A 111,463-nucleotide genomic window follows, 5' to 3' on the forward strand; every position below is an offset into this window, starting at 1 on the left:
GTGGCAATGTGGAATTTTAAACCAAGGCAACAGGCAATCAACCATTAGACAGGTCCCAACTCTTAAATCTTTTTAACAAAGAATTCCATGTATGGTGACGTACGCCACTGTATTGAAAAAGAGACAAAAATACTTTCTGCACCTCATATTAAGTGGTGTGTGATGTAGTAGCACTAACAATCTGCGGAAATCTTGACAAAACTTTAGCAACAAGACACCAACAACTCACGTGGTTCAAGCACACATTTCATTTGTGTTAAGAAAAAGAAACCATTTGTTTACTTCTCAGCACCGAATAAGAATACTGAAATGGATTTTGCTTTGCAGAGCAGAATGTGATTACACTTTGTTTACCAGCTGCTAATGGAAGAGGACTGAAAGACTGTAATGACTGTGTCACAACATAAACACAGTGGCACGTTGATGGCACTGCCTTATTACAGACTACATTCATAAACAATGAAAAACACAAACAATCGGCAGCACTTGTCGCTGCCATCGCTCCGCTTACCAGGGAGCGCGCGTGATTCAACATCTTGGGGTAAAACCATGGTTGATACATACGTCAAATAGAGATCTCATTCCTGTGTGACAGCACACTCATAAAGCCATGAGAAACATTAGGATGCACCACAGTGTGTTGTGCTGGCAGCCCCACTGACCCTAATTTATAATGACTCCATTGTCTTGGGGAACACAGACGTATATCAGCCGTAAATGAAGTAGGACAGGCACTTTAGCTGGGGAGATGAGGTGATTATAGCTCATGGATTAGTCTGCCTGGGTGAGGTGGATGATCGCCCTGACGTGCACACATGCACAGAAGAGCTGCAGAGTCCTGTGTCTCCACGTTACAGGCGTGCAAGCACACACACACACACACACACACACAGTGACCTCACCACGACACCCAAACAAACTCCGAGGTGGATTTACTGTAAACAGAGCCCACAGGAACATGGCCGCGATGTGTGGGTTCGGCCCGCTCACCAGTAATCGGAGGATTGGCGGTGTTCAGCAGGCACATGTCACTGTGATTCACTCTACTCCTTTTTTAGGTGGTATCATCATCAGGTGACTCTGGGCCTGATAAGGTTACAGGTGGGTGTTTCATGTAGCTACACTCGTGAAACCTGACTTATTTAAGTCGAGCTTATGTTCAGGAACCTGTGTTTCATAGAGAAAGTCTAAATAAGCTTAGCCTGGTTCTTATCGGATTTGTTTTCAGCATCATCTGAGTACTAACCAGTGTTAGAAACTGGGTGTTAGTCAATCACCTGTGAGTTATGTTTTCCCCAATATTACAATTATGATTAAAAACACATGTTCTTTTATCCTTATACACATTTATCAATATATGTGTTTCATACCAATTATGAATATCAGACCTTTGATGCAATCTTCTGTTTATATACAAGAAGACTTTTTAACCTTCATAGAAATAGTTTCAAACCATGTTGTGCTGACAAATATACTGATATAATGTACTTGCTTGTAGTTTACAGCAATACATTTATACAAATGTTTCTATGCCAAGCATGCTGAAGCACCAACATAAAAAAAAAAGGCTAAGACCAGAGAATTAAATAACGTTGCGAGGGTGCAAGGGGCACCTTTGATTATTCTGGGAAAAGGGAAGGAGCTTGAACCCCTTGAGCCCCCCTCTTTGCATGTGCCTAGTTAGTCGTGAATTCTGTGTTCATTATCTGACAGTGGGCCTGTTTCAAATGTCAGAGCTGTTTAATGACAATGCATCTGTATGACTGTACTAGCACTACAGTTGTTATGCAAACAGAGCTCACATTACTCAAGCAGGACTCAAAACCGCACTATTATTACGAGCAACAACAGACTGAGCTGACAGAGGAGCTCGCTGGAATAAACGAACCTCTACTGTGCAGCATGCACTGAAAGTTCCCTTTCTTTGAGCTGAAGTCAGCCTTTCCAGCATCATGAAGGAGCTTGCTCACTTAACTGGGGTCTATCACCGTGGTAACCTCTGCAGCCTGGCCAGCCTGCTTCAGTGCAGGTTAAATTCACAGGATCAGATCAAAACCTGTCAGCTGCCTGAGCGGTGAGCACATACAGGCTATACGGTATAAGCCTAGAGGGGAAAACCTGATTCAGTCTCCACCTGTGCTGCTTCAAGCTGAACTTTGTCACGCAATACTCGAGTGAGTTTAACACTATTTAATGCTCGTACTGGTACCACTGCCTTTCAGTTTGATAAGCAGGTAGATGAGAGAAAGTAATGAGATAAGTAATAAATAGCTGTTCTGGTCTTCTTTAGTTATAAAACAGAGCTTCCAACAAAGCTGGAATATCTATCACGCTCGACGTATAATGATGATTGAAGGAGAAAGCTGACCATTTTGCATATTTTTGTTATTGTTAAAAAAACCCACAAAGAGGCTGAAGCCAACAATGACTGGCGCTCTACTACTCACTGTAGTGTCCTTGCTTATTCCTTTACTTGGACAAGCTGCGATGTAGCCGTGAGAAGTTTCTTTCACTCCCTAAGGATTTTTGTGTCGTTACTTTTCCATTGTTCCGTCGCTGCAGCTCAGAATAACACGGGACGACTTTGAGATAATAAAACTAAAGTCTCTGCTGTTTTTTTTACGAGAAATAAAAAAATAAAAAGATCTGCACACTGTTAATTAGCTCCCATGAATATAGATGAAACATTGGAGTCAGATAGACCTCATCAGGCTTCTCTTCTCTGTTCCTCTGTCTGTGTTGGCAGCAGACATTACTTTAAACTTATTGATGTGCATTAGATATTCCTAATAGTCTGTTCATCAGACCAGAAACTAAACAACTACTCCATACACATATACTGTATAACAACACACAGCCTTCAGTCAGAGTGAACTGATAAATAGCTTTGCTTTTATTGAAAACCAAACATGATTTGTTTCGTAGTAGCCTCTGTGACCTTTTATTTCCATACCAAACATGCAACAGGAGCTTTTGAGAGAACATGAAGATACAGATTGAACTAGATAGGTGGCTGGATACAGACCCGCTGCAGTTACCTTTCGGTGAGGCGGCATTGTGAACCACTGTGCTGCCTGGCACATGCAATAAAACCTCTGATATGATATATATAAAGCATTTGATGTGATTTCTTCCCGGTGCCCTTTCTATTTCACTTCATTTTGCGCGTGGTGGCCCCAGAGCTCGCATCCTGGTAAAGTAAAAAAAACAAAAAACAAAAAGAAACCCATCATGAGAAAAAGGATTTCTACACATCCATTTAACTGTTGCTTCTATAAAACCCTCTTTCATTCTGCACTCAGAGAAACTCAATAGTTTTAAAGTAAGTGGGTTATCAGGGGTCAAACAGATGGAGAGGAACTCTGAACCACGCGAGATGGAGGTCATCAGGCTCGTTCAGCAGCAATAAATCTGGCTGTTGGTGAATGGAAGCCACCGTCTGCGGACTGTTCAGTGTCTCGGTAAAGTTTACAGCCTCCCTCTGAGCGCCGAGGAGCTTCCTCAGTGGTACTGTTGTTATGAGGAGGATTAGTCCAACAACCAGACTGAGCTCTGTCTGTCTCTGCGCTGACTCACTAATGGACAATCTCCACCTGGTCATGTTTATACAGTCTGGATGATTTAGATTTCTCCATTCCCACAATAGAATTTCATCCAGTTAAATCTGTCTCTTTATTGATCAGGATATAGGATTTACACAAAAGACACCACAAAGCCTCAGTTAATTCGATGACTTTCTTATTGCCACCACTACGTGGCGCATTGAGTCCTGATGAACACGGCTCACTGTGGCCCCACAGTCCTGAAACCTGCGGGAGACCAAGTTTTATTGTGAATGTGTGTTACATTAATGCACTGCCTGTAAAATCGCTGAGCATATGAAATCCGATTGCTTTTGTAGTTACAAATAATAAATCTGGGGCTATTCTTGGATGCTGGTTGAGTGTGGAATGGAAATGCAGTTTCTCCTAAAACAAATGGAAAGTCTGGTCGCACAGATACTTATCGGCTTTTATTGGTTTCAGAGTTACAGAACCGTCCTGAAACTGGTTTCTGCCTGTTGTTGGACAGAACAATGCTGCTATTACTGACGACATAATCCAAGCTGAACGCTGGCTGTGGCGCAGTTGAACCAAATCAACTTTTTGCTGCAGGACAAAAGTGAGAAACTCAAAATATGGTTCAGCCAGTGAATGGGGGTCTTGTTGAGCAACGTGTTCATGAAACTATCTGGGACCTGAGTGCCGGCTGGGAAGCACAGATACCCCCCAAGGAGGAGGGATGTTGTTTTTGTAAGCGAAACGCCCGTCATTCAAAATCCAAGCCAATGAGACCGTGCGCAACTGTGAAAACTCTACACTGTAAGAAGTATCTGCACTGACGCGCTGTGCAAAAACAACCCTGCTTGCAAGTGACGGCGTGGACGCGCATGTGAACAAATGCGTGGTTTTTCTAGAGGATTGTAATGGCACTGGGTCGTGCGTTCAGATTGGATCGATCTGCATTGAAACTGATGAATGCATTCAGCACTTTTCTTCGGTTCCTTGGAGAAAACGAGCTCTAGTCAGATTCAACAGTCAGAATAAAACGCTTCAACTGTCAAGAAGAACATTTTTTGCAGTGTTCCCGGCTGGCACAGTAGGAGGGAGGAATAGAGAGAGAGAGAGAGAGAGAGAGAGAGAGGGGTGGAGGAGTCGGAGGAGGGGGGGCAGGTCCTGGAGAGCATGGCCGCAGGAGCCACATCGCTGCTGACTTGGTTTGGCTCCTCCAGATTGATACCATCGCTTCTCGTGCGCTCTCGGTTATGTGGCAGAGCCGCTCGTCAGGGGACATTTAACCCGGAGACTGTGCGTGCGCGACCAGCGGAGAGGTCTGATTTACTGCGCGCGTCCTCCTCCTCCTCCTCCTTGTTGTTGTTGTCGTACGGCGGGGCAGGAGCGCTCGGGCAGCTGCGGGTTGAGCCGGAGCTGGAGCTGGAGCTGCCGGTTTGAGGCTTCTTCTTGGTTTCTTGCTGATTCACACAGAAGCAGGAGGACAGATCCCGAGCTGGAGATCAGCCGCGACGGGAGGACTGTGACTGTGCTGTGTGTGTATCTGCACTGTGGATCATTTATTGACTGATTTGCAGAGTTTCCCTCTGCGCACGCAGCGCTGCCTCCTTACTGGGAATTTTAACGCGAGTTGGAGAAAGTGTTGGCTGAGCTGCTCGGAGTTGAGCCGGAGACTGTTCGTGGCTGAAATCAAAATATTGAGGATTTCCACTGGCTGATTCCTACTTTAAGTAGAACTGGTGTTGACTTAAAGCGAGTGAACATTGAGCCTGTTGCAAAGCAAACGATCCGACTGTTAAAAAACATCGGACTGAACCAGAGATCGCTGTTTTCAAAGAAGTGCATTTAAGCTTTAATTGTGCAACAAACTCAGAGACATTTGCCACATCAGTGCGGGAATAGGTGAACTCTCATCCCTGACCGTTGCTCCATTTTCCCCGCCGCGTCCATCAGAACCTTTGAACCCACCCCGGCAGGGAGCAGGGATCAGCTTGGCTTCGTCGGAGTTCCAGAGCAAATATGCCGCAGGTGGAAGTGCTGCTCATCTTCCTCGTCCTCATCATTGGGATGTGTGTGTACGGCCAGGACCCGGCTTCTAAGGTTGTGTCCGACAGATACGCCGTCTACTGGAATCGCACCAACCCCAAGTAAGTCACACACCCGCCCGCTCAGCCGTTTCTTCCCGCGGGGATGCTCCGGCTACGCAGGGGGGCTCCCTGCGCTCGCAGGGGGCGGCGGGCATCACCCTTGACGTTGCCCGGCTGAAGGTGCACTCTAACCGGTCTGCAGCAGTACATCATGATTTTTAACACTTCACATGACGGTCAAAGTAATCAACTTAAAGAAGCAAACAAAACCTCAGTTTCTACATTTTAACAAATTAAATAACGGTGTAAAACTGCACTGAATTACAACCGTCGGAAAACACAGGGTTGACAAATTGACTGTCAGTCATTTACAACCCTTGTATTTGTCCTTACTGATGGATTGTTACCACGATTACAGTTCTGATTCTTTTTCCACAGTCTGTGCGCTTTTACGCACATTTACGCACTACCACGCTTAAATACTCGGTGTTTTCTGCACATTAAGCTCGAGAATTAAATGCACTAGGAGTGTTACAAGCGCTGGGAGAGCTATGAGCCTGCTGGGTTAGAATATAAGATGATATGAGGTGATGCTGCCGTAGATTGGGACTGACATGTTTTTTTTAAATGCTAAATGGAGATTAATCCAGGGGGAGTTTGGAGATATTTTTAAAGTTATGTCAAGTTTATGCTTTCTGTTTAATTGCTGATAAACATAATTTGTTGCGTTTGTTGACTGAAGACAGTTCAAACTTAAAGCTGCTCCCTGGTTCTAATTATCACAAGTTCTCTCCAAAAACTTTTGAACCGGAGCCCAGATTCTTCTAGTTTGGATACTAAAGTGACATTTCTCCTCCTGTGTGTGTGTCAGGGCACCTCCCTTGGTGACTCAGTGCCTCACTCTTGGCACTTGGGCACATTGTGATATAATGAGTGTATGTGTCACTTTGTTTCAGTTGGACCGCTTTCACTCGCTGGTTTTAGCCAGCAACAGCTTTACATGAGTCAAAACAAAATATTTTATATTAATATTTGCTGAGGGACAAGAAACTGGTTTGTTGGGCTTCAGAGTCCAAACACACAACACTGCTGCTGCAAGTTTTCGTAATGGTGACCCTGAGGCAAAGTGTGTGCACACACAGTTTCATGGAGAGTAGTTGAACTGACAAGATGTTAATGATATAAATGCAAATTCTGTGGTAGCGGCATCAAAGGCTGTTCCTGCTCCGTAACAAACAGATATTTGAGTCTGATAACAGCTTTCTATCCAGCTCACAGGCTGCAGGTTGTTTTCTCTCTCTTGGCCTTTAAACAGTTCCCAGTTCCCAAGTCTGGTTTCCTAGTTGCCATGCTCCCCCGTCCAAGTGTCCCCTCCACCTTCTCTGCCCTCCTCCTCCTGGCCCATGCTGGGGCAGACAATAATGGGGTACACAGGGGTACTTTGGTAGTGGCCAAGACACAGCATGGTGCTCAGTCTTATGAGAGATCCACACATGCTGAGGTCACACACTCAGTAGTAACCAGGCGATTTGCGGGTTAAGCAGCACAGAGGGGACCGTTGTCAGGGTCAAAACCAGGGCAGGACCATCGGCAATGGGGCCCGGTTACGGCTCTGGCATGGCACCCTGCCTGGGCTTTGTCGCTGCAGAATGGGGGCTAAATAAATGAGTAATTCTAAATGACTGTCTCCTTTTCTCATTCATGACTTTAATCAAAACCTGACCCAGTCAATATAATGTAAGAGAGGGTCATGCTTAAAGCTTTGGGGCCCCCTGACCCGCAGAAAAACTTAACAGGATTCCATACAAGCTCACGGGCCCTGGATCCCTGCTGTGTAATGTAACTATACTCGGTATAGGAGCCTTGGGAACCTGCTGTGGTACAGTTCCAACTTCCAGATGAGCTTTGGTACCCCCCTATTCTGCCTTCTCTGCTGCATATTTGACCAAAGTGGGGAAAAATGGCATCCGGAGCAGCAGTCCACACTCAGCCATTCATGAAATCCCCTACAGGAGCTCTGGGATTGAAATGGGAAGTGAGTCGTGAAAAATGGAAATGCAATGACATCTTCATGTGTTGCTGTTGTTTTAAAGTGGCCAAAAGGAGCTTTATCAGTAATTTAGATAAACATGAGTTTATGTTGCTATGCTTTCATCTCAGGGAAACATCTCCTTTCGTTGATGCTTGTTGCTGATTAGGCGAGTGGGACTGAAAGCGTCGGAGGAGGGTTCAGCCTTGCCTGGAGTTTGTAAAGCTTCCACGGTGACAGCAAGTAGCTGCGCTTGTATGAGCTACTCAATGAAATTAAAGGAATCTCAAGTATTAGAGAACCTTGTTAGAAAGACACTCCGGAGATCTGATGTAATAACTTCTGGTTGTTTTTTTTAATGCCAAAAACCCCAAAACTGAACCATATTAGCTTCAGATAACTGGGATATTTTTGTATTTATCAGTCAAGTGTAATTATCCTGTTGCACAGGCTGCAGGAAAATATTTTCCATTGTTCAGTCTACTGAAAGTCACTCCATTAGTCTTGGCGTGTTATGTGCATAGACTGTGCACACAGTTGCTGTGCATGTCTGAAAAGTCTGGGAACAGTCCTTATTTGGATATTTAAAAAAATAAATTAAATTTCACAACAATCTGTTAAGAGTATGTTGCAAAACCCTGGTGATGCCGTCAGTTTCTGTCGGACTTGTTTGAGCTGCAGACTCAAAGTGGTTTCATACATTGTCTTGGAATTAGAGTGAATGAATGAATGTTTATTACCATAAAACTGTTCTCTTGTCATATTGCCAAGGCATTAGCAGTAGGATTTAACACGTATAGTATATAACTTGTTTTTATTTTTTTGTTTCACTTTTCAATGGGCTTTATTAATAACAATTAAGTATTACTTCGTGTTAATAGTAATAAACAGTTGTCAGAATAAGCTTTAGGGTCCTGGCTGCAAAAAGAGAGACGGCATTGTTCAACCTCCTATCCTCACATCTAGCAAATTCCAACCATAATCAATAACAAATTTATATTTATAGCTGCATACGTGATTCATTATTGTAACAGAAGAAACTTTTATTAATGCCTTACTCGAAGAAGCATGTCAAAAATGAAAAACATCTGCAGCAAAATATAAACTTGTATGGTTTGATTTCATTACTTTATTATGATAAAATAATGTAGGATAATGTGTAACTGCTGTTATTTTGACAAGATACTATTAGCAGGATGCATAAGTGACACGCTGTTGCAAGTGATAAATGAACAATTCATTAATACTTTATGAATCTATGTATATGCTAATGCTAAATGCTAATATGTGATCTATGATGTATTAGTAACTGATTTATTAGTATTATTAAAAATGAGCTAAAATTTATAAGCCATTACAAATATATATTTTAAGAAAGTTAATGAATGTACAGACTTACACAATTCTTGCTAACAGCTTATGATCAAGTATTAGCTCTAACAAATACGATTCTAATTCCAAACAATACACATCAATAAAGCCATTAAGTAGAACTTCTTATTATTTCTTATTAGGACTGTCCTTCCTGTGTGGTCTATGAAACATTATTAACTGATTTATATATCATTAACACGTGTGTTAAGTAGACGTAAGAAAGTCATCAGGACAAAAAACGTCCCAGTGAAGGCAAGGAATCGAGGGCTGGAACAGAAACTGTAGTGTTTCATGGTGGAAAAGCTCATGTAAGAAAAATGAGCCACAGATGTTCCTTGTCAGCTTCGCCGTCTGTGTTGGTAACCAAATGATGGAATAAAATGTATGAGTGGGGTATTTACCGCTGCTCTGACAAGGAGCTATTAGTGAATTCCCTGCTCACCAGCTATTTAGCTGCTTCATTAAAACCTACTCGGGTCCATATGGTCCGCACGCAGGCGTTGCCGTGGCCCAAGGTGTTTATTTGTTGCTGATAGGTGGGATCAACGGAGAATCAGGGCCGAGTTCCGTCCCTAATCTCCCAAGCTGTTTGTGTCCCCGATGCCATAGAAACTGATACCCCTCGTCATCAAAGAACCTCATTGGGTGGGACTAACGACCTGACAGCTGGGGAGAGAGGGATTCCAGCATTCAGGGAGAGCACCGTCACCCCAGGGGTTTCCTTTAATCCCTGATAATGCCCATCCAAAGCTTTCTGCAGCAGATGCAACATACTTCATAAGACAATCAAAGAATCTTTGCAGTGGCCTGTTTTCCTGTTGGGTATAAGTATGGTTATTGACTTTATCTCTGATGATGGTAGTTGCTTTGCTTCCTGGACAAACTGCGCTGTTTTTAGTTGAGCTAATACCCTTGCAGATATTTCTTCTTAAAGCAGAGTGACCTCCGCTGTTTGCTTTTCTTACACTGCTCTCTTTTTAATCTCCACTTAATGAAACAATATACCATTTTTCACTTGGTGGTGAGCCGATGTTGTGATAGTTTCCCAGTGGTATTGTGAGCTGCCCCATTTGCATTGTTTCCAGTGTTTACCCTTGCTTTCCACTCTCAGCCTCTTCCCAGCTCCCTGCTGCTTGGGTTCCGCTTGGATTAAAAACGGACACAAAAAGGCAACCACGTCCAAATATTGACTGGGTCTCAGGACCGCAGCCCTCTCCCAGCGCCCGGCGCAGTCTGCCTGAAAGGCCGCTATTGTTCCGCTCATTCTCAGCGACCCATAGCTGGCTTTAAGCTATGCAGATAGACAGACTGCGAGAAGGAGGCGATGGGAGAGGGAGATGTGGTTGCGGAGAGTGTGCATATGTTATCCGAGGTGGGCAGGGGGGATTAGAACAGGAGGGACAACACAGTGGAGAAACTTCCCAATAAGAGGCCCGGGGCTATGACAGGGAAGAGTGTTGAGGCTGTGGAGTCCCAGGGTGGGGTCAGAACCAGTGTTTCCACCCTGAGGAAGTGTCAATCTCAAATAGCCATGAAAGAGAGCTGCCTGATTGTCATTTCCTGTGCCGAAGGGAGGAGGTTCAGAAACTGTCAATAAACCAAGGATGAGAGGCTTCTTATCTGAGGTTTACCTTCCGTTTTATTACAAAGTGCAGGAGCATTAAGCCTCCTCGCAGAACCTCAGTCTCCCAGCTCATGAAATGAAAGAGCGTCACATCTCAGATAGGAGATCTCTCATATTCAGGGTCTCATATCCTGTCAGTTTCCTACCACTCTGTGTACTTTAATCAGTTCTACCTTACAGAATGTACTTAAAGAGACTGAACCTTCAGGTCAAGAAGCCGCGAGCTTCATATACACAGCTTTCTACAGAGGGGGGAGAGGCCGGCAGTTCCTCATGCTCAGTACGACCCTGCCTGTAGAGAGGAGCTGTCCCAGCCCTCTCTTTATGTTCTGACTAATAGGATGAGGCCATCATTCTGCTGGGCGTGATTGACAGGAACTAGTGACGAGAGGTTAAGCGGGGCAGTTTTATTGGCTTATAGCAATAATTATCTCAACTCAGGCACAGCAAACGCACTGTGGTTATAATACTTCTTGAAAATTGGTGGTGTTTCCTTCTCTTCCTTAAAAGTTCTTTTACTGCTAATGTCTGGGGCCTAAAAATGGGATTTTCTTGAATCAAGAGCAAAACAGTGACCAGTGCAGCCTGATAATGTAGTGTCAGTCAGGAAATCACTGGTTTAAAACGGACCCAGTGTTGAGTCGATATACTGTAGCACTGACACAGTAAAAGGGTTGTTTTGACCCAGATGAAAAAAATATAAAGAACAGCACTACTGGGTCAAAACCAAAATCACATTGCTGTTGGCTAAAGTAACCCAGTGTTGGATTAATGCTACACTCTAAACGTCCCTGGGTTAAAATTGATTCAGTGTTGGGTCAATATTGAGCCTACTCAATACTGAGTTAAATTTACCCACGTTCAGTGAGTTGTAGTGGCCCACTGTTGTTAGTTATAAGTACATATATCACTGGGTCCTTGTTGTGAAAGGACCTGTTGTCCTGGGTATTTTCTCCCTGTGGTATCGGGTATATTGTGCCCACACCGGATAAATGTTTTTTAGAGCACAAAAACCTATTTGTGATGTGAAAATACATTGTCTTGATCTAGACAATCTTTGCTTAGAATAACTTTAAAACAATAACCAATGCAGCCTGATTATTACATCCAGATTCCTGTAGATGTCAAGTTTTATGAAATTTCTAGATCTGAATTGGGACTTTTGAACACATGGAAACAGAAAACCCTTCATGGAGCACTTATTTTTATTTTTGCAAGATTAATCCACTTGTTTAAAATTGAGTGTCAGTATCTTGAAAGAAACAATAATAAGACAGATTATCTTCAAAAACAACTCTTCTATCTAATCTATCTAAGTGATACATGTAAAACTGCCAGTGAGGTGTAAATGTTTCACATCAGTCAACATTTTCTAATACAAATTGGCTTGTTTCAGGAATGTTTTAGGGCCAAATGGCGGCACTTCTATCTAGAAAGCATAACTTAGCTGAGGGAATCAAATCTGTTAGCAGTGCAACTATTCAATCTGTTTTAAAGCGGTCTCTTTTAAAGGGGATCCAGTGCATTAAGGGAAATTGACCTTTGATTGTACAACATTTTCTAAAGTATTGACTGGCAATGGAAAGAGTTTGAAATAATGTTTCCGCACGAGCATGTTTGCCATTATTTTAAGACTGTAAACCTTAACATGATTCAGCAGTAGCCACAGCTGCCTTGATAAGATGCAGTGTGTCGAGATCAGTAACTGTGTGAGTTTGGCTTTTTCTGTTTGATATGCGCGACAGTCAATGGATTAGCAGGGGGACTCTTCAGGCCTAATCTCACAGTCTCACTCCACTGCACAGAGGTTCACTTTTCTGCCATTTTAATCTTAGTGGGACTTTGTGTGTGTGTGTGTGTGCGCTGTTTAAATGTGAGTGGTGAAATGGCATCCCCTGTGTCTTTGTAGGCACCGGTGAGGGTATTAGCAAAGAGGCTCTAAGGGGCTTAAGAGGTCAGCAATCCCTTTGTGTGGAGACACAAAACACTTCCTGTGGGACCCTTCACCCCTCTCTGTTCTTCCCTCAGAAAGCCAGGTCCTGCCTGACCATTCACATTAATCAGCCTTAGCTCCTAATGACTGCAGTAAAGCTTCGAAAAAGTGCTTCCAAAACGGTCCTAAAGAGTCACTAAGCTGCTAACAGACAGGGCACGGCTGCTGCTGTTTGCACGGCATCACACGGCATCAAAGATAGCGGTGCAGGGTGGGTGCTCAGCACATCCTTGCTGCATTTTAAATTTTCTTCAGTGCCATAAAATAGTGAAACATGAATTCAGATTGTTTGTCCAGACCTGCTGTGTAAACTGGTGTCCAAGAAAAACAATGACAGTTTGTCAGAGAAAGCTGCAGCTGCAGGGTTGTGCGCATACAAAGGTTTTGTGCAAGACTTCACTGTAAAAATCAAAATTTTAGGGGGAAACTTAAAGAAGTGTTTTAATTTTGTCTTTTGCAATAATTTTATGTCGACCTGCTTCCAATATAAATGAACCCACTTTACCTAGAAAGCTTTTGACATTTTACTTGGTTCTGGTTCAATATCAGGCCATACCTTGTGTTCATTCTCACTAGAACATGTTTGAAACCAGATGATTTGTGTTGGAAGCAGGTTGAGACACAGGACAACCTGATATCATGGATATCATGTTTTTACAATGTACAAGTTAAAAGTGCATTTATTCTTTATGTGGAGTCAATGTAAAGGATGATGAATAACTCACACTTTGGGTGATTTGTAAGCTTAATTCTGGACTGAAAACTGTTGGGTTAACATCTGCAGCTTTTACTTGTTGGTTGCGACACTGGTAGTTTTATTACCTGGCGTGGATATCCTGACACGGCTTGGCTGTCTCTTCTGGTTTAAGATAAATGGAGGTAATGAGAAAATTGGCACATCAGTAGATTCAAATCATATATGATTACAGTTGAAATGCAAATTGGCTTGAAATACAGGCTTGATAAAAAGCAAATGTGATCATTTTGACAGTGGGGGCCAAACCTCCAAGTTAATGTTTCTGGAATTATATTTGGGTCACTGTGGCTTTGGAGGGAGGCCTGAAACATAAAGTATGTGTACCTCCTCATCAGGGCAGTATTTCCTGATTTTAAATGGCTGCTGACTTTTAGCTTTATGTTTATCTTGGAAGAAATTAGACAAAATCTGATGTGTGAGCGTATTACTTTTCCAGTTTTGTGAATCATGTGTGATTCACAGAGTGATGAAGCTCTCGGAGCTGCACGTATGATTTAGCCAGTTTGACTCTTAGTCAAAAAAGACAAAGCAAAACATCTCTGATGGAGGAAAAAAGGCTTTTGTTGGGAGACGCTGCTGCTGTCTAATTACTTTTGTTTCACGGGTTCAAATGTCTCATGTAATCATTTAGGAATGAGGGTTTGTCTGATGATGGTCTGGAGCTGTGTTTTTTCAGACCACAACAGAGAAGAAGTCTGAGCCTGTTTGGCCATTTTCAGACTCCCGTGGTGAAAAATATTGAAAGGACAAATGTTATTTATCCCTGTGTGAAGAGCAGTTGCTGTTACATGAACTTGGTGTGACTTTTCGGGACCTTTTGTGCGGCTCTCTGGTCTGTTAGGACTCAGAAGTGTTTCCTCCTGTTGGATTCCAGCACACTTGGTGCTTTGGGACCCATTAAATATTAAAAAAAGCTGTTTGTGATCTCACGATAAGACCTGGACCTTCACACGCAACCAGGAGAAATCCAGGTCAGGAGCACCACGACTTTAATAGAGGGGTCGACATTATGCTGACTTCTCTTTATGTTTTCTTCTTAAATCCTTTCCTGGCCTGTGTTTCTTTGGTGATGAATGACTGCGATTAGATTGTTTTTGGTATTTTATCATCACGCAACTTGAGTTGCAGGGTCATTAATTGAAATCTCAGACTGCCAACATCTGTACACTTTCCATAGACGTGGCTGACTCCTCTTCGCCTCTTCAGTGTGGTGTGTGGCGAGGCGAGGGGGTGGGGTTGGGGGGCACAGGCAGCCATTTTCTTAATTCAACTCCATTTTGTTTGGGGGAATAAAAGTAGGTTACGAATCCTGGGACGTCACTTGAGCATTTTATGGTCTTTCTGATGCAACATTTAAACTACTACCAAAAAAAACCTTATTTTTTAACGCAGACATTTTTATTGGTTGAAGCTAGTTTTTATGCAAACGGGAAAAAATTTGAAAGTAAAGTTAAAACTGTTCAAATCTGGATTTGGAATATGGAAATTATTTGTCTTTTTTTTTATGTGTAGATTTTTGTGTCATGATACAGACATTAAATGTCATCCTTACTGACTTAATTGTATGATGGATATCTTAGTTTGTAGGATATAAGCTCTCGCAGATACCTTGTAGTCACTTTAGAACCAGGCATTCTCGGATAGTTAGATAATACTTTCTTACTTTATAAGAAGATACTTTATAAGATACTTTCTTTGCCAAACAAAGAGCAGCATTTTGATATATGCACAATGTTGCTTGTAAACACAAACCTCTTCAACAGAGGCACTGTTAATGTGATAAGATTTCCTAAAATCACCATAAAAGTCAGGCAAACACCATCCTTTAAAGCTGACGACCTGAGGCTTTAGGATAAGGATTCTTAAATCGACATTGTTTCTTAATTTCCCTCAAGTCAGTCGGGGTTATTGAGATAATTGAGCAGTTTTTGTCTTGTTTTAAATTTGATAGATTCTTGGAATTAGTCAAACCAAATAATCCACTTTTCAGACGTGTCTCTTGTGTTCTCCGTCTGAAAAATAAATAACAAAATCAAGACCAATTGCCCTAAAATATGTGTAGTAATCCAGTGCAGATGTGACAAGCTTATTTATTTATGGAAATAATCATTCTAAAACAAGGTTTTATGACTTTGTTGAATAAGCCTTTCTTCGGGGAGGGCTATCTCCCCCTTTAATGACCTACTAACTGAATGATGTTCATACAAGCTGTCGTGTTGGTTTCTGCACAAACCCGCTGGTGAGTGCCATCGCAGCTACCCTACATGACTCTGTACCTTGGCGCTCGTATCACTGGTCGCAGCAGCAGCACGGTGGGAGCACGCAGGCTGACGCTGCGAGAGCTTGTGCTGATGATCCCCTTTTATGTCTTGGCTCCATCAGGGCCCTGAGTTATTCTAGTGCATAATTGATGGAGGAGTTAGAATAGCAGAAGTAATGCGATGAGAGGGTGCAGCCAAGCGGAGCGAGGGATCGCGTGCGTGGGGCTGCAAACATTGCAGGGGACGAGAGGAGGGCATCTGGCGTAACAGGTCCCATTGCTGAGTCTTCACAGAATATGTCATCGTCTCAGCCAATCACTGCTCACTCTGCGCTCCTTTTCCTGCCAATGAGATGTCTCCACTCGAGCAGAGTACTACGTTTGCATGATTCAAAGAGACTCTTCAGTTATTAGTGCATCTCAGAGCTCTTATAGTCTTTCCCCTTTGTGGTGTTAAAACTTAAAAGTTGAAACACCTGCATTACTGAGGTCATTTATATTTGAGTCGAGACTCCACTGTAAAAGTACTGTAGTAAATATCCTCGGGGTGGTTTTGGCCACAGAAGACTCCCTTTGTCCCCGTGGTGCATTGTTAATGTCACCTTTGTGGTTTTAGCAAAGACAGGGTGGATATCACACCTAGAAGAGCACCTACAAAGACGAACTAATGGCCCAACAAGCCTTCATTGTCTGTTTAACAAAAGAGACAAGGTCACGTATCACAACCTGTCTGGTTCTGCTTCAAAGGACCCGACGAACTCTCCGGGAACAAACAGGAAAAAGAAGAGGAGAGACGGGTTTGAAGATCTGCCTCGCCCAGAGTTTCACTCTGTTTTAATGTAATAAAATTCTTATTTTCGAGAATAAAAGATTCTGATTCTAAATCAAGTATAAAAATAAAACAACTGTACTGAATAATTGTAAAAAATATGCATATACAAATGTGAGTGATTTTGCCTGTCAGTGAGAAGATGAGGGACTAGTAAAAAAATAAAATTAAAGAAATAAAACTAGAACCTAAAAAGACTAAACTTCTCATTAGTTCATTGTTTCACATATTCACATAAAAACTTAAAACATAAAAACTACTTTATGCTCCCGATTAAAATAACTTTTTGAATAAACTTTTTTATAATAATAAATTAAAGCTTGTATTTTAAGATAATGCACTTTGCATTTTTTGCAGTGTAACCAACACACTATAAAACAAAAGTGATGGAAAATTGCTTAAAAAAACTTCACTTTATCTCCTATTACACAGACTGCATGACTCCTTCTCACAGTGTTTGTTGTGTATCAATCAGTTCCATATTCTCTGTCTTAATGTGCAAAATGTGCATTAGACACAGCTAATGGGAATTTATTGTAATTTCACGGGCAGAGAAAGTGTTCTTTTAATTACCCAGCAGCCTGGCGTAATGAAACAGTGAGTTGTGCAGAGTTCTGTGTGTGGCTGTGCAGGCAGTAGCTCGTGTATGAAGTCAGTTCTGAAGCACAGACTTGTCCAGCGGAGCACTTAGAGGCCACTGGACCAAGACTGTGCCTATTAAGATCATAAACCCTGCTCATAAAGATGTTTTATTTGTTTCCTGAGTGTGCTGGCTGCTTAGGTTTCCATCAGAAGTCTTTATGGCTCAGTGCTCATATTTCTGTCTCCACCAAAAGTTCACTAATTATTTTTTCCTGTTTCTTAATGGACTTTTTTTTCCTGAAATGTGATACTTTGGAATAAATGTCTTTCTAAATTATATCTAAATATTTGAATCTGTGATTTTTTTGCGTTTCCATAGAATTTTTATTAATATATAGGCGTCATTTAAACGTCATGTCTTAATAATATATATTAATATATATATATATATATATATATATATATATATATATATATATATATATATATCATATTTTTTTACATATATTGTTTTCTATTCGTAATGGCTTAAATATATTTTCTAAACCACAAGTATTTAAAATATTCTTTAAAGAAAAAATTGTGTGAAACAAATGACAATTTAAGCAAAGAATGTATACACTGTACATTTAAAATATAAAAATAAAAATTATTAGTTTAAAATAAAATAAAATGAAAAATAAAATCATAAATATGGTCATTTACGTTTACATTTACAATTTAAAAATATTGATATATTATTTGTACATGCATTTGTTGGAGATGAAGTATTGCAGCTTTAGCAGTGTTTAATATGATTACATATACATTTTATTTAGTAACATTAAAATTAAATAATCATAAAATTTTAAAATAAAATAGCCAGAATTCATTAATTTAACAAATTTTGTTACATTAAGAAAAATAATTCTAAATTAAAAATTACTGTTGAAAATTTACTGATTTTGAATCTCTCATAATTGTATGTTTTTTTATTTCTATGCATCTTTTGCAATTATTCTTTTCCATAGTTTGGAAAATGTGGCTGATGGCGAGTCTTATGACTGGGGTTTCATGGAAATGACGGGAAATCCGTTTTCAAAGGCGAGCTGGCATCTGCAGGGTTGAACCTGGCTTTGATGCAGCCATGTGTCGTTGGCGCTGGTCTCCACTTCTGTCACTCTGCCTCAGTTTCACCTGTTTAAGCCTGCGTGATTATAGACTGCAATAATGGGGAAGAACTGATTGAATAAGAAGAAAAGAAATAATGGGTCTGATGTGTGGATGTTGAAGTCCTGTGACTGCTCCTGTGGGTCACATGGCCCTTCCACAAGTAGTGCTGAGGAGGTGTAGACACGCGATACACAGGGGGGTTAGAGAAACACGCCAGGCTAAGACGTCACACGCGTTTACCATCCACCAAGCCACTCCTGTATGGAGGCAGGCATGTTCTAAATTTTGCCCAGCAACCCAGCTCTGTAGTGGGAGATGTGGTGGTGTAGCACAGCACCACAGTTTGACGCAGTTCGTTCCTTTTCCAATCAGACATTACATTATTTTTTGGTTATTTCCGTACAGTAAAGAATTAAGACTGTGTGAGTATACATTATAGTTATACTCTATCGCTATAACGATGTTTTTAACAACTTTACGTCTGAAGAGCATCTCTGGAGGCCAAAGCACCCGCTGAGTAGTCTTTTTACATTTGGTGATATCACATCTTTGTCATTTGGAGCCCAAACTGTCCAAAAATTAGGTTACAAATCCTCCACACTACAGTGAAACTGGATAAATATGCAAATTTGATCCAAGCCCCCTCCCAAAAAAGAAGTCTGGGGTGTGTCCTTTCCATAAGACACCAATCAGGATTAACCCATAACTGCGCAACAGCCAATGAGCCGTAGAGCAGCTGTGCGTTCATTGGCCCGCTGAGCACTGATAACCAAAAACTGTGCCAGATACACCAGGGTAGAAATAACCCAGAATTCCTGCAGCCTGAAGGGAGCCAAGCTCTTAATGCAGCATGTTGAATTCACACTGCAGCGCCTGCCTCTTTCTAGGGGATGCAAACTCAAATGCCAACTACTACAGTATCTGAACAAGTCACTATCTGTAAGGTCTCTATGCATTGTGGCAAGGACACTCAATCACACGAACACACTGCACTATCTGCCACAGTGTGAATGTTAGAGATGTTACAAGGTTGCAGGGAGCTGAGGTTTCTTTCTCTCTTTCATGCTTCTTGCTTGCTCCTGAGCTCTTCCAGTGATTCTCATTCCTCTCTCTCTCTCTTCTTTTACAACTTCCCCTTCCTTTTCCTTCTAGGACGTTGAAGTTTTTTTTTCTTCAAACATTTATGGACAATTTATGACATGTTCAGGTAACAGTGGGTAAAATGTTACCCTGATTGAAGGCGAGCAAATCTATAAGCATAATAACAGGCATACAAAACCAAACTGCAAATTTGATGAACACAACAATCTGTATTAGTGATTAGTTTAACCACCATATATATATTTTGCATCCATGTATTGAATTTTCACATGCCCCATGTCTCCTAGATTTGATGCCACATTCCCAAAGTTGTTTTATTTGTGATATTTATAAATCTAGAAATACCGGATTTCTTTTCTTACAATTTGTCCGTCAAATTTACAGTTACAATATAATCTGAAACATGTTCGTTTTCACAGAATTTAAAAAAATTTGGCTTAGTTATTTATTCATAATAATCTCAAATTTTGTTACACTTTCAATTTCCCGACATTTGATGTAGCCGCACCGAAAAAAAAAAAACGATTTACAAATTATAGTTATGAAAAAATATTTAATCCTGTAATCCATAAAACCGTTTTTATGTCACGAGAATGTGTTATTGGTTATAAAATCTTCAACCTTAGTTTTATCACATTAAATGTAGTATATTCAAAAAAAAAAAGAAGAAATTTGAAAAACAAATTGAAATTCGCCATTACAAATATGCAAATCCCTAAAGATTTTAAGAAATACAAGCAAAATGAATCACTTTATATTTTTTTATTTAAAGAAAAATTATTTAACCATTTTTTATGTACAGCATTACAGACATGTTATTATAAGAATTTTTTATTGGTTATACTATATTTTATAAGAATAGTAGAACGGCCTCAAATGCACAAATATGCTGTAGATACAATTCACAATTTTTTTTAAAAAGCCAAAATGTAAAATAATATGCTTTAATGCACCTATGAGCATTTCTTCGAATACAAGCTTTATTACAAACGGTTCTTAGGAAAACTCAGCTCACGTTCTCAGAGGCTGCCTCTCCGTGCACACAGCTCTGCTAACCCTGGTGTCCAGATGTGAGTCACCCAGCTGTTGACTCCCGCTGCACAGCGATCACATATGAGAAGAGCGATTAAGGCAACTCAGACTTCACAGCTTTGTTCTACCAAAAAGATAAAAACCCCCCTCCTGAGAAGTCAGCTGACTCCTCACCTTTCTGCCAGGTTTAACTTGAAGACACCTTGTCCATGCGTGGATGTTGCACACACACATTTGCAGCTACAAATGCTAAGCGTGCTATCGGCCTCTGGACAACATAAATGTCACCTCCTTCAAAAATTTGATCCCTTCTGTCGTGATCCTAAATAGAGAAGAATCATGGATGAATGTTTGTGCTTTGGTGGTAATTTGGCAGCATGTGGACACATTTACCCTTCTGTGGAAAATGAGTCTACAGACTTTGGAGACACACACACACAGGCCTGCACATAGAGCCCAACGCGCACAGATGCAGACTTGTGAGCAAGGTGTCATATGTTTATACTGTAACTCAGCTGTTTGATCGTAATTTGTGATTAATCAGGCGTGAGAGCTTTAGAATGAAATGCAGCTTTTCATGTCAGAGTTACTGCCGTCTAATCCGTCTGGCCTTTCCCAAATGCTTTATAGTTCAGCAGAGCAGATGACACAGAGCAGGGTGGCTGGGTGCTGGTGCTGGTCAGAGAGAGTCTCAGGACTGGAAAGCCGCAGGTTTTAGTCCCAGTTGTGACTTAAGTGCAATAAATCCCTGCTCTACTGAGTCAATGCGTATCTTTGGGGATTTTTTTTTTTTTTTAGCAGCATGCCTCCACTTTCAGATAGCTTTTCATTTCTACACAATATAAAGGAAGAAATGAGTTGAATGTGCAAGTTTGTCCAAAATGACGCCTCAGATGAGATGTTAGAGGACTCAACTGTTTGCTCTTAAAAGCTTGATAGTTCAGTTTTTCTTCACACGTACCTAGGTATTTTAATATTAACCAGGTACAGCACCATGTAGCCAACACACCTACTGTAGCAGTTGTGCCAGTGGAAAATTGAATTGGTTAATTTCAATTTATGTAAAACATGCGGCCAAAGTTTTCACTGAACTGTTGTTCAGTTCACCTTGACCACCTTCAACATTCTTTATGTTAATTCATTTTATAGATTGTTTTGTTTTTGGAACATATGAATGGATTTTAAAACAACAACAACAAATAAATAAAATAAACAGAATATCCTTTAATATACAGTATGTAGGGCATAACACAGTAAACAATCTTTCTTGGAGTAAACCCAGGCTTTGTGTTTACAGTACTGTAAAAGAATAAAATGCATTAAATCCAAACTGCTCTGAAAAAATCAGTTAAACCCTCAAATGACAAGTGCTACTTTCACTATTCTTTGATGTACTGTGAATTATCTCATTTTCTTCCCCACTTTTCAAGATGAGTCAGCTTAGAGCTATTCTCACATTCAGCTCTTCTTGTTTCTTCAGCCATGATATTTCTTTCACACACTTATAAAACACAAAAGTAATTTAATGATGGGTGTATTAGATTGTTAAACTTTTTTAACAACTCCCAAAAGTACCTGAGCCTGTTTTTAGGTTTATTGTCTTAGAGTTACAAAAAAGTAACACACTTGGAAGTGTATAATATTCAGTGAACAGCAGTTTTAATGCAGAATCTGGAGTCAAGTTGTCTTAAGTTCCCTTAAAATTAAGTTTTTGTGACCCTATTTCATTCAGCTCTTCTTCTTTCTTGTAGTTAACTAGTGACTTGAAAGCTCCCCCGCCTGGCTGAGCATCATGTCACAGTTAGGGGACAGATATGTGCTCAGTGTGCCATGTTGTGCAGCTCTATCTTGTGCAACCTTGATTTTGTTTTCCACTATGTTGTTGCTGTAAGCTGTCGGTCTGAGGAAACTATTTCCTGCCATATTCATCACTGCCATTAAAATGCCTTAAAATGCATCAAACTCACCCAGCATGGCATGCCCTGGGCACACTGGTCCCTCCCCATAAATGTTTCTCCTACTGCCCTTTTGTTCCGCTCCAGAATGGAGTTGACGCGTGTGAAACCGAACGTGATACCAGGGGCCCGAGAGTTCATTATTCGCCGCTGTTCTCACGGGGCGAGTGAAAAATCACTCCTTTGTGCCGAGGAAGAAAGAGCCTTCCTCTGACCTCATGGTTGCGCAGTGTAATGTCAAAAGGCCCAGAGGTTTGTGCAGTGTAGCCACTCCCACTCTGTTGTGGACCCACTGTGGAATCCAACCAGGGTCCCTCAACCCGGAGAGAGAAGCTTAGGGAAGAAAACAGCCTCTTGTAAACAAATGTTTGGATCCTACATTGTATACCACACTAATTGGACCTTGGCTGCTCAGAGGATCTTTTTTTTCTCCACATTCTCCATATACTGACCACTTCAGGCCACACTTACTCTCCAATTAGCCTCTTTTAACTGACATGTTAAAGATTTCTCACTGATGCAGCCCCGTCCAGTTTGAGACAGGCCTCAGTTATAGGTCTTTTTTTTTTACATCAGCTCAGTAAGTGACTGTCCTGTGCTGGCCACATCTCTCAGCGAGCTGACCGACATCAAACAACCGACTGCCTTCATCAAAGCAACTGGAGAAAGTCATTTCTTAAGTGCAGATCGTGCACGTTGATGGATCTGAAGAGGTGCTCTCAAAGCTAACAGATGACTGAATAACCCATGCTAATGTGTGTGTGGTGTGTTTTTGTTTGTGAGGATGTGCATGACCAAGTGGGCTTTTGCCATAAATTCACCTCTATATATGAATTATGATAGGATTGTTGTATATTATCATTATAATCCAGATGCCACACATGGCAAAATGTTTAAAAATGACTTTTCTTTTTCTTATTTGCCAAAAACTGGACTTTGTAGTGATCAATAGCAAAAGGAAGGAAACAAGAATCAATTTTGTGAAGAATTAGAATCTCTTTAGTCTTATTCTGGCTTTAAACTGCAAATCTGATTTTAACATTTCAATAACAGACAAAAAAGATGAAGATCATTTGCAGCATTATCAGCAGCTGCATCTTACGGTAGCAGTTCCTCGCTCTCGTATTCACTTTTTAGACTTCCTTTTCTCTCCTTATCTTTTTTTCAGACACTCATTCTTGAAGATTTTAAGTCTTTTTGAGCTCAGTGATTTACCAAAATATCATAATAAGATGGGAATGTTTTTTGCCATGGTTGCAAATGTCTAATGGGTTAGGGTTAGGTTAGGGTTGTCTAATCTTCTCAGTTTTTTCACAATAATGATTCAGATTTCTATAAAAAATCTTGAGGCATATGGGTTCAGTAATACACACCCTCTCTTGACAAATGCACACTCAACTCAGATCACAGGCGGTAATGGAGTTTTCATAATAGATCCTGGTGACTGTGTGATATATGATAGTGTACTTTAATCACTCATAATTATAACACCACTCAACCAAACGGGCGTTCTCATGAGGTTGATTTTGGACGCAGCTGCGATGTTCCATCCAGCTCCTCCGTCTTTCCGTCGTCTCCCACCTCCCCAGATAGCGCTGCCTTGTTAGCCAGGAATGTGGAAATGGCACATTTCTGTTGAAGTGAACCTTCATGGGAAAGTGTTGGTTCCTCTGTGGAGGAAGACCTGTTAATGGATTAAGTGGCTGCAGGGGCCAAGCCTTGATCGTACCCAGGTTTATTCAAGCTACATGAGCCCCCCCTTCCCGTCCCCTCCATCTGCACGCAGGCTAATAGGCATGGCCAGTGCAGCTCAGCTTTAGACCCCGGTCCTCCGCCATGAACTTGGCTTTCCTGCCTCTCTTTGCCCCATTCATTTCAGCAGGCCCTGGCATTCTTGTTGAGCTTTTTAAGTGTGTTCACTTTGGACGGCGATGAAAGGAGTCGGGATAACACGGGACCTTAAATCACTTAATGAGGGGAGACAGGCAACGCTTTTGTCCAGCGTGTTCTGTGGCTGTGTCCAGCCAAAGTCCTTTAACGGGCTCTGACACTTTGCTCTGCTGCAGACCTTGTGTGTGTGTGTGTGTGTGTGTGTGAGCGAGCGAGTACTTGTGTGTGTTGGTGCATTGCCAGCACTCCTTCGGCCAGCCTGGCTTCAGTGTCCACACAATTTTTGTTCTGCATCTCAGCATTTATTTGCATTTCCTCACCAGCTCAGGATGTTTATTTGGTCTCGCCATATATCCTGTGTCTTTGGATGGCGGGAAGCATATTTGTGCATGTGGTGAGGGTTAAGGGGGAGGCAGAAAAGAAGCTGCATGATGTGTTGGGCGGCGGTGACGAGGACAGGGACCCTCCTTTGCGGGTGTTTGGCCTTGGCCTGCAGTTAGCATGTGCTGACTGAGCTGGAGCGTGAACCCAGAGAAGGAAATAAATAAACAAGTGGCAGCAGCAGCAGCAGAGACCATGAAATGTCTTGCACACACTCCTGCAGATCCAATGAACTAAACACACAAGTATTTTAATGATGGGTGTATTAGATTGTTAAACTTTTTTAACAACTCCCAAAAGTACCTGAGCCTGTTTTTAAGGTTTATTGTCTTATAGTTTAAAAAAAGTAACACACCCAAAACTGTATAATATTCAGTGAACAGCAGTTTTAATGCTGGATCCGGGACCAAGTTGTCTTAAATGCCCTTAAAATTAAGCGACCTTATTTGTTTTTATTTAATTATTTTATTTGATTTGAAACAGAGAAAATAAATAAAGCTATGAGGCAGAAATATGTTCCTGATTGCGTCATCTCATTAATCATCAGATTTATCCTGCAACGGCTCTGTGGACGTGATACAATGGTACAACAGCAATAGTTTAAAGGTTTTGGTCACTGGCTCTCATCATCACTTAAGAATATTGGCTTCAACTATTGTTTACAGCTGCATTCACATATTATTCATATATCATGACCATTTAGATGGAAAAGTAGCTTAAATAAGTATTTTTTTTAATGTGCTACATATGTGAACTGCTTGCTAATGGATGCTGTATGAACTTTGAAAGCCATACAGTAGCTCTCGTTTAGTTAGCAGAACAGATGCTATTAAAAGTAACACACACTAGCAGCACAGGACACACATTAAAACAGCTGCCATTGTTTTCTATCTAATTTTTCATTATCGTTATGTGTGCCACTGAGTTTTGACGCACAAAGGATCCATGATACCTTGATACTCCTTCTAACTGCCCAGCTGTACCGCCTGTGGGCTATGTACACCAATGTATTCATCTCAAAGAACTGTGCTGCACTTAAGTGGTGACATTGGATTTTATTTACTTATTTTGGCCACCAGCGTGTTGAAACTGTGGCCTTTTTGCCAAATGGAAAATAGTCTGACTTGTAATTACAAGTAGACTAAATGGCTTTTCTCACTCCACTGCTCCCATTAATAGTCTATGCAGAATGACTTTCTTGATGATACAGTACGGCTATGAGCTTGTCTTTGTTACCTGATTACCTGAGTAACACTTTGAATAAAAAAAGGTATTCCCCATAGCGCTATGTAAATGAATCTACTGTTAAAATCAGCTCAAACTGTGTGAAAAGTTCAGAACTGAGCACCAGTGGTCTGATAATGATCAGAAATTCAAGGGCAGTCAGAGGTCAGGCTTATAGCGGAGGCCTCCGCCCTCACAACACAGGAAATCCCCTTTTCTCCATAACCCCCAAGCTTCCTCTATCCTCACATCAGCCACTGGCCCCCTCTCCCTCCTCGACACCCTCTGCTCTACACTCCTCCAGCCGTGAGATGAGCTGCTGTCTCCTCCACTGCTAGTTAAGTCTACCCACCTCACTCAGTCCATTTTCACTCATGCTCCTGCTCCTTACAGTCTCCCACATTCTTCACCCACACTACTTCCTCCCCCATTTTACTCTGACATTTCTGCCCAAGGTGCGTATTAGTGCTGGGATAGCTGTTTGACTTTGACACTTGTACTACTCTCTCTCTCTCTCAGTCATAGTCTCTCCCTGTCTACCACCATCTCTCTCGTTCACACATGCCGGACACACATTTCACACATGGAACACACACTGACTAGCTGGCAGGCTACTGTTCAGCTACAGGACACCCTTCAGTGTTTCTCCTGTGTCCGAGATGTGTAAATGAGTTTTGGTGAACTTGTCTTTATTAAAACTGGGGCTTTTTGGAGGCCAGTTTGGGCACCCTGGCTGCAAACCTGCCTGGAATGAATCATTAACGTATCAGCTGTAAACAGTTGTTACCGTGGAGCTGCTGTGCATGCCAGTATCTGCACATGTGTGTGTGTGTGTGTGTGCGATTGCGTGTTGATGCTGCTCTCTAAAAAGCCAAGATTTATATGGCATTCTAAGTTTAGCTTCACTGCAGCCACTTCTTGGCTGTTAGGCCACGCTGTTCTTTTAAGCTGGCTCGAGTCTGCTTCCTTTCACAGTTCACCAAAACAAGAAGAATGCCATGAAGTTCCCATGGTAAATCACATTCAAATTTACATTTTAGACCACATCCAAAATCGAACAAATACTATGGGAGAGACCTACTTCTACAGTGCATCAAAAAGCAATACGTTCTGCTCTGGTGTCACTAGAAGTAGCAGTCAGAAGATTAAAAACAGCTACCTAATACAGTTTGGAAGTTTATAAGACTAAGTTAATGTAGGATCAAGTCGAAAGACAACTGTAAATGAAGATAAAAAATTAAAAAAAAGGTAATTCATATATCAAGAATCATGTCATCTAATAATAAACAGTATATGCTACCAGGAATGTGCACTTACACATCAAATTGCAGTGCAGTGCCTTTTGCACATGACACATTCAGCCATTTTGCAGATGATAAACCTGTGTTTCCTGCTATCATGGCACCCTGCTGTGCCACCAGAAATCTACTGGAAACTTTTTTAAACCATTGTTGTCTGACTGGACGTGAACATATGTTTCTAGACTGGTAAAAGTGATGAGCAAATAATTGATAATCTGGAATGATGGCTATTAAACAACAGCTGCCAGTGCTTTGTACCAGTAAGTTGACAAAGGAGATCTTTCCCAGAAAATATGTGACCACGTCCGTGTCTCTCAATACGCTTCACATTACCTAGAAAACATGAGCAGACCGGTTAGTCCTAGTCACTAAGCATAATTTTGTACTTGCACCAAATCAGCATACCAACTCTAAGAATCATACGTTTCAAATAATTTGGTTTCCGAACTGAGAACAAAACAAACAAAAAAAAAAAAAACCTCACTTCAAACAAGGCCAGTAATTACAATCACTTGTGCAGGTGGAGGCATGAAGGATGGTGAGCCCAGTTTCACGAAGCCTGCAGTGCCACTGGCCCTTTCAGGATGTTTATTACACTTAAATGAGAAGTTTATGTGAAACAGAAAGTACATACCGATCAAACCACAGTCCACCCAAGTTGTGGCTCAGGAACAAATCCTGTTTCCAGAGACTCTGCATCCTTGCCAAACAGCACTCATGCCAGTCCTGCCACATCTGTGCCTACTCAGAGTTTTTCTGCTACATTCATCTTCCCCAAAATATGTAGACTCTAGATGTTTTCAATCAAATTCACTAAAACTCAAATAGAATAAGACAGATTTTTCCAATTTATTCAAGATGTCATGTGACTACTGTATAGGAAATATACCCATTGACTTTTCAATGGCTAAGGGTCTAGATGAAATGACTTTTAAAACATAGCATTCATTGTTCATCACTGATATCAGAAAGTGCTGAATAAATATGGATTTACGCTTGTGCGACCTGACTACAAACAGACATAGTTTGTTTTGCAACTGCTTTGCATGGTGTTTGAGTGGGCAGTTCCATAGTCCGTGAGACCATGAGAAACCACCGACATAAAAGGCGTTGTCTGCTCACCAAGGAAATTCTTCTGACACCTAATCACAAAAAGAGGGGAGTGAAAAAAAATCAGCCGGGGCCCAGGGCGATCTCCGCGGGTTATCTTGAGGGAGCGTAACCTTTGTGACATTGATAGGATTGTACACAAAAGAAGGCGGTTTGGTTGTGCGCGCTCCAACACACACAACCTCACCAACTTTCTTTCATTAGCTTTCTTTGGAGTGTTGTCGGGCTCTGGAGCAGCGGAGGTGATGGATGTCAGGTTGCCCTCTTTCGCTGTTTTACTCAACTCGCCTTAATGGACCTTTTAGAGACTGAAGAGAAATGGATGGGAAAGCTAATCCCCCAAAATAAAACCCTGACTCTTTTCTTTTCTGCTCTTTTCTCAGGCTCGCAACTGCACGCCGCCTTATCAACACCCAATATTTTACACACAGTAAAACCTCACATAAAAATCTGTTTCTCTTTACCTCGCGTAGTTGGTCAAAGCCTACGGAGCTGAGAGTGAAGTTGGGCTGGACGGCAACCAGTGAAACCAGTCACTCCTCTTCTCTTACACGTATTTTTCAATGTCTTTCTTTCTCCTCATCTGACAGACTTTTCTCATGTCAGGCCAAACATGTGATTCTCTTTAAGTGCTGCCCCGGAGCAGCTGATAGCCCAGAATGCTTCTCTCCGTGCAGGCAACAGCGGAAACACAAGAAGACACAAGCCTTTAGTTTATTTACTATTTTTGGAGAGTGTCTATTTCTGAGGGAGGTGTAAGTCCACTTTCACGAGGTGTTTAAATCAGCAGGGATAAAGCCCGAGCTTAGGGCTCTCTGATGGTAGAGAGGTTGAAAAAACATTTACTGTGCATTCACCTAGAATCTGGTTGACGACACTTTTCATGATGAAGCTGGGAAGTTGCATTTGAATTCATGATCAGAATAGCAGAAGTAGTTTTTAATCAACATCAACATAAAATGCCAGTTGCAGTCCCTCACTCACATGAATAAGTGATTGAACATGTGATAATCACTTTAATAATCTAATCTTACGTCTGCCACCACTTACATCATGCAGCTCGGTGCGCGGGTACGGCTACGTGTTGGGCGGTCTGACTCTGAAGTGCCGTTTGTTGATAACGTACTGCCGGAGTCGCCACCTGCGGCGGACAACTGAGGCACAATAAAACAGGCCTAATTGGAGTCTACTCGAATGTTTGCACACGCGTGTGTTTATCACAGCAATCAGGTTCAGAGATAAGAGGACAAACAACCAGCAGGAAGTCACTCAACACACGCACACACATAGCCAGAGCCTGACTCAGTGCGAATGAACAATATTGGTTTTGCTCATGTTTTGTTTTCCATGCCCGTTAGTGCATGTGTTTGTGTGTGTACGTACATGTGTTGGATGATTTGTATGAGATTTAGAAGTATATTTGTGCTCTCTTGGTTTTTGTTTTTGTGTTTGTTTGTCAGGTGTGATTCGCACTGATATGTGGTTTTCTGTGAGCAACAGAAAAGACTGACACTTTTAGAATGTTGAAACGGTGTTTCAGCCATTCGTGTGGTGTTACCCCTCAGTGCTGCAGCTGTGTTAAAAGTTTGCTTGCAAAGTATTTCCTTCTACCCATTTCCTTCACCACAAAAGTGGTATAACACTCTCTTGTAATTGTGTTCAGCCCCACAATAGCTGCGATTCACCGTCGCATTCCGACTACAACTCCTAAGGAAAGATGAGAAATTTGATACCACTTCACTGTCTGCGTGGTAAATGTGATTGTACCACCAGCAGCCTTAGCTTAGCACAAAGAGTGGAAATGGGGAAACAGGGAGCCTGGTTTTGCACAAAGGAAACAGACGTCATCTACTTGTACCCCTAGAGCTCACAAATTAAGTACAAGGACAAATTGTTAAAGTAGCACATTTCTTTTCACAGGGTTATGTGTGGGACTATTTGTTGGCCAGGTGCACTGACTTTCTGGAGACTTTGCTGGTTTTCTGGCAATCTAATGACATCTAAACCACAAACATATTGAAATATACAATGTTTTAATTGCAGTTCAACTTTTGGGAGGTGAATTATATAGTTGCACTTGTGTAGTGTCATGAATTACACTGTTTTTTATGTTAGTCATTTAATAGCACATCAGTAGTAAGCCTTGCAAGGATCAGAGCAGCAGTGACAGGAGGAAATGTGGCTGTTTGATGGCAACATAATGTTGGTGTTAAGTCATGTTAAGGGTTTTTGTGGAAAATCAACATCCAGCCATTATTGGTTTCTTTTTTCCTTGTGTCATTTTATTCCTGGATGTCAGCAGAGGTCAGCCGACTTTGACCTTGCGACCCTTCTGTTCTTCAGGAGTCCACAAAAGCTTCAGACGTCGCTCATATGATCACTGCTGACAATACACGCACCCCCAGTCTTTCCAACCCCATCCAACACGTCCAGCCGCCATTGTCTAAATGTCATCCTGCAAACAAATGCCTGTTCATACGGAGCCGGAACGAAACACAGCATCCCCCATTCACACTGTCAAACACCCCAACTAACGCTGACCCCCCTCACAAAACAAAAAAAACCTCTCTGTCTCGTTTCTTTTTTTGCATTATGGAGGGCAGAGAACTTCTCACCCCAGATCAAAGAGGATATCATAGCAAACATGGCACACATCCCAGGCCTGATATCCATCCTGTGAGTGTGTGTGAATGTGTGTGTGTGAATGTGTGCATGCAGGCTATGAAAAAGCCCATTGTGGTCGTGCCAGTATGCCTAATTAGTGTGTACACAACTATGTCAGTTGTCCTGTGATCTCCCCTTGTTTGACTGTTTGTGGGGCTCTATTGTAAGCCAAGTGGGAATGCTGTGAAATCTGTGTGCATGTGTGTGTGTGTGTGTGTGTGCCCTCTATATGAGCGTGTGTCTTATCAGAGACACATATCAGCGTTCCCGTCTGTCTGCTTGCGGTCTCCTCTTCGTCTCACCCGCGAACTCTGCGTCTCAGATGCCTCTTGATTTACGGTGATGGGGCCCCGCGGCTCCAGGATCGGGTGGCGCTGCTGCCCAGTGTGCCATCCGAAGGCCAGAGGAGTCGAGTTCATATCGGTTGTTTACTTTGTGCCCTTTAATAACCAAAGTTATCAACTGGTTTTTATAAGGCCCTTCAGGGGTCAGGTTTCCCAAAAGTACCTGACGCTCTCTCACAGATAACATGAGTATTACCCAAAAGACTATTTAAAATACACTTCTTACTGAATTTACTTGTTTTTCCATTAAGTCGGGCAAAACATAATCTAATTTAGGCCAAGAGTGAGAAGAAAACTGAAGAAAAGTCAGTGTGAAGAAAATACTGAAAAAGTCCTTTTTTTCTTACACAATATTCATTCTCTCATGCATAATTGCCATTAACAATATACTTTATTGATCCCCTTGAGGAAATTGTGGTTGGACAGCTGCCAAACAAGTTTCAGTGTCCTGACACCTCGACAAGTAGCCAGAAGGAATTAGGAATTGAACCACTAATCCTGGGTTTGTAGACGACTGCTCTGCCACCTGAGCTGCTGCCAGTCGGTGATGGTACACAGAAGAGCACTAAACAGCACAGAAAAGGCATTTTACTTTTAGTGAGACCTTTCATTGGTCCCATTGTAAAAAAAAAAAAAAAAGTGGGCCAGTTCAAACTGTTGGAAGATTAACTTTGACTTGATCAAATGTTTCCCCCCCTCAGCCTGTTTACACAGATAAAAGAGCATTGTGAATGGGCTTTGGAGTGGATGAGGGATAAGACTATTGTCTGAATTGAGCTTTTACCGAAATTCAGTTTACCTCGTCTGTGCTTCATTCGCTGAGTTTCCAACCACGGAGACAAACAATCTGACTGAGTGTTCTTGGAATTTCTGCAGTTTACAGTATTTCTTTTTGTAACAAAAGAGTTTGTATCAGCTGCAGACGCTCCAAAATGCAGCAGTGTTGCTTTTCCACGTGGCACCAGGTGCATATGTTTTTATTGTTACTTCTTCCAATTAAAGTGGAGGCTTAGCTGTTCAGAAATCTATGAATATATTACATTTCACAACATCGTCAAATGAGAGGAGTAGTTAAAATTCTTTGAAAAGCATCATTATCTTTACTTTCTGCATTTCTATCAGCGTGCTCCTGCTGTTTTAGTTGATAACTATCTTGGTTTTGAGCAAAAACATTTCATCAGAATAAAGCATGCGTTTCATCTGCTAGAATCTCTTTGAGATGGATTCACCCTGTTGAAGCCTCACACTTCCTTGCTCTCTTTAAAAAAAGGGTACTGGTGTGTGATGGGGTGATGTTGTAGACAAAGCCATAGGAAGATAAGGCAGAGGTGTGTTATCAGTCTTTAATGCTTTGGTATGGCTGTCTGAGTGTGTTTGTGTGTGAGTCCTGCCTTATCAGCACACAGAGATGTAAGGGAGCCCTGACCTTATCACGGTGCCACTGCCTCCTCCTGTATCCCTTCCTCCCCTCCTGCTTCTTGAGGTCGTCAATACAAACATACACGCGCAGCCAAACAAAGCAGATCAGAGGAAATGCTCCAAAACAGTTCAATACATCCATCAGTGACGATCTCTGAGAGGACAGCATCCCTGCCAGCGTGTGCTGATGTGTCTGTGCAGCGGATATTGATAAAATCCTGGATGTCAATACAGTGGAGGAGTGGGATGGTCCCCTTATTGACCTGTGGTTATACCGAGAAGAGAGCTGCAGTAGGTTTGGGACTTGTGGTCCTGTGCAGGTCAGTACTGTACTGTACATGGGAGCGAGGCCGTATCCTATTGGCACTGCATTGCAAAGCTTCCTTTGTAGACCTGTTATACATCCAATTAAATATTTCATCAAATATTTGTTTGGTTTAGTTAAATGGTTACAGGCAATATTTACAATGTGTTGGCCCCGGACTAAGTAAAGGGCCTGTGCGATAAAAACTGAAGTTTGAAGAGGATGTATCTCTATTTATACTGAATACATCGGAGTTAGATTACATACCTCCAGCTCACGTCTTTGGTATGAATCCTCTGTACCATTACTAGAGCCTTTTTGAGGTCTAGTTTCCCAGAGCTGGATGAAAGCTGCCGGAGGACACTTCTCCGAGAGCAGAGGAGAAGGAGAAGGCCTTAATTTATATCCTGTTTTTTGCTGTGTGACTGTGTGGTCACAGCCCTCATCTGTTTCAAAGCACGGAGGGGAAGTCATTCTGCAACCCCTACGCATGTGTGACTTGTTCGCTAACATGGCCATTAGCCACAGTTAATTCGTTTCTCTTATTGCTGAAAGCCCACAGAGAGACACATAAATATCCTGAGTGGGAAACGAAAAGTGAGGACACATGATCACTTCCTGACCATCAGCGGCCCAACTAAGCTCTTTTTGGTCACGACAAAGTCGCCGACATTCCTCATGAGCGCTGACGCTAGTTTGCCACGGAGGGAAAAAAGAGCGTTCCCACACGTCACTTGGTCTTGATCAGCATGAGATTTACAATGACCTGACCTAGGGAAGGCCATCATGGGGTGTCTGGAATGATCCCGGGTTGACTCCTCCAGAGAGCCGCTGCCAGAGGTCAGGGTGAGGGATGCAGATTTATATAGCTGGAACTACATGCTGCACATGCTCGTTCTCCATTTAGCTAATGGGTCTGCTGCCATAATAACTATGCTTTCAGGGAGGAAGAGTTATGGCTTCATTGTCTTCCTGCTGAAGTAGTTTGCATGTTTTCTTCTTGGAAAGCTGGGAGGTTTGCTGCTTTAGTTCAGGAGTGCTGAGATGGCCTGATGGCTTGTGGCTTTAATGTCACATCATGTGGTTTGATTCCTGCAGGAGCCACTGGGTGCACTCATGTTAATGTTCATGTGTCCTTGACCAAAACACTTAAATGTAACGTAATGCTCTGGTTATAATAACAGTTGGTGTGTGTTTTAGAAGAACTGCAAATAACAAACAATGCTCCTTCATTATTATACTTGGGTATATGTGGAAAGCTGAAGGGGTCATAATTTGTGTACTTTTCACCAACCTTGGGTGGTCTATACCTGTTTTAGTCTTGTAATTAAAGTATTAAATTGACATTGCAATTGGCATTTGATGTTTGTGAATGCAGCTTCATGCACCACTGCACATGTGCCTGGACAGGGCTCTCTGCCAGCCGCCGCTCATTTCCTGGTGCGTATGAGTGCCATTCTGTGTGAAGACAAAGCAGCCACGTCTGTTGACGCCAGTGAATTGCCGGCACACTAGCGTCGGCAATTTCACTGCGGTAAACTGTCGCCGGATGCTGCCGGATTTGTCACTGCACAGGACGGTGTTCATGTAAATACCAAGAAATAAACATCAGCAGCATTGGGCCCCAGCGGACCCTCATGTGTACCAGCACATGAAGAGTATTTACAAATGCTTTTTGTAAAGTTTCCTTCTTGAATTCTTAGATGGCTCATCTGCTACTAGATAGAAAAAGCAACACCCTTATTGTCACCTAGAGAAAAAAAAGAGAATAATTTTGATAGCATCTAGCAACTACAGCTCCCATAAGGCTTTCACTTTATACCAGAAGCTCAAGGGCAACACACTGTAACGTCATGTCATCTGACGCCACATATTTATTCTTTGATGACAGTTGTTCTACAAATTTAAATGTTCTTCAGGAGGTTCAGGAGCCTTGAGGTTATGGGTCACATTATCCTTTTTTCTTGATTGTCTGAGCCGAGTGCGCACACAATCCAACAACCAGGTCCACACAGTGAACATCTGTACGACATTCCTCTCCCATTCACAGTGCAGTACAGATCCCAGTGTAAAGGCAGCAGGGCGGTAGCCTCCAGCTAACCTCGAACACTGCGGATTAGCCACGCCACGCTGGCTAACGGCACAATACAAAGTGTTGAGAGGAGCTAACAGGCCATGCACGGCTTGTATGTGGAGCAGGTGTGCCAGACAGACACACACACACACACACACACATTTATCCCACATGTGTACCATCAGATTCATCATGAACTCATCACAAACCCATATAGACAGCACATACAGGCCGAATGGGTGGTTATAGATCGACACGGGCCATGCGCCAGCAAGCAGCACGGCCATTAGAGTGAAAAGGGCGAGCAGAAAAGACAAGGGAGGAAGAAGGAATTAAGAATGGGAGGGAACTCTTAACCTCACGGGGGCCATTTGTCTTTCTAGCTCTGTGTATCACATTAGGAGGAACATAAAACTTTATATTGTCTTAGATGAGATTTTAACTTTGTTTTAGACCAGCTCTTGCGCCAGAATTAATGTTGTGCCCCTGGACAAGCATTGAGCTGGTGCATCACTAAAAATCTCCACCGAGACCGATACTAATTAAATTCTTTCAGGCAGTGTGACATCTCAGGTGCAGACTGCTAAATGCTGCTAAATGCTCAGGAAAGCTGGAGACAATGCCATTTCATCTGTAAGGATAATTGATAATATTGACCCTCAGCTTTCTTGGTACTTCGTTTGGTTTGGTTTATTTGATGAGAATGAGAAGATCATGTGATAAACTAATGCTACAGTGGAGAGTATGCATTGTCTTGTTAGATCTTAAAAACACACTTTCTATAAAACTCTAAAACGTGGGGAAGAGGAATTTGTTAAAAAAACAAACAAAACAACCTTTATATCTCTTAAAGTGAAGAATCACAAAAACATACTGTCTAGCTATCTGTGCTGAATTTCAGGTATCAGCCCCATAATCAGAAAATTTGCAACAATATCCAGGCCCCAGCAACAGATGACAGTGAGAATTTATTGCTTCAATTTAGTTTTTACGTGTGTGTGTTTCTCTTTGTGTGTGCAGTGTTTATTTAGGTAGTAAATCCCCTGCAGGCAGGGCCGAGTCTGGCAATGTGGCTGTGTGTGTCAGGACTTACTCATCGGTGTTTGGGGAAAGGATTATGAGGGATGAGAGACCTACATCCATACAAAACAGGATGAAGAGAAGAACACGAAAGGAGAGAGTCCATTTACTAACAGCAGGCGTGTTCTCCTGTCTTCCTTTGTCTTTTGTTGTTCTGAACTACACTCCTGCACCCAGCGCCTTTTTCCTAAGTACCTCACCGTGCCATGCGTGCATACATTTTTAGCACACACCACTGCCATCCTGGTGCTGGCAGTGCCATGCGCTGCCATATAAGCTATGCAGGACCACACACATCTGCTTCTTGTTAGTCCTCGTCCTCTTTAGTTTCTGGCTTCTGTAAATTATTAGAATTAAGTCCAGATTTTCTCAGCAGCTGCCTCAGTCATGGTTACACCACAGTGGATCAAATGACTGTGTAACGTGGCAGGTGTCACTCATAGTCACGAACCAATAAAGAATTATCACCTCGCTCTGCAGTTTTCAACATCCATGCTGCCTTTCAGCTGATTGTTTTGGTTTTTATAGCCCACACCTTTACTGTTTTGGTTCACTCTCACCCCTTTAGAAGGCTTGTTTTTATTCACAGCACCTGTGCTGTAAAAAAAAAAAAGCTATAAAAACCGACACTATATGCCTACCAGCAAACAGCTGACAAACTAAGTTAGCAACTTATCGGGTACAATTTAGCAGCTTAAGACTCAGATATTTCTCAAGCATGGACATGCCCACGGGTTCCCTAAACGAGTGGGTCAGATCTTCTGTATGAAGTGACTGTTCATGCTCAGTCTAGTTGTAAACATAAACAAACACAACCTAAAAAAACTAAAATCTGTTATTGCAGTTTTAAGGCAATACAAGCATAAATAGTTTAGTAGTAATATATGTTGGCCCAAACACAATACATAGATTTTTGTACCTTAATGATGCACTCCCACCAATTCCTGTTAGTGGCAGACAGATGTATGGACATTGACAACTTGTCAAATAAGTCATGGGAAGTGAAAGGCATGTTTTCTTCTACTTCTTCTTATATGTGTCCCTGGTTTTGTGTTTTTTCGCCATTTTTTTCCTTCCATCACTCTTGTCGCTGGTCCTCTGCAAGCTGTCAGGCCCAAGTCAGGGGAACAGATGACAAACAAATGGGTTTTGTCTGGCATACATGAGGCAGAGAGATACGCTTATCAGTGCTGCAGTGGTGGGCTTTACCCAACACACCTCTGTTTCCCTGAGCCACTGTCCCTCCTACTTTCTGCACCCTCCTGTTCCTCTCTACCTGCCATTTTATCGGAGGCATGTGGGAATGCAGCGGGACCAGGCACAGGAGGATGAAGGAAAGGATAAAGGGTAAAAGATGGAGTTTCTGGGTGCTGACAGGCTTGCTCTCCATGCCGACACTTTTTCCTGAGCCAAGGCGGATTAGAGCCTCAGAGAAGGGCCACAAAGCCCCTCCTCCATGGCTCCCACGCATCATCCCTCACCAGTCCCCCCTCCTTCTCTGCTTTTAACCAGTCACCAATACTTACTCTTACAGTTAGGGTACAGTAGGACTTATCACAGCTGTCACATTAAAAAAAAACCTGCCTTGGCATTCTGGTGATTTTCAGCTGAATAGAAACTGCAGCTGGAACCTTAGCTCAAATAAAAGATGGATCAGCAAGTTTTCTGTCTATTGAGGTGACCAGCAGTGGTCAAAATAAGTTTGACAAAGGAATGAAAAATCAAAGTCAAAGATTTAGTTTTAGTTAGTTTTCCTGTTTACTTTTTGTACATCTTCACCTAAAAATCCCAGAGGCATTAACAAAGGCTTTAGGGCTGACTGAGGAGGAATGGTTGGCATGTGGAAAAAGAGAGAATGCAGAACAAGGCGCTTAATCATTGGCGGGAAAAACATGCTGGACAAAAAAGCGTTCAAGACAGACTTGTGTTAATCCAAAATAAGCATAAATAACTGTAACTCACTTTGTAAGAGTGTGAGCTTTTTCTGAGCTTTAAAACATGGACACTCTGTTGGATCCACTACATCATAGACTGTTTTCAGTCTGTAAATCACTACTGATACCAGACTTGATGTTGTGCTAAATCGCTGGTTACTTCATCACTCCGTTCCTTTCTTTGAAGCATCCGTGGTGTCAGAGCAACCTTTGGACAAACACTGATGCTCTGTGCTGCAGAAATCCACTCGGGGCCATTTAAAAACTCATCGACTGTAATATCATCTTTTTGTGCAGTGTTCACTGTCAACACCCTCCACTTAGCTTGGCCGCAGATGCGCATATCGGCCATGGTTGGCACCAAATCTGTGACATGTCATTTGTGGGCCGGTCCCGCTGACCGCTGGGCCACCCCGATGCTCTCATCCATTTACGGGGAGGCAGTGAGTGCTTCAGTCATGATGAGAGGCCCAGAGGCAGAGCTGGCAGAGCCCAGGAGTGTTTGTGAGAGTAGGTTAGTGAGTGATTGAATGCAGCCCTCTGTGATGTGTGTGTCAGAAGCAGAGAATTGTGTCAAACATTGGGCCATGTGCACGCTCATTCTGCTGAAAGAAGCCTCATTTGCGACTCACAAGCTTCGGTGTCTGTGTGTACGCAAATGTCACTGCATGTGTATGTATCTGTGAACTTCAATGCAGTGTTAATGAGAAGCAGAGCAGCCTGGAGGTGTGTGTGTGTGTGCTCATGTGTGTGTGTGTGTGTGTGTGTGAGAGTATAAGCTCTCATCTCCGGTGTCAGATCATCGCCACAAAGAGAGGAAGCGGAGAGGTGCGTATTTATTCCAAACAGGGGAAATTCCTCTTTATGAAGACAAACACAGGATGAAACGCCGCCAGAAAGAACTTCAGAATTAAAGACCATCTCAAAGGTTCATTAGAAGTTATTAAAAAGTGCGACTTTCTCCGACTTAATCATCTGTCGTGATCTTCTGTCTGGTTCGATATGCGCTACATTCGAGAACAATAAAGGACATACAAACTGTGTGACTAGCAAGCGTTTAATCATTAAAGAATTAATTTATCACCAGGAAACATTAAATAGGCAAGAATTTGTCTTAATGATGCTGCCACAGGGACTTTCTGACAACAGTTTATACTGAGACATGTGGTGAAATATAAACAGGACCTTGCATGTAATATACAAAGACACAGTAAGACATACTGTGCCACTCAAAGTAGACTATACATACACTGGTACATGTAAATATCCAATATTCTCTAACCATGTGGATTTTGTGCTTATACCGGATAGTGTAAGTATTTTAGTTGACAAGAGTTGACAAGTGTGTGCATAAACCACCAAGTCAATTATCTCAGCTCCCTCGTCTGTCATTTTCCTCCTCCTTCACTCCCTCTGTTCTCTTGAGTGAAATGAAGCCAAGTGAGCACAGCTGGTTTGTGACCCCTCGGTGGGGTCTCAGCCTCCTCCTGGAATCCCCCAAACCCTCCTCCGATACGCCTTTATTTCCACCGCTGCTCTGCAGGAGAAGCCTTTCGAGACAGAGAGTGTAGGACCTGCGCGTGAAGGCAGATGTTTGCGTGCAAATGCCAGAATTTTGACTTTGGTTTCTAAGGGAAATATGTCATCTAAACATATAATCAAAATCAAACAGCAAAACTATAACCTAACCTCCCTTTTAGTACAGCATTTTTCAAAAATGATCCGTCATGGAGATAAGCGGAGACAGAGATTTGAGTTTGAGAGGTGACGAATGCTAGAAAGGTCATTTACATTCACTGCATGTGCTGTCTGTCTGAAACCTGCTCCTCATGCTGGTGGGCTGAAAAGAGCAATGTTGTTCCTTCCAATTAAGACCCCCCAACACACATCTCACCACCAGCACGGCTGCCTCTGACCGCTGCGTGTCCATCTGTCTGACTTTGTCTGGCTTTGTCCACCCAGACGCCTCCCTTTGTCTGTCTGGACAGTTATTAAATATATTTTTAGGTAATGTTCTTCAAATCCAAAGGACACCAATTGACACATTTGACCTGTTACAGATACTGTTTACACAGTATATTTTAAATGGGGTATAATTCTTTGTGTAGGGTTTTTTTTATTTTTATTTTGGTTCAGTGTGTAAGATTTAAAGTGATCTATTAGTAGAAATGAACTATATTATCCAAAACTGTGTTTTCATTAGTGTGCAATCACCTGAAAATAAGAAATGTGTTGACTTTAGCTTAGAAGAAAAAGAAGCTTAGGGCAGCTTACAAGTGGAAACAGGCCTCTGTTGCCTAATTTAAAACAGTTATAAACCAGATTTTTATCCTAGTTGTCCCATGTTGAGTTTTCCCCTTCAGACCATGGTGCTGCATGTTTGAAACAAACTCTCGAGTCTTCAGGCCACAGTGGCCACCGGCCTCCATCTGCGCCCCAGAGCCCCGGCTCTTGTCACCTGACACCATCTGCATGCTAACAGGCCTGTGAGAGCCTCTTCAGGCCGGCCGGCACACACTGCGGGGCACTGTGCTGTCCGGTGACAAGTGTGGAGGGACAAGAGCCAGGAGGCACATAGGAATGCAAGGCACTCTCTGCATATGTGTGTGTGTGTGTGTGTGTGTGCGTGTTTCTCCCGTTCCCTGCACAAGTTAAGAATGGAAGAATTGCTCTCACTGGCTCACTGAAGCGGATTCTTGTTGTTTTCTTCGTTTGCCTGCCTCTGGCTAACCTGCGTCACTTTGAGAATCTCAACCAGTCTGCTGAAACAAATCCTTTCACTTCATCTTTATGTCCCACCAGTTGTGCTGTTGCCTGTTCTCCTTTACATGTCTTAATTAATATTTAATTATCACCCTAGTGCATGTCAGAAAGATGCTTCAATTAAAACTGCTGCTTTGGCTAATGAAAAAAAAAGAAAGCCCTCAACTTTCCTGTCTGCGCAAGAAGAGCCCAGTGAAGTGCAGTTGTTGTTAGTCAGTCATGTAAATGTCAAAAGAGAAAATGCAGAACATGTTGACATAAGAAGCGGAGGTTGCTCTGAAGTGATTTCAATGAAGATTTTCATTCTTCATCTATATTAGATAATTTTAAAGTGGATTATTGAGCTTAGAGTATGGGAACGTGTTTCAGCCTGGATTCTGGATATTCTGATCCAACTAACAGTTGTGCATGTATCCAAAGCCTACATGATGATATTTATTCCTAATTATGAATGATATGCCATTGTTGTCCAAAAGCTATTAAAAGCTAATCAGCCACACTTTTGCACCACATCAGCAAATGTGGATTAATTCACTGCTGTAAATAGTCCCCTATAAATTGAGTGCCACAGAGGGAATAGAAGATTAGGTGTCTCCATGGACTGGGATGTTTGCGGATGACATTGTGATATGTAGTGAAAGTAGGAAGCAGGCTGAAATGAGCATGGAGAGATGGAGGCGCGCACTGCAGAGAAGGGGAATGAAATCCAGTAGGAGCGAGATGGTGTATGTGTGTATAAATGAGAGAGAAGGTGATGGGATAGTGCAGCTGCATCAGTGCAGGTGGATCGGTTTAAATACTTAAGGTCAACTGTTCAGAGTAATGTGGCAAAGGAGTGAAGAAGAGAGTACAGGCAGAGTGAAGTGGGAGGAGAAGAGTGTCAACAGATAGAGTGATCTGTAATAGAAGAGCTGGACTGGAGACAGTGGCACTGACAAAACAACAGGAGGTGTGCCTGGAGGCAGCAGCAGAAGAGATCAGCATATCCTAGAGATAAAACACATAATGTACATACACGTTTACTGAATAATACAGAATAAAATAATCCCATATATATGTGTCAGTGTAACAGGGACATTCATTTTAACTGTATAGTTGCCATATTATTCTGCATTTAATGTCCCTTTTCTGATTCATTACTCTTTATCTGGGATCAAACACTTGACGCACACCATGATTTAGATTAGTACCACGCTATTGATTAAACGCGGACACCTGCCAACCAATCAGACAAGTGCTTACTTAGTGAAATTTGCATCTTTATTAGTTATCATTTGAATGGGCTGTCACGCTTCATTAAGAACTTCTTTATTTCCAGGAGTGTAGTGTCTCTGTTTTTGCTGTCAGTCCTGACCCGAGCTTAATCATTCGGGGGATTACGGGGATTTGAGTCTTTACCTGCCGTGTGAAAAGTTGACCTCATCAATCTGTCTGCCTGCGATGACTGCAGCCCCCTATCTCAGCACTGGGCCGTCTCTCGCACTGAATGAATCACACATATATAACCACACGGGCAGGCATGGACACAGTGTTTATCAAAAGTGTTTCCTCTGACCTCATACCGCCTCAGCACACACACACCTACTCAAACACACAGAGTGGTCAGTAGAGCCACCTGTGTGTATAGTGGTTAGGTTGTAACAGTTTGCTTTACCTAACTGGTGATCGCTCAGGCTGTCAGAGCAGCAGAAATGCTTTGTTGAGGTGGATTAGCTGCTTGCAGAGCCAGGGCTCAGGTTACCCTCCGGTTTAGGCTCAGCTAGTGCCTAATGACGGAGGAAAGGTGCACTCTCTGACCTGTAGGTGTTAAACTGAGACCTTTTCTCAACTGTGATCACCTAGCTGCAATCGGACAGGTTGAATGTGCTAAAAGACGCCTTTACCATAACTGGTTTCCCATGTGAAGGCAGCAGGGTTTGTAAATGCTGTGTTGGAATGACTTGCCACAAATGCAAAGTCTGGATCACTGGCATTTCATCAAAAATATGAAGTAGTGCTTGTTCCTCTCGGTCGATTACTCAACAAATTGGCCTTTAGGATCTTCACTTGACATAGAAATCTTTACCCAGTTAGTCCATTTTTATGGTCTTTTGATGGCAAATGAGGATTTACCGGAGACCATAAGTTAACATTTAACAGTTTTATTTTATTTTATGTGTCCTAAAGTTGTCTTTAATGTTGCTGGTAAGGATGATGTATTTTTACATTAATTATAGGAGATGTGTCAAATTGGTTCCAATGTATTGCTCTTGCTAAAGTACAGTGGAGAGTCATAACTCGTGTCTGAACATCTAGAAATGTGAAACGTGTCTTCAGGCAAGCACACAATTCAACAAGCATATCACTGATGTATAAATAAATCTGAATTTAAAGTGATTATTGAATTCTGCAGTTAATTCCCTTTAGAAATCCTTCTGGAAATCAACAACTGCCTACAAACTTAACACAACCTACTATACTCAGACAACCATATAGTAGCTTTGCCTGGGACAAAGAAAGGCTAATTTGACTGGGTTTCCAGTCGTATTTATACAGCACTTGTCATCAGAGTCCATAACAAATAGTGTAAAAATATGGGAAAATAGTAGATGTGATAGATGATAACACTGACAGAGTTCAGGATGTTTAACAGTTACTGTATGAAGCCTCAGTTGATAAATGTTTTTACTGGTGTATTTATTTCTATACTGACTTATGCGGTTCACTTTGATTTTATTTAATTTAACCCAGACAGTATTGTGTAGAATAACATGAAATATGTCCAAATGTTTGTGTCTGTGTGATTATAATGGCCCTGGTTTGGCTGCTGAAAACCCCCCAGTCCATGTAATTGGCTGTTGTTCGGAGGGTAAACACTATCTGAGAAGTGTTGAGCCTGTGAAGTGTTCAATGTGTGCGTTAACATGGCGAGTGCTGAGTGCACTGTGGGTAGTGTGTTTGACAGTGTGTTTGCTGACTGATGCTGGTTCTGAGTGATTTTAAACTTTAGCCCCTTCTAAGCGGTTGTTTCTTTCGGTTGTGAGTTTTGGTTGAGTTTTGAGCAATACTCCTTACTTTTAGTGAATTCTGAAATATTATTTTCACAACACGCCCTATTTCCTTTTCGAAGATGTGCTGTTAAATTAGTTTGCATTTTCACTTTCTCTCTGACAGATCTACAGATGTGCGTTTACTACAATTGGGGACACGGACACGTTCCAGACATGTGTAATGTAATACAAAACATGATGGCACCTCTGGATAGTAGCAAGAGAACAAGAAAAGTGTCAAGGGCTGGTGAAATAAATCTTACATATTACATTTAATGTGTCAAACTGGAGACATATGTTTTGTGTGGAGAGTAGGTCTGATCACTCATGGTGACAAAAATGACGTCAACACTACTGTGACATAATCTGTCTGGCGCTTTGATTAATAACGTGATTCATCCAGGCTAACAGCATCCATTAGCTGACTCTTTTGATGAACACAGTGAAACCAAACCAGCCTGAACAGCCTAATAATAAGTATTTTTGTATTTACATCAATTCGGCATGGCAACTGTGAACTATGACAAGCAGATTGTACTTCATTATTATGTGATTCTAATGAAACTTGATCATCAGTGTTATTGTATTGCTGCCCCTCCCTGCTCAAAGAGTCAGCACTGACTCAGCTTAAAGACAAAGCTCTGCTAATTGGTGTAGAGATTGAACCTGTTTTGATAACTGGATGGTCTCTCCCTCTGCCAACCTTCCTCCTCCTCTAAGTTCAAACACTGAAGGACAGGAAGGATGTACATTAAGGGCCAAAGTACTCAAAGTCGTAAAAAGTAATGACAGTGTCTGCTGATGCTGGTGAGCAGCTACAGCCCAACCGCATGCCTGGAGTCCATTATTTGAAGACACTTTGTGAGTGGTTGTATTTTTTTTTTCCAATGTTCCTAATGGTTATGGATGAAAATGATGGCACACATGATGATGCCGCTCTTTCCACAAGGCGATAATGGCGGTCACATGCCATTTAGGATGGGAGAGGGGGGTTGCTAATAGCAGAGAAAGCGAGGAGAAAGGGGGATGGAGACAGAGGGTTAGGGGTCGTATTAAGACGATTAGGGACGCAGTGTTAAGATGGCCGTCGCAAGCGCGAGTGGAAGATGAGTAAGCAGAGAGATGAAGAAATAAATAGTGCTGAAGTGTAAAATGAGTAGAGTGGAGGGGTTAAGATGGCAGGTCCAGCCCCGGTCTGCTCTTTCTCTCTCCCCAGGGGGTAGATGAGAGATGAGAATGCCTGTCTTTCAGTGCTGGGGAGGATGGTTATCCAACCCACCACCCCAAGACTCCCACTCAATGTGCTTCCTTTTCTGTTTGAACATCTTTCCTTTCTTCACTTTCCACTTTATAATCTTTCATTTTCAATATTCTCCCTTCATTTCATTTCTTTCGTCACCCTCACATCTCCCTTTGTCTTTGAAAGTACTCATGTCCCATCCCAGGAGCCGCTCATTTGATGATTTGCAGGTTTACTACCATCAATGATTTCCACTGGTTTTGCACATTGTATGAACTCTTCAGTTCAGGATAATAGTTAGCACCTGTCATTTGCTAATAGAAAATAAGACACATTTTGTAATTGATCACCCAGTCTTCATTGACATCTACCTAAAAACAGACTAAATGTGTATAATTGCTGCTCCACCTACATTTCAAGTTTTCTTCTGCGATTAGGAGACATTCACGGGTACTGATCGTACCACCAAGGGACAGCAAAGTCTCAGATTTCAATATTAAAGATGTGCATCGATCACTGCGGGTGTGTTTTGGCAGCTACTGCATCACAAATGTAACTGAAGAAGAATATTGGGCTGAATCCAAAGTCAGATTAACAACAGGATGTAAGACAAAGTGTAACACCTACATTTCTTTATCCAAACGTGCTGCAAATTTGGCACATATCTTGCTAAATTGGCTTATTTAAGCTCACGCCACCTTCTCTAAAGTATAGAGACCTGAGCTTACGGCCTAGGTTCAGATATAATATGCGTGGGGCAAATGGAAAAGTAGCACTTGTTCACTCCCTTATCAACACCACTGTGAGTAAAGCCCTTAACCCCAACTGCTCAGAGGCTGCAGGTCAGAGTGTAGCTGCACCGAGAAGCTTCCATGTGTCACAGTGTGAATGTGACCAATGCATTCCTGAAAACAAAGCAGGCCTTGCTGCAAATAAATTGTTCTCTAAATAAATACTGTAGTTTCGAAATATATAAAAAAATAGCCTATTTGAATGACTGAACAATAAAAACACAGAGACATAAAAATACAAAAATATACAATCCACACATGATGCATAAATATAAACTTAACATCAGTATAAACAGTTTAAAGGTGAGTACAATAACGCACTCAGTGTAGCCAGAATCCACACAGGTGAACTCCTTTAATAAAAATAAGAGTGATAGTAAACACACACAATAAAAATACATACAATACAACTTTTGACCTACTAATCCCAGAAGTAACACGTTGCAGCTACGCTTTTCATGATTCTGGCTCAACACATCTCTTTATCTGTGTTTTCGAACTCAACTCATGCATTTCTCACCCTCACTGTTGCAATCGTTTGCTTTTGCCAAATCTTGATTTCTCGTCTTTCTTCTCCTCAAACAAGGCCAGGCGCTAACGTTGTTCGCCAGCGACTGTCAGAGTGTGAGCGTGGAAGTATTGTTGCGTGTTGCTGTCTGGCCCCGACAGACAGCAGGCTGGTATCTCCACTCCAATAACAATTACATCAAGTGGTGTGTTAAATGAGGTGACCCACAGTTCAGCGGCTGGAGCTAATCACCGCAGTCTGCTGCCCAAACACAGCGTTAATGACCGGCAGAGTGGAGGATTCGGTTGCGCTGAAACGCTTAATTTAACCCAGGCACATACTGTACATGTAGAAACGCACATGGTGGCCGACGGTGAATGGAGAGAAAAGAGAGTTTCAGACACTGAGATTGTCAGAAAAATAGATACACATCTGTCTAATGTGTCCTTCCCTTTGGCCAAAAAGCTGACTGCTTGTATTCTCAAAGATGGGAACCAGCCTGCGGTGAGATGATCTATCAACAGCAGCTCTATCTCTCCTTTATGGCCCTCTCCATCATCACGTCGAAGCTGTAAATCTTTCCTCAAACGGACACGCAACTGCTGACATGTGGTTCCTATCTAGCGACTTTACAACTGGCCCATATTCAGCGGAGATGATGGTCACATTGAGGCGAGGAATGCGCTGATAGCCGATCTGGGGTCAGTTGCGAAGTTCAGAGGGCACTGGAATGATTGGAAATGTGTCAGGAGTCGCGAAAACCTATGAAAGGAGGACGCGCACGTGGCGTTTGTTGGACGTGCAGCGGATGTGTGTCTGCTCAAACGTTTGGAAGGCGTGTTTCTGTACGTGAGTGGGCTTGATTCGGTTTAATGGTGATCAGCTGTTGGAGGGCAGCTGGTGATATTTCTTTTGGCCAGTTCATCCCTGTCGGACTGACCTGTTTCGTCCCGGGCCAGATCTCTGCTCCTCTGTTCCGTGGCCTTTTGCTCAGAATAATATGAGCTGTGCCTGCAAATTGCATGTGGGTGGATAGATTTGTGTGTTTTCTCAAAACTATTATTTATCCAGCGTTTTTTTCTCTCCTGGCAACGCCCTGCTTTAGACTCACTCTTCTATACTGAACATACTGCAGGGTTCTTATTTCAGTTCGGGTTCCAAATTAGCAAAATACTGTAATTGATAAACAATAAACACTATATTTTTCCCTTATGCCCAGTGCTATGAAGTCAAAAAGAAGGTTTTGGGCTGTATAACTGCAGAGCATGACGCCTCTGCCTCGGAGACGACCACCTCCTGTAACACAACTGTGGTAAATGCAATGTCATTGGTCTTATAGCCATATCATCACACAGGTTATCTGCAAACTGTAACATTAGTACAAAAATGGTTATAAATACTGTGATGAATGGGTTTAATTGCTATTTCTTACCTTTTTGTTCCTGTTGCTTGTGTGTGTGCATGTGTGTAAGCTTCATGTATTCACATTGCTACAATTTTAAAGCACCGTCGTAGTGGGAAACCATTTCATACGCTTTGAAGTTTGGCCAGTATCCTCCTGACTGCACACCTTGCACAGAGCTGAATATGCCGATAGGGAACATGGCTTCCACAGGCGCTGACACTGGAATGCTTACGGAGGGTGTGAATATGAAATACGGCCTCTTAAGGTGGAGCACGCAAATCGGAGTCTAGGATTTCTAAAGCCGGTGTGTGGGAATCCAAGCCAGGCCTCTCTTAAGTTGGTATGTGCAGATCAGAGATAGTCACCCGTTTGCAAGCTGATGGACGAGACTTTGACAGACATTCTGTGTCAAGGGGAAGAGACTGAGGGGTGTTAGAGGGCCCTGCAGGGGCAGATTGAGTGGGCCAGGTGTTACAGCCTGGCGCTGGCATGCAGGGCACTCGGAGGGCGCTTCTATGTTTAGTCCTTACATGATGTTACATGTGCTGTTTTTTCTGGACCTGCTGTAGGATGTAAAGGGGGCAGAGCTGTGCCTTTTAAGTGGTTTTCCAACTGTGGCCCTTCACAATGGACACTCCAGACTGCTTTTGTTAGGACTTTTTAAGTGCTGCCCTTATGATTTTTCATTGTAGAACATACAAAAATAGATTATTAATGTAATGGAAATACAGTTTTGTTAATTTAATTCTCCCAGTGGTGGAAGAAAACATACATTATAGAAAGAGGCAATGTGTCTTTGATAGGCCTAAGTCATAGTTCCACTAAGTAATTAAAAACTACATGAAACATAATGATAGATAGTATCCAACTCCCCACCCCCGTAAACATTTACAATTAAACAAAGTTCAAGTGTGCAGCCTCTTGTAATGTCTGTGGTCCAGCTCGGTTGCAGCTCTGTGTGTTAAATTACAAGCTAGCCATTGAGATAAGCATTTGTCCGTCTGTCTGGTAAGACGGTGCCTTGATTTAACCAACTTTAAAGTACTCACATTTTCACTTTTCTTTAAATTAAACGGGCTTACACTGTTTTACTGTGTATTTTTTACATGATCAGATCCTTGTATTCTGAATTGCTCTTGACTGTAACAACTTTCCATATCACTTACAATATCACTGAGCAGCCACAACAATGACTTCAGGAGGGCCGCTGCTTTAGCACAGCAGACGTCTAATGTAAGCATTATAAGAGGATGACGGATAAGTAGGCAGGAATAAAGCTAGGTCACCCAGTTTCCTAAAAACTTACTTGCAGGACCACCGTGACATGTGAGTCACAGTCATTTCAGAAAATTATAGAGGTAAACATGACAGAGTGTTTAAAACGCTTCTCTGATATTCCCTTTGCTGGAAACGTAGATAGTGTTTTACTAAATGCTCACTTCTCCACTGATTACATTTACATAGTACGAGTTGCCCACTAATGCCCTCACTGCCTCCATTGATTATACGACCCTCACCTTGCGACCCATTGCGTGGTCGCCACCCGCTGTGCTGCCGTGTCGGAGCGCCTCCCCGCCGCAACTTTCCGAGTTGCACTCCTCAATTGAAAAAGCAAAGCATTTCTCCCGGGGGACACATGTTTGTGTGAAAGTACAACGAGGATTTTACTCCCTCAGTCTCATTTGAAAAGTTGTGCTGAGCAGGGAACTGTTAAAACCGTGGGCCGGTACAACCCGCTGAGACACTGTATGTGAAATCGGGCCAAACAAATAAACTCACACACACACACACACACACACACTTACACACACCCAAACACACATGCACAGACCTCCTAGCTGTTATACAGGACCTGTGGGAGCTTTAAATCAGGGATGTGCTCTTTCCCACTCCTCTCTTTCGTATCCCTTAAATTTTCTCACATCATTTTGGCTTCTTCTTTCACATTTTTCTCTCCAGTCAATCTTTCACTGTGTCACTTCTATTTTTCCTCTCTCTCTCTCTCTTTCTCTCCCTCTCTCTATCTCTCAGTCTTTCCAAACCTTTAATGTAATCCTCTCTCTCTCCTACTCCCCCCCCCCCCTCTCATCTCAGAACCTTGAACACAACAAATTTTCCAAGCCTGAGTTTTTAGCATTTCACCATCTCCCCACAGAACGCCTATTACTCAAGCAAGTCAGCTCCGCTGCACTTTGATGTGTGTGAGACCTCACTGGTGGATAAATGCTGGTGTTGGTGTGTGTGTGTGTGTGTGTGTGTGTTTGGGTGCAGTAGTGGTGGTGGTGTGTGTGTGTGAGAGAGCATTGCAGGCTTGTCATGGGCGGTTGATTGAGTCCAGACATTGCGGGTTCCTCTTTTCACCGCCATAGCCCTCCTCCCCCCCGCCTGCTTCTCGAGGGTTCAGAATGTGTTGGGTCCTAGGCGGGTGGGGCCACTGCTCCCTGGGGTGCAGTAAAGTGATAGGGCAGCTCAGGGGGCTCGAATTGCCCCTGGAGAGAGAGGTCAGAGGTGAGAGTCTCGGCCCTGCCAAGTGAGGATCAGGGCCGTGTTAGTCAAACATGCTTCAGGTGGGGCCGTCCTGCATTTGTGGCTGCTTAGACTAGACCACATCTGGGTTTCTGTGTGTGTGTGTGAGTGTGTGTGTGTGTGTAGGATGTGCATCAGTCCAGCCTGTTTGTCTCAACATATTCCTCTGTGTATTCCTTTTTATGACCAGATTTATTTACATTTAAAAAACTAAATAAACATGTCCTCACACATTTGCACATAAGTATCTATAATGATCATCATATATAAATAAATCCAGGGTATGTGTTTATCCTAGAGTTTGAATTACATTGTAGACATAAGTAGCCTGAAATCAATAAAACATGTTAATAAAAATGTTAAAATATCAACTATAAAAGCCAATAACCCAGAAAACCAAGCAAAGAAAAAAAGTGATAAACTACTGAAACTTGACAGGGTGGTTCCAGATTCCTACTTCTGACTTGATCCAGTCAAATGATTTCTTCTTTCTGTCTTGACACCGCCACGAAGGCGCTTGCGACATAGCAGTTACCGCCAACATGTGCCGCAGGCATGTACATTCATACTTGTACATGCCAGTTGCATGTGTGAGTGGCTCTGCCTGTACAGACATACTGTGTGTGTTCACGCCTGCTTTAGTTCTGTGCTGTATGTGATCCTTCACAGTTAATGACAGTCACTGATCAGAGGCGTGCTAACCAAGACCGCATGGGTCACACATATTGGCATATCTTGCAATACCAGCTACTGTGGGGCGGGGGGGGGGGGGGGGGGGGGGGCACAGATGGGCTTCTGTGCATAGGGACTCCCAGATTGTAGGATCGCCACTGGTTGAGGTCATGAGTGTACATGGTGAAGATGAGTTGCTGGTTGAAGGCAAGGAATAGAATAATAAGGACAAAATCACTGAAGACGTGAGAGCAGCAAAAATGTATTTTCCAAAAATGAGATAGGAGATAGGGATAAATAGAAAAGACAAAATCAAACTGGAAAATAAATGAATCAACCAACAGTTTCACTGACGTAAAGCAGCTGTTTTCCCTTATTTCTGTCATAGCATTTTTCTCTTTTTGTTCCATGCAGTTGACAGTGTCCTCCTACAAACCAAATGGGAAAATGGGAAAGCATCGGCAATATGATGATGCCAGGGACCAATAAAAATTAGTCAAGTGTTAGCTATCCCTTTAATATCTCTGGCTGCAGCGATGTATTGTTTGCAGTGTTGTAAATCAGTGAGGGCGACTTTTTACTGGCAGTATTGCATTTGACATTTATATGATTGTTGAATCAGTATTTTGTTTTGTCTTAGAAGAGGGTGATGAGATACACATTGGACAGGAAGCCAGTTCACATGAAGTTTAGTTAATGAAGCATGAAGCACTTCGTGAAGAGTTGAGTTTTTTTTTTTTTTTTTTTTAAACTTCACCTTCCATCCCTCAGCGGCTCCTGAGATGGACGGGACTGAGGTCAGTTTGTCACCCGGGCTCAGACGCTGACTAAACACTGGCTCTGAGGCTGAATAATTGGGCTGTCACTAACACCTGACCTCAGCGCCAGAGTTTAAGGTGTCAGATCCATATCGGCCCATCGACAGTGAGCGGATCGCCTGGTGGGAGGGATCCTGGGATGCTCAGCCGCTCTCACTTTGTGCTCTGCTCTGTGGTCACATTAACTTAAAATAAAAATACATTTCCTCAGTATAGAGTGTGGTCATAATCATATTCATACGGATACACAGTGAAGCATCCTGTAGTTAGTTCCTCTGTACACTTGCCTAGCAGGTGCTGATAGGACATATTTCAGTGAGGTTGTTTTAACAGAGCCTGCTCTGGGCCTCCTGGAGTCATGCGGCATTCGAGGTGGTCAAGGAGGTGTGTGTGTGTGTGTGCCTGTCTGCATATACACACCGACAGGTATGAGCACTATGTCAAAAGCAGAAAATCTGTGGTCAGGACATTACGTTGTTGTAAACTTGCGTCATGGCAACGCAAATAACCATCTTGGTCACATAGGGGGTTTATGAGTCGGTCTGTCGGCCCCTTGAGGTTTTACACTGACTGAATGATGGAGCCCTGCTGTGTGTGTATGTATATGCGTGTGTGTGTGTGTGTGTGTGTTGACTGCCCCCATGCTGGTGTTGATGCTTTGACCTCCCTGACACCAGAATAGCGTTGTCAGTAATTAACCTGCCTCATTCATGTAAGACAGGCGGAGAATCACTTGTCTCACTCAGTCTGTGAACTGACAGAAACAGTCAACTTAAAGGGTCAGTTCACTTAAATCATGTCACTCGCCGGCCTGATTACCTGCTGTGGTTTTGTGGAAAAATACTCAGCTAGGGGTCAGCTGGTGATATCAGCTTAGTTTGAATTAACGTTAACATGTTTGCATGTTTATGTTAGATAGTGTTGTTTTAAGGTTTTATTCAATGAACAGGATGCTTATGTAAAATTAATCTACTGGCTTTATATGAGCAGAAAGTAAAGTTGCCATTAACAATAATTTATATTGACTTTATTTTGGTTTAAAATTTGTTTAGTTGCATTATGGGAAATGTAGGATAATCAAATGTTGATACCAGTTAGTCCCCCAATATATTTTGCAATGTATTCTGGATCGTCCACAACTTTTCTTTAAGAAATGACTAATATTTTAATTACAAACAATTTCAAGACACTTTCTCAGCCAATAAAAGAACATTTGCAACCCAGTTTACCAACTGAGAAAGTTTTTTTTTTTTTTATGTAAGTAAGTATTATTCAGGGTTTTTTCCACTTCTACTCTGTTTTCCCACAGTGCGTACTGACACATGTGGAACAAAGACAAGTGAAATCAGAATATACATGAAGCTTTACATAAATCACTCTCTGTTTGTGTTTCTTGTTAGCCTGGCACACAGTGTGTCCACAGCTGCACTGTAGGGCGAGTTAGGGATTGGCACCAGCTGGGACCACCAGGATCCATAAGCGGGCCTCGTTTCTCGTTCTTCCTGCTTCTGCTTCCTCTCACTCTCTTCAGCTTTTGTGTTGGTTGTTAACTATCCGAGGTGCCTTCCCACAAGCAGCAATGTGTTTTCAATTTGAGGCCAATTATTCATCTCCCCTGCTTTTGTTCCCAGCAGGAAAAAAACACAGAAACAGCAAACTGTCTGTATTTTACAGGCTCCATTTTTCCCAACTTCTCCGCTGTCAACGCCCAGTCTGACTGAGCCCCCTAGCTACAACATCATGTGTTTAAATACATTCTACATGCGTGTGTGTGTTTGTAAGTGCCCGGACAGATGTGTATATATGTGTATATAATTAGCCAACTAAGTAATAATGGCTTTAACTTCCCTGCAACAAAAAGCTATGAATGATGGGACAGGTGGAGGGAAGCAGATCGAGACCTCCCAACCCCGAGGAAAACAGGATGGACAGACCACATCTGGTGATATCACATCACATGACCAGGTCACTGATTGATTTTTAATGGCCCCATAAAGAGTTCCCCCTAGAGGCTGTAACCAGGAACTGCAGACTGTGATAGCAGTGTTTTAAAAAAAGTCAGTTTGTGCACACATCGGTTTGCAGAGGAGTAAATTGAGGAACTTGATATAGAAACAGCATGAGGTCTGCAGTTTGTGGTTTGTGTGTGTGTGTGTGTGTGTGTGTGTGTGTGTGTGTGTGTGTGTGTGTGTGTGTGACAGGAGCTTCATGTGTTCCTGTGGGCTGAAAGCATCCCTTCTTTTCTCTCTTTGTGGTCTAACCCTGGGAAGCTGCCCCTCATCTGACCCAACTGTGTTCATGAGGGAAACAACAGGAGGGCTTTATCCTCCTCCTTCTTCTTCCTTTCTTCTCCCCTCTTCACTGCATTCTTCTTCTACAATTTGCTTCTCTTCCGCACTTCTATCCTCCCTCGCGCTTCCTCCTTCTTCTTTCCTTCTACCTTCCTCCTTTTTTCTCTCTCTCACTCGCACCTTCTCTCTTCCTCCAGTCACTTTTCGGCGTCTCTCCTCATTTCTTCTCACCTGTCTTCTCCTCTCCCCCCCTTTTTTTCCTATTGTTCTACCTTCTTCTTCCTAACTTTCCTCTCACCACCTCTACTTTTCCACATTTTATTCATGCCAAGAAAACTGAGAAAATGAATAAACGAAGAATTCTGCACTTCTTTACCAAATGTAATTCCTGGCTTTACTGTAATACAGCATATAGATATCATAGTGGGAAATAAAACTGTTTTTGGAGTCAGAATTTCCAACAATTTCCTTCACCACTTTCTTGGAAATAGCTCTGTAATCTGGCACTAAATCCAGTGCAAATACACACACACAGTCTTATTTTAGTTTGTGTTTCGGGAATTGTGTCACGTTTATAAGAATTAGTTTGTTGCCAGAGAAAAATACAATTAAACCACTAATAGAATAAAGAAAAATTTAAACAACTCCAAATAAGAAAAGTCCTCTCCCGTTACCTCACTCCACCTCCTTCCTCCTCGCCCTTCTCTCCTTGCCTCTGGCTCCTCTTTATCACTTTCCATCTGCTGACTCTGAATGCACACAAACCTACCATCCCCACCACCCCTCTGCCTGTTTGGGTCTGCTCTACCTTTATTATGCCAGGCCAAACACACCAGAAGGGGATAAAGAAAGCAAACAAGTGAGGGGGGCAGATTGAAAAGGGGGATTATCCGTAGATGTGTGCTTTGTTAAGAGCTCCAGTTACTGATTCATTGATAAGCCCCTCTAACTGGCCGTGAGTAATTGAGCCAATCAGGGATCATTAATCCCCAAGACAAATAGATTTAGGACTTAGGTGCTTTCATTTTGTTAACGGCTCATTATGACACATTTATAACTGATGTTGAACTGAAACCATGCAGTTTGTTTCAAAGTCTGCCCATTCTTTCTGACTCCTGCTATCAAAACCCAAAACCCTTGATCAGCACTGACCGCCTCCTGCTGCTTAGAACACTGCCGAAAGGAAAACACAACTGCTGAAATCAGCGCCGTGAAGGTTTAATGACTCACTAAATAGCTTTTAACAACAAAACCATTTAGAAAAATCAGATGAATAAATCTTCCTGGTAATGATAATGAAGAAGCCATCATGCAGAAGATTGCAAACGCTCGGTGAGTGAATGAACTCAGTCCAGCCCACGGTAGGCCGGGGTTCTCACAGTTTCAGCATGAAAGTCTCTGGTCAGCTGACTCTAAAGGAGAAACCAGAAGACTGTGAGACTTGAAATATCATCTCTGCGACTAGTCAGGCTCTGTGTTTATGGCTCTGGGTTTTATCAATATTTCATTTCTGCCACTCAAAAACCTCCTTATAGCCTCCATCTGGCAAACATCTGGGACGCGTGTTGGGCACTATCGCTGCTCTCACTGTGCATTTTATCGCTTTTGGTAATAAGCACTTACAATCTGTGTGCAGATTCTTAACTGCATATGTTTGGCCACATTTGCCCATGTTCATCCAAGTCCGGTGATCTGATTATAAAGACAAGAATATACATGCACATTGGAGATTGGGCCTGTCACCAAGACAGGGCAACATTTCTTTATTCTCTGGCTAAAGGACTAAAGTTCTTAAAATTCCTGTGTAATTCTACTTGTTGATTATTTCTCTTGTTGCATGGTTCCCATGTGGTATCTAGATAGCTTAAACCAGCTTAATTCTAGGATTGCTTTGGGGCAGTCATCCAAAAACATTAGGAGTGGCGGTTCCTCCTGGCCACATGTTGAAGTGCCCTTGGACAAGACACTGAAACCTTATATTAGCTCCACCGTCCATGTGCAGCTGTCCAGCACCAATTTCCCTCCTGAGGATCCATAAAGTAGATAAAAATGTAAATTGTTTTCTATTGTTTTCCCTCTTCAATACAAAGGAGGTGGTATTCAAAACCTTCAAATGTAAGAGCAACTGTAGAAAAGGGTGATTGTTTCTGCAAAATTCCCAGAACTCACCGTCAATAACTATAACAACTTTGCTTTGGTGATAAAAAAAAGTAGTTCCAAACAGTAAATCAATCTGCACTTTGCCACTGACTTATTGTTTTGATTTTCATAGAGGAAGTGATGTTTTATTTGTTTCTATCCTGTGTGAAAGTGGAATCCAATCAGAAGTGGTCACTGGAGACTGATTGCAAAAAACGAGTTGACTTCAAGAGTCAACAAGTGTTTTATTTCCATCTCACACACATTGTGAATCTATTTCAACATAAGTATCCAGGTGTAAACAGAGTGTTAGTCGCTTTCACAAATCTTTTCACACTTTTCTCTCACAAAGGCTTTAGTTTGAAACTTTGCTTAATCCCAGTTAATCTCTGCTGCTACTCCTGGGTCAGGTTTGATTGACAGCCAGTGACACTTGTAAGGTTGAAGCTAACATTTAAAGCTAAGAGAAGGCACAAGTGGACAAAGCAGGCTATTCCACAGTGCTTCTGGGAGCCAGTTGACCCCTGGTAGTCATAATAACATCCAGCAGCTCTGAAACTGAGCCCATGCTGTGACTGTGTGGAGCCAAAGCGCTCAGCTGGTGCTGAAGGGGGAAAAAAAAGCCAAGAGAGAAAACAAGGGCTTTGGTTTCTCGTTTGACCAGACTATAATTAGAGAGAGAAAAAGATTAAAATATGGCTGACAATGCCACAAGACCCCCACGCACCCTGTTATCTTGCACACACGCACATCCGCTCATTTGTGGCCCCTGCAAACCCAGTAGGACAGCCGCTAACCCTGCAGCACGTTTACTGTGCAACGACAACCTGATACCCCCAACAGACTGTGGCGAGCATACACCCTCCTTTATTGTCGTGTAACACGTACGCGTCAGGGTGCAACAGCTGCATCTCAGCCCCTCCCCTTCCTGTCTCACCTGGCCTCAGATCAGCTGACTGGTGCAATATCTGATCCATGGCCGTTCTGTAAAACTGCCTCCCCCCCCCCCGATGGCCTTCACTGTGTCAACGAACAGAGGTGGAGTATTGAAGACATCCCCAGTATGTCAGTGATACTGCACCGCGGGCCATTAGCAGCTACAGACCCTCAACCAGCAGGTCATCCCAAGCCTAACCTATCTCTGTTAAAAGCCTCAAGTCAGAAATACAACCTTACACGATGCCTATGGGAATATACGTTTCCAATCACTCTCAGGAATGAATACCTGGCATATCTCCCTGCTGCACTTTCCACCCCTGATTCTTCTGTCCACTCGGTTTACAGTAAACACCAGGCGTAAAATGTTGGGCCTGTTTCAAGGTTAGGCTTGAGAACATGCTTCATTTTCCCAGACTCAGAGATTCCACGAGGGGCTCTTCCATCAAACTGTCACACTGGGCTAATGAAAATCTCATTCTACAGAGGGATCCTCTTAAAGCTGCTAAAGGCACATGCTAACCAGGGGATTAGCCCTGTAACGCTAGGGGACTTTAATTTCAGCACCAGCATAAGTCATCGGCGCTGAGCGCTAACATTGATATATGGCTTAGGACTGACTAGCGTGTGTCGTAGGAGGTTTCTCCTGGGCCGGGTGTGCTGCAGGGGGGTTCGCTGGAGTCTCACAAGAGGCTCAGGATGATTGAGACTGACATGATGAGATCCTGTGAATAGAACCAGAGCAGTCGTAGCCTGTATGGGCCTCTCACAGTCCGGAATTACTTTGCCACAATATGTGGTGACTTTTTCTTCAGCTGCGGCCTTGCTGGGAATACCCGAAGTGCCATCTGTTGTCATTAGGTTTTGGAGTACTTATAACTCGGTGGAGAGCTCATCTTCATAGGAGCATGATGTTGAGAGACTTCCCAAACAAATGAATGGGCGACTTTCTTCTCACTTCAACAGCTGCGACTGATGGACTGAATGTTGAATATGTGCAAACCACCAGTCAAGCTGCAGAGAGCACATGCCTGCTCAGCGTATTTAGAAAGCGTAAAAGATAAGGAAGATCAATGTTGGGAACACACAGTGGTACAGTATGGTGCTGTTGTGGAAATGACTTGACCATGTAAACAGGTAGAACTACTATATCACCTCACCAGAAATAAATTGCTGTTAATTCAAGTGTTAATGCCAAAATCCAGTCATGTACATAATAAAAACATGCTTCAACATGTTTTACCATCCATGTTTTCCTTGCTATTTCTATCCCGTCATAAAAAACAGTCATCAATAGCACTACTGCTGGTCAAAAACCTTGAAGAGCACCTTTAAGTTTCTAAAATAAGGATTTTAGGCTCGACCTCATTGAGATGCAGCACAGACTTGACTTTGAAAATCCAAAACAACTATTTAAAATAAGACACTGACAGATTGTTATACTATAGTTATAGTTACATATGAAAATGTCTCAACCCACACAGATCAAATGCTCTGGATAAAGTAATTTACCTTTTTTTTTCCTTTCATTATCCTCCAGGTTTTACCGGGGTGATTACCACATCGATGTGTGCATCAATGACTACCTTGACGTTTACTGTCCACACTACATTGGTTCCGTGCCAGATGAGCGGGCTGAACGCTATGTCCTCTACATGGTGAACTACGACGGCTACAGCTCCTGCGACCACACTGCCAAGGGGTTCAAACGCTGGGAGTGCAACAGGCCTGTGTCACCAAATGGACCACTCAAGTTCTCCGAGAAGTTCCAGCTCTTTACTCCCTTCTCCTTGGGCTTTGAATTTCGCCCTGGCAGAGAGTATTATTATATCTGTAAGTATGCACTTTCAATCCTCTTTCGTTTACAGTAATGCTTGTACTGTAGGACTAAGTATCAAATCTGTATTATTCTAAGAGAAATGTTTCTATGTAATTATACCATTAAAGTTTTAACCTTCATAGTCCTGGTTCCAATCAAACATTTGTTGTTTGATTTAAGACCTTTATAGTCAGACAGTTTTAAACAACATTAATTATTTAAATGACTAAAGAAAGGTTGTATATATTTTCCAGCAAGAATAATCTAAAACCCCTTTTATCATTGTATTTAAATCTTACACTTACATTTGAAGTGTTCAGGTTTTATTTTTCAAGCCTGTGGAATGAGGGCCAAGCCAAAACACGAGGCAGGGGGAGCAAAACATCTCTCCAGTTGAGGTCTAAAATGTCTATTGTTGCTGACTGTCTGAGCTCAGCTTTCTCTTCCTCGTGAGAAAACAAGCAGCTGGAAAGTCATATTTTCATAAGTGAAGTCGGTGCCCTGCAGGGGCAGACGAGAGGGATTAAATAAGATACAGTAAAGCACCGCACCGTAGTTTTTTTTACGTATTCAGCTGACCTTTGTGATGAGAGAAACTTCTTTGGTATTAACAGGAAACAGTAATAAGGAGTGCAAATGTCAGTGGAAATGGAGCAATAGTTTGGCAGCGCAACAAAGTACAAGATCAAGATGCTAGATCCAGGGAAAATGCTATTTAGTGTTTCTTCATTTCCATGCAGGTGTTAAGTCTCCAGAGGTAGATGAGGTGTGTGTAAAAACTTGTTTTTTGTTGTTTTTGTTCATGGTTTTCATTAGTTTCACCTGCCTAATTGTGAGCCTGCCTGCAATAGATGCACAATCACAATCACAGTCAAGGATTGTTTTTTTTTTATGTATCATTTCTGTCTTTGCTAATCTCTAACAGCGCATCAAGTAAGCATCTGGGATCACAAGATCATCAAGATTGTGCTCATACGAGTTTAACCCAATCTAGATGTGTATTTTTATTGCAGGATTTTGTATTGTGATTTATTACCCTTTGTTAGATGTTTCTGTTGGATCTTTGTGTTTGTTGGCCAGTCTACTTGACTCCGTTGCAAAAAAATGTGGCTGTACTGCTCCGAGAAGTTGTTGGTGGTGTTAAGTTAGCCATGCCAGAGAATTGTTGACGTTGTTGCAACTCCTTGGATGTCGATAAGAAATATCGTGAGTTGACTAAACAAAAGAAGCTGAATTGGGTAATCACCACAGAGTGATGTGAAATTGAGTAAAGATGATGTTCCTGTAGACTGTGACTCTGAGAGAGACGAAGGCAGAGAGACGATCCATATGGCTTCAAGCAGTTTCAGGCCATGTGGATCTCTGGCTGACTCAGATTGTTGACTCATCCATCAGGTCCTTGTTCACCAAAGACACTTTGGGATCAGAGGATCTGAGCACGGGATGAAATAACAAAAGACAAAGACACCTCTGGGAACATACCAAGAGCTTTTAGTCAGAACATTTCACATCATACAGATGTGTGTCCTCATTGTGTAGATTTATGTAGTTGAGCTGCTTCCAAAAGTATTTCTACCACTAAATCTCCCATTCTCAAATTTTCTTTTAATGAGATCCTCACTTTCGTCAACATAGACATGCTAGAATTACCTGGATAACATAAATATACTATGTGATTTATGTTTTCAAATTATTTTTCCCATTTGTGTGTGGTATGAAGAATGGTTCTAAACACTACACACACTACCACATGAGCCTCATTTGCTGTAGCTGTGGAAAAGGAGTTTGTCAGAAGCTGTAATCATTCATGGGCCTTAACTGTTCAAATTTAACAGTTAATAAATTAATCTAAATTAAGTCAGCATGAAAATGAACTTATTTAGAGCAGCATTATTTTATTTTATTTTATTCCTTAGCTACAGTAAATGTAAATGACTACACTATAGTCTCATTAGCTAGTCACTAAGCTTTATTTGCCTACAAACAATAGTTAAGGTTGTGTGACTGAAAAACAACAAAACATTAAAGTACTGAAGTGAAATTGTAAAAAATTAAAGAAAAAGCTGAGATTACAATGTCCCATAGGCTAGGAGCAGAGTTGGTGAATCATTATGATTTACCTCTTTCACATTACGCAGTCATTTACTCTGTTATTAATTAAATCAGCTTTAAGCTGATGAACGTTTTATTAGTTTATCACACAATATGCTGTTTTTCAACCACATACACATATAGTTTCAGTTTACTGTTTTCAGTTAGCGTGCAGACACAGAATTTTAGACTTTAGACTTGGTGTCTGAACGTTTTCCACCACAAATGTTTTCACATGCACATACCTGAACCTTGAACTGAAGAACAAGTTGTATTTTAATACAGCTTTTAAGCCTTTAATTGCTCAAACTGTTTTGGAAAGAAAGCAAGGAAGACATTTTTCCATATCACATATCACAATTCGTTTTTCTTCATTTTAATTTATTATTATTCATTATTGTTTATTGAATGTTTTTTTTTCCACCACTTTTTGAAAATGTCTTTCTAGGGGCCCAGAAGCTCATATAGATGTCAGTAAGAAAATATGTAGGCTACCGCTGACCCACATGAAAAACATATTTTTCCAGATGGATTCCTTTTTTCCCCTGCAGCCACATCCACAAATTGTGGTTGCATTAAACTACTGGATGTTTTATCAGCTGCTGGTATCAGTGTCGGATTGCTCTAACAAAGCCTAACAATAGATGATAGTTAATACCAGTGTTGTACATATAATATGGTTTGGAAGTCTGTTAAGTGTTCATGTAAATGACATATCGGAGGGGGGTTTGTGACTGCTTGTCTCTGTGAAGACAGACACTCCTTTGTCCTCCTTTGTGCTGATCGTCATTTGCCCTAGGCAGGGGGAAGATGGGGTGGGGCCATGTCAAAAAAGATGACACCTGCTAAGGGCCTGTCCGCCTGGCAGACAGACAGACACCCGAAGGCAAGCTGCCCCTGTGTGGGATCAGTGCTGCGGCTGGTCCTAGGAGGTCAAAGGTCACATGGATGACGACGAGGTCTGCACTGCAGGCTTCTCATGGCCTCAGAGGGCGGTATGTTTTTCTAATAGAGCCCCTTTGGAGTGAGGAAAGCCTGATCCTAATCTCAGAGGATAGAAATCCAATTTTCAGAGGAGACAGTTAAGAGTCTGGCTTTCCGTGTGTGAGAGAGACGACTGTCTCCCTGTAAAACCCTCACTCTTCAAACGCCCAGGTCCCGCTCTGTACAGTCAGCACAGATCTACATCGATAATGACACCAATCCCGCCAGCACAGTGCCCCGACAGTTTCCTTTTAGCTTCTCGCAGCTGAAGCAAAGACAAAGAGCTTTGTTCCCTAAGATAAACCGATCATCACAAGCAAAACATCTGATCCGGCAGTCTTTATCAGGATCTGCCTACTACGCCTCACCAAAGCTCAACCCATAGCTCCCCAGCCAGGCCCCTTCAGAGATCCAGTCTTGCCGGTGTCAAACATGCAATTGCCATCATCACAAGACTGAACTTGTAATGTGTGTGCGAGCGTGTGACAGGGAGGTTTAGCATTGTCTCCTCATCATCATAGCGAGGCGGCGGCCAGATGACCTGACTAATGCTGGGGGTCTAAAGTTGCAGGCAGAGCTGGAGTTACAGTCACGGTGAAGCACGGCTTGCGTTGCTCGAGGACAGAAAAACCCAGACTCTGACCTCAGTGGCAGACATGGGAAAAAGACAGAGAGACACTTGGGTAATTGTGTGTGTGCTGGATTCTTTAAAGAGAGGGAAGGAAGGATGTAGGCGAGTGCGAAATGGCAAAACAGAAAAATAAGAATGTTTTGAAGCATAAAGGATCTTCCTCAGGTCTCACAGTGAAGACCTCACATACCCAAACGATGACCACAACATAATCAGAACCAAAGTGTATAACAACACATGCTGGCATCTAGTAAAGAGTACTAAAACAAAAGATTTATCTACTTACGAAATGCACATTAGAACACATACATCTGTCAGTCATTAAAACACATAATTCGTGAAGAGGCTGTGTGATGAGACACGTGGCTGGTTTTTATTTCTCTGGGAAAAAAAAAATACTCCCAAAGCATGCATTTCAATGAGATTTTAAAGTTACAGAATGAAAAACCTGAAACGCCGTAGTCCTCAAGTGCTTATTTCAGGCTGCTAGGAGCAATAGGTGATTTAAAGATGCTGATCAATAATGAGAACACGCTGTTTTTCATTGTGGCTGTTAGCTGTGACTTCAATATGTTGCCGTTTAACATATGTAGAAGAGTTAAACCATGTCTGCTTCAGCAGGGAATTAATTGGCAATGTACTGTGTGGCATATGTACCGTTGCTAAGGTTACTCGCTGTTTAATGTACTGTATCTCACTCAGAGTCAGAGATTTTTTGACTAAAAAAAGTACTGGCAGTAGAAATCAATTCAAAAAATGCTTATAAAAATAGAAATCTGGACAAGTGTTTAAACATATGAGACCTTGCTGGTCCTGTCACTGTAAATTTGACATTTTCAGGTTCTGGACCGTTGCTTAAACCTAATCTCCGTGGACTGTAGGAATGCTTTTTGCTATCCTGACATTTCATAGACAGAAACATTGATCACTGAATCAAAAAATTGTCAAGATACTGGATAGCTGCAGCCATAATGTGCACAATTTCATAAGATAAGTGCAATAAGTGCATAATATATGGCATAATATGTCTTGATATAGCTGTCCCCCAAGACATCTCATGCAAGAGAATACTTTTTATGGGGGTAACAGAAAGCATAAGAGGCATGAAAAGAGAGAAAGAGAGGTTTTGGCCAGTCGAATTCAGAGACAGAACTGAAACTGAGACAGTGAGCTCTCCCGTCTGTTCCAGCCTCCGTCGGGGTGTGAGGTAAGTTACTTGATACCCGCTGACACAGACAGAAGCAGCGTGATTGACACCGTTTCTCTCTCATTTATTTCCTGCCTCTGCTGCTTCACTTCCAATATTCCTCTCATGGTGAAGTTTTAAAGACAATTTTTGCCTCCACTCACAGTCGCGTGGCATCTGATAAACTGCCTTTTGAAACAGGAGCCCAAGTTGTTGGCGACAGTGGAAACACTGACATGGTATACTTTTATCAGCAACTCACCACTGGGCCTGAATCCATCACACGGAAGCGTCTGGGTGAAAGGACAGAGGAGTGTCTGTGGACAAACTATGGACACGTCTGTGCACAGATGCACATAGTTGGGAAACCACAGCCACATATGTGCATGCACACAAACCCGACACGTGGTTATGAATATCCCAATGCACTCAAGGTGGTGTGTGGAGACGTTTGAGACTTGGCAGACTGCAGGAAATGACAGAGGTCAGAGAATTGACGCGAGGAAAAGCCCCGAAAAAGAAAAGAATAGAAAAATCTATTTTGGAGTGAGGATGAGGCCAGACAAAACAGGAAAATATTCTCGCTAAATGTGCACGTCAGCGCTCTATTAGCTCTGATTTGGACTGCAGCACGATTTGAAAACTAATTAGTTTTGTTACATCGGCAAAACAATCACAGCAAACCAAAGGAGAAAAAAAAAAGGTTTTAATCTTCCACAATCGAGAAACAGAGGAAATGAGATTTTGTAGGTGAGCATAACAGCATGCTGCGCACCTGCAGAAATGACTGCCCATGGCCAAATTAGACTTGGAAATACGAGGGTGACATTGAGTTGTTTCACATCATAAAATATGGAGCAGAAAGCCTTTTACATCAGGATGAGTGGGGCGGGGGTTCAGATGGCGAGATGAAGCTCTTCAGACTGTATTTAAAAAGACACAAGTGTGGAAAACCTCTGATGAAGAAACAAATCGACCTTGTCGGATTGTTCGTTTCTGCCGCTGAGCTGATGTTTATGAATGAAGGTAGATTTCAGAGTGTGAAGGGGTCTCGGTGTGAAGCAGTGAAGTGAATGTTGAGTGGCGGCTTTGGCAGGACCAGGACGATGAAACTCATGCCGGAATGAGACCATGTGATATTTCTGCCTTACGTGCAGATCAGACACTTTGGCCAGTTTGTCTTCTTGATATAAGGCTGGAAGATATTTCCTGTATACTACTGGAAATGTGGAGTAAAATGTCTGATTCCAAAGATTCCAAAACTTCTTAATCATGCAGCATCAAGGAAGGTATTTTGAAATAGAAAGTGTAGGCAGCATGTCAAATACTGTTCCTGACTCTGTGATTTCTCCACAGCCTCTCTCACTGACAACAAGGGGAGAAGGAGCTGCCTTCGACTTAAAGTCTTCGTCAGACCTCACAGTGAGTCGCAGATTGTTATGTCTGCTCTGGACAGTTTTTCATTCAGTGGTTTGCCAGCTCGTGATCAGGCTGTGAACCAGTGACGTTTGACTTGTCTAATCTTCATCTCTCTTGTTTTTTCGAAGACAATTGTGTGAAAAACACTGGGACTGTACAGGAAGGGGTCGATTTTGAGGACAACAACCACAACTCTCTAGAACCAAGAGGTTGGTGGAACTATACAGTATGTGTGTGTGTGTGTGTGTGTGTGTGTGTGTGTGTGTGTGTGTGTGTGTGTGTGTGTGTGTGCGTGTGTCTGTATTTTTGCTTATACACCAATGGGGGCATTACCCATACTGCATACTGTAGCTTTATCATCTGTACCATAATGATAATACTTGTCATCCCTTTTTTTTCAGACGGTATCGGCCATGAGTCACCAGAGCCAGCACGGAGAGACGTGAACTCTGCTGGCCGGCACCACACTTCACTGTTCTTGCTCAGCTCTGCTCTCATCCTCCTGGCCGCCATCTTGTCTTTATAGCCCGCAATGTGCGCCCAGTGTGAGGAGTCTCCTAGGAATGGACTGTTCTTATTGGATCACAGGCCGCCCTACCCTGCAACCCCTCCCCTAAGAGAGCACTTTTTAGAAAAAAGAAAAACACTGACAATCTCTCTTAGTGGACAGAGAGATCAAGGGACTTCGACATTGAAGCCGTTGTTGTTGTTTTTTGACTTTGCAAAATGCCAACTAGTGTGACTGACTTGACTGTCATGACTTTCAGCATCAGTGGGTGCTGACGGCCGAGGCAGGCTGGGGTGTGTGAACGCCTCGCTAGCATTCACAGTATGCAGATATTACACATTTACCTGTGTTCAAGACAAGCACACATACATGCTTTTTGACATATATACACATTAAAAACAAACACAATCACTCTTTAGCTTGAATGGCAAAGAAGCACAGCAGGATCTCTCAAAAGTTTACAGACGATTAACTTCTTTTTTTTTTTTGGTCAGAAACATCATATAACCCCCCCACACACCCCCAACCCCCCCAACCCCATCCTACCCCTCCACCCCTGACATGTAACATGATTTAATCTTTCAAAGAAGATCCAGGAGTGGCACATCATATACAGGCCGACAGAAAAGGAAAAACAAGAAGGATGTTGTTGCTAGGACACTGTTGCCAAGGGCAAGTGGGGGTTCAAGATGGGCCTGTAATGACTTAACCTTGCTCTCAGGTTAAAAAGGACGCTTTGTCTCAGACTGTGGAGGACCCTTGTTAAGAAGGAAAAGGAGAAATTGAAAGAAGCACTCGTCTTGTGCTAGTGTTTGGATAGGGGTGATTTAATGTTCGAGTAACATATTTGTTTTTTAATAACTTGTAATTCATGTAATTCAAAATAGCAGCCGACACCGGTGTACAGTAAAATATTTGAACTGAGCGTAGAAGTCGATTTGGTATTTTGCCAGGCAAAATGTATTTTCCTATTTATTGTGAAGTCCTTGTGCTTTTTTCTGTTCCAGTTTAGTCTGTAAGTACAGTAGTAAGGCAATAAAAAAACAAAGTACACTTACCTATTAAGTTAGTTCATATTACACACTGTTCATTTGGTACAATCATACAAGAACACTGAGAACAGTTTATGTGTTGCTTTAGATTGTTTTTTAAGAAAGTCCAGAAAGGAAAAAAAAAGTCTGATGTGCTATCAGGGTGCAGAAATAGTGGAATCTTTGTGTTTGAAATTTGTCTTTAACGATTGTCACAGTTTTACTAATACACTATTGCGTTTGTGAATCACTGTCATAATACAACTATTGTAAATAGAGGCAAATGTCCTACAAATTTCAGGGATGCGTCCATGCCTAACATGAGGTTGTTTTTTTTTAAATCAGGCGATGGGTTTGGATTATTTTTTCTTGAATAATGCAGCACACGTTTTCTATGGCTAAAGATGTTTGAGCGAGACAGTGACAGAGTTACAGAGCAGGTGGTAGTGTGGAGTGTGTAGAGCGCAGTCAGGGGTCATGTGTGATTCGATTGCATTCTTTGATGGCGTGTAAAGTGGCGTCTGCACAGAAAATACACCAGGGGCACCCTCATACCAGTTATTTCTGGAGTCGAAGCTCGACCACCAGTAGAGATGGAATAAACCGAGCGAGGTGTCCTGTTCTCACAGAGGCGAACTGAGACGGGAGAGAGAGGGAGATGGGAAAGAGAAGGAGAGTGAGATGTGAAGCTCTGTAGTGCTCCTGCTGAGATCAATACTCATGTTCTTCTTCTCCTTTTTTTAAAAACAGGAACATGCTGTAAACATATCTTTTCCACTCGTCACTCTCAGCAGCACCGTTACCTTCACATGCACTCACTGCCAAAATAAACTACAGCCCTCCTGAAACAGAAACCCAGCAGCACCAGTTCATTTTCATACAGTGCAAAGGAGTTACGGTCATGTTAGGGTGAAAAACATCAGAGATTGAGAACAAATTCATCCTCATTTTGATATAAAAATGTTAGAACTAAGTGATTTAAGTCATTATTTTAAAAATTACATTTAAATTTACAAGAAAAGGTAATAATAAATAGAGTTTAAAGTTTCAATTACAGTAAGTAGTACAGTAAGTAAATCAGAACAAAATTAAAATAAAATGAAAAATAACAAAGCCACAGTTTTACTCATATGTACTCCCATTTTATGGGAATGAAGTCATAATTTTACAATAACAATGCTAATAGAAAATTCAAATTGCAATTTTAGAAAGAAGAAAGTCAGAATATTGCTGTGTAAACACAATAGCACACAGAAAGTAAAGGGAGTACAAAGTACTATAAAATAAAAAAAATATTTACACGTTTATTCTCATAACAGTGTTTCCTTGAAATCGGATATTTATTTCACTTAACAGAGGCTTTAATACTCTGTCATAGTACAGAGACTGCTTGGTGTCAAGGAGGAGAAGAACTTGTCATGACTTGCTATCTTTAGGTGTCTTCATTATGTCCATAAATTTCAGGCATTTCAGGGACGTTTTGTCGTTTAAAGTGGTCAAGATTGAAAAAGTAGAATCTGACTTTTAATCTCAAATATAGGTTAATTAGGCAAAATACTGATTCCTACAATACTAACAATGTTAACAAGTAGTGTCCTGATAAATGTGCACGCTTTTCAAACTGTACACCACTCGTTTGTTGTTTCACATTTTGCCGTCTTTAGGTCAAAATACTGACAATAATAAACCTCATCATGTCATAATGATGTCATCAGAGTTATTTTTTAGACTTCAGACAAGAAGATATGCTGTCTCACACTCTCTTTCTATAACAAGAGAACAGATGTTTTGGTGGAGTGTTCCTTTAAAAAGTACTTCCTGCCCTCAGTTTACAAAGAAGTCCTTCAAATTGCAGAATTTTGCTGTTATATTTATTTCAATATTGTAGCATTATTACCTCCACCCCACAATACTCTACTACTTTTATTTTGTACATAGAAATAAGTAATTGATTTAAATTACTGAATTTATCAAACTAAATCTCAGATTATTAGAACCTCCCACTTCTTTTCTGTTTCAACGACAAAATAAATATATATCTCAGCATGAAATTTTTAATGTGTCATTGGTCAATTTTCAAAGTGAATAAATTTAAATTTCAAATTTAAAGATGAACATAACCACTACTAAGCATTTCTGCCTGACACCTTTCAGCCTCCGTACGCTTACGAACATTAAAAGTCTACTGAAATCATTGCCTCTAGCTACGCCACAATGACAAAAAGCCTTCAGTTTTGTGGATACTGTGTATCCAGCAATTAGTCTGTTGTAACATACAGTGTTAGGTACTTTCTCTTTTTTCACTCCTCTTCTGAAGGGCAGTTTAACTGACACATTAATGTTCTTAGCAAGACAAAAAAGTCAGTGTTTGATATAAAAATGCTTTCTTTCATTTTATATGTCTTTTATATGAAGTAGAAAAACAAACAGGATCAACACGTCACCCTGTATCTGTAAATGTTTTTGTGTAAACATGGCGCATATCAGACATGCAGTGCGGTCAGGTTACAATCATGAATCAAGAGGCCTGAAGAAAGAACAGATGCATCTCCAAGAGCTGGAAAATCATATTTTTTTCCTTTTCTTTTTTTAAATAAAAAAATCTGATTTTGTTTATTGTATTATTGCATCCAAACTGCCTTCAAAGTCCAGGATGTTCTTTCTTTCTGTGTGTGGTCTCTTCGCTAATCTTCACCTCCAGCTGTTTCCGTGCCAGGCTGCGGCTACCATCGCCATGATGGCGATGCTGCGAGATTCAGGCGATGCAAGGTTTTACTGGTGTAGCAGCTCAGTGTGTTTGTTTGTGGCAGCACAGGAAAGTCTGTTTTCCATGTCAAATTGTGATGGTTAGTGTTTTTATTTTAAATTTTTTTTTTTAACAAACTGAGCTACAAGGCGGGGAAACATGTTCTTCTTCACCATAAAGGATTTCTTCTCACCTTATTTTGGTACCATGTAGCCTGAAGCTAACACCTCTGTGTTGCTGGTTTGCAATGTCTGTTCTGAAACTTCTGTATCTTAAAAAAGAATGTGCACTTTTGTCAGTGCATCTAGGCATTGGGAACATTTTCTTACTTTAGCCACAGCTGTGTTTCTTCCCCTACTAGACATGGATGTGCCACAAAATTGCACATTTCTTTTATCATTGTAGTATTTGTACTTGTGCCTGTATGAACCCCATCCTCTTCTGTACTCATCTAAACTATTCTAATGTCTGTTTCCTGCTCAATCCCTCACTAGACTTTTCTACAAAAAGACAGTTTCTTTGTAAATACACGTGTTGGAGCAGCTCTGACTAACTAAATCAGACAACAACATAAAAAAAAAAAAAAAGATTTAATAAATATTTCTTTGTCGTTGTAATTATCGTGTCTGATTTGTTTTATTAATCAGTATGTAAATGAGTGGCAGTTTGTGAAATGGAAAGAGCATAGAAAAGGCGTGAAGGCTTTGTCAGAGCAGCCCGAGCCCGAGCGAGCGCTGAGTGTTTGTCTTGGTTGTCACTCGATGCATAATCACACAGGCTGAGTCCGGGGGAAAGTGGGTGAACAGCTGTTTCTCTATAATCTGGAGGTAATTCGCAGGCTGAAAAAACAAAAACAGAAACAGCTTCAATTAATCTTGTGGGAATGTGAAGCGCTTCAGGGAGCTCTGCCAAGAAAACTTTGTCTCACACGCTCTTTAGCTCCTCGCCTCACTCTGCCTCTTCTGTTGTCTGCTTCAATTTCTCACTATTTGTCTCGGGCTTCCTCTTCCTTCCTCGGTCTCTCTGGCGATCTTGCCACCTTCCACCTGATGAACCAAAACCAAAAACTGTACGATTTTAGATCATTGTATTTGGACAGTGTTGTCACAAACAGTTGGAAACTTCAACAAAAAAGGACAAGAGCTCACTGTTCACTGGTCAAACGTAGCAGCAGCTGAGGTCTCTGAATCAAAGTGTGCTGCTGGTTGAAATCTTAGATTTCTGCCAAGATGAACTCTGGTGGACGAGATCTTTTGCACAGTAGAGAGATACCTTTCTTAAAGTTGATGTAGTTGCAAAACTCAGAATAAAAACTAAATTTGTAAAACTCTAAGCAGCAGAAGCCTAAACACATTAATTCTTATTCCTTTCAAAAGATCAAGCTTCAAAACATGGATCCGTCATTTCCTATATATGCAGTCTGATACTGTCTTTCATTAGACCCACCTGGATGCTAAATGCTTTTGTCTTTTTAAATAATTGCAAATAAAAGTATAAGTAAAGAATCAAAAGTGAATTTCACAGTCAAGTGAAAACCTGTATAAAAAGCAGTATGAAAAGAAAGAAGGAAGGAAACAAACAAACACGGAATAACTTCCAGTAAAGGGAGTCTGAGCAGTTTATCTGCTCTGCCGTGGACTTTGAATATATATTTTCCTTTGTGAACAGTGAGGGAGAAATACCACTCTTGTCCACAACTACTGGTGATGACAAAGTCCAACGCCACACTCCATGTTTGTCCTGAGGGGGCAGTCTACAGTCCTCTCAGACAGCCCCGGGGGGTCATGTGCTAGCAGAAGCACACACTCCAGTTCATCTTCAGATGGTACAGCAGTGGTTACAGAAAGACTACCACCCTCAGCAGTTAGAGACACTTTCTAAAAGCACTAAGGACTATTTCAGCGTCTATGTGAACCCAAATTGTCCGTCCCTCTAAAGTGTTCTTCAGAAAAGCAACTACCTCGCTGAGCCTGTTGACTCATCTCCACATACTGTAAGCAGAAGGTAATAGATGGATGGATAATTGAGAAATTAAATTTAGCTAGCAGATACTGTTAATTGCAAAATATTAATACTGAACATATGTGCAAATTGATTTCTTTTCCTGTACTCTTTGCAGTTACATCATTATTAAACTTTTAATAATTGCTTCTTTAGGCTTACGCTTTTAGCGTAACAAAATGTTTCCCTAACCTCAACCAAGTACTGCTGTTCAAACACAACACGTCTGTTCATTAAGCCAGCCACAACCTTTGCCAAACTTCAACCAAAGTACTTTTTTTACCTTAACTACACACAGAATCTGTGTCATCTACTTTGTACGTTCTTCATTCCAACTGTTTCTGTTAATAAGGGTTAAAAAAAGTTATGTGTAGAAGGCAACATTAGGTTTTAGGTTTAATATCTGAAGCATAAAATAAAACTAAAACCATCTCTTACGTTTATGTCCAGTAAATTGTTTTGCCAGTTATACTGAATGAAATTCTACATGTGGTCAGAGGATAGTCACACTAGAGTTCACATCCTGAATCCTGCCTGTGGTTTGGTTCAACCAACAAAAGCTGTAGGAAAAAGATCATGGTATCAGTAGAATGTTAAATAAATTTGGATCTGAAGTCACTGCAGACATTTTTGTGTTAAACCAGATTGTGGGCTTCCCCTATCCTAAACCAAGTGGTTCTTGTTTTCCAAGATCAGATATTTCACGGAAACCGAGTCATTTCATTTTACTCATAGATTCAGTATCAGATATTTGCTGCTTGGCAGTTACATGAATCAACAACCCGTTAGTAAACCAGACAGCAGCATGTTTCCCTCAAAAAGTATTTGCTGTTGCAAATTAGTTGTGTATAAACGTCATTTCCAGGACATGGTTGCCTGGAGGTATGGAAAAGGTTTTGAAAAAACATTAAGACCGTCATGAGGAAAGATTATCTATTCATTTGCACATTGAGTTATCGCTTTGTAGATTTTAGAATGACTTGCTGAATGACTGGAATTAAATCCAAATACTAAAGTTAGAAAAACAGTATGTGATATTTTACAGGCTTTTTGTTTCTTTGGTGGTAAGTCAAAACTTTCCTTAAGGGTGTTACTTGTAAAATCCCAGCGACAGGTTGGGATATAATTAGCACGATCAGATGTAGGCCTACAATGCACAGTGGGTGGATTAAATAGTGTGGAGACTACTTAGGTGGTGTAGGAAGGCGTAGGTGTTTGATTTCATGCCAATTAGCAGTTTCCCACAGTACGTTTTAAAAAGCAGCACAAAATGCAGGCTAGGTTTGCTTTAGGGTTGCATGAAATGCAAGTGCTTTAGCTAGAAACAATAAGAAAAAACATAAATAAAGGTAATTGAGTTAGAAGAACTGCTCCTTAGAGTATTTTATCTGATATATATAAAATGAAAATATCACACTAAATTCTTACAATTCCCTCTGACACTGTAAATGTGTTACGCTTCACACATTATATGTCCTGACCTTGTACAGCTGTTACAACAGCCCTTAACTGTTATAATGAATAACAACCCACCTTTACTGACTTGTTTGTACCTAATTCTCCTTCAAAGTAAAAGTCTTATTTTTGCTACTTCCTGTCCATGTTTCATGTTGACAGATGCTGGATTGTGGGAATGTCTCAGACTGGACTTCCCACTGATAACCAGTCTCCTCTTATCTGTGTTTTGGTTCTGTGGAAAATGTGTCAGGCAGTCAGACACTTCCTGTTCCACCTGCTCTACTCCCTGATTTTGTGGCCTCATCTACGGTTAAGTCAGCAGTGATTTCAGTCAAATCTCATGAATGCAGTGTCAGTGTGCATTCATTGTTCTATACGTCACCCTGAAGCATATAATCAGTGTTTAAGATTAAGGGATTCCTCTTATGTTTCAAGAATTTATGCAAGATTATGGAGGATGAATCCAGGAACCTGTTCACAGCAGCAGGATTAGCTGCTGACAGACTCAGCATGTCTACTGTGCTGTTCAACTAAAGTCTGCAAACGCTGCTGATTATCATGATGTTAGTCTTACAACTGATATCTGTCCTGTCCAATACATCAGCTTTCTCTGAATTAAGGAAGACAGCCTTGATTGAAGCATTTTAACAGTTTTTGAAAGGTCTTATTAGCCCGAGACGATGCTTCTATCCCATGAAAACAAAAACAAATATCTAATCCTCTCTAAATGCACCGGATTTGGCAGTATGTGATTTGCTCCGGACTGTGATGTGACATCATGGTAGTGTCGTGCCGCATCGTCTGAGTGTAATCCAGCATTAAACCACCTGAGAGAGCAAGAGTGAGGAGGAAACCAGCATCATTTTCTTTGAAACAGTAAAAGCCTAGAAGCTGTTTTCTGTCAGCCTCTCTGACAGCAGTGCGCCTCACGCAGCAGATGCCTCGGTGGGAGGTGCCAGGCGCGTCACTTTCATTAACTCAGCAGTGAAGAAACCTGCCACCTTGAGGAAATGTCAGCTGCAGGAAGTTGAGTCTGTAGGTTGCTGTTGTTTGGTCTGAGCAAGTAGGAGATTAAGTGTAGACGGGCATAGCAGCTGCAATGGGTGCGCAACATGGCCAAAACTATGTGGACACCGTCTTTGCTGTGCAGAGAGGCAGCTCCATAAAGAAATAGTTTTCTCAGTTTGATGTGAAGAAGCTGGCCTGCACAGAACCTCCACTTCAACCACATCAAAGATCTTCTGGCATGAACTGGAGCAACGCGAGCCAGTCCAACATCAGTGTTGGACACCACTTATGCTGTGCTGGAATGGGAGCGCATCCCTGCAGCCAGGCTCCACAGTCTGTTGGAAAGATTGAAACCAGAGGAGTGGACCAGGAGAAAGGAAAATTCGAAAGAAGGGTTTGATCTAGCTCTCGTATAAATGTAGCACCTTTTTGTCTCAAAGAAATCACCTCTTGAGACTTTGTTGATTTATAAATCACATTTTATTTTCTTCAACGTTCCTGCTTTCTAATTCACAGATGACAAAGACATTTATGTCAATGCTGTCGGGTAATTTTCTTGCTTGCAAGTGAGTCGGGCTAAAAAAGAAAGGAGCAGCACTGTACCGACAGCTCCTAGTGAATTCAACAGAGCAGAGGTCTTCATTGTTTCATACCAGCGGAGCACCCCTAAGCAGAACAGGAAACATGAAGACACAAAAACAGGTGGTTGTGATCCACATGATTGTGAGTGTGTACTAAGACTGGCCCAATCAGAGACGAACTGGTTAACACTATGCGAGTTTCCCATATGGGAGAAAAAGCTGCATTATATAAATACAAAAAGGTGTATTTGCACTACCTTTCTTTTTTTTCTTTTGAGAGGCATGTTTAGGAGGAAAAAGTTCAGACAACAGTTCTCTAGACTATTGTGAGGAGCACAGTTTTTCTCTGTGGGAGGCTGTTACAGCAGCACATTAATGCCAGCGCTCCCTTTTCCAAGAGCTTTTTCAGAGCCTTTTTTTTTTTTCAATAAATGTTTGTGTAATTTTAACTTTTACTGGTTCTAAAAATATTAATAGAAATAAGAAGGAAAATGTGTTTATGGATAACTGTGTACAAACTCTCATGATAAGTTTTACTTTTTTGAAATTCAAACATCTGTGAGTACTTTTTGTAAAACTCCATTTCAAGGGACAAATAAATAAAAATAAAACACTAGGATTAAAGCAAACAAATAAACGAACAAAAAAATAATAAGATGAGCATTATTTCCATTTATTATCTTTAGCTTATGGAGATGAGACACAGTATATCTTCCCAGCATCTGCCTTCACCTGCAGCTCCAGCCTTGCTTTCATTCATAAATCCCTGATGAAATATTGGTTGTTGGTGCTGTTAGTTGGACCAAAGAGGTCAGCTCCTATTTTGCTTTTGATGATTCATATAGTGCATCGTGGAAGTTGTAACAAAGTCAGACAGAGAACCCGCAGCAATTCTTTGGTTTTATGAGTCTGTGTTCACCTGATCTGACACAGTAACCACACCAGAAATATTGCATAGTCTAATCCAGGTGTCAGAGGAGAGGCAGTGGGGAAATAAGGCGGCTGATTGATGTGGATTTTCAGTATGTAGTAAATAAAGAAATCAGAGCTTAGGGGAGAAAATGAGTCATGAAACTGAGCTGAAATGTCAGACTATCCAGCACAGTATACAGACTAGTGTGTTACCACTTAATCATTCATTTTCCTGATTAATTTCCCTTTCGTCTTGGTCTTAAAAGTGTCCCACGAGGCTCACGTTAATTTGATCTCACAGGAAAAGCTCCCCGTAATATCTGCACTATAATTCTCCATTCTTCAAGTCTCTTCAAACTTTTATTCCTGTCCTCTTCAATTTAGCTGAAGGCTTGAGCAGATGGAATTTGTTCGACAAGCGCCGGTAAAGGAGTCGCTTAAGGGGAGCGGGTCTTTGTATCAACAGCCAAACAATCGCAGCACCTCTTCAGGAGCCGTGACCTTCAGCCGCGTGGCGGCGCAGCTGCAAACCCAGTGGACAAACCCATTTCAGAAATCATCATGGAAAATCATGTCGGCCCCATGCGCAGGCAACAGGGGACAGGCTGCATTACTGAACTACCCCGTATTCCTATAATAGAGACCACACAATGGCATGCAGGCCAATTCTCTGCCCCGCTGTTAAAATGAAGCCCTATTCAGTTTTATGTAGGCCATCTGTAAGTCTACTCAAACCTAAAAATAAAGACTGAGTGGAATAGAACATATTCATCGCTCTCTGCTCTCACTGTACAGTACATGGCTCCAAGCTGAATGGGATATCTGAAAGGAGCAAGCTGAGCCAGAGAAAACACAGAACACGGCTCTGTGATTGACTCAAGGCCAGCGAAACAGACTAAATCTATTATTCAGACACGTACAGGACTGTAGGGTAAAGTCCATACCTTCAAAAAAAAATCTATATTGGCAAAATGGACTGTTGTAGTGGAGCAGCGCAATATAGAGCATTGTGATTAATCATTAGTCGAGTCCTCTGTACAACAGAGCCTCAAATAATATTATCCTGTCAGTCATCGAGCTCATTGTTTTATACCATGTTTGAATTTACCTGTTACGCTGCCTGCCCGCCCCCAAAAAAAGTCACCATCTGAATTTCGCTAAGCAAATAAGTAAAAAACGTCCACTGGATAATTACCGCAGTGATTAATATGTTTCAGCTGGCAACACAGAGGGGTCATGTACTCAATGTGTTTCCATCACTGATGACACAGACATATTCCAGGATGACAATGCCAGGATTCAGTGTGACAGACTCCACCAGTAAGGAAATGAAACGTTTCTCTTGTCAAATGTGTTTATTTGAAGTAATGAAATGATCTATAACTTGATGTGTTGAAACTGTGTTTAAGAGGTAGCTCAACCACCGTCAAGGAAAATGACCTGAACTCAGGAGGCTGAGATACTGAAGGAGTTTGTGCTTCTCAGCTAAGTTAGACAAGTTACCAGTTAACAGGACTATTTGAGCAACTTACATGCTACAACTGACGGTGTAGATTCACTGTGTCTGCTGGTGCTATTCCTCTCAGCCAAGCTTTATGTTGAAGCAGGTTACAGCCTCTGTTATTTACTGTATCCATCCAGCTGCTGTGTCGCATGCTGACATTTGTCACCCTTAAACAATGACATAGGTCATCGCACAGCTGGGACTCAAACCATGGTCTCCTGCGTGGAAGGGCAGCGACTGCTACACTACCCAGCCGCTAATCAAGTTGTGTAAGTGAGTAATGCCTGCTTACAGCCTTCAGCAGCGTGTTACAGTAACTGTTATACAACAACAACACGATGCTGAAACACATGGGACCACACGGAGCTGCAGGCTGTGCAGAGGCAGGTGTTGTCCCAGCTTGGGGCCTCGGGAGGCCACCTGGCGCTCAGGCACACACACACACACACACACACACACACACACACACACACGTTTACTGTATGCAGATACACTTTGCAACATTGTCACTGTACGGGATCCCAGGAGCCAGCTCACAGACAGGGCAGCTCTATGACACACATTTAAACATACACACACACATACACGACCTGTCGCCGAGGAGCAGACCTCTGTGCACGTAGAATTAGCACGAGATGGTGAAAAAAATAACTGGAACAGTCAGTAAAGTTTTGGAAATCGAATCTGGAAGCGCTGATTGTGCTGTTTATACAAACAACTTTGACAAATACAGGCAGGTTTGAAGTCACTTCGAGTTTAAAGAAACATGTTCCGAGGAAATAAAAACCAGATGAGGTTTGAAAAAAATCCGTGTTCTGCTCAAGAAAAATGGTTTGTTGTACTGTTAATTTTTGTAATTAGGCGTTGGATTACTGCTTATGGACATCATTTCACATGTCTTTTCTGCTGTGGGAACATGCAAACATTCTCAGGCTCAATCTGTATTTTGGATTTAAGTGTTAGTGTTAACAGGAGCAGGGAAAGTGAGGTTTCCGCCCTTAGATTCTGGCTGGACATTGCAAACTGTTGTAGGCTACATCTTTAAACATTTCTCATGCTGGTTGCTGGGGAAGGGTCTGCAAATGTCAGGAACGTGACACACCCGAAGACCAAGGCAATGAAAAAGTACCGAGATACGTTTAGGATCGAACCATTTCAATGTGGAAGTAATATGACATAGTGTGCACTGGTCTTTAATGTAGTTACTGATAATCTGTGCAGTGTGAGAGCACAAATAAAACATGTAAACGTTCAAATATAAAAGCATTCCAGTTGTCCAAATGAACAGAAAATGAGCTAACGTAGCAGAGGGAACACTGCACAAACTGCTATTAAAACAAGTTCTGATGAGGTACTTTTACCATTATTCCCAATTACCCTGCAACAAGTGTACATTTTCTTCTTTCTAATACGACTACAGAACCACAACTTGGTAAGAAAGTTTCAACAGTGTGTACGGCAATCGTGCATCTGGTTTGTATGAATCGCTGTGTTGATAATTAAGGGCTGACACTCAGAAAGGCGTCTTAATATTTAATGGCTCAGCTATTCTCAGCTGGCCCATCGTACTGCCGCTGCTTTCAAGCTGACAATTACATCTCCGCAACCCCAGCTCCATTTACGACAGTTGTGTTTGTTCTGTCTCTTTTTAAGCCTCATTAGGACTAATGTTTGTTTGGATTTTCACTTCATTTATTTTCCCTATAGTAGAAAGACAAAACACTAAGGGCACTTCAGGATCTTACGAACTCCGCAGGTCATCCTGGGCTGGAGGAAACACTTTAGAAAGTCAACACGAAGGGAGTGGCATTCAGTGAGAAAAGGTTGTGCTCGAGTTTTTCTGGAAGAACACATTTCCTCCCATCATTATACCATGAATCATATTCAAATCTCCTCTTTCAGTGCACCACACAAAAAAAAGAATGGAAAGAACATGATCGTCAATGAAGTGCTGAACATAACCCTGATTTTAAGAGTACATAAACGTATTATTAGGCACATGTGTGAGTTTATGTGAGCTTAAGGTAGTCCTCGAAACCACTAAAAGACTGGCAGGCGTACAGAGCAGGAACCACACAGGTCCTTATAAGCGACCACACCTGTAGGCAAACAGCTTGACAAGTGATCACAGGTGTGTGTTTTTCCTAAAATGACTTCCTTATCAGGTGGAATAATCAGCTTAAACACCATCCATCACCATCAGCATACACTAGTGTAAAGAGTGCACTGTTGACTAGTGAAGCTACAGGAGTGGTACTGCTGGGGGTGGATGGGGTGGCACAGCCCCCTGCATGAATCTGAATGGCCGCCCACTGCTGGAGTCAGAAGGTGCTAATTTATTAATTAAAGGTGTGTTCAGATTTTTCAACACTATGTGACAATTCTGCAGCTGTTATACCTCCTGAATAGAACCAATTGCGTAGTATATACATTTATACAATTATTATTTTTTGTTCTCCTAGTTGTCAAAGTGCAACAGGGCACAACATTTGAAACCCGCTGGGTGCCCTAATTTTGAAGACATAATGTAACTGATATGCAGGTGAAGCGCAGTGTGGGTGTAACCTGTTTCTCTGCAGCTCTGTTATAAAAGATTCAGCCAGAACAGGCTTTACGCCACTCTCGTAAATACTTGTACAACACACATGTGCTCTGGAATCTAGAAGTTCTTCCTGTTTTTTACTTTTTACAGCCGATTTTACTGCTTCTTTTTGCACCTGGATTTTTTTAGTTTTGGACTGATTGCAGGTAGCTTCCGTAACAAACCACCACCAAACTCTACAACATGTTTATAGTGCAACCATAAAAATATCTGTATGAAACATGTATTTATTAATAAAATAAAGGATAATCAGAGACTGGTCTTTGTCTGTCTTGTAAAATGACTTAAAAGGGGAAATTCAGTGATCAAACCCTGATATTGAAGTCCAGTGTGTTTCAATCTTAAGAGGTACGTGCCAGGCCGCCATTAGGGTGCAATTTGAAGAGAGGGGTGCTATTGCCAGAGATGCTTCTGTGAGCTACAGGAGAATAGTGATAACCCTTTATGGGTTTTTAGATCAGAAAGCTAGTCAGTTACTAAGCTTGATTCCTTTGGAGAGGCTGCAATTAGAAAACAGACCTCAGCACAATATGGAAGGGTAAAATATTCTTACATTGTGTCAGGAAAATACAGATCCACTAACCCCCACAGTCAAACAGGGGACCATTAAACTGGAGCTTAGTCTCCCACATTCCTTCCTTTGTGTGCTGCAGTTTGAATTGCCCCGTCCTCCTCCTCCTCCTCCTCCTACTCTGTTTGACATTCCTTCCTTTTATAAGCCTTTTCTTTGATAATTAGCCTAAATGTTTTTATTGCTTGGCTTATTAGCATAGCTTTACAGTGAGGTGACACCATGGTTCGGTTTCCCAACTACAGTACAGCACCACTTAACAGTCCTGGGCTTCAGGAGATTTTACTTGTATGGTGGGTTTTAGATGCCTGGTCATGACGTTTGATGGCCGGATGACTGTGGTCCATTAGTCATCCAGCATCTCTAACAGGCCCCCATCTTATCAACAAATCCTGAACTATGTGGTAACCAGACGTTCTGACCTCTTTAAGGCCACTTCATGGTTTTCATTTGACACATGCTCAGTACTGGCAAAAACATGCATGTATTTAAACTAAGTAGAGACGTTTTAACCATACAGATTACAAAGCACAATGACATTGCTGAAAAAAGAACAGTGTCAAGTTACTTGTCTTGAACATGCAGTCGCTCCGCATAGTTTGGACAGACACAAATATTTAGGCTGCACCTGAAGGTACACTTAGATCCAGCTCAGACCCTCCTAGAGACAGGTTGGCAGCTGACAGAATTTAAATTGTGCACACCCTAGTGGACACACAGGCGCACACATGAAGAACTGGTGTGTGTTTCACTCCGTCCATTGGTTCCTCATGAACATGTAAACAACCCACAAATTATATAATTCTTTTTTTTACTATCAAGAAGAAAATATCAGCCCGAGACTATAGTATTTTTTGCTAAATGTCCCTCAAACAGAAGGAAAGAAAAGCATTTCTGCAGAAGATTAATGCACATTTGGAGTTCTATTGACCATTTTTGGCAGCAGGACAGCGAATGTGGGACTGAGTCAAAATAAGCTACAATTTCTGTTTAAAAAAAAGATTGATGTGTTTTTAACAGTTTTATTGGACAAAAATGGAGCTCTTTTATTTATTCTTTTTATTTCTGAAGCATAAGGTGTGCAAGCACAGGTGGTTTAATGCAGACAGACACATAAAGACAGTGAAACTAACACGGTGACTGTTAATACAGTGATGAAGGGGCAAGGACTGACTACGGCTGACAGTAGAAAAAGCAGCTAGCTGTGACCTCTAACAGCAAATCAGATCAGTGAATGTCTAAATGAATGTCTCTGTTTTCCTTACTAGTCTGCTGTGAGGCGGTTTGAACAAGACGTGTGGATCAGATCAGATGTCTCTTTTTTTTCTCTTTCTCTCTCATATGTTTTGAGCACGGCTGAGATTGTTGTTCATATGCAACTGAAGGAGAAAAATGATTTATATAGTCTCCCTCCCGCCCCACAAATCTCACATTACATCCAGTAAATTGCTCAATAATAAGATAAGCATTTGTCAGTGCCGTTTGAAAAGCAGCAATTTCTTTGGCGATAAAGTGAAATGCAAATGCTTGAATTAAAGTTAGGAGTAAATTTGGCTCAGTCAAAAGTTGAATCAGGAGGAGTGTGGGGCGTACAGATGTTGCTATGCCTTAATTCTCACACTACAGGATTGTACTGGGAGTGTTTATAATCATAGTTTACTCTGAATCATGCTGTTTGAGGACATGGACACGTCTATGTCTCTTATGTCAAATGAAAGAATACTTAAAGTCTCAGCAGTTCACCACAGTGGCAAAATATTCCCATCCGCTTTTTCCATAGCTGCGCTGTCAAATCATGGTCCAATAATCCAAACTCACACAGGAGAGTGAAAGTGAATATTTGTCTTGGCTTCCAATGTGTCAGGGAGAAAATTAGCCATGTGTTAGAATAACAGCGCGTGTCCAAGTTCTGCAGCAACGTAGAGGCCTGCTCCTCTGGAGGAGAGAGCTGAGGTGTGTTTGAAGGGAAGCTGGAAACACACCGGGTGCTGTCACCCCTCTGGCAGTGATGTTATGTGAAGCCAAGGTCATAGGTCAACCACTTTCTCAAACCAATACTTCCCCCTGGTGAACACTCTCCCTGTCCAACTACACCTAGATCTGAGGATGACATTCTCTCATCACTTAGTAGAAGATTTGCACCTCAATGTACAATTGAAGGACTTGATTGAAATATTTTGATGTTTGCAGCACACACACAACTGCTACTTCAATTAAAATACACTAAAGAAGGTCTTACCCTTTACTTTTAAATGTTGACAAATGTTGGCGAGAAAGATTGCAAAGAAACTTAAATTAAAAGAACAGGGCAAATAAGGAAGAAGAAAACGACTAAGAAGGGAAGGAAAAAAGCTAGATAAAAAGGAAAGAAGGAAGCAAAGATGAGAAAGGAAATGAAGGAGGCCAGACCAAAATAAGATATGAAAAAAGGAAAACAGAAAATAGATGGATGATAAGTCTCATAGAAGATAAGAAACAGCTTGGATCTTTTTAGAAAATGTCAAAAGACTTTGATTAATTTTGCTGAAAGGCTGAGATACAGTTCCTATGTGAACAATGTCACATTGAACGGAACAATGTCCAAAAATGGAGAAACAAGTTTTTGTCAACGTACTGAAAGCTTGTCTCCGTCATCTGCATTCATGAAGGATGGAAATAAGGAAAAGAGAAAAATGTGCATAAGTGAGGATCAAAGAAAAAGGAAAGGAACAAAGGAAGTGGGTGACAAATATTGAGGGAACAAGTAGGGAAAGAAGAAAAAAACACAATGGAAAGAAAAAATAAAGGAGACAAGGGAAATAGAGAAAAGATGGAAATAAAAGGAAGAATGTTGGATATGGAAATAAAATGAGAGGGTAGAAAGCAGGAACACAAGTGTGAAGGAAAGCAGTGAGAAAAAAGTGAAAGAGAAGGAGAAACACAAGAAAAGGGAGACAAAGTCAAAACAGGAAGTTCAATGAACATTAAAGAGAGAGCATAAAAGACGACAGGACAGGAGAAAAGAGAAAACCAAAAAATGAGAAGAGAGAGGAGAGGAAATAATGAAAGACAGGAAGGAAACAAGGTAAGAATTAAGGGGGAAGAACAAAAGTAGAGAGCAAAGATCCAGAAAGGATCAAAAGAAGGAGAAAGAAGGAAAACAAACGAGGGATGGAAATGCTTTGAGAACAAAATGCATGTATGTAAGTATTAAAAGCTGCTTTACGAGGTCATAACCTGCAAAATGCATCTCAAGGTGGATGCAGAGATGATCAGCAGCACTGAAAACTTCCCAAAATGTACAGATTGCATGAGGTCCTCCAAAAAATATAGTGTTTCCATCCAAATTTCTAGTTGATGCTGCAGGAATGAAACATTAACGGACCTCCATCATCAGCCCCAAGACTGAACATCTTGTTTCATGTCAGGAAATGATAAATTATCAAAAAGAAAGAAGGAAAATCACGGAGCTGGTTGGATTTCCTCGGCCCAACATGTGCTGCTGAGAACCATCCCACTTATATGTTACTCTGATGCTGCTTGCAGCTGGACCATGGATACGGAGAGGCAGCGGTTCAAGAGCAACACTTGGTAGAAAAACACAACGGCGCTGAAGGTCGCGCTTTAGTAGGAATGAAATAGCGCATTCATCAACCGCTTTCATTTGTCTGTGTTCACATGCACTCGGGAGGGAAGTGAAGAGAATGTGAAGCTGTTGAAAAGCAAAAGCGTTCGGGAAAGGCTTGATTTGTGCTGGACGAGGTGGTGCAGCATCCAGGGAGGGTATTGAAGAGTTCTGCAATAATACCAGCAAAGAGTGGTCTCTGCAGTGGCTCCACTTTTTCAGCAAACTCGGAAGTGAATTGTCTTTTAAATCTGGTCCAGTTTGTGTTCATACTGCTCTATCGCACACGAATCAGGAAGAATCGATGTGACAGGTTTAGAGCATCGACTGGAGTTCACATTTCTGAGTGAGCCCGACCCGAGCCAGAGAGTGTGGTGGCCCTGAATCTGACAGGAACCCAACAAGCTACAACCAAGGGTTTGGTTCCTGGTATCCACCATCTAGACATGATAGTGTGCTATTCTGCATAATCAGGTTGTTACGACCCACGTGGGGAAATCAGCCAGTCTGGGGAGTCGGTCGAGATATATGGTGCTGCAGTGCTTTTATGATTATGTCTGATGAGCTGTCTTGTTCTGTGCACATGAATGTAATTTGTAAGAGGTCCCATTTTGGCCCCTTGTTGTTGAGCTGCTTTACAAGCTTCTTCTCAGACAGATCGTTGATATTTTCAGCGAGGTAAGCAGAACTCCCAGCTAACAGCATTAGAGACTCGGTGCCAGATTTGGTGTCAGTCTCAGGTTGCTTTTATGCCACAGCCACAAAGAGCAGAGGCAACTTGTATGAAAAGCTGGTTTCTCCAGCAGTATCAAAGATGCTGCTGGCTCTTTGTCAAGACTGAGACGTAATGATATGTTAGCTGCTCCGAGTCAGCCCCTGAGAGTTTCCCCTGCCAAATGTCCGGGGCCAGCCGCGGGTCAAGCCTCTCCTTCTGATTTATGTTCTTCTTTATCAGACATAATGAGTGTTCTCACAATTAGCTGGAGACACGCTATCAGAGTCCAGTTCCGTGTCAGCACTGACCCTCGCAGACACAGCTGCTGCTTAACAACGGCCAGAGCGAACCTGAGGTCTCTTTAATGGGCGGAAATCGCAGCTCGGCCCGCTGCAGCCGTGGCTCGTTACCCCGCCTCACGAGAACAGCTCTCACCTCGTCACTGCTGAGCATCGGTTTGGTTTTTATGCCCACATCCTGCTGCGAACTTTGAGGTTTTTTTTGGGTGCCAGTAAATCACCTTTGTTAGTACCTGCTCACTGCATATAGGTGTCAACAATGGTAATTTAAACAAAGTGAGTTGCATATTATAGGTGTCGTGTGTGTATGTAACTGTTAAATAGTAACAGAAGGGGGTGGGGGGGTCATCGCATGTCCTTCATCGATCTTGTTATTTCAATTCAATTGAATGTAGCTACAGTTGATGTCTACAGTTAATAAGAAAAATGTAGAACCAAAAAAAATATTGTCAACTTTACCAAACTGAACATGACGGTCATCCCAGTGCAATATTGAAGTTTTTGTATTTAGGTTCATATTCGGATAAATCTTTAGCTGTTAGGATGTTCAGTGGCTCTCACCAGAATATGCTGGGTGTAGAGAGCCATGCTGTTATAGAGTCTAACCCAGACTGTATTCTTTACACCACATTAGCCTTGTCTGCCACCATTAGGGGGCGCCAAACTGGATCATCCATCATGAGGCTGTCTTATGTGGCAGACTAGGCCTTGATGGAAAACCGTGTCAAATGAAGCATTATCCGTGTGTTTGATTTGTCACACGTTTTTTTTTAGCAGATGCGCGTCCTGACAGAACCATTAGTCCAGACTTGGGAAAGCGACTGGGTCAGTTCACCCCATGTATAATCAGTTGATCAGAACTGATCATTTCCGCTTTTTGTAAATTTTAGCTTCATGAACACATTTAGAGATCACCACCAACTACTATATACACCGTGAAAAGAACACTTGAAGCTCCCCGTGTTTCACTGCTGTCTTGTGAGGTTTAAGTCTTTTTAAACTAGTATATAACTTCTGAAAGTAACATTTCCCTCCTAAGTGAGTATACCATAACCCATGAATCTGATCTTCCTGTACATTTTCTGTTTAGGGATTTCTTCAAAAACAAAGCTGCTCAGACTGTAAATCTCTCCACAGAAAAACAGGAATAAAGAGAACATGTATTTTCTCTCCACTCAATAGAAACAAACACTGATGCCACCTTTTATTTTAATGGCTAATATAAATTAGAAATTGTATATACCTGTTGCAGTAATTCTTGTTCCTTGTGTCTTTGGGAGACAACATTAAAAACCAAACTCAGTAATACTGTAACTCAGCGCAGTAAGAATGTCTTTGTTTCAAACCTGTCAGCAGAGAGAGAGAGAGAGAGAAACATTATGAAATAAAGATCAAAAACTCAATCTAAATACTGGAGCTGTCGAAAAAATAATCATGTGTTTGATTTGGCTGCACAAACAATTTCAATGAATGTCTCCTGCCTAATGGGAAACCTGATGTTGAACGGTACCACCCACTCCTGCGATATGTTGGAAAACTATTTAAAAACCTGTAATGAAGACTTTGCTTTGCTTTTTTAATGCTTTGCAAACATGCCGGTTAATTTGTTCACGGATCTCTTTACAGAGTTACACTTCTTGCCTAACCTTCTTTTGTAAATGTAATAGGAGCTTCTCATACTGTACCACTACGAAGTAACAGATGGTGGAGTATAATTTTAATCACAATAGATGAAATGATGCTGGTTAAACATGTAGATGAGATATTTCATTTAGACCGAATGATAATGAGCTTGTTTAAAAGCCTTCCTTGTGCTCTGCTCTGTTAGCCAGTCATCTATTGTTTCCTCAGATCTAATTAATATATCCATGCCTCAGGCTCCCAGCATGCATCACTGCATGTTGCCCACAGAGCCAGACTTCCTGGCAAACTGGGACAACACAGGGACACACAAATTCACAAATATTCACATTTTATTCACACATTTTTCAAACACATTTATTTTCATTCTCCCCAGAGGATGACCTACATTGTTCCCGTACTGAGTAATGGTTTCCTATTAGATGTCTTCTATGAAAACATACATGTTTTCAGCTGTGCTACCATAATTAAAATATGTAGATTTTCTATTTACAAAGTCAACAATTTCCAGCTACAATAGTCAATTCAGTTTGATGTTATAAAATCAGCAAAGCAAACAAAGTCTATTTCTACTTTAAGTGACCACAAAGCTTTGAATGGTGGTGTATGTTGCTTGGCAGCGATAAATAATGAAACTATTGTGTAAAAGTGGCCTCAGGAGAACTGCATCTTAGATTCTCACACATTCATGTGGAGTACTATTCCACTATGTGGACCCATGTAATGTCCGTTCTGGCTTTCATCTGGGGACTTTGTGTGTCCTCCTGTGACTCACTGCCTCGTCTATCTCAGATTTCCTCCGTTTCCAGGCCCATATTAACCACAGGGCAGAAACTGCTCTTTATGGATCGACCCAAGCTTAACCAGAGCCATCAATTACAGGACAGTCAGACACAGCCAATATTTGGTCATAACTCAGCGAACTGGCCACGCAGGCAGCGAACTCCTCCTGCAGCATTTAGCCAGCTAATAATGATTTAATGAACAGGCTTCAGCAAAGATAAACAGTAACTTCATTCTTGACAGGGGAAGCTACTAATTACATCACAGAGTAGAGGCAGAGAAACAGGCTGTCTCTACATGAGCAAATAACCGGGTACATATGTCTTCCATATGGAGGGCTGAGCCCCCGGGCTGCAGCTCTGCCCCTAGAAACAAGACGACAACGAACCACCAGTACGAGCACTTCCCGGGGAGACGCGTTTGAGCCGACTTTGATCATCATGAGCAGGAAAAGAAGAACGGGGCTGATGATCAACAAACTCATCATAATGAGCTCTGATTTCACTTATGATCATCAAAGGCAGCTCTTCGCAGCACACCCATCGCGCACTTGACAATAAACTGGATGTCGCTGCAAAGAAGCACAGGCAAAAAAAAAAAAACCTGCCAAGTTTCATTATTTGGAGCCACTTCCCCTTTTCTTGTAATGAAGCATTTCAAATTCATAGCAGGGGCAAATGCTCTGGTGTTAAGTGTAGATATTTGGAATAATTTTACCCTTGAAATGTAATGATTATACTTTTGGAATGATGGCTGCATTATACAGCTGACATCTCTGGATAAGTGATCTGTTCCATCTCTCGATGCCCTGGGAGAAATAATTTTAATTTGCACAGATGATGATGATGATGATGGGGGTGATGATGGGGGTGGGGGTGATATAGTTCAGAAAGTGCAGTTTGAATGTTTATCAAACAGCTCATCATTCTGTGCCTCTCTTTCACTTTCTTTGAATCATTGGTTCACAACCTGGGGGTCGGGGCCCTCCAAGGGGTCACAAGTTAACTGAGGGATCATGATGATGATAATGAAGTAAATCAAGTCTAAATGCATTTTCTCCTCTTTTCTCTTTTCTTCTTCTTTTACTTTTGACATTTTTTTTTTCTTGCTGACAGGAACCAGTTGGAACCAGTTCTCTCAATATGTAGCAGCAAACCCAATAAAAGGCTGATGTAGTGCTACAATTATATTAAAAGTAAAACCACCATGTTATTGTGGTTAAATCAATTTAGAGTAGAAGTGAACCACCCACATTTTTTTCGTTGTAGTCATAATGTGAAGCTTCTTATAAAAGTGAACAAATGTTACAGAAAGCCCTGCGTTCATCTAATTACTCTGGTCAGAGATCAGTGGTGCTCAGGCCTGGAGCCCAGGGTGAAAACATGATTCTCAGAGTTGTGGTTTGGACCTCCACGTAGTCATTTTCCCTTCATATTTGCATGTGTTCATATCATTTGACGTGTCTTACATTCATACCTCTTATGCTGACGTATCCTGTGACCAACAAACATATACTGCAGACGGTCTGGGTGCTCATAATTTGTTGGTTTCTATTTTCATTTTTGTTTCCAAGGCTTGTTTCAAATCATTTAAATGTGTTTTTTTTTTATATATATGTTTTTATAAAGTTGTCTACACTGACTAAATTACAAACACAAAAATCGGTGGCGCACAGGCTTCACCCAAAATGCATCAATCTGTCCAAATAGCCCCACAAAGAGCAATTCATTACGTGTGATGTTTGCCTTCAGTGATGTGGCCAGTGTGGTCAACAAATTGACTGATTTTAGTCATAATTACTCGTTTAGACACGAGACATAACACGCTGAGCTTGAGCCCCACTCTCTGCTGCTGCTGCTGTGCCTTTCGCTCACATTCCTGGTTAATCCCGTCATGTTGCAGTGTTTGTCTAACTAACACGATTTAGCCCATGTGCACTGGGCCAGAGCCCTCACTCGGTGCTGCAGGAGCCTGAGTGGCATATTAAGTTTTAAACAGACCAACACATGGAAATAGCCATTTTCCATTTTGTATTTTTTTTAACCGTTGTGCTTCCCTGGAACTCATCCTAGACATTTATGTCTTTCAGCAGGATTACAGTGGACCGAAAACTCTCAGAAACAAGAAACAAGGCTTGCACAGGCAAATCAGGCTTGCTCTATTAGAAAGGTGCAAAGGGTATTTATTACAGCTTTAAGCAGCCAGCAGTGGAAAAAAAAGAAGACACAGGGATGTAGGAGATAACACTTTTTGAAATATTACTCTAAGTGGAATTAATTCCTGGCTGCTAAGCACCTGGACATCCCAGGTGTTACTATGAAAATACCATCTGGCTCATTAATTGGAAGTTATTCCAGACGATTACCGATACCCCGGAGGACCGTCGTCCACTCTGTCTGCACGCATATTGAATTTCATAAATAAGACACGCCTGGCCCCGGGGAGCGGCTCAACCCGGTTTTTATGGGTGAACATTGATTATCAACAGTTCAAGGTAGTTTACGCACACTGAGCAGAATTCACAGGTGGAGGAGAAAATGAAACCTCAGAGTGAAAATATGAAAGAGAACCAAATTGAAGCGTTTGGAGAATCCAGACAGTGTAAAACTATTGTTATAATTAAGTTAACTTCCACAAAGATTTTTCTCCTGCCACTGGAAATTGAGTTTTTTATGCAACATAAAACTAGGAAACTGAAAATGAAGTTATTTTCAGAGGAAGTAGAGGAGATCATTAAACGCAATTGAAAAGTTACCAGTGTTTGAGGGCTTTACACAGCCCACACCTACACTGTGGATTGCCTGGTCAGTCACGGCCTGCTCTTAACTCTGACCTGGCAGCTCCTGACTCATTTTAGACTCGGGACACGGTCTGAGAACATTCACTTTGAAGGGCTTAGTCACCTGATCTAATGTTTCAGTGAACATGGCTGTTTGATAATTGGAGAAATTTCTGGCAAGCAAAGCACGAGCAGTTGCCCAGTCCTGTTTTTTTTTTTTTTTTTACGGTCCTGTTGTTCGAGGAGCTTTTATAAACAGTACGAGACTTGTGTTAACATTACAGGAGCAGTTAGTGAAGCGACAGCGTGTAAAAACATGTGTTAGCTCTTCAAATATGTTTAACTTGCAGAGATTTAAATCTGGCAAGTGAATAATTTAATTAATTTGCAAACACAACAAGTTCAAATCCATGAAATTAACTCCACATGAACTCGTGGGGGAAATGAGCGAGTAAGTAGTGTTACTTCTGTTCTGAGCTCAGTGGATCCAGTGTGTCGGTGGTCTACATACTCATCCTGAGTCTTTGAAAGCTTGTGCCCATTGATTAAAGAGGGCCGCCTTTGGCCTCTGAAAGTCGGGGACGGGGCATCAGTTCTCTGCACCTCTAACCTCACCACTTAACCGTGACCTCTCCAAGACCAAGAAACTGGTTCTCACCATTTTAGCTCCACTCACAAAATAGGTCCAAGTCCTGTTTTTCAATTGTAGACGACTATGCAAACAAATTCAAGTCTTCGTACTAGTCTTTACTCAGGAATGAGCCACCTTGTGTCCCAACTTGAGCTGATGTGGCCCCTCGCTTCCCTCACTTCTTAGATCCACCCAAGGGGGTACGAGAGAGAGAGAGGGAAATCCCAGCGTGAATTAATTTAATTATAATGAAGTCACAGACTGAAAAAGAACACGTGACCCCTGAAGACTGCAGCTCCACTATCAATGCTAGATCTCTAGTGGCGTCCAGGGAGTTATGAAATGTGGCTGATTTATGAATGTAATATTTGTTTGCAAGAACAGAATGCATATGAGGGAGTAATAAAACAACTCTTAAGTGCTCTAAATAAAAAGCAATGCTTTGTTTGTGAAAGACAGCATGTGCATTAAATCTGTCTATTTCAGGCTCTGAGTGATGTGATATAGGACTAATAATAACTGCAGCTCAACATCTTGATATAGAAACATACACACACATTTAATTACTCTCACTGATGCAGATCAACTTTGGTTGTATGGATGTATACATGCACCAGAGGTTTCTCTGACGCTAACGATCCCACCGTGTTTGTTTGTTGGGATATTGGAGGATACGGAAAGTGTCAAAAGCTGCAGATAAAACCTCACATCCCTCTGCAGTTTAAACTTTAAAGTTGAGCTTTTTCTCTAACTCATCTGAGAGTGAGTGATATAATTGGTTGGCTGGAGTGTTTCACTAATCAATATGATTGCCCCGCAAACAGCCAATCAGTTGTCCAGGTCCCCGCATCATCCGGTCCATCCACCACCATGAGTGATGGCGACAACTGTAATTGGATTCGCTCTGTGAAACAACGGAACAGAGGAACGCTCTGGAAAAAATGAGACAATTATACACAACGGTAATGTGCTGCGCTGCGGATTTAGACAAACTCATATTTATTCTGTGCGGCAGAGGCAGAAGGTGCGGTGGGCACTCTTCAAAGGTGTTTTATTGAATTTGTCAGGCTGTTTCCTTCTCCGAGGCCCAATCCTTTCCTCTGTCTGTTCTATCCATCACACACACACACACACACACACACACACACACACACACACACAGATTCTCACAGACACAAACAAACTCAAAATGATGGGTTTCTCACTGCACCCCAAGGCTCGGTCGACCCCTGCACCAGATTAAATCTGACACTCATGACCGATTCTGACAGGGGAGGGGGGGTTGACTGTGGGTGATGAAGGAGAGAGGTGGGAGTCGAAGGTGGAGAAGTTGTGGAGGGTGAATAAGGTGTGTCTGTGTGTGTGTGTGTGTGTGGTAAGTTGGTATGGTAAGTTTGGAGTGACAGACTAATTAGGACTTTCCTGTGTGAAGCTTTATTTTCATATTTACTCTAGAGCATCAGAGTCCAAACAGCACTCTGACCACACCGGTCTAAATTATGTACCACACACACACACACACACACACACACACACACACACACACACACATACACTGACACACACGGTGTGAAAACTTCACCATAGCTGTTCCACAAAACTGACACAATCTGGCGACAAGATTGACACTTTTGTCAAAACCCAGAGAAGAAACACGATTTCATCAAACTGGAAAAGAACGGCGCCCTCTGCTGGGCGAGACAGAACCAGCACAACATCATAGGGTTCATGGTGAAGTGATGAGATCCTGGGTGGAGGAGCAGAAATTCCTTTCAAATAACATTACAGTTTTTAGGAATGAAAATTAGACCTTCATTGGACCTGGAATCATTTTTAAAGACCGGTTTCCTCCATCGCTAAATTGACATCCTACTAACTTACATCAATATTTCTTAAGAAGAAGAATCTTTCTTTACATTTAGTTTATAGGGCACCACAGTTCTGGTGAAACTCAAACAAGAAAATATAGTTCAGTTGTTGTTGTTGAGGACTATTTTCAATAATGGATCAATCCACATTTGGTACAGACCAACCAATGAACCCATTGTTTTAACACAAAACATCCACGGTCCATAAAGTATTTTAAAAACATGAAGTACTTCACAAAGCAATGGGACACATGTATTTGAGGTTCTGACATGTTTAAATTTCTCAGGGGTGGATTTTTCTCTACCTAATCGTGTTCAGCAGTTGCTACATACAAGATAGAGAGCTCCTGTCAGAGCACCCCCGTAGTACAGCTGTAAAAGCTCCACTGACATTGTAGACCTGGTCCCTGACAAGGTTTCTATTTCCAGAATTCTTTAAAACATACCTCAGATATTTTACTGTGCAGGCCAAAGAAGATGGGGTAAAGGAAATATCAACTATCATGCAAAACAATATATCCCTCTACGAATACTGTTAGTAACATTAGATATTTGCCTGTGCATCAGGCGGTGTGGACGCAGCTGTAGAGGAAGCGGTGGTGAGGAACCTGCAGCACTTGGCTCAGTGTCTCCTGAGAAGTAAAACAAGATGAGGTCATTTTAATATTTTATCACTTAAAAAAAACAAGATACCCCCTCTTTAAAAGAGCCGAAATGGGCACACAGACATGCGATCGCGGTATCACTGTGAAACACGTTGCTTTACCATGAATCACGACACATCCATTTCCTGTATTGCAGTTTGTGACTGATCTCTCCCTCAGGATAATTACAGCCTCTACAGTTTAGCTTTTCTCCAGTGATTTCCTGCCCCGTGAAATTAGGCCTCACCGAGTCCATTTATCATCCCATTACTACAGTCCTGTCTTCTCTATATATAGATCCAGGTCTGGAACAAGTGGAGATCGAGAGCCAATGGTGCCAGCAACAACAACAGCAGCAATCACACAGTCGGCCACTTTGCTTGATTACAGCACTTTAGATAAGCCGCATGTTTGAAAATAAGCTACGAACTTTGTCTTAACTGTGCCTCGACTGATTATGGTCAGGTTAAAACTGCACAAACAGCCGACCTACGAGACCATTTCCTTTTGGGGCTGTGTCCAAAAATCTACTCATTCTAAATTAAGAAATGAATTGATCAGTGATGTAGAGCCGAATCGTCTTTTTCCTTTCATTGCGGTGTAACAACTGTTTCACAGATACTTTACATAGTAATATTGTAATACAAACTTCTGCTGCCTCATGATGGAGAATGTAAGTGATGTCCACAGTAAAACAGACGAGTTCTCAGCTCTGATCAAGGACCAGATAGTGTGGCCGAATGAACTCCTTCCAGACTCATTTGGAACTGAGTGGTTTCCAGATGGTGAAGGTGAACAAGCAAACAAAGGTAACCGTCCTGAACAGCACCTTCAGTAACAGGCTGCCCCCCCGTGTTGAGTGGAGGAACGCTGCCACAGCTTCGTCTCGGCTGCCAGTCGACTCGTTCTCCACCGTTTCCCAGCAAACTCAAGTGACCTGGATAATTACAGGCCTGATGCTGCTGATTGCACAACTCTCCTGTCAATTTTTTGTCATTGTTGCCTCTCTGTCGGAACTTTTTCTTCTTTCAGAGTCACACACTTCTCACCTCCCTTATTGCATATTATTGTTGCTGTTGTTATTATTATTATTATTATTGATGTGACACTTGAATTTCCCTCTTATTAAAAATTATAATTTAGATCTGATGATGACTTCAGAGCAAATTCAGGATGTTTGGTCCTGAGGGAACATGAGTGTCTGTACAATACTTTTCTGTCAATCCATCCAATAAATATCAAGACATTTCACTAAATGTATGATGAGTTTGACCATAGACTGGGATCATTGGGATTTATCTTCTGGGGACCACGACTATCTGTGTATAATATCATGACCATCCATGCAGAAACCTGTAATGATCGTTTGCATGTACAGAACAAGAACATGTATGATAACATTTACAAGGTCTACACTTTCATGTCTTTCTTTCAACATGACTCCACTGTTAGGAATAATGCAATAAATACAGTGGGAGAGGAAAGTCCTTAAAGTCAGCGAGATAAAGCGTGTGGAGGCAGCACATTACTCATCGATGTATGATAGTCCTAAATGAATATCTGGGGAATTGTTTTGTACATCTCTTGAGCTTTTCTCTCTCTTTGCTTTATGGTTAAACATTACATTTCTCAGACGTTTAAATTATACAACACTTCATTAAAACAAGGGCTCCTATTCAGCCTTTTCCCCCTCCACCAAAATATGTTTCATGCGATTAACATTCAGTTAAACATGTAGGACGAACTCTCCAGAGAGGTACAAAATAGTAGCATAAAATATGATCGCGGGATGTTTGACTTTAGTGGGGAAATGAGAGAGCGAGCGCTAACACTTAACATGATGTTTATTTGACAAGGTTGTCACTCCATAAGGAACCTCTGGGCTGACCTATAAACACACTTCACCTGCACTTTAAACAGCGGCTAAGCTTAAACGCTTCATTTCTATGTGAGAACAAGCCGTCTTTTTCATTCTCTTCATTGTATCATTGAAACAGCAGCAGGGAGTTTATTTTGAAAAGGGCAAATAGGAAAACATATTTGAGAAGACTCTGACCTATGGCTTTGGGTTGAGTTTAGACTGAATAAGGTGGCAGCGGTCATATCAAAACGGCCTATGAGGCCATCACGAGGGCGTCATTACGTTTGTGGGAAAATGAGATGAGGGAAGTGAGAAGTGATGAGGGTCACAGCGGGGTCGTGACATGAGGAGCGGGGCCATTTGAGTGAGGGGGCCCCGGGGGCTCGTGCTCATGCATGAACCTCCTCAACCAAACAAAATATTTCATCTGAGCACACCGAGACTCCCGTTCCAAAACATATATCCAATGCGGGGACATCTAAACAAGTCAAATCACTCAGCACGCTGGAAATGTGCAACACTAGTCTGTGAAAAGGGTTTTCATCTTGAAAACCAAACATCCTCAAGTCTCTCAAAAACTAAGAAAAATACCTTTTTTAAACCACTAAAGCAGTGAACTGAAATATTGGTGATTAATAGCGATTAGGTTTTGCAGGAGATTCATGTCGCAGTGAGCAGGTTTTCAGTGTTTTCATTTGGCCTAAGGTTTACATACTTGGCCGTGACTAAATCCTGTACACCACCCTAACCATGTCTACTAACAATGTGGAGCTACAGTAAACATAAAATAAAAGGGTAAAACTTCTCTTGGACTGTCCATCTGTTCAAAAATTGACTATTAATTGTAATATTATTAACATTTAAACATTATTATCACATCATAATCACATCAAACATAAGTTAAATAGTCAATGGATCCAAACCAAAGATCTGAAAATAATGAAAATGTTCATTGTTTATGTTTTATTTCTATATATATATATCTTCTATTACTTAACTCCATCAGTGAAGTGCTGTACACACACACACACACACACACAAAATATACATATATACTCTCTATTTCCTTGCATAGCTTTCACCCATTTGAACAGATCCTGGTCCTGTCAGTTTGAATCCACGTCAAATGCACGGCCTTGTCTTTTGTCTAGATGAGACTGAGGCCTTGACCAAATCTGATGTTCTCTTCCCCGTAAATTTTATTCCTGCTCTCATCGTATTTCCTCCGGCAGTATCTGTGTCGCCTCTGCCCGCAGAGCACTAACTCAAAACATGTATGCACGTGATCTGGCATAGCGAGCCCAACCGTTATTTGTTCTTTAAACAGAGTGTTCGTTTTGGCTGGGAAGAAGATTGGGTATCGGTCATCCCGTGAGTGTGGAAGAGACTCTCTGAGTTGGCACGAGGGGAGAATTCCTTAGAGGAAAATAATGTGTCCATGTGAATGTCAGTCAGGTGTGTCAGCTGATTAGAAAGCATGTTTCCAGTTAGGTCTAGACATAATAAACAATCATTGAAGGCCTACATTCAGTATTATTCGAAGATGAGATACAGGAAAATAAACGTACACACGTGCATACGTGACACTGACCCTGGTGTAAAGGCATGTGACAAATTATCACTATTGATGATATAAAAGCTGCCATTCATTAGAGACACTCGTTTAAATGACCTTTCCACAGTCGCAAAAGCCCTAATACTATATGACAAAAAAAGGTTCTCATTATGACAATAGCAAAATCATAACTAGCACCAGGTACGTTCAAAATCGAAACGAGAATTTAAACGGTGCCTCAAAGTGATAAGTTACGGTCACTGGATGTGTTTGCAGAGTTTAAGAGTGTTTTTGCATTACATCTCCACATCAGGGAAGCTTTCTTTCTGGTACTTGCAGGATAGGGTATCATGTAGTGATGTTTTGGCTGCATTTCATTTGGCTGCTTAAGTTTCAGGGTCTGTCATGGCCATCTCTAATGTTATTAGTAACACCTGTTCTTTTCCTGCTTTGAAAGTCAAGTTTACTTAATATTATGTGCCTTCAAAAAAAACTAGAATGAAAATATTTGTGAGGTCCAGGATTCATTTTCAATTTTTAAAATTGATGGATTTTGTAATATGAATCTTCTCTTATACTACGTTAATCCCTGCCAAAAGAAGGAAACTAAAAATTCTTGTTCTTTTCTATCACTTTTTCCTTATTTGGCACCACAAATTGCAGTTCAGTGAAGTAATACATATTTCAGCAATACTCTAGTTCGCAGGAGTATTGCATAAAGTTATTAACTATCATCAAATTACAAAATGGTTGAAGTAGCAACAAAGGCCACGGTATTCTGAAATTTAGTCATGCTCCAAAACACTTACAATATCTTATTATGTTGCTTGCTCCTCTAACCTTAGCATCCTTCTTTAGCCTCTTCCTGCTCAGTTAAGTCATATTTATATAACCTTCACCTCATTCAGTTCAATTTGAAGCCCAAGCTGAGATAACCCTGATTACATCTTAACGACATGATCAGGGTTTTGTTTTTATTCTTATAAAAGCTCTCCCTGCAGAGCAGCACTGTTAATGCTCAATAGTTATAATATGGTGTTTCTAGATGTCTAAAATGTCTATTGAGCAGAACAGATAAGAGAATAATAGTGCATAAATGATTGTCAATGGACAGTGAACCTAATAATCTCCTGCCTGATCATCACTAGGTAATGAACTCAAAATCAAATCAGTTGTGGATTTCAACAACTCCAATTATAATTAAGAAAATGATCATGATGACACTGGCAGAGATGACTCAGCAGTAATTAAAATTGGTACAATGGAGACGAGGAGAGCAAACTGTGAAACTAAATTATCAGTGACAGAAGTGCATGGGAGACAAATAGGAGGAATGAAAGTACTCCACAGGAAATCTAACTCGCCTCTCCTCTGACTCCAACTGAGTCCAGAAGATCAAGTAAAATCCTCTGAGAGGGAGTAATTTAACTGTCTGAATTTCTCCAGACCCAACTATGTGCTATTCACAGTGATAAATTCCAGGCATTGTGTAAGACTTGTGTCACTGTGGGAAATGTTTACAGATGACCTGTCAAAAAAAAAACACTATGACTTGGGAACATGTGGAACATTGAACAAATGCTAAAATTGTGTGCTAAAGAAAAAACATAAGAAATGTCTTACTGGCATTTCTAAAAAGTAGTTTCATATAAGTTACCCTTTGCAAACAAAATCTAATGATTGGCCACTCATCACTCACTGCAAAACGGTTTCAGCAGCTTTTGAAAGTTTGTCTTTCCTATTGTAAGTCTGTGTTTCTGCTGTCCTCAGTTCAGTTAGGACTTTACTCCACTACTTTGAGTCCAGGACAGAGGAGAACCTGAGAGGAGTGAAGAGTTATAACGGAGTGATGGGGGCTGTATTTATTAAGTAAGTTTCTCTTAGTGCTTAGCAGACTATCTCTAGAGTTGCTCTATTCCAAGCTCTGGAGGACAGTTTCCCAGGGGTTGACATGAATACCAGCATATCTAGATTAGCCGTGCAAGTAACAGCAACAAGCTTCTTTATGTTAAAAGAAGAACTGATTGCCTGGCTGGCCCCTCCTCTTTAGCTCATGTCACCTGATAGGTGTTAACCCTTCAGGTAGTCTGCACATAGAGAGAATGCAGATGAGGTAACCTAACTTTGGAACCTGGTCTTATATTATTGGGCAGCTGAGACACATCAGTGTTCACACCTGTCAATATTAATATGTGTAGAAGGTGTTTCATTACATTAGATTTCATTACTTGTGCAGTCAGTTCTGCAAACAGTCCGATCGTCAACATGCTGGCGGGCTGACTTCATCTACTGTAGCCTGCTGTCAAACCAGGGGTTGGGGGATTGCGCAGTCCAGTGCGCTCTCACCCAAACATCCACTACATCCTCTATTGATGACACATTTTCCTGTAATGTCCTTTTGGCATCAGCAATACACTAAAAACATACGTTGTCCCAGACCACCTCAGCAGGTGGGTTTGAATGCACACTGGCCTCTACTGCAGCTGGAGCTTTATCTTTTGTTCTGTTTATTTAGTCTGTCCTGCTGCATGTCAGAACTTATATGATTTTTGTGTTTACTCATGTCAATCAAAGAAATGTTGTCTCCTTGCATACCATCCAATCTCCTCCACTCAACAACTTGGATTTCTTTCTCATGTGGTTTCTGGCATGATCTGGCTAGACTTCTACATGCTGCAGAAATACTTACTATTATCTGAGTTCTACTATTATCTCCATGTCTTTGACCTTTACAATCTGGTTCTATTTTTCATCAGTGAAGCTTCCTGTTGGAGTCATACAACTTCAGAGACGTAGACAAAGTCTCATTTTCAGCAGCGTTTGTAGAAGAAAAAAGATCTGAATCATAATTGTGTTGTTGTTGGGAGGTGATGGTGTGCATAAAAAAACTCTTTACAGGCACTGTGTCTTTTGTGCACAGGCAGAAAACGGCATTCCTGAAATAAAATGGTTTAAGTGGTATTCAGTTGAGTGTGTTACATTCATGTCCCTGCTTTCTCATGAAAGGTAACATTCTGTAGTTTACTACTAGTTACTACTACAAATACTAGTGCTACAGAGGCACGAACGTGGTTGAAAATACTCACATTTGACTTAGAGAACTCAGGCATGACGTCTACCAATTTCTTATTGTTTAAAATGTCTGTTAGTCACTCAGCACATTTGTTGAAACATGATGGTTTCAGTGGTGTAATACCTCTCTGCAGAATGTAGCATGAGTCTATCGTTCAACAGCTTATTAATGAAACGTAAATATACATTTGACAGAAGCTGTACATCTAGAAATTGTTGTGTGGGGAAATGCTAATCTACTCACGAACTCAAACCTTGGTTGGCTGTAAAATTAGATAAAAAGTTGAAGTTGCCTGAAACTGAAACTGGGATTATGCCTATTTTTTCAAAGATTGTATCAAGACAGACAAAGCTTTGGGTTGTGGCTCTACAGGACCAGGGCTGCCTACCCCTACTCTAGTTCTTAACCACGGTCTTCTCCCAGTTGGATGTACTGTCACGGCTCCAGCTCCACTTCCTGTCCCATGCTTTTATTTTTTTCTGTTTACAGTCATCCTCTGTTTTCCTGGCGTCTAGATTTCTCAGCCTGATTATTTTCACCTTTTAATTTGAAAGGGCAGCGGTCCTACTCCAAAATCCTCATTAGTGCAGATGCTGCAACAATCTGCCTGTCAATCTCTTGACAAAACCCCAAGATACTTGAAACTTCTTCACTTTGGTCAAGGACCTGTTCCCAAACCGAAGAGAGCGAGCCTCGATTTTCCAGTTAGTCCTGTGTGTTAATCAAAATATTTAGTTTATTGAATCGCAATTAGCTAGAAAAATAATCCTAATGTAGGGATTATTACACATTATCCCTACATTTCAAAAGCTTGGGACACTTAATGGAATATCTACATGGACAAACACAGGTTTGTCATCAGCAAACATTAGTGCTGTGTTCAAATGGCATGTTGTATTTACTAATGTAAGTTTAAAAGGCTCAAACATTAGAAAACACAGCTGAAACTTATGTTTTCACAGAATACAAGGACATTTATAAGTGATCTCAAACCTTCGAATGGTAGTATAAACACAGCACGTAAGATATTATACCCTGGAAATCCCCAAAAATGAGTTGTAGGATTTAACAATTCAAAACCTGTGTGATCATCAGGACAGTGCTGTTTTTGTAAATACTAATTTACCATTCAAATGCCACTGAAGAGCATAACAAGTAGAAACTCCTCATATATATTTACTTCCTTTTTCCCAACAGCAACAAGCACCTTGAACTCTTTTAAAATCATGAAGTCGCCGTGCAGGATAACCTCCAGCCTCCCGTCCTCAGGGCAATAGAAGAGCTGGCGCTTTGGGGCCGTGCTCTCCTGGTGCTGATTGATTCTCTAGTAAGGAATGAACAGCAACGCCTCGTACTTTGGATAATTGTCATATTTGTCACCCTCAGAACTGAGCTGAGGGGCTAAGTGCGAGCAGCTTCGGTGATCTAATTGGACAGAGTTATCAGACACTGAACTGCGGCGGCAGAGCAGCGAGCTGCAGTGATCCATATCCTGCTCACGGTGAGAATGAGGAGTCGTTAGGAGAGACAGAGAAACATTAGGAGCGTCGCACACATGCATCAATTCACTGACACGCTCAGAAATACACACACATATTGAGTATATCATGTTGATTTTACTGTCCATATGCCTGCTCAGATTTATAGCCAAGACTGGTTTACTCATGTGCACGAGGATATTTATCTCCAGCACATCATCATAACAAGAGCTACAAAAAAAATACAAAATCACACTGATAAAAAACACTTCTGCATTACATTTAACAATTGAAGAAAAGTAAATTTACACACTCTTCAATTTACATTTTTACATTTCAGGATGATCTTTGTATATGTATAGAAACTTCATAATTGATTCCTATACTTGCAGACCCACCTTACACTATGTCTTTCAGACATACATTCAAGTCACAATGCTTTGCACCGAGAAAATCAATAATGATGTTTTTTGTTTCATTGTGACATTTTATTTCTCGTATTGAATTTTTTTTTCTTATAACATATGGATACAATTGCTGTGGGCACTTTTTGGATAACCAGTGCAACAAACTAGCGTTCAGGCGGCGTGTCTGGTTTCAGAATCATATTCCATTTGCACCACCTCCACTCTATCATGCTATAATGTTATTTTCTTTCTCTTGAAACACATTCTTATTTAAGTTATTACATGTTTATACAGTAAATGTACATAATTTACTGTCTCACAATTTAGCTCAAATTCCAAATACTACATTGCACATAGAGCCTCTGAAAGTTATGGTCATGGGAAACTTCCCTTTTGATTTTCTACAGTGGAAACAGGGCCTCGGTCCAATTTCCTTTTCTGAAACAACATAATGCTGCTACCACCTTTTCAACCTTGAGTCAGCACCTGTTATTTGAGAACAGTCTTGTTCCTCGATATGAACAACTGATGGTTGTCTATAAATGCTCCAGAAGTGCTGCATAAAACTCTGGGCGTGGATTTGTCTTCATAGGCTAAAGTTCATCTTGTAAAAAAGGCAGAAATAAGTAAAAGACAAACGAGTCTAACAAGACAAGCGAGCGCATGTTTATAACAACCTGCATGAAAGGAGGAGGCTACCTTGTTTGGGAATTTGTGATCAAAGAGTTGAACTAATGCGTACGTGTTCTCAGAAATAATTTATTACCCCCTGCAGCTGTGCAAATACCAGTGTCGAGCAACATTCCTCACTGCAAATGACGGCCTGAGTTTCAGTATTATAATGACAGATCAGCGCTGGATAATTCATCTGAGGGCCCTAAAATATGCAATTACTCTGCAGTTGCTCCAGATCCATATATCACAGCATTCAGGCATTCGCCTACAAAAGGCAGCACTTGTCAACACAACAGTTAAAGGATAGAAAGTTATGGATGCACACGTTCTGTTGTTTGTTCTCCTTGATCAAGACAAAAATCTGATGGACTACAGGAAAACAACAGGAAGGTGGGGAAGTATCACGAGGTACGAAATTCCCCCACTGTGAAGAGCCAAGTGTCCTTTTTTGATCGATGACCCCTGCAACGAAAAAGCCGGGGAGTGAATGAACAATTTCCAAAACACAATCAATCCATCGTGAAACAAAGACAAATCATTCCCCGAAGAAATCTAATGTCCAGGTCCGTTAATATCTCATTATCCTGTCAACAAGACCTCTTGGCTCCTGCCACCCTTTCACTAACTATCATGAATTGATTTCATTTTTTACCTCTCTCTGTCATGAGTCCAACAGCCATTTCTAGATGCCAAATATCTCATTTTGGAAAAGAATTCCAGAGCGGACATGATTGAAAAAGAGCCTCCTGTTGTCTTCTGCTGTAATAAAGAGCGATATTAATCAACACGTCTGCCAGAAGAGCTGCTCTCTCCTTTGATCCTGGAATTCCAGTGTGTCTAGAGTCCGTGATTGAGGTGTCTTTGTATCTCAGATAAAATTTGAAAAATGGAAGTAAATGATTAACTGATGTGCTTGTTGTGAAAACGTCTGCAACTTGACGTTCTTCAGTTCAGTTTTTATTAAAAAAGAAGTCCTGGTGAATAACTGTTTCCATGGGTAAGTAACGTCCAGCCTTTGTCCTGTGACCGTGGGGACTGGGGCAAATGGATGGTCGTGTTGTTTTCTTTTAGTGGCCTTCAACATCAAGTGGTGCTTGAGGCTTAAGCTCATGACCAGACACCCTCTCTGGGAGTAAACACTCACAAACAGTCACTCTCAACTCTTGGTCAACCACTGTTCTCTGTCCGCAGATGCATCTGAGTAAATGACTCTGCTCTCTAGTACCAGGGGACAGCAGCATCTGTCCCCAGAGCAACATACAGCATGTACAAGTGACAAGCCCTCTAGTGGCCATAGAGCCACAGTGGGTCATTGACAATCTGGCTTTTCTTTTTTCTTTTTTTTTCTTTTTTGAAACACTTAATTGATCCTATGGGAAATTGTCAATCATCCAAGAAGCTGCTTCAGTCTCCTTTCCAATATATGACAAAAGTTGTCATATTCCATTTGCACCTAATTTAACCCAAATCATGATGTCTGTGAAAGTCTTCACTCACTTCCTGGTCAGTAGTATCCTGACTTGCTAAAAGATAGTTCATCTCAGCACCTGGTAGTCCAATTTTTCAATAAACCTTACAATGCTGCTGCATTTTTAAAAGGGTTTCTTTTCCTCCAGCGATTTGCAAGGGTGTTAAAAAAAAACGTTCTAGAGGGCAGAGGCAAAACAATACTGTAAGGAAATTCAGAAAATAGTCAAATATAAAGTCAAAATCATCTAGGTATTACTGTAGAAAGACAGAATCATCACATGACACTATTCAAACTTTAGAAGCAGACAGAAGAAGGTCAAAACCTTTAGCTGAAATCAAATCAAGTCACTAAAAACGTCTGGGTCTCTCCCTCCACCGGCGTGCTTCTTGATCTGACCTCTGTGGAGTCTCTGTAGTGCTGTAGGACAAAAACAGCTCATCAGCAAACACATCAGCGTTTATTTACGCCTGCTAACCCACTCAGCAGCGCCTGTATATGGCAGATGAAGCCTGCTCCTTTGATATCCATTACCGTATTATTCGCCAGTAATATCTCTGCCGGCATTATGCCTGTAATTATGACTGTCATTCAAGCCAGGCTTTTAACATAATTGAGTCATAAGAAATTAGCATAAAGGCTAATTTGTTTGATTATGCGTGAATTTGGGGAATTACGGTGCTAAATGATGATGCCTGTTAGGCAGGTTAAAAATAAGCTGTGGGGGAAGTTGTTTAAGGGGCTCCATGCAGCCTCTGCTCATAATGTGTCCGTCATGCCTGCAGGTCACCACGGCCCTGCCAAAACCTCACAAATCCCACCTGTGACTTTCATGGTTTAATATTAGCAGATAGATCGCACGCTAGAATAACAGGAAAGGTCACTAATTAAACAATTACTGATGGTATGGTAGGCAGATGTTACAGGCTGGGTCAGGCTAGGAGTAAGCTGGTCGATGCTTGGCTGCATGTAGCTTCATACATAATCAACAGTTGTGGGAACGGCTCCAAAGCAAATAACTAACACTCTCCACCACTGAAGAATTACTACAATGTGCAACTAAAACAGCATCAATGCACTTTGGTATTGATTTTCCAACTCTCTTGAACTCTACTGGAGTCATAAAGAACATCCTTCAGAGAGATCAGTTAGGGTTTTGATGATGACCAGATCCTGGTCTTCAGCGAAAAGCAAATACAAAGCAAATCTGTTGTACAAACACAGACATAGTTCTGTCTATGAAGCGGTACCAAGATAATGCAACACAATCTTTCCCAGTCGGTTGTTGACTTCGACTTCATTCGCTGAGCCTTTCTGTCAAACTTAATTAACATTTGTGCTGCAGGGCAACGCTGTAATGAGACGTATTAGAACATTACACCAGTCCAATATGGGGAATGAGGAACGGGAAGCTGATTTTGGTTTTAAATCTAACAGGATTTTTTAGCTCACGGGAGAATTTATACAAGTAATTAGGTAGTTGGCGTTGTTGTAGTGAAGCGTGTCTCTGAAGCGTTGTGTTTATTTGTACGTTTTATTGCAGGTTTTGTCCTTCTTTTTTTTTTTTTTACTAAGACTAAAACACAAATTCATACATTTCAAGTATATTGGTTACCAAAAGTATAGTCAAGGTTTGTGGTGCGCTGCTGAAATACACATTCGAATGAAGATGGTTTTATTATTTTATGCATTTTGCACACATTCATTGCAAACTGTCTCATTGTGTAAAATTTACTGCAACAAAACACTGGCCAAAAATATAGAAACCTATCAACATAATGCCAACTCAACATATATTTGTGTACTTTGAGGAAGTGGCTGTTTTTCCATGGTTTATGATTCCACAAAGAGAAATCTTAGTGCTGCAGTGATACATTCATTTGAAGAAGTTCCTTTCCTGTTCCTGTTGTTTCATCACTGTGTTGTATTCATGTGCAAAGTTTATCCCCCGGTTGGATGTGGAGAAGCCTCGCCTGCACAGAGCCCCGACCTCAGCCACATCCAGCAGCTTTGGGATGAACTGTGACTTATAATCCAATGCTCTTGTGACTGAACAGGAGCAAATCCCTGCAACCACATTCCAAAACCTGGTGGAAAGCATGAAATCACGATGTTAGAACATTGTATTCGAGTATCAGGTACGGGTGTAATGAGGAAATGTCCACATACTTTTGGTCATGTGATGTAAGTTCTAGTGTAACTGTCCCAAACCAGACACTCGTCTTTTTTCAGTTGGAGAATTTAGCCGTGTTGAAGCGCCAGAGTCTCTCTCCTGAGTCTGTGTTCCTGACTGTCTGCAGGAGGCTTTGTGTCCTGCAACACACTGATACTCAAAGTCAGTGAGGCGCATGAATCCAATTTGCTGTGTGGGAGCATTAGAGTATTAGACTCCTGTGTTCATTTCTTTCTGAAATGACTTCCAGTCTGAGACCCAGAGAGAGAGAGAGAGAGAGAGAGAAACAGGTTAAAAGGGAGACGCCGAGGGGAAAACAGAGTCAGAGAAAATTAGAAAGAGATAAAAACAGGAGCAAGCGTGGGAGAGCCAAACTCAAATTGTTCTCCGAAGTAAAAGCATTAATTCCATTTACCCACAAAAATTGTTTAAAGACAATAAAGTAATTTGCATTCATCAACCATAGCAAACAACAAAGAATAAAATCTAGGATAAAAAAATCTAGTAAAATCTTTAATGGTTCCAAGCGTTCAGCCACTTGTCATGAATGTCCTCAGCACCAGGGCTCAGTTGTCTTCATACACAGCCACTTGTAATCACCTGTGTTCATGTTGACTCCACTGAAATCTTGTGAACTCCTCTCTTCTCACTTACCTAACTGAAAAAAGAAATACAGTGCTGAGAAACTATTGAAAGAAAAGCTGCATTTTTGTTTTTTGTTTTTTTGCCAGAGAACAAAGGGGAAAATCTAGAGCACTTCATTCTCCTCTGTGTTTCTTAAATCAAGCGAATCGTTGCTTTCAGTCAGCGGAGTCTCACTGTGCCTTAAACTCTCATCTGTCTGTCCTCACTTTAATCGACTTAAGCGTTTAACCATGTTAATGCCCGCGCTCCACTCTTAGCTGATCAGAAGTAAACATGGGTCGACCTCTCACACAGTCCTCTGACCACACAAAGATCCTCTATTCACTGCCTAAAACGCTCACTGCGAGTTAAAACCACGGGCAGTGTGTTCGATCCTCTCCTGATGGTCGTGATGAGTGGGTGCGCAAATGCACGTTGGATCAATTAATGAGCTAAGAAATGTCAATCATATTCACAATCACAACTAAGAGTAACAATAACTGAGGTGTCATTAGTTTCAGGATTAAGTTTCCCCAAATATGATAAAAAATACACTGGAGGTTAGTCATACATGGCTCCCTTTGGGACTGTGTGTCTTGGCCGGCCTCAGTGAGCATGCAAAATCAGATTTCAAACAAAGCAGAGGCAACTGAATATAGGCTTTGTAATGTTTTTGTAGTGTCCTGTGTTTTGTTGTGCAAGCTGAACATTTATTCAGTAAAACCCTGCAACATCTTTGTTTTGCTTTGTATTTTTCATCTAAATTCAATTTGCACGGTAATTGCGCTCATTTATTTTAAAGATAGGCTTAACCAAAAACAGATGGGCAGATGAATATCAACAGTTAACCTCATTTCTTTGTGTCTGCAGGAGTTTACTCCAGGTACTCCATCTTCCTCCAACAGAAGACATGCAGTTAGGTTTACTGGTGACTCCAAGTTACCTGTAGGCGTGAATGTGAGTGTGAATGTTTGTCTGTCTCTGTATATCAGCCCTGAGACAGCAACATTTCCAGGGATGTACCTAAAGGTTAAAAAGCAGCTGGGCTAATGCACAGATTAATGGAACCTCGTAATGTGCTGCAGGAGTCACTCTTGACCACCAGGTGGAGTTGTTGCTCTAAATGGAGCAACATGAGAGGACTAGACACACCATGACAGTTAGTACCAGTGTTAGACCACAGGATGGCACAAGAAGACATCTAGATGATACTTGCAACAAAGTATTACAGCAGCTTGTTCAGCATCCTGCTCTCAATAACCTGCTTTAAGGGTCCCAGTGAAGTCCCCAGCACAGAGCCAGCCATCGTGTGTGTCCATGAATCTGATGCTGCTGCCCCAGCAGCAAAGAACATTGCATCAGCACAGGCCTTCAGGACCACCAGTGCACTTCAATTTTCGTCTTCTAAAGGTTTTTGAGTGAGGCTTCTATCCAATCCAAGGAGTCTTTGGGTATTATTTTACATTCATGTAGTTGTGGCTGCTGAATTGTGAATTTGCTACTTTGGTGTCTAGGGGGCGCTGTAACAGCCCCTTCCTGTCCCGTGTGCACTCTTCAGTTTTTCACCTCACTGAGACTGAAAACAATAAAGTTTAGTGTCATGCTACTGCTGATAGATCAAGAACCACATAATATATTATAAAGTGGATTTATGCAGAGAAGATCCATGAGAGAGTAAACACATTATCTGCTGACTGTGAACATAGAGTTTGTGAGTTTATTATTAATCTAGGTTTCTTCTGTTCTACCACTGACTGGTTCTCTCCAGTGGAAATTGAATGAAGAGCATATAAAGGATGAAAACACAACCAATTACTGGAAAATAAGTCAGGGCTTACTAAATGACGTTTTCAGAACCATGTATACAACTTGTGAAGTGGGAGGAATTTCTTAATTTGCACTGTGTCACCAACACTAATCAGTCACTTGCACACACACACACACACACACACACACACACACACAGACACACACACACAGACACACACTCAAAGTTCATCCTGATGCCCAAACCAACAAAGTACCTTCCTATCTGGCTAATTGAGACACAGTGTTAATGGCAACGTCTCTACAGCCAATCAGAAAGCAGAGTCGTGTTGTCGCTGGGCAGAGCAGGGGGCAGAACTTGCACTGCAATAGGTTCTGCTTGAATTTCTTCTCAATGGTTCCTGAACAGATGATGAGCCTGGCTCCATATGGCAGACCTCTGGGGCTCCTTTGTGCTGTGACTGATGTGACTCATGTCAACTTTAAAGGCTTCCTCCTTTACTTTATGGCCCTCCCCCCCTCCCCCTGCTGCTGCTGATCTGCAGGATGAATGGGGAGTCAGCTCCACGTTGATCTGGCAAAGTGTGCCTTTCGTTTTGTATACACCCCCTGTTCTCTCCTCCCTTGTCCCTCCTCCCTCCTGCAGCTTCCACACTCACAGCTCCAGACTTTGAAAGGGACCATCTCAAATTTCCAGTGCAGCCAGCAGCAGCTGCTCTTGGACCTCGCCATTCTTCAGCACAAAAGAGGAGAGAGGGCCCGGGTCTTGGTGCACCTTTGTGCGGGGCCCCTCCTGTCGCTTTTCTGCTCTTTGTGACCACTGACGAGGGTGTAGACATGATGGCTGTAGCTTTTGTCAAAGTTGTGTTTTGACGAGGGTGTGCAGTGAATGGGGGTGCACTACTAGCACTTCTAGCCATCTGATCTACAGCACACGCACGGCATGTATGCACACAGACAGAGTCACAGACACAAGTGTGCAATTCAGTCTCACTTCAACCCAGTCACTTCACTGATTATCGTGATTTTAATCATCACAGGCACATGTACATCGTGTTGTTAAAAGTTGAGAGAAAAAGCTGATTTAGTTTTTTACTTGTTTTCAAAACTTAAAGCTAAGAATGAACTTTTATGCAATATCTCAAACACAGCACAGTGTTGCTATAGTGTCTAACTGAGGTCCCAGCACTGAATGGGGAAGTGTTTTGGCAACAGCTGGCAGTGTGTGTGTGTGTGTGTGTGTGTGTGTGTGTGTGTGTGTGTGTGTGTGTGTGTGTGTGTGTGTGTGTGTGTGTGTGTGCTGCAACATTGAACATACCAACATAAAACTAGGTACTAGAATTAGAAACAGACAGAATCTAGTGCAAACAAAAGCCCTTTCACTTTGAACTAACATCAAATTATGCCGAAACACTGTTTTGTATTAAAGAGATCATGTAGGTAAATTAAACAAATCTTTCCACATATGCAAATCCAAAATACGCTTGAAAACAAGCACTGAAACTAAACCAACAACAGTTTAGTTCAGAATTCAAAGAGATCTGCAGCCCGAGGGGTTTCAGATTAGTTGATGTAATTAGTGACGAGATTCATAATGAGCTGAAACAACCCTGACTGATGGAGATCAGAAGCGTAAATTAGCATCAGCACCAGCAGCTGATCATTAAGGCAGTGGGTGGGCGTGTTTGCGTGTGCAGATCTGTCTGACAAGTGTGTTGCCTGACCACGAGCCGGCTCTGACCCGCAGCACAGCGACAGCAGGCTCATGGTAATGATGGAGGACGATATTAGCATAGTTAGAAACTATATTAGCATAGTTACCAGACGGAGCAAGTCAGCAGACATTAACCACTAAACCTCTGGATTCATTTTTATAAAATCCACCTTTCCAAAGTGTGTTATTCTACAAATAAAAGATATTTAAAAAAATAAAGTTGACTTTTTGAATTCAGGTAAATGATAATGAAAATAATATTAATAGATCAACATTAATATGATCTGATCATGTGTGTCACTAAATATATACATGAATGAATCAATAATAAAAAGTCAAAGCAAAATAAAGTAACAGTAAAACTGAAATATCTATTTGAGATGTGTTTAAGAGTGATGAGCTATGAAGGTGTTAGTAATCCCTGTTTCCTAGGCAACCTGCATCACCAAAACACCAACAACCTAAGCACAGAAAGGCACGCACCAACATCTAACCACGTGCGCGCTCATTGAGCCTGCAGCCCGTCACCACCATCTGCTGCAGTTCTCCAGCCCACAGAGAGGAGGAGGAGGAGGAGGAGGAGGAGGAGGAGGAGGAGGATGGCTTTTATGTTGAAAGGACACTTGAGAAGCAGCATGTGGCTGCAGCAGGAGAGCACTTTAAATCCGGGGGTGGAGGAGTGCAGGGACCTGGACGTGGCTGCAGGCCGAAGCTAGTGAGGGAGGTCTTTAAATGTGTAATGCCACCAATGGCCACTAGGTGCTGACAACAATTGACTTCCTTTCAAAAAGCATCAATTTGTCTCTACAGAAATACTAAGTCACAAAAATTCCACATCAGATCTGATCGCTGATGTGGTCGTTGATTTGGTCTCAGTCGTTAACTCCTCCACCTCTGCACAGAGGATGTGTCGAGTCACACATATAGAAGAGAAGTGCTGAAAGCTACATTATGCAACTTCAGCTAGTTCTACACTCCAGGTCACTCCAGGTCACTCCACTCTGCTCCACCTCTCTGCTCTGCTGCCCTCTGCTACGCTTGGCTCTTCCCAGCACTTCAGGTAGTTGTAATTATGAAATTACAGTAAAATGAGATTGCTCCAAAGCCCGCTATTTAAGCAGAAGTCATTTTAATATTACTGTATTTTCTAATAAAATACTGACACACAGTTCTGCTGTGGATGATCTTTATTAATCACACTAAATAGACCCTCACAGATGCTGAGTCGTAATATTTTCTTAAGTTCAACATTGAGTACGATACCAAATGCGATTTAGTGAGCTTTAAAGGTGATCTTCTACTCATCGTTTATGCTAAGCTAGGCTAACCTCCTCCTGACTGCTCTGTACAGTAACACACAACGTGTCTGAGCTTACTAAGCATTCGTGTCCCTTTAAAGCACAGCTGATTATGCTCACTGGTTAATGCAGTGATGAATCAGTGAGTGGATTGCAGCTCCACCCTGGGGGAGGGTGAGGGTGGG

At 41.6% G+C, this 111,463-nt stretch overlaps 1 protein-coding gene across 1 annotated transcript; it reads left to right on the forward strand.

Moving 5' to 3' along the window:
• The first annotated feature begins 4,701 nt into the window (after positions 1–4,701).
• Positions 4,702–70,158, forward strand: LOC113148473 (ephrin-A5b-like). Its single transcript, XM_026340173.1, has 5 exons — positions 4,702–5,698; positions 58,710–59,002; positions 65,237–65,302; positions 65,428–65,508; positions 65,701–70,158. The coding sequence occupies exons 1-5, from the start codon at positions 5,571–5,573 to the stop codon at positions 65,823–65,825; spliced, it is 693 nt and encodes a 230-aa protein (XP_026195958.1). The 5' UTR covers positions 4,702–5,570; the 3' UTR covers positions 65,826–70,158.
• Positions 70,159–111,463: the final 41,305 nt, after the last annotated feature.

The sequence above is a fragment of the Anabas testudineus genome, chromosome 22, assembly GCF_900324465.2.
Source record: "Anabas testudineus chromosome 22, fAnaTes1.2, whole genome shotgun sequence".
In the NCBI taxonomy this organism is placed as follows: domain Eukaryota; kingdom Metazoa; phylum Chordata; class Actinopteri; order Anabantiformes; family Anabantidae; genus Anabas; species Anabas testudineus.

Excerpts from the sequence above, each read along its gene's own strand:
- LOC113148473 (XM_026340173.1), top strand. The coding sequence starts at position 5,571 with ATGCCGCAGGTGGAAGTGCTGCTCATCTTCCTCGTCCTCATCATTGGG. Across the intron at positions 59,003-65,236 it reads CAGAGAGTATTATTATATCT|CCTCTCTCACTGACAACAAG; the intron begins GTAAGTATGCAC and ends ATTTCTCCACAG. Across the intron at positions 65,509-65,700 it reads CAACTCTCTAGAACCAAGAG|ACGGTATCGGCCATGAGTCA; the intron begins GTTGGTGGAACT and ends CTTTTTTTTCAG.